General features: G+C 36.5%; 1 protein-coding gene across 2 annotated transcripts; it reads right to left on the reverse strand.

Annotated features, from left to right (window-relative positions):
* Positions 1–21,305: 21,305 nt before the first annotated feature.
* On the reverse strand, positions 21,306–104,004 carry LOC131028954 (auxin response factor 1). 2 transcript variants are annotated; one of them, XM_057959337.2, is made up of 14 exons: positions 103,355–104,004; positions 102,181–102,389; positions 101,567–101,623; positions 101,295–101,324; positions 100,914–101,075; positions 100,501–100,585; positions 100,224–100,314; positions 99,944–100,108; positions 88,609–88,728; positions 88,426–88,501; positions 23,355–23,502; positions 22,239–23,221; positions 21,942–22,132; positions 21,306–21,731 (listed from the first exon to the last, which is right to left on the reverse strand). In XM_057959337.2, the coding sequence occupies exons 1-14, from the start codon at positions 103,545–103,547 to the stop codon at positions 21,593–21,595; spliced, it is 2,649 nt and encodes an 882-aa protein (XP_057815320.2). In that variant the 5' UTR covers positions 103,548–104,004; the 3' UTR covers positions 21,306–21,592. The 2 variants fall into 2 exon arrangements, with proteins under 2 accessions (XP_057815320.2, XP_057815321.2); XM_057959338.2 differs by lacking the exon at positions 101,295–101,324 and having other exon boundaries at positions 103,355–104,001.
* Between the last annotated feature and the right edge of the window lie 40,175 nt (positions 104,005–144,179).

The following is a 144,179-nucleotide window of genomic DNA, read 5'->3' on the forward strand; positions in this document are numbered from 1 at the left end:
GACTGCAAATTCTCTAGAAATGCAATCTGAACCTGGATGCCCTGACAATCACACAAGAACTGAGCACAATAGATGCCATGGAGGAACAGGTATCACAAATGCAGATAGAAAAGGAAGTGGCGACCTCCCTACTTGAGTCCTGGTCTCTTTCCATGAAACAATTTTTGCAGGACTATAAAGCGGTTTTTGACAAGTATTATTCATTATTGTCATAAACTCTTTTTTATATATATGGAAACAGGTTTTTCAGCACTACTTTGTCATTGTTGGCAAAGGGGGAGAAGTATATGGTTTTAAAATTTTGAAATTTTGATATATTAGGGGGAGAAGTATATTAGAGGGAGAAGTATCTGTTTTCAAATTTTGATATATGCTGTGATATATGCTATATGCTTTGATGATTATGCTATGAATGCAAAATTTCTATACACTCTGTTGATTAAGGGATAGTGTATATGCTTAGGGGGAGCAATTTTGTTAATGGCAAGTTTTTGTTGTAAAACACTTAGATGTCAAAATTTTATTTTCCTAAGTGTTGCCATCAATGCCAAAGGGGGAGATTGTTGGCATTTTTTATGTTTATGTTCTGATTGTCATTGATGGACATACACTTGTATTGAGATCCCCTTTATATGTATGAGCTCATGCTCAACCGGTATTTGTTCCAATTGGTATGTTGTTTTCTAGTCTTTAGACTAGTAGTGATTTTGCATAATGTGTTTCCCGGTTTGAAGCGGCATGTCGACCCCAAGCGGTTCGCAGATCACAAGCGGTACGAGGGTGCAAAGCGGCACAACACATTCTTACCAGTCTTCATTTTTGTCAAACTGGCAACCGGTATTTTGTATGAACCGGTAATACTCTGTGATGAGTTACCAACTGGCATTTTGTGATGAGTTACCAATCCACCAATTGTTTGACAGTGCCGACACATTAACGGTGATTCTTGTGTCGTGTTACTAAGTATGTCTAGGTTCATTGAACCTAGGAAATTGTAAAGAAATCCTATTAGACCGACATGAAATCAAATTCCTTTAAAAGGGACATCATGTCTAGGGTTTTAGGTTGTTGCGAAAAGGGTTAATGTTGAGCTAGGGTTTAAGGTGGATGTTGAGTTGTTGGAAGAGCGATCTTATCTGAGAAGATCGAGTTGTAACTGAGAGAGAGATAGAGAAGACTGAAGTAATGCTGGAATGCATTAGCTTTGAGCAATACTAGATCTAACCAAGCAGCTTGTGCTATTAGATAGATCAAACACTTGTTGATTACTCACATCTTTAACAAGTCAGTAGCCCCTAACCGGGTAGGCCTCAAAGCCTTTGTAAAATCCTCTAACAAGGTGGTTCACACATGTGAATCTAAAATCCTCTAACAAGGTAGTCTTTAATCAGACTTATCTCCTAACAGAGATTGAGGTTCCTAACAGGATCTGTTATGGTGAAGAATGTTGTAAGACCTTAACCGGTCTAACCTTAACCAGTTTGGTTTCTATTCTGCAGATAGTGACTTGTGAGTTCCATCTCACCGTGGTTTTTCCCAGTTGGGTTTCCACATCAAATATCTTGTGTTATGGTTTTATTGCTTTTGTGGGTGAATGTTTTATTCACATTTTGGTTTGTATGTGTGGTAACCGGTTTGATTGTCAGACTGTTTTACCAGTTTATCTTTAGATTGTGTAAGTGTTTTAGTGCAAAGATTTTTGGCATACTAATTCACCCCCCCCCCCCTCTTAGTATTCATCAAGTTCAATATTTCTTTGGCCAGGTACATAGATTATGTAGGCTTTGGAGGTTTCACTATATCCTACAAGCAATCCTCTTTTTCCAGAAGGCTCTACTTTTAGTCTTTTTTCTCTAGGTACATGGATATAGACAGGACACCCAAATATCCTAAGGTGGCTGATATCTGGTTTAATTTTAGTGAATACTTCCTCAGGAGTTTTCTCTTCAAGATGGGAGTGAGGGCATCTATTCTGTATATATACAGCAGTGTTGGATGCTTCTGCCCAGAGATTTGAGTTAAGGTTTTGATCTAGAATCATGGCCTTGGCAACTTCGACTATAGTCTTATTTTTCCTTTCAGCTGCCCCATTTTGTTGAGGGTTATAAGGCATAGTAAGCTCCCTCTTAATCCCATTATCTCTACAAAATTCTTTAAACGAATCTGATGTGTATTCTCCCCCATTGTTAGTTCTTAGGGTTTTAACTTTGTTTCCTGAGTGGTTTTCAGTTAGTGATTTAAATTCTTTAAACCTAGAGAGGATCTCTTTTGATTCTTTACTTTTCAGAAAGTAGATCCAAGTCTTCATAGAGTAGTCATCAACAAATATTACATAATACAAGAATCCCCCTAGAGAGGATACAGACATAGGTCCGCATACATCATAATGAACTAACTCTAGAATTTTACTAGTTTTCCTAGTACTATTTTGGAATGTACCCTTGGTATTTTTACCTAGGGCACATCCTTTGCATGCCCCTGGATGATCTTGCTTTAACTTGGGTAGACCTGTGACAAGGTTTCCTATTGAAGATAAAGCCCTAAAATTCAAATGGCCTAATCTTCTACGCCAAACTTCATTTGCATTAGTGGCTTCATGGATTAGGGCTAGGTTGGGTTCTGTGCACAGCTCATACAAATAGCCCTGTCTCTGTCCAATGGTCTTTGCCTTCTTGATGGAAGAGTTCTTTGGCCAAGCCAATAATCTGTTGTCCATGAATGTCACTCTGTATCCGTTATCTTCCAGTGCCGATATAGAGACTAGATTCCTTTTGATGTCGGGGACATATAGTACTCCTTCAAGCTGCAAGGATATGTCTGTCTTCAATTTGATGGTGCAGGTTCCCATTCCTTTGACTGGATGTGTGGAGTCATCTCTGATGGTTACTTCCTCATTACTCTCCTCTGTCATGGAGTCAAGTACTTCTCTAAACCCTGTGATGTGCCTGGATGAGCCACTGTCAATCACCCATGAGTTGATCTTGTTAGAAGCTTGGCTTGTGAGTGTTGAGCACAATATAGATTTCCCAGAGTCATCTTCCCCTTTAGTCTTTCCTGCTTTGGCAAATCTAGCATGTTTCTTGGTTCTTTCCACACACTTTGCAACATAGTGTCTGAACTGATCACATCTATAACATTGGATGTGAGATAAGTCCTTCTTTGAAATATTCTTGCCTTGACAACCTTTTCTCTTTCTAAACTGCCTTTTCTTGTTTTGCTTGGTGGAGTTAGTGTTTAGGACTTGTAGGTCTTCATCTATATTCTTATGTTTCATTCCAATTTTGTTCAATCTTGATTCTTCTTGGAGACAATCGTCCCTTAATCTTTCAAACTTAGGATATTTGGACCTTGCACTGATGCCTTGGACGAATGTACTCCATCCACTAGGCAACCCATCTAGAGCAATGAGTGTTAACTCTTTGTTTTTGATCTCGTAATCTAGAGTAGCTAGTTCATCTCTTAGAGTTGATATCCGCATAAAGTAGGCGTTGATTGTCCCCCCCTTGTTCATGGTGATATGATTTATTTCTCGTTTTAATGCCAGAGTTCGACTTGCATTCGAAATCTCAAATGTGCTTTCAAGTGCTTTGAACATTTTATAGGTTGTCTGATGTTTTCTTATGATGGGCATTATGTTGTTTCTCACCCCATCAACTATTATTTTGATGGCTTTTTCATTTCCTTCGGTCCATGCCATTTTGTCAAGTTCATTTTCAGGTTGGTCATTTTTAGTTTGAACAAATGAATCCACTTTGTTCTCTTTTAAGATCATGTGGATTCTGAACTTCCAGGCTAAAAAATCATCGCCACCTCTGAGTCTGTCTTTGAATCTGATAGTGTTGACCATTGGAGAAATGTGATGTAGTATATAACCTTGTTCTTAAATTGTTCATGAAATTGAATAGCCTCAAGTTCGATCAACTTGGCTCTGATACCATGTAAATGTTATTGCAATTTCCAATTGAATGAACAAGTTATATGTTGGATTGTGTATTTTTAATTTTGGTATTATTACTATGACAATAATATTATTGTATTTCTTTTCTGCAGGTCTGAAGGATGAACATGTATCGATTTCAATATTCTTCCTTTTCTTTTGAATGATGTATATATAGCAAGGCAGTCACGATCAAGTGGCACCTTGATCGGGCATGTCTTTTAGACATGTCCGACCAAGATGTCACTTGGTCGTGACTGTCTACCAATTCACTTCGGTGTTTATGATAACAACTCGGTGTCATTTGTATATGTTAACAGTTCGATATAAACATACCCGATAATGAATCGGTGTCAAAGCAAAGTATGATATAAACGCACCTGATAATGAATCGATGTCAAAGCAGATTATGATATAAGCACACCCAATAATGAATCGGTGTTAAAGTAAACAATAACAATAACTAATAGCATTATATGCTATCGGGTTACTAGCCCGATAACATTTAGATCAACGCTTAACTATGTTAAGTAGGTCATCGATCTAATCCATCTTTATCCAATATCAATATCATAATCAAGATCAAAGTTACAGTCTGATAAACATATTCAGTTCAGATAATCTAATAGCATAGATGAGTAAACCAAAAATAGAATATAGGAGATTAATGAGTTAGGAAAATCTTATCTTGCAAAAGCTACTAATGCATTAACACTCCCTTGGTTCAGTCATTTGTTCAAGTCTGCACCTACCAACTACTTCAAGCTCAAGCTCCTAGGTTCAGTGATCTACTCGCAAGCCTTGTACTGCCTCAATGCTCGAGGATCTAAATAAGTCTTCAAGCTGCCTCAAGTTCTTTTCAACCAAACGGTTCACAACCAGCTCTTCCTCCATCAACAGGTTATAACCAGATCTTCCTCCATCAACAGGTTCATAACCAGGTCTTCCTCCATCAACAGGTTCATAACTAGCTTTGATACCACTTGATGCAGACAAGGTAGGGAGATCCAATGAAGGACAGCCCCACCTTGCAACCTATAGCACAATCAGCATGAAAGATACCGGTAACTGGTTCACTCAACACAAGATACCAAGCAAGATACTGATAATTGGTTCACACAACACAAGATATAACCGGGGAATCAGAAAGAGAAATCCTTATAACAGTTAATGAATTACATATGCCCTCAATCTTTACACACGCTGGGCTGCAGCCCAGTATTACAAATCAATTCTTACAACTCAAATCTATGATCTACAGATCATCTACTCAACGATTTGGCCTCTGATAACAGTCTGCATTGTTCTGTTGATCCGGACATTAGTCCCTTTGGACTTCAGTCCTCCTGGACCAGGATCTCTTTGGAAACTACATCTACTCTAGACCTCTTCTTCTTCTGACCTTCGTCCTACAAAATGAATCTCCAAACTTACTCTTTATACCATCCACAAGTAACATCAACTCGAGCAAGTCAGCCAAAGATCAACCGGTTCATGATGAAATGTGAAAACAATAGTATGTCGGCCCAAATCACCAAGAATGCCTCCAAAATGCTTAGAATTTTACAAGAACATCGGTCAGGTCCAAAACAAAATCTCCCAATGATCCACAAGTCACAGAAATCATCTGCAACCCAATTCAGCTTCGCTTTACTCACTACAAGACCAATCGGTAAGAACACACCAATACCGGAATCAATATCTCACCAGAATCACATCTAAATGCAATGAATCTCGAATATGTTTAAGACAGTGATCTCAAGGTGATAAATCCAAATCCACAACTCACAATATAAAAACATGAATAAATGCAACAATCTTCAAGCAACTCCACTGTTTACTGCTCCAACCAGATGAACTACTCTAGTGTTCCTGAATCAATCGGATGAACTACTACAGTGCTCCTGCATCAAATTATAGGAAATTAGAAGAATAATATTAATACTAATTAAATAATTAAAATTATTGAATCAATTTAGATGAAAAAGGTTAGTGAAAAGTGTTGTTGAAGACTTAGGACAATTTTCAATGTTTACAGATATATTTCTAATTATTTATGTGAATATTTTAAAAGCACTCATCTGCTAACTGTGCATCAATCTGTATTAGAAATGCTTTCTACAAATGTTTTTAACAATGAACTCGATCATAGCTCATCTAGCTAGGAGAGTTGCTTGTAGAGGTAATCTAATCTTTATGGAAATATTTTGTTTTTCATTGAGTTAAATAAGAGTTAAAAGACATAGTCTCTATTTCACCCAAGAACGATATATATTGTGTTTATTCCTAAGGTTGTAACGTAAACAATGGCTATCAACCTTCATCATGATATTAACTTGAAATTATTTTTACATCAAAATACTTTACTATAGTCGAACCATTGTTGAAGTTGAGGACGACATATGTGGAGTAAATCTTACTTAATGTGCAAATCCTTATGGGGTTGAACTGTGTAATGTAAAAATAGAGAATCTCTCTCTAGTTTAAATAAACATTTGCAATAGATAATAAGAGGTTGATAGACCCATATTCTAAGAACACAATGTGTCCCAGTATGCCAATAAGGCTCAAATGCCAATGATAAATAATGATCCAACCAATTATAGTGAAATAAAGAAACTTGGAGATTAAATAAACGTGTAAGACATAAAGATAAGGGAGACACATGCATATTGTATGCATTTATGTGCAAGGAATTCACCTACATGCACACATGTGATGTGCCAATTATGTGGGAAGACACATGAATGTATGTGCACGAAATGCACATACATGCACACATGCAATGTGCCAAGAAGCAACACTTGCCTTCATAATCATTAATGTAAAAGGCTAACATGAATCATGATCAATGTAGTAACTCTCAAGTAGTCCTTACATGTATCCTGAATACATTGAAATTATATCTAAAAGTCGACTTAAACACATCCTCTTGACTCTAGAGTAGCTTCCTTTAAGTTGACAAAATGTAGCTAACATGTTAAAGTGTTTAAGTCTAACTAGTCAAGTCAACCACAACTTGAGTAAAGATGAACAAGTCAAGAAAGGTAGTGAACTATGATAGTGTGTTATACGTGCTTGCAACTATAAAACTCTCGGCCAAGGTGGCATAGTGCTATGCGTGCATCATCAATTCAGAAGAATTAGATACACTTCCTAGTCAAAAGGTTATACTAGTTAGGAGGTACATATAGTGTGCAACCGACTAGAGTCGTGTAGGTTCTAAACACTAGGCTCAGATGGCAATGAGACCTAGTCATGCATTTTCACCCTCGTGAAGGGTAGGACCAATTTCATAAGGAAACGGTGTGGAGGATCACCAAGTTTGTGGTTGGAGGTAAAGCATCTTGATGATGCTCTCCCTCTTGCAAAAGATGACAAGACTTGTACGAGATTCTAGATTGAAAAGAAAACCACCAATAAACTTCTTCGCATTACTTATGGCATTTTAATTTATGTTTGAAGAAAAGTATAGTGTACTATTTTCTTATGTAATTTCATTCAGATGATGTTTGATTACATTTCAAATCTTGACTTAGAATAGTTAAAGAAAAGTTTCAAAACATTTTATTTATGTAAAGTTAACATTTTCTTTTTAGCAATAGAAAAGTAGATTTTTGTTATGTTTTCTTTATAAAATAGTTAGCATGTTACATATGATATCAAAGCTACTGGGTTCAACATGGGACCTACGAGCTCGCCACCACTTCATCTAAGTTGAAACCAAAACATGTGTTATTTTATTGGATGTGGATTTGTCAAACCCCACAAAAAAAAATCTATAACTTGTAACTCATTTTTTGATTGATGATTTGTATCAAATATGATTACTTTGGCTACTCACCCGCATCTGACACTAAAACATTAACAGAATGTATGATACGACTTTGAAGAGAAAGGCACAAAAGCCCATATTCGATCAAGAAAACAAATGAATCTTCCACCAACTCTAAACCAGACCTAAAACTTTAATCTTCTCTTAAAACCTCTTTTGGAAAAAGGATTGTAATAGAAGATCAAAAAGATCATTGTGTCCCCACCCCTAGGATATCGGCTTATCCCTTCTGATTTTGATGGACAAGAAGAGCCCATCACTAGTGATGACAATAGATCTCATATAGAGTTATTTTAATTGTAATAACAATCAAAGTAGTGTGTAAGCATTTTGGTATGAGAAATTAAAGAATTTTTGTTGCGAACATAACTTTTTGGTTAATTACTTTTTAGTTCTAATGTAATGCATTAAGAATCTAAAATAGAATATTCTTAAACATTCTCTAGGAAGAGAACCATAAACATGGATAATTATAGGTATGATATCAGGGGATCTAATTTCATAGACACCCCCACAGCTAAGTTGGATCAACTTTTGACAATTATGGACCGAACTCAAACTAGACTCATGAATCTGGAACAACGAGTTATGAGTCGGTATGAAACAATAGAGGAAGAACAAGAATCCCAACATAGGGAGAACTTCAATAGGCATGAATATACCACACATAGTGAGCATCGATGAGAACACTCAGAAGTTGAAGCTGAAGCTGAAATGAGGAAACAATTGGCTCAAGAGTTAACACATCATATGAAGAAGGTCGCTCCACCTAAGTTCGAGGGCTTGATGTCAAGAGACGTCGCCAAATCTTGGTTGACAAAAATTGAGAAGTAGTTTAAGATTAGAAACTATTCCAAAAATACTAAAGCAATTTGGGGAGCCTTTCAACTATCTAAAGAGAAAGTCACATGGTGGGAGAATAAAAAGGTTGAGCTAGGTCTAAAACCAACCAACATAACATGGAAACAGTTTGCAGAAATCTTTAGATAAATATAGCTACCCCAACTGTTCTTTAATCAAAAAATGGACTTCCAAAACTTTAGGCAAGGGAAATTCATGGTTAATGAGTAATTGGAGAAATTCACACTATTCTTAAAATATGTGCCTCGGTATCAAGAATATGAAATATTTTGGATCCGAAAATTCATCATGGATCTTAAAAATCGCATCGGCAAAGCAATAGACATCCTAGCACCTACTACTATGGTTGAGGTTTATGAGAAGATAGTGAGATAAGAAAAATGACTTAAAAAAGATGAGGCCATTAGATTTACAAGCTAAAAGAAGGCTAGGTGGACTCAACCATCTAAACCTTTTAAAAGGAAGGGTGAAAATCATGAATTTGGAAAGAAGGGTTAAAAAAATACAAGGGAAAAGGATAAGAAAGAATATAATTATTCTAGAAGGGGATACCTCTTTCAAGGGTAGTAAAAGGAGAGTACCACCAAGTTGATTATTTCCATGTGTTGGAGATCATTATGCAAACCAATGTCCAATTAAGAACCAAGGGGAGCAACAACAAATAAATTCATTGCCCTCACAACAAAAAGTTTTTCAGTAGAGGATCCATGTGGCTTTAGATAACGAACAGGAAGAGTTTTAGAACACACCAATTAAAACAACAGATATGTTATATTGGAACCCAGTAATTGTTCTTACATCAATGCCATATAATGTTTTATAGCACCCAAGTTATTAAGTAGGTTTCCAAAATGGATTGGTTATATGGCCAATTCTTGGACAATAGAATATGTCAATCAGTCAAGAGCTATAATAGAGAAATGCTTGTTTGAGGCCAAGGTTGAACTTTCAGGATTTGCAATTGAGGTCAATTAGTATGTAGCACCCTTAGGTTCCTATGATGTGATATGTGGAGGCACAAGGCTAAGGTAGATTTCTTTTCTAAAATTGTAGAGTATTTGGATGACCTTAGAAAGGTGTATCTTCAAGGAACCCAATGAGAGGTCAAGGTATGATAAATTTTTGATATGCAATACTTGAAGCAAATTAATACAAGAGGGTGTCAAATGTTTGTAGTTAGAATGGAAGAGGTAGGTGAACCAGGGGAGGTCGTCTTTCAAAATGACATAATGATATATGATTCATTCACTTGCAAAGGACTAGGGTTTGATGAGGCTAGTAAGCCAAAATAATTGTTCACCAAGAAATACCCTTATCTTCGGGATTATCAAGATGTATTCCCCAAAGAATTACCAAGTCTACTACAAAAGAGAGTATTTGAATTTTCCATCAATTTGGTGCCAAGAGTTGAACCTAGGTCTAAAGCTCCTTATTGTATGACAACAATTGAGCTTATACAATTGAAAGCACGGTTACAAGATCTGATAGGTAAAGGATTGATTCAACCTAGTGTGTCGCCTTGGGGAGCTACAGTGATATTCGTGAATAAGAAAGATGGAACCTTGTGTCTATGTATTTATTATTGAATGCTCAACAAGCTTACTATAAGGAACAAGTTTCCCTTGCCACGTATCGACAATCTATTTGATCAAATGTGTAAGGTTGCAGTATTTTCTAAGATAGACCTACAGGCAGGTTATCATTAATTAAGATTGAAAGAATCTGAAAATATCCATAAAACAACTTTCAAAACTCAATATGGGCATTATGAGTTTACAGCTCCACCTTTCAAGCTCACCAACACCATAGCGGTATTTATGAACCTTATGAATAGTGGGTTTAGAGATTATCTTGACAAATTTGTTCTACTATTTATAGATGACATCCTAATTTACTCCAAGAATGAGGACTTGAGCACTTTCAACATTTGCAAATAATTCTGCAACGACTTTGAGAACACAAGTTGTATGGAAAAATATCTAAGTGTACCTTCTTCTAGAAGAAAGTATAGTGCCTAGGTCACATCATCTCTACTAAGGATATAGAGGTAGATCTGACTAAAATCAAGGCCATACTAGAATGGCCAACCCCAAAATTTGTGCTAGAAGTGAGAAGATTCATGGGTTTGGCAAGATACTACAAGAAGTTCGCAATTAATTTCTCAAGGATAGCCCACCCCATCACCACACTTCAAACAAATGCCAAAAGACTTTTGAGTATCTAAAGGAAAAGTTAATGACGATACGAATCTTGAAAGTGCCAAATCCAGAAGGACATTTTGAGGTCATTACAGATGCTTCAAAAGAAGGATTAGGAGGGGTTTTCATGTAAGATGGGCAAGTAATCACCTATGATTCAAGAAAGTTGAAAAAATATTAGAAGAATTATGCACCTCATGACCTCAAGCTTGCATTAATTGTACACACTCATCAAATGTGGCGATGTTACATGTTAGGCAAGCCATTTGAACTCAGATCAAATCATCAAGGGTTAAAATACATATTCAATCAACCTAATTTAAATGCTCGCCAAAGAAGGCGGCTAGAATTGATTTTTTAATATAATTTTAAAATCGGTTACATCAAGGGAAAAGAAAACAGAGTGGTAGATGCCTCAAGCCACCAAAGACACGTATCTTCCATGGTCTCTAATTGCACAAACTTTAGGGCACGAGTTTACAGTAGTTAGAAGGGGATGAGTATTTTAAGTAGGTCAAAGAAGCCCCACAGACTAATCCTCGAGATCTAATGTATGAGAGATTTAGTTTTGAATTTGATGGCCTTATGAAGTATCAGGGCCAGATGTACATGCTTGACTCTGTAGAACTAAAAAAATTGGTTTGGAAATAGTTGCATTTAGCGCCATATTCAGGACACTTGGGTGTTACCAAGATATTAACAGATGTTAAACCACTTTACTTTTGGAAGGGAACGAAGAAGGATGTTGCAAGATTTGTGGCAAGTTGTCTTGAATGTCAAAGGGTGAAGTACAACACCAACACCTAACAAGGTTACTACAACCTCATGTAATTCCAGATTGGTTAGCAACTCTCAAGTAGTTCTTGGATGTATCATGAATACATTTACAACCTCATGTAATTCCAGATTGGTTAGTAACTCTCAAGTAGTTCTTGGATGTATCATGAATACATTGAAATCGAATCTAAAAGTTGACTTAAACACATCCTCTTGAGTTTAGAGATCAGTAGTTGACATAATACAGTTAGCACTTCAAAGTGGTTAAGTCCACTTAGTCAAGTCAACCAAAACTTGAGTTAAGATGAACAAGTCGAATAGGGTGATGATACGTACTTACAACTATATAAAACCTTTGGCCAAGGTGGCACAGTGCTCTACATGTGTCGTTAGTTCACAAGAATCAAATACACTTCCTAGTCACAAGGTCATACTAGTTAGGAGATACATATAGTGTGTGACTGACTAGAGTCATGTAGGTTCTAAACACTAGGCTCATATGGCAAGGAAACCGAGTTCTATGTTTGCACCCTCATGAATGGTAAGGCCACTTCTTTAAGGAATGTATGTAGGGGACCACTAGGTCTATGGTTGGAAGTAAAGAACCCTAATGATGCTCTCCCTCTTGCAGAATAAGTTGGGACTTGTATGAGATTCTGAATTGGAAAGCAAAACATCAGTAAACTCTAACCTTCTCATTACTTATTACATTTTAATTTATGTTTGAAGGAAAGTACAATTTACTATTTGCTTATGTTATTTTATTCAAATGATGTTGATTATATTTCAATTCTTGACTCAAAATAGTTAGAAAGTTTCAAAAATTGTGATTTATGTAAAGTTGGCATTTTCTCTTTAGCAATAGAAAATTAGTTTTTCTTATGTTTTCTATATGAAATAGTTAGCATGTTACAATGAGAGCATTAAAATGTGTTCATGTTATAATACACCCACATTATGATTCAATAGTGGCTAAGCTTAGGTTCAATCACTACCGAGTCATAACATGAGTATGTTATAATGCACTAATGTTATGCCTAGATGATCTAAAAAGTGGTCATGGCAATTGTTTTTGTCCCCCATCTTTCTACACATGCCCCTTGCTAGCCATTCATCATTCACTAGTACAATTGATCATGTTTATATTCTAAGTATAGTGAGGCTATGTCAGCAATCGTATTGCCTAGTGTATTATGAAGCTTAATATAATATTGCATGAGACTTGTTGACAAAGTTACATCTCTATCATCAAGCTTATGAATGTCTATTGTGGGTAAGTTTAATTTTGGATCTTAAAATGGATTCCCTATGCCTTGATTTTATCTATTAGGTTTGTATGTACTTATGAGGCCACCTAAGGCTTCAATTCAAACAATATTTTTTTCTTTAAACCTATCTAAAACATCATTTAAAGACATCAAAAATGGTGCAAACAAGTTGTTCTTGATTAAATTTTCCATTATTTCATGTCCTAGTGGAATTTTTCCCTCAACTTTTGGTGGTGGATGATGGTAAAGAGTCATCAGACTCAACATTTGTAGAAAATTCCTATATTTCGAAAGATGCAATGGCTTCTACTTTGTTTATTTTCTACGCTCTTAGTTTTTTATAAGTTGGGGAAGGGTAGTATCTAGTGTGAGTTGTAACCATAAAATTTAAAATATGAACTATAACTTAATCTAAGGTTTGTCCTCTGACACAAATTTGACCACTAAATTAGAGTATTTTTTTACAATATATTGTAAAGAATAGAGCTTACACCATTGTTCATGATATTTCTAAAAAATGTAAATCAATCTAAAAGTTATAAAAATTGTAGCATGTAAAGGAAAATAAGGATTTAAAGCATAAAATCACAATAATTTGCTAAAGATGATCATATATTGTTATTTTTTTATTAAAGCTTCCTCAAATATATTAATCAAAGCCCTAGAAAATCATGGTCAAGTTTTCAATGGTTTATAAGATATAATAAAATAAATTTCTTGGCCCAAATTATTGTTTTGATACCATGTTTTAAATATATGTTGGGAAAAAATGTAAACATCAATTAAATATGTTTATGTGGAGATTGCTATTATACATCTAGTTTACATATATCTAATTCCTAGACCTAATAGACCTATTCACACTAGCTTAAGTTTACTTAGTGTTTTAGCCACCTGGCCTTATAGGCACATGACACATGCTCTCACACTCGTCTCAAGTGTTCTACATGTCTCACACCTCTTAAAGGGGTAGTCAATGTTTCACTTTCACCTTCCCACTTCATCCTTTGCCTACATATGCAAGGAGACCTTTGTATAGAGTCATGTATTTTCTAATAGTTTTGTGTTTATTTTATTGCATGCATTCTCATACAACAAACCTTGAGTAAACCTAGTGCATCAAGACCTAAAAATCAAAGCGTTAGGATGATAAATTCCTATTGTAAAAATATTTTTGTGTTTGTATGTGACTAAGGAGCACCTCAATATTGAGCATGGAGCATCTTCATCATTGAATGTTAATTACATTGGAATGGTAAAATGCACATTGGGGGCACGAGTGTGTGTGGGCGGATGTAGTTCTTCTTCACCTTCTTTCTCTTCTTAAGGAAAGTTTTTCCTTGCAAGGGGTTTTATCCTTGTTCTTCTAAGATAGATCATGCTTGATATGGCTATACATTTGTTGAGACCCATTCCACTCACCTAAGCTATAGTTATTGAAGATATTGTACATTTTTATTTTCTTGCATTTAGATATGTATTTTATTGGATTAGTATGAACCTACTTAGGCAATTATCTACTAGGGTAGGAGTTATATCCCTTACACATTAATAAGCATCTACTCAAGGAGATAATATGCATTTAATCATTATAGTTGTATGTTTATAGCTTGGGGGATACAAGTTGTACTATCTCCTTTATCCCATATTGGTTTTGTGGCATTTGCAATGGATTTTCACATCTAGCTCACTCTTGAGCAATACATCTTGAACTCATCTTGAACATTTTCAATTGTATCATCATTCTAATGGAATAGTTAAGCGTTGTATCTTCCATCTTTAGTTTTTATGTGAAATTTGGCTTTTATGGTGTGTTCATGTTATCAAGGTTTTAGGTTCACTTGCCCCATCGGCAAATATTACAATATAATTTTGTTATGGCTTTTGGGTTATTAGTGTTGTATTATAAACTTGTTGAGACTCTTGCCTAGTGTGGATTCATGTTTTTGGACCTCATTTGGCCGCTTGATAACTCACATAGTTTTGACAATCTAATAAGGATTGTGTAATTGATTCCTCATATGTATTAAATGTGTGCAAGTATGAATCTAGTGATTTTTGTGCCTAATGTGTGTTAGTATGGTTTTAAATAGTCATTGAGAGAATTAGAACAAAGCCTTTGAAACAGAAGGGGAAGATAGAGACAATTCTACTGTAATTCAAGACAAACAACATAAAAAAAATCCATTCTTCCTCTAAACGTAGTGTAACAAGCCACATGATGAGGAGAGACGATAAAATGTCACAAGAGCAACATAGGAGACTCAACACTTACATGCATAGGAGCCAAGACCGCCCAATAACAATGTAGAGAAAAGAAATGAATTGCCATGTCATATCCATATAGTAGGCCAACACAAAACTTTCAAAGAGAATTAGTTGCTAGGAAGACATCATCTATAGGGTTTTTAAAACACAATAAAACCCACCAAATTCAATCCATAACCACTAATTTGAGGAAGACAATGATCTTTTCGTCACAAACAACATTTTTTGACAATACCAAGAAACAAGAGGATGGGATGAAAAACTCAAATGCAACAAAGAAATTGATTTTTCTATTCCAAACAATTCCCAAAAGACATACCATCTCAAATGTAGAGCAAGAAACTTTTGTATGCAATCAAAACCACAAAATCATTGCTTAATTGTCATTTTAGAAGCTAAATAGCCTTTTTCATATTTAGAAGACTCTCATCATCACAACAAAGAGGGAATAACCAAAGATACCATTCAAATTCCAACAAAATCAAGAATTTCATATATCAAAGGATTTTAGAGTCTAAAGAGCTTGTTTCATGTTTACAAGACTTCCATCACAACAAAGATGGAATAACAAAAGATACCATTCAAATTCCAACAAAACAAAGATATTCATATATACAAGGGATTTGATTATTTATGTGCATAATTGAAAAAAATAGTACTCAAATATGACCATATGTTCTAGTGACAAGGAATACAATTAGAGAAGAGAATAATAAACATAAATAGATGAAACCATTTTTAATTAAAAATGATTTGATGCATATAAAGCAAAGCTATTCAAATATAGACTACTCTAATCACACCATAGATTAGGGATTTATTAACTAAAATAAGACTGAACAATTACCACTATTTTAGCACCTATTAAATGAGACTCTACATAATCTAGACTACAGTAATGGTAGTTAATTATTCTAATGCTCTCACTTTAGCTAACATTTATTGGTTGGTTTGTTACAATTCCAATCTTCTTCAAGCAAAATTCTTGTTTGAGTTTTAAAGACCTTTGGTGAACATGTTAACATACAAACCCTTGATGCCACAAAAAATTTAGATCCACTTCTTCAACTTTAGTTTTACCGTGAATTGGGTTGGGGGCCTAGCTCGATTGGCACAAGCTTCCAATGGTGAAACATGAGGTCTACTCTCCCCCCAGCCCATGTGGTACAGGAGGACGTGTCGTGCCAGCGTCACCAATCACGTTAAAAAGTTTACCCAGTGCACTACAGTTTATAGGGGATGCTATACCCGATTCCTGTAGTTAAAAAAAAAAGTTTTCTCATAAATAAAGTGGTGCTAGATTTCTATATTTTGATCTTACGTGGAATTTGAGATCTCTTGTTAAAGCCATACAACTTTGAATATCACAATTTATGATAGTAAGTGGTTCATATTCTTAATTTTTTAACAACTTTTTAAACCAGACCACTTCCTTTATTGCTTTTGTGGTATATTCAACCTTTGTACTAGAGAAAGCAACCATTGATTGCCTTCCCTAATGATTGAGCCATTTCCAATCTAAAAACAATAACTAATTATCGATCTTCTGCTATCAACCTCACCTACCCAATCAACAATCACAATACCTTGTTGCTTGTATAAGCTTTGTAACAACTTTTTTTCCTTCACAATAAATTCCCTAAAAAGCTCTCCCCTTCAAATAACTAGACATTCTCCTAATAGCAACCCAAATTGGTGCTCCTAAATTTGATGCAAAGGCAATGTTATATCTTATGCAAATCATTGTGTGCATAAGGCTACCCACTACACTTTGATATGGGATGCTTGTCATCTTGTTTTCTTCTTCACTAGTTTGTGGAGACATTAGTTGTTAGTTTGACACTGCTCTCCATAGGCATGCTTGCCAATTTTCTCATATACATAGCAATTTTTTTCATAATATTCTCAATATAGCTATGCTGGCTGAAATTAATCAAACAGGCACTTTTGTTTCACTGCACCTGAATACCCAAGCAATAATATGTATCTCCATGATCTGTCATTTCAAATTTAGAAGCTAAAATTGCCCTTATATCATTTAACAACTTATATCATTACTTATAATAGTTGTTATCATTAAATAATAATGCAATTATGATCTTTAAGTACTATGTTCTCAATGCATAAGCATTTGATTCAGCATTACTTTTTTTTAAACCAGTAGAACAGAGATACCTGTCAATATATTGGTACCAAGCTCTAGGTGATTGCTTCATTCCCCAAAACCATAAATCTTTTTAGCTCATCCATATAAATACCTTCTTCAAGTTCCCCATTGAGGTTTGAAGCTTGACATCCATTTGATGGATTTCCTCAACTACTAATAGCACGCAAAACTCAAATAGATGTAGATTTAACACACAAGCAAAAATGTATCATGATAATTAATATCTACTAGTTGTGAATAGCCCTTACCTACAAATTGATCCTTGTACCAGGCAATGGCTCCAGCAACTTTGAGTTTTTGCTCGAACAAACATTTGCTCCCAATAGTTTTTCTCCCTAGAGGAAGTGTGGTTAAACTCCAAGCATTGTTGATCAACAATGACTTGTATTCAAAATCCAATGCCTCTTGGTTTATTCAGAGCTCTTAAGTGCTTCAAATAAGCTATTAGTTTCAATTGCAAGGATATTGAAGCAAAGATGAACTCGTTAGCTTCCCTTAATTTAAGTGAAAGTTTTCAAATCCTTGCCAACCTTTGAAGGTGTGGTGGAGATTCTGCAATTTCTTATTCACGTGCACCATCAACTCCTTCACTAGATTGTACGCCTTCTACATCATTACCTTAGTCAAGCTCTTGGTACAGTGGCTATCCTAAATAAGAAATTAGAACAACCGTAGGAAGCTTATTGTCTCCCACTTCATTTTGTATGCCCATACTTTCATGAAATATGACATCTCTACTGATGGTCATTGAGCATTTTGCACGATAATACATCTTGTAGCCTAACTCCAAACACAACCAAGAAAGATCCACTTTTGACATTTCACATCCTGCTTCTTCCATTTCTCACCAGGTATGTGCACGTGTGCTACACAATCAAATACATGTAGGTGGGTTACCATTACTTTGATCCCCAACTAAACTTCTGGAGTTTTTCCAACCAGTGCCTTCAATAGAACTCTATTTCCAAGGTATGTTGCAGTAGCAACTGATCAGCCCATACCCATTTGGCATGGTTTGACATGCTCCTTGCTAATTCAACTAACATTTATTTTTGCGACAAATTGATTATGTTACAGGTTGTATGGAATGTCCAGAGTCTTTGGATTTTCTAAAATTGTTTTGAGTTCCACTCTCCACCATTATCACCCCTGAGATTGTTTATGCATTTTCATGTTTGTTTCTCCACAAGATTCTTGAAGCATTTAAACTTGTCAAAAACTCATACTTTTGTTAAATGAAGAAAACACAAATATACTTCAGTTTTCATCAATGATGGCTGCAAAATACTTTGCTCCTCCGATTGACATGGTCTACATCAGCCTAGATATGTTAGAAAGTACGAGCTCCAACAGCACCTTCGCCTAAGTGTTTCCTTCCTTCGGAAACTTTGTCCGTCGATGCTTGCCCAAAATGCACGTTTCACATGCTTGGAGTCTGGTCTAGATCCAAACCTAAGACAAATTTCTTGTCATCCATAAGTTCTAGATTCTACATGTTGATAAGCTTGAATCTTTGATGACATAAATATGCCTTGCAAATTTTCTACAAGTTTTGTATATGAAACATGAATCTCTACATGGTGTCATATGTTGTCAGGATCCTAAATCAATATAAAAGAGGTTCTGATCACTTCCAAGGATTGTCAACACTATTATGAATAGATTAGACTCTTTAGCTCCTTCATTTTCCTCATTTCCTTATGGATTTGTGAGGTTTGCTATTACAAGATTTATTGCTTCTTCCAGCAGTCCTTTGCATAGTGACCTGCCTTATTGCAATAGTGACATTTGAATCTCTTCTTCAAACTTTTTCTTTTGTTGGAGGATTTTATATCAAACCGACGAAATCATTTAGCTATCCATTACAGGAGCACGAACCTTAGGCTTAAACCTCTTTGGCTGAGAGCCAGCAACTAAGGGGTATTCATTCCGCCAAAGTTGCCCAAGGCTTGCTCCCAGCCTCATCCCTTATGGTGTCGGAGCCTTGCACTTAGCAAGACTTGACCCTAGTGGGCTCCTTTAGAACCTTTCAACTTCATCAATAGACCAAGGTCCCATTGACTTTTCTTCAACTTTTCATCATCAATGATGGTTAGTTTCTCTTTCCTCAAGTGGTTTCCAGCATACAAGGCAATGGAAGCTTCTAACATCACTCCCATGTCTTTTCTCCTCAGCTCCTGTAGTAATTAACTCAGGCAAAAGAGACCACCAAGCATTCAAACAGGTGAAATTGGGCAACCAACTGATACCAATTGATTCAATAGATATAAGATGAATTTGATGTGTGATGACACTAATTCTTCATCAGCCATTCATAGATGAAAAAATTTCCTCTGCAAGCCCAACCTTCTTGTCAGATCCTTTGTCTTAGACATACAGATTTTCATACTGCTTGCATGCAACAGTTGTGCATCCTTCAGGTTGAGAAAGTTGTGGCCAATACTTTGCCATCTCTCTGCTCCCACTTTGGTTGTTGCATCACCATTAACGGGTTTTAATTCAATCCCATTATGATCTTCCAAAGATCTTCTCCCAACAGCATCATGTTCATCTTAACCTTCCACAACTGAAAATTTTCTCCATTGAACTTCTCCACCATCCTGATTTGTTCACCTATTTAGTCAGTCATTTCAAATAAACCTAAATCTACCCACTTGAGCAACCCTCTGTTGTAGAGTTAACAGATTTCTTAAATCCATGATATGGCCCTCATGCTCTCTTCATAGCAAACTTAGCTCTCACACATATTCAAAATATGACCCTGCCTACCAGTGTCAGGAAATGCAAACAGAGAAAAGAACAAAAAACAAATAGATGAAAAACCCTCGTTTTCCAAATGATTTGCTGAATATAAAACAAGCGATATATAGAAATAGACGTCTCCAATCATACCATCAATCAAGTTTTTATTAACTGAAATAGATCTGAACAAATTTGCACTACTGTAGCAACTATTTACAGACTCTCTACCTAATCTAGATTACCAATGATGACAGCTAGTTATTCAAACAATTAGAGCACATGTAAGCAAGCTTGTGTTCTATATGTTCAACTGAATCATGTAAACTGCTTTCCATGAACTAAGAGGCCAAAATACATAGCTAAAACAAGCCATATTGTGCGAGTCCTTTGAGGAACCACCACCTTCATAATTTGTGCTTGTCAAAAGAATGATAATCAGAAAGGATGATGATATTCTTCACTCTGATATAATGGAAAGATGTAGAAGCTAGATTCAAGCACATTTGATGACAATTAGAGAACCATTGCCAGCCATAATAATCTCCTTAAAGATTTCCATTAATAATCATTCAATAAACACCATTGATCTCAATCTTTAACCACCCTTTTTGAGTTGCCAGCTTCAGGTCTCTCCCATGAACCCTGCCTTAGGCAAAATTATTATTTTCCAGCCCAAGGGCTTAAAGAAAAGAAAGGAAAGCTTTGTCACTAAGTCTCTGAAAACATGCTAGCTCCAGCGGAACCAAGATACCTTTTAATGCAGCCATAATCTACACTCCCACCCAGTTTTCTACTTTCTCCATCCCCTTTATCAGGTACTCCGTACTTGTATTTTATATTAATTAATAAACACAATATGTAAATAATTACGAAGAAAATTACAAATCACAATCTATCACAATATATTATGCATGTAAGCAAGCATTTTTGACTGATTTAATGAATAAGTTGAGATCTATGATAATTTTATAAGAGGTCATTGATAGAGAGATTAGTTGAGCTTCTCAGATTTTACACATGCTCATAAATTTTATAGTATGGTTTAAAGGCCACTTTTTATAGTCCTAGTTTTATTTATTAAGAAATGATTTTCATTCCATACAAACTACGTTAAATCACTATTAAATATTACCTTCCAAAGGAATCAACACAAGCAAAGAAGAAAAATATAAGCAAAAGAACAAACAATTGTAGAACCCACATTATGGAGCTAAAGTAATTTTAAGATTGATTGATGGGACAGTGACACTAGTAACAAACCTAGCAAACTTCAAATCACACTAGCTATAAAGTTATAAACACACCATATATGTAATGTCAAATTATTTTGTGCATGGAAAAACCCCTCGTTCAATATGCTCGTAACACCCAAGGGGAAAAAACCAGGCTAGTTTAGTCAATATGATACTAAACCATTATATCCAAACTGATGTCCTCCAAGTTTATCAATTACTGTACTCTTACAGTTTACTAATGGAAAGTAATTTGTGAAACACACTATGGCTCATTTGCTTGCAAAGACGAATCCTGTCCGTCAACTTAATATTTGCATGCCTCCGTGGCAGCAGAATACTCAGGAGAAGAGCTTAAAATGTCTTTACTAAACACACCTGGCGCTGTCTTATCCAATTCCTCTTTGGTGTATATTAAAATCTTGTGCACAATGCTACAAAAATCCCTGCACATTATGAAGCAGGTAAAACAAGTTACAAACCCAATAAATTAAGCAAGAAATATAGAAATATAGAAAACTGTGGAGATTGTCAGAGACTATAGAGAGTGCTTGAACAGAGGCTTTCAAAAGGCAGTGTTGAGACAGCTCAGATATCATTTTAATCTTATGTATGACATGTTAAATTCCATTTCCCAGTAAGATTAAGTTACTTACTGCCAAGGATCATCTCCAACCAGCATCATATCACCTTCACTATCTGTATATGCAACCTGCCATCCTTTATCAGGATCACAGAGTAAACCTTCCATATTAAAAAGATGCTCCAATTCACTGATCAGTTCTTCATAACCATAAAGCTTTGATAGATCAATTGCCCTTCCAACAGAAATCCCCTGCTTGTGAACCTATGCATAGACCATAAATCTATAGTTCAAAATAGAACTTTCAACTTCAATAAATTTCACAGACCAGATGGTACCATTGTTCAGTTCACTATAGATATAAATTTACCTTTTTAAGACTCTGTCCAGAAGCAGGAACCAAAGTTTGATCAATGGGAACCTGTTTGAAAACACTTTCTTTCTCTAAAGATAGTGGCAGAACATGATGTTTATCAGAATCGTTATCTACCTGTTTCTGGCTTTCAGAAATTGAAGACCAGGAAGCCCCACAACTAAATGTGACATGTGGATCCCCTGAACTGACATTGCCTTTTGGAATTGGATTACTAGTAAAATCATCTGTGCAATCAGATTCCAGAATTAAAGAGAACCCAAAAAGTTTGAAAGTACGCACTTCTTTGGCTTTAACATGCTTCTCAGTGGAAGAGGTTTTCAAAGCAATGTGGCAAGGCTCATCATAGGCATCTTGTGTGCTATTCCCCAGAAGGAAAGGAGATTCTGAACAAGCATGGCAGTTGGCTGTGACTACAGGCGTGTCATTCTCTGCTGTATCATGTGGAGCAAAAACCTGCCAGTAATTGCAATCTAGAGCACTTTGATGAGAATGAGTAATAACAGGTGCTGAAGATGATACAGGCAGCTTAATTTCAGAATTCGTCTTATGTGTCTTAGAAAGAGAAGGCACCAAAGAAGACCATGAAGTTGATGAATTAATTCCAGCGGTAACAGAAAGAGGATTTGTATTCCCTCTAACCTGCAGTTTTGATAAGGTAGTTTTCTGTTTTTCATTGGCATCTGGGCACCCTCCAGATGATATTTCCAATGAACTTTGTGCCCCAGAACTGTGCAAAGACCTAAATTCTGCATTGATGCCAAACACATCTGATAGAGAATAAATTGGCAAACTTTCAATGCCAGTCCTTCCTCCAATGCATTCACCAATAGCATCATGCCCCTTACAGGGCTGCACATGGCACAACATCAAATCAACTCCATCTCTTTCTAAAGGTGCATTTGAAAACACCATTTCTTGACCTTGCAAGACCCCTTGCGATCTTAAAGATTCTCCTACATGTAGCAATTTTCCCCTATCTGCATTTGTATTAGATGAAGCATTAAAAGTAGTACTCAAATTCAGATACCTTTTGCCATTAAAATTTGAAGTTATCAATTAAGCATGGGATTTTTAAAAAGTTACTTGCTCTAGTCTATTTGGCAGACAAACCTATAGGTGTAGGCGGAAGACTTGTCCTGGGCCTTTTTATCCTTGGGCCAGCAAGAATATTAGGTCCAGTAGCTGAAACAAATAGCTCAATTTCCCATGGTGACACTCTTTCAGGGCTTTCATTTCTGGCATTCTCATCCCACTTAACCTACATAAAAGGAACAGAGTATGTAGACCATCAGTCAATTTATGATTGATTCCATCATATTAGGCAAAGATAAGAAAAAACGTGACTCAACCATCATGCATAGAATCAGAAAATACATTAACTGATCCACAGTAAAGAAACATATATGATACTTGCACTAGCACTCAATCCCAGTAGATTAGTTGTCAAACAAATTGAGTTGTATTTAAGATTGTTATAAATGGCACAAAATGTATCTTCCACACATCCAAGCTTGCAGCATATTAACAATGAAAATTCGAAACCTGAAATATTATGCCAAAGGCAAGATGAAAAAAGATTTATCAAAGGACGTAGTGTGAACAGTTGATGAATGATTCATTATCTAACACGAAGATAAAGAGAAACATAATTAAGAAAGAAAAAATGTATCTTCTTGTTTTCTTAATTGAGTAATAAACTACGAATTCTTCTAAACCACACTGTCCATTTAGTGAACAACCATGAAAAGTTATGCCCAAATAATTTAGTCAGTGTCAGAAACTCGAAAAAATATTAAAAACCTTATCACTTGCATAATAAGATAAAAAAGCTAGAGACTTTTCCATCTAAGTCAGAAAGCCAAGGACAAACAAAATTTTGAAAAGACAGCAACGAGTAGTTATAGATCTACACATATCATATATTTATTTGATCAGTTAACCGAGGCTTGCAATGGGTGTCTCACCCCTAAAAATCAAATGAATTAACAGAAGAAATTCAAAACTAATGATTTCAAGCCATTTGTATTTTCCTGCAGTTGAATACATTTGCTTCTTGCATCAGCCAAACCAGATGCCATTCAAACGGAATCAGCTAGCTAGCATAAGCAGTGACAAAATACAGAACATAAACAAAAATGGCAATCCCTTCAGCCCAATACAAAATTTCCTGGAAAACCAGTTAGGGCATTGATTGAGTCACCATAGACTGCATTTTATCTGGAGATGTTCATATATAACTCTGCATGTTTAAATACCAACATAAGGCATAGAACCACAGACAAACATGAAAAACAAACAATCCAGGCTAACTAGGCGATTGGCAGGGCACAGAAGCAGAGCCTATCAACACCTACTACCCAAAATCAGCCAGGTCAGCCAACATAGGAAGTACTCCTAACACTAAGCCATCTAAAGAATGATACAAAGACACACATGACCTCAACCCCCACAAGTTTGACAATAAAAAGAAAAAACCCAACAGCAGATAAGCCATAACAAAGAGAAAGAAAAATTGACTACGCAGGATGCAGTCAAGATTGAGGGGGTCTTATCAAACTGCTCAATCTTGCAGCCTTAACATGTCATTCAATCCATATAGAAACAAAATCTGAAACACATCTTTACTGAAACTCTTACTGGTACATTAATATAACAAAATCCCTCAAGTACAATTACATACAATGAGCATTTCAATAATAAACAAATTCAGAAATTTTACAAGGTTTCTACACACTTCATGCCTTCAAATCTTTAAAGCTTCATGCCTTCACACCTTCTTGGCTTCGCTCATCTTTTGAAATCTGATTTTTCCCTTAATCTTACAGCTCTCATGGCTGCCTTGAACACCTGCAAAACTATTTTTCTCTTCTTCTTTTCCTCTCTTCACAAGCTAATTTCCAACACTCTTATGCAATTCTCTCAAGCAACCTGCAAGTTATTTCTCCAACCTTGCTTATGTTGATTGTGCTCCTTAACACCATCAAAGGCTGCTTTTAACAGAGATTCAAATATTTTTGAGACACCAAAATGTGGCACCCACATCTGCTCTTTCATGTACCTCAAATTGACCTCTCAAATTCCTTCAAAAACATGAAATAAAATATACACTTTACTTTCAAAATATTGTTGCACCATATAAAATGCCTTGCTGATGTATTTTCCTTTGGAAAATAAATAAAATACTAAACCAAGTCATGCTCCTTTGGTATTGAAGAGTCATTAATTTTTTCTCCAAAATTCACTAGTTTTTCCCTCCATTTTGGCACCCAAATTGAAAGAATAAGACAAGAATGGCATGCCAAAACTTGTCTTATGAAGACTTATCTTGCCATCAAATTTGATAAATATTAATTCTTCTTTACAGGTTCCCTCTAACATGCCAGTGGACCCCTTAAACCCTTCAAACCTTAAAATTATGCAATTTAATTTAAAACCAAATTAAACACCTTGTTTGCCTCTGATTTTTTAAATGGAAACCAAGTATTGTTAAATGAAGATTATATCCTTACAACACTCCACAAGATTCTCTTGAAGCTCCAACCTACGCCAAAAATGCAAAACATGAACATGAAAATAATTTATTTGTTTTGGTGATGCAGGATTGTTTGTGAGCCCAGATGCTCTTGCTTTAGACACACCGGTTAAGAATTTTGTGAGCATAACTAACAAATGGCATTGAGTAGTTGGACTACCCTTTGAAGTTGAAGACAACCTTGCAGCATACTCCAATGTTGTGAATAGGTACCCTTGTAGTAGTTGCCTTCTTTCTTTTCTTCCAGCATTTGCCTAGAACATTGGCCATCCTTCACCAAATTAGCTCTCCACTCTTCTTCCCTTTTATGGGATTTAACCCACCACACTCCGGCCTCTTCTACCAAATGCATTTTCCCCTCTTCTCTTTTCTTGTGGGATTCAACCCACCATAATTTGTCCACCTCCACCAAAAATCTTCTTCACCTAAACTCGAATCTTCATAAATTTTATCAAAAATAATTACTTCCTCTTTTATATCTACATACGCTACTTTCATCAATACAATTTTGAAAATCAAAACTATTTAAAACCTTTTCTTCTTCACATTCTTTGAAACTCGCAAACACTTTACATTCAGCAATTTGAATTTTGAACTACACTTCTCTTTATTTCAAAAATACTACCTTCATTACACACCTTCTCATCCACCATTTCTTTCATTTTGTAACATCAATATCACTTTTAAATTTTTTAGAAAAAGAACATATTACCTCTATAACATCTGGTGTTGCAACTCCATCCTCCATATCTATGCCTTCAAAATGACATTTTAGCTGCTGTCTCTACTTTTTTATCATATTCTTCTACCATTTCTCCTTCAAAGAATCTATCTATCTTTCTCATCTCCTCTTTCAGGAGCAGATCATCCTCATCTTCATCAACTCCCACATCATATTTAGGGCATTTTAGGTCCATTTTTTGAACTTTTTTATCTTCATTTTGTGCACACAGAACATCACTTGTAAACATAATATCATAAAAAGAATAATGGGACTCAACTTCACCCATTTTATGATTTTCTTCAGCCTTCTCTTTCTTATGTATAGCTTTCTTTTTCAACCCATTCTCAAGTGCAATTAATCTTGCTTCAATTTTCTTCAATTCTTCTGTGAGCCTTTTATTTCTCCTTTCTTCCCAATATTATTCCCAAAATAAAATTCTTACAGGCCTTTTCAAATTGACCTTCCTCATCCTCTTTTTTGAAGACACCTTCTTCTTCAATGCTTCTGCAATTTTTTAAAACACTCACAAGTCCCCTTCCATTCACAAGGCTTCAATATCACAAATAATATAAGGGATTAACCCTCTATAGTTACAGGTCCCCCCTGCAACAAAAATCACATCACATTACCCTCTACTCAACAAAGACTCTAGAAGATGCACCTGTCAAAACTCCCTCTATCCACTCACTCTTAATGGACAAATTTGTACACATACCCAACTTTATCTTTGCTGGAGGATAGAAGTTACAGACCCTCTATCATGCCTGCAACAACAAACTCCTTCATGCCTTTAACAAAAAAACTCTTTCATGGCTCTCTTTTTTTTAACTCTCTCACACCTCATTCCTCAAACATACTTCTCACCATGCTAGCAATCTTCTGGCTTTGATACCATTTCATGCAGTCATGATTGGACCTTATCAAACTGCTCAATCTTCCAGGCTTAACAAGTCATCCAACCCATAATATAGAAACAAATTTTGAACTTTATTGAAACTCTTATTTGTACATTAATATAACAAAATACCTCAAGAACAACTACATACAATGAAGATTTCAATAATAAACAAAATTTAGAAATTTAACAAAGTTTCTAGGCACTTCATGCCTGCACACCTTGGCTTCACTCATCTTTTAAAATCTGACTTTTCCCTTCATTTTACAGCTCTCATGGCTGCCTTGAACACCTGTAAAACTCTTTTTCTCTTCTTCTTTCTGATCTGTAGCTTTCTTTTTCAATCCATTCTCATGTGCTTCCATGAGGATTCTATTCAGCTTCCAATTTGGGATCCCTCATTTTTAGCAATGCATTTGTAATGATCATTGAGTACTCTTCCACCATTATGGGTGGATGTCTCTAGGCAACTCCTAATTTAAGCAACACAACAAATCATAACAAGTGCTGCATGCAATGATCAAAGATGTGGTCCCCAAGAAGATTCCATTATGATCTCTTAGGCTATGGTCTCATGAAGGGCGGCTGGCTTAAATTTCTCAGTGGGTGCTGCTGAGAAAAATTAAGACATTTTTAATCAAGGGGACACAAGGATTTTTAAATTCTTTTGTGCTAATAAATATTAAATAGAAATGAGGATCTTTCAATGAAAAATTATAGAAACTAACTGCAAATAAATTTAAAGTTTGGAAAATGAGTTGGCCCTTGGTAAACCTGCCACAACTCATACCAAAATTTTGCTTTTCTACCGTTTATGGCCTTCCAAGTTAAGTAACCACACACGATATTCCTAGCAGTGGAAATTTAGCTTTGTGCATGGGAACCAACAAGTATTTGTCTAAATAGCAAAAACTCCTTCCATATCTTGCATGTCAAGATAATTCTTGTTAGATTGGACAGAATTATTCTCAACTATGCAAGAGCTCTAATAGCATGTTAAATTAAACAAACAACAAGAACCAAGACCTAGTGTAAGGAATTGATACAATAGATTATTCAACATTCGAAAATCAAAATAGCAGAATAGAGTATTTCCATGAATGAGATGCAACATGCAAATGCTCACAAGACAAAAATGACAAAGGGCAAGATGGATAAACAGAAAGCTCACACTATCATCATAACAATGCAAGAGAGTGAGTGTATATAGGTTATACAAAAAGGAGGTGGTGGAAATATGACCAATAGGAAGTAAAATTCATGAATATTCCAAAATAGAAAAAAATAACCCCTATAGAAGATGCCAATAAGTCACTGCATGACCCACTCCTTATAAGATTAAGCAAACTAAACATGTGTGTAAGAAATGGTACCCAACATTGTTATTGTTGGGAGGATAGTTCCATCCAGTTAGTGCCTGAAAAGGTAGTGGGAGGATAGTGTATAGTAAGTCGGAGTAGGGTGAGTGATCCTTCAACCAGATGTACCCACCACTACCTTTCACCACCTCGATTGATATTATCCCCACAATCCTTGTGCCCTTACTTGTGGCGCGACATTATTCCATCTTACCCTTCCTACTTAATTTGGTAAACTATATCTGCACCTGGGAGATCTCAAACAATCTCTGACCCCTTAGAAAAGAACATGACATTTAAATGAAATGAAATTAAAAACCTACATTAAACCATTTAGCATAGTTTAGGTGAGTAAATGGTGGATCCTGGTAAAAGTGTGACCATATTAAGTACCCATGTACACAGAGAAGAAGCCCCCCATGCATCCCTTTATCTTGGAAAAAGAGGAAATAACTCCCCCCAAAAGTAGAGAGAAAAAGCTCACCCAAAGGAAGGAGAGGAGAGGAAGAGAGAAGACTGTCCAGCACCCAGCCCCAATGTGTAGTCTCTTGCACTAGAACTGAACGCTGAAAAAGATCAATTGTTGTTGAACAACATTTCTTCCATAGGTGCACGTACAAGGTCTTCACATTCCATGAAAGAATAAGAGGGAAGAAAACACAATATGTACATCTCTAAAAATTGTGCACTTGTCCCCGTGCCAATGTCGCAATGTGCCACTAATTAGTCAAGAGTCTTGCACCTAACTATAGAAGGGAACAGCTCAAAATCATGTATAGCGATAGCAGGGAAAATAGGTGTCAAAGAAGATAATGATATAGCCACAAAAGTACTATCATCAAACAGTAAACACAAGTCCTCGATAGTGTCCTCCAAACCCAAAACTTAGAGACTCTACAAACATATTGTAATGAGATAACTTGCACAAGATGAATATAATAGGAAATATGCTAATATGCTACTTCGAGGCAGTAACGTCCTAATCCACTTTGAGGGGGATACCTCCAATATTATTCAACAAGAACTCAATACTCTACATGATGATAATAAGTAACCTATACCTCCTATATATAACATACTTATGCCTTGGATATTACCTAGGCAAATTAGATATTTAAATATAATTATTATGTAATTTATTTAAGAGTTAAGGTAGTCACAAGCCAACTACTCATAACACAATACACACTATAGGGTTAGATACACACTATAGGGTTAGAGGCATAACATTGCCCCCCTCTTTACAAAAATATTGTCCTCAATGCTAACTTTTTTTCTTTTCTTCTTCATCTCCTTTTTTTTCTTCTACTTCTTTTCTTCTTCTTGTTTCTTGCTCTTCTTGTTCTTGCTCTTTCTCTTTCTCTTTCTCTTATGCTTCCTCTTGCTCTTTCTCTTTTGCTTGCTCTTTTCTTGCTCATGCTTCTTCTCCTTCTCTTTATCTTATTCTTGTTCTTCTACTTCCTTTTTTTATTTCATTCTTCTACTTCTTTTACTTTTTCTTTTTCCTTTTTCCTCTTCTTTTTCTACTTGTGAAAAATTTCCGACAATATGATTTTTTAATAACTTATTTCTGCTCAAATTATCAGAAATTTTTATTGTAGACTCTCCAATGGCCTCCTCAAAAACCCTTTAAAATCTGTGAGATATATGTTTTACAAAAAAATTAGGGCAGAAACACTAATTCTGCAATAACACGCTCAATTCTACTTCAATTACTCTAAAATTTGGATTGAAGATGTTTCAATATATTCTTCAAAAAAAACTTTTAAAATCAGAAACAAATTTGCTCCAATCTGAAAGATGCAATTTTAAAATGACCTCCCAATTTGAGGAAAATTGCCATGCCTTCATGATGCCAAGATCATGCTCTGATACCACTTGTAATGAAATAACTTGCACAAAATGAATATAATAGGATATATGCTGAAAACACTTGATAATAATATGCCACTTTGAGGGGCCCAGTTAATGGGGCTAGGAAGGTTGATCTTCCTTCCAACCCCCCCAGGAGAGAGTTAATTAGTCTGCTCCTGATCCGGATTGGGTAAAAATAAAATTTGATAGTGCCTCAAAGGGCAACTGTAGTTTGAGCTGTGTGGGATACGTTATCAAATATCAGACGCGAAGGACCTTGGCTGAGAGGTTAGTGTGTCTGGGAGTTGCCACAAATAATGAGGTTGAATTTAGGGCTGCACTGATTGGCTTGGAGTGTGGGTGTGACGTAAACATTCCCGATGTGCACTTGGAGGGCGACTCTGATTGCAATCAATGCAATTAGGCAAAAGCACACCCCAAATTGGAAATTGCAGAAATGGATACGCCTAATATGGGAAGTGGTGAGGAGATTTGAAAATTTCAAAATATTGCATGTTTAGAGTAAAGGCATTATGGAAGCGAACAAGTTGGCCAATTGGGCTATGATTACCCCCTGAATTGGTGTAGTCGAGTTTTGATGACGTTGGGGAATGAGATGTATTGTTGGGACAGGTTCATGTGGATATAAAGCCTACATCCACCGTTTTCGAGGTGGGACAGTACCTCGCAGGATTCACTATCTCCACCCTTGGCAACTATTGTGGACACATGGCAGCCTCATGGAGTCTGTGATGCATTTTAGGCACATTGGAAAGTTGTATATTTGTGTTTGGCCTGGATGATGACAGTGTGACTTGGGAAAGCAAGCTAAAAGGACGGCAACATTTATGACTTGGGAGTCCAGACTATGATTTATTTGCATGGTATCCATCCAAGATGAATTTGCCATCATTGCCAAGGATAGCAAGAAATCAATGCAATTCGTGTTTCGGCCTTTAAATGGATTTATGGCTTGCCTTTCTCAATATTCTGAAATTTGCTCTGCTCGATGGTTGTAGTGCTAGGTGGTTGTGTGCGATGGATACCCCTATTTGGTTGGTCTGCAAAAAAAAAACAGAGGGCCTTTATTGGGGAGGTCTCTGAGAAAAGGATAAAAGGTGTGATCAGGTTGAACCGTGATCTAGTAGTCCATGCAATTAAAATGGTGTCGGGGGATGAGTTTCTCATGACCAACCATTGCTTTCGAGTCAATATGGACCTCTCTTCAATGTTAAAGGCCTCCCTACTCAATGTGGGTGAGTCCAAGGAGATGGCCAACTCGATTTGCCAAGGGGTGATAAGGAAGCAGTTTTTGGGTGGAAATGGAGATGTCTTGGAAAATGTGGTGATGGGGATAGGTATCCCTCTCCCTCAAGATTTTTATATGGTGTGACAACAAGGTTGCGGGGTTGAAAAGCACCCTATTATCTCCTCTGCAAATCCTACCTCACTTTCTCAAAGGAGGCTTGTACTGGAGCGTACCATCCTATTCATGAAGCAATTGTTGGACCTGGTCCTGGAGGAGGTATATGGGTGGTTTCCCAAGAATTTGATGGAAAAGGGCTGATTGAGCATGGAGAGGACATGGATGGTGGCAAGATGATTTCTAAGTCATAGATTGTGGACACCCCAGTTGACCTGGAGATGTTGGAGATGCATGTTGCATGTGGTCCCTCTTGCCTAGTGAGAGTGAAATTTGCAATCAAGTCTAAGATGTGGTTGGGTAGTCTACTCCATGTAAACCTGTATCTTTAAGTTAACATAGTTGTGATACTAGGCTTGTTAATAGTATGGGCATGATTCAAAGATTAGATGATGATATATGTAGACTGTTGTATGTCTCTTAATACATCTTGAGACATTTTGGTAGGATGAATATGGGCTAGTTATGGCAGTTAGGTGCAAGTTGCTTGCTCGGTCTAGTGATATACTATACTTGTAAACTTCCTAATTTCATAATATAAATGTGTGCAACCCCTTAGCTGGTTTTGAATCATCAAAAAAAAATGCCACTTTGGGGGGGGCAACCTCCTAATCCACTTTGAGGGGGATACCTCCAATATTCTTCAACAAGAACTCGATACTCTACATGATGATAATAACTAACCTATACCTCCCATATATGCCATACTTATGCCTTGGATACCACCTAGGCCAACTTAGATACTCAAATATAACTCCTGGGATGACCTAGATACATATTAATGATTAATAATTATAATGTAGTTTATTTAAGAGTTAAGATAGCCACAAGCCAACTACTCATAACGCAATACACGCTAGAGGATTAGGGGCATAACACATATGAGATGTCTACTAAGAATGTGTCCTATAGTAGTGTATCAGGAAGATAGATATGATCCTATTGCGAATAATTTGTCGAAGCACTCGATGAATCAACTCTAAACTCTGTATAAGGAACAAGTGAGAGGAATCTCAGTGTACGTCATGTAACTACACTACTCATCTAATGATGTGTTGGCATCAAATGCCTAAATTAAAACAACTATAAATGAGGTATTTAAACAAGGAGGCAGTCAATATCATCCACATGTTAAGGTTCTCCATGGAAGCATTACTCTCAAATGGTGATTCAAGATCTCCATGTAACTGTCAAATGATTGCTTGATCTAATGCAAGATATCCTCAAAAACAATGACGCAAATTAGTCCATTAACCCTGTCAATGTTGTTATTCCGTTAAATCTTTTGTTGATAGTCACTTGACTCAAGAACGAGTCCAAGAAAATAGGGCAATAGATCCTAGTCAAGACAGTCATTCTTTATCCCTTCTATCTAGGACAAATAGTTCTCTAAATCCAACAGAACAACAAAATAATGGAGTTAAATATAAAAAGCCATGATGGAACCAAAGGAGGAATCCCAATGTAAGTCATGTAACTACACTGCTCATCTAATGATGTCTTAACATCAAAGCCAAAATTTAAGCAACTATAAATGAGATATTTGAAGGAGGATTTGTAGCAATCAGTATCATCCACATGTAAAGGGTTCTCCGTGGAAGCATTACTTTTAAATCATGATTCAAGATCTCCATGTAACTGTCAAATGATGATCCAAATAGTGAAAGGGCACTCTATTTGCTTGATCTAATGCAAAATATCTGCATTGTTATTATTCCATTCAATATTTTGTTGATAGTCACTTGACTAAGTATGAGTCCAACAAAATAGGGCAGTAGATCATATTCAAGACAATGATTCTTTATCCCTTCTATCTAGTAAAAGTGGAACTTTATCTCAGCTCATGATTACAAAATCCTTAGTGCATAAAACCCCCAGAATTTAAAAATTCTAGCACTTTATCTTAGTGTGCTTTCCAATGTTAAAAATAATACAATTGAAATTTACAAAGTCCAAAATGAGCCAAACTGTTGAAAGTATACATAATAAATAGGACAAATAATTACACCACTACATACTGCTTGAAAAAATATCTTAACTTGGAAAAACAAGGAGCTCAAAAATGAGCTCATTTGAGAGTATTTTGAGCAATACAAGTTCCAAAAATTGGAATTGCGCAACAAGATTCCTACTAAAACTCAAATGTTGGAATATGGGAGCATCAAATTCAATAACTAACTACACAAGCATGTAGCCAACACAAAAATAGTCAAAATAAAAAAATGCACCTCCAAATGATCAAAATATGTATTGAAATGGCTAGTAAATACAAATTACACCAGTTTTGCACAAAAAGAAAAACGTAAAATAATATGTAATATGAAATAACTGATTCCAGATTTCAATACATTTTCAACACAATCATACAATATGATGCAAATGCTTATAAAGCATTGCATTCCCATGGACAATCTCCCAAACTACTCTTAAAGAATAGCTCTCAACTAATTTATAACTAAATACTAACAAGTCGCTAAGGTGACTTTATTTTTAATTTATGTATTTATTAACTATTATTTAATTAAATAAACTAAAGATGTAATATTCCAACATTCCCCCTTTTTTACATCAATCAAAACAAAGGATGGAACCTGCATGAATTGAACATGATAGCCCATTTGAAAACTTGCTGAGGTGCCTCCATCAAATCTCCTTAGTCACCCAAGACACCAAATTGAACTCTATTGATGAATGTCATGACTATGAAACCTACAAATATTTTGTACCACATCAGAGAACATCATCCCATTTTCCATGCACAATGAGAATACAACTGTCCTATAAGAGTCCATCACTCTTCAGAGTGTATCAAAATCCCTCCTCTAGTGCCTGTATATGAGAGAACAACTCTCCTCCAAGTGTCCACTTTCCTACAAAATTTTCAATATCCCCCCTCCAATACTATGAGAACCAAATACCTCTCTAATGTGCAAAAGGAACTACACGAACGTAGATACACTAATCCCACCCAATTTCAAAGATTACACTATCCAAAAGTGCTACCAACTACCAAGAATTCCCAAGCCCCCCTACGTTCCATGAAGTGATACATATTGAAATTGGTGCTTCTCAAGCAAGGAATTATCTATGGGCGAGAAGCAGCTCAAGATGATGAAAAATCCTCCAACCTCCAATGTGAAGGCTGTATTTAGTCCTTAAGCCTAATAAATTCTTCATTTTTTTCTTTCTCCATTAATTTCAATGTCTACTTTATAACAATTTTAAAGCTTTCCCTTTTCATGTCGTGTGTGACAATGAGCATCAAATAAAATGTGATCAAACACACCATGTGCTTCAAGGCAATCAAAATTTAAAAGCCTTGTTTCTTTAAGAAACGAACACAAAGCAAAAAAAAAACTAGAGATAGACATTAGGTGTCAATTTCCACCAAAAATGCACCTTTAACAAAGAAATCCTTATAACTCCTTATAAAAACTTATATCTCCAAAAAATGATCTTACAAACTGTAAATGATGTTCAATTTTCAATTCAATATGCAAGATGTATTCTAATTTATATTCTCTCTATCTATGTATTATCTATTTATCTTATAAATCTGATTATCTTCTTTTGTGTGGCAGGTGAGGGGAGCATTTATGGATTTCGATGTCCTTCTCACAAATATCGATTGGTATATATATGCAAGAGGGGAGGATCAAGCAATGCCTTGACCGGTCATGTCTTATGAACATGACCGATCAAGACATTACTTGATCGCACCCTTTGATTACCAATCGGTGTTTATTCTAATCAACAGCCCGACACTAATCGGGGTCTACGTAACTTAGTATCCAATGCCAATCGGTATTTACGTGGCATGATAACCGATGTCAATCGGTAATTACTTGGCATGATAACCGATGTCAATCGGTGTCTAAGTGACTTGTTTAACCGATACCAATCACTTAACTAATAGTTAGATATCAAGCGGTGTATGCTTTGCCACCCGATAACAATCCGATAATCATCATTTGTTTACTGTTGAAGATTCAACCGATATAAATCGGAATACATGGTTAACCCGATAATAATCAGTGATCACATTTATAATGCAAACCGATATTAATCGGTATACTATGCTATGATATGATTATCGATAGTTTGAACATTGATCGACTAAGTAGATTGGACATATACAAATGAAGAATTATCATCAAATGAAATAGCTTGAAGTTTTCCTGATAGTTTATTGATAGGATAAATGATTGAATGAGAGACTTCATTTATCTCTCATTCAATCATTTATCTTACCGAAGCTATCATGCATTAACACAAACCATCTACTCCATGAATAACAAGAACAATATTATGTTCAAAAGATTTAAAATGACCAAAGTACCCTATTCTTTGGTAGATCAGAACCTAACACCTATTGATTGAGGAGAATTAGTAAACTAAATTGCTATAAATCCCACCCTCTACCATGTTGAAATTTAATGATTACAAGGAAATCATAAACCCCAACAAAGGAAATACCTTTTCATGCTAATATTTAATCTTGCTATAACCCATAATTCCTTCAAAATTATTTTTGTGTAAAAGAAATCCACATAATCCTTTAGAAATGTGCCTTCCTGCGCATCATAACATCAACAATGAAAAAGGTGATTTTTTTTATGGCTAGTGTTTTTTGTTGGACATTGTTGGTCATTGACGTCAAAGATTAGTTTTGAAGTTATTTTGAGCTGGCTTGAGCTTCTTACCTGCTAGGTTGGTTGAGCAGCTTGAGCTACTTGTATGCTTGCTTCAGCTGCTTAAGTCTCTGCTTCAGCTAGTTGTGTGCCTGTTTGGTTTATGTCAGCTGCTTACTTGTACTCTAGAAGATTTATCTGCCATGTCATGAGTTGAATTTTCCACATGCCATGTCAGTCTTTTCTATTCAAAGGGAAAGAGAGACTATTAATACATATGAGGAGTAACTATCTCCACGTTGTGAAAATGTGCTGGGCGATTTTTTTTAAAATCGTTGTCTTTATGTCATTTGGTGTGATGCGCTTTTCAATTCTGGGTGCTTAATGGTAAGCTGCCGATTTTTAAGAAGGCATTTTTTTGTGTGGCGGTAATGGAAGTTTGTTGAATATTATTATAGATGAATAAGGGAGGCTCGATTATTTTCAAAAATGAGATCGTGGAGGCAATATCAGGTTCCTTTAATGATTTCTGCAGGTGCTGTGATAGTTTTTTTTTTGGTCTCTAATTGTGCCCAAACAGGGATGTTACATCTGGCAGAGGTTAATAAAAATGAATGCGATTTGAAGGTGTGCCTATGAATGTCTGATATGTGTAGCAGCTAAATTGATACAACCAACAGTTTATACATTTTTTTTGGAGCAACGATTTATATATGTATTTGGTGGTGTGGTGCAAGTTAATGAATGCGATTTTTTTATCATTCCATCTTACGTATTGATTGTGCGGATAATTTTTTTGTGAATTAATGCCCTCTCAGAATGCGTGTATGGTTGAAGAGTGCTGTGGCTATATTTTTAAAAAAAAAAAAAATCCTTCTGTGTGGTTGCCGTCTTGGTATGGTGAGTTTCTGGAGTGGCAGAGTGGTGGATACAGCTAGGCCATGATTTTGTAACAAAATTGTGGGAATCATATTGATGGGGTCGGTTTTTCAGTGGTTGACTGGATGAAAAGATTATTGTGTGAGTTTTGATGTTACTGAATGAGCTGAAAAGGATACTCAAACTTGAACCTTTTTTCAGGGTATGCTGTTATTTGTACAGTTGTGGGGTGTGAATAAAAATATGAGGCGCTGTTGACACATATGTACTACTTTCAGAATTCGTACTGAGTTTTTTTTATTGTAATGGTGGAGTCACTATTATTTCTGTTAGGAGAAAATATGCAGTTATGTGAGATGGTTCAGTAATATGTGTCTAGAGGAATGGAAATGCAGAGTGTTGGATGTCTATCATATTTTTTTGGTTTATCAAATGTCTGAGCTATGAATCGTTCTTGCTGAAGATGATTTCTGAGTTATTGTTGGCTGTCTAGCTTTGTAACTGTTCTGAAGGGAGTTGGAGCTCTCTCAATTTTTGGAGTTGATATTCTGATTAATCTCAGTTGGTGCCAAGTGGAGGGTTGGTGCTCTCCTGATAGTTGTTTCCTTTGTAATCTGAGTTGGTGCCCATTCTGAGTATTTGAAGAAACTTTTTGCCATGGTTTTTTACCCGAAAGGGTTTTCCATGAGAAAAATTGTGTTCTTGCTTTATGTTATGTTTTTATTTTCAGTTCTCTGTGTTCAATGGTTTTGAGTTTGCAGAAATCTTGAAAAATCTGAAACACTGATTCACAAACCCCCCCCCGCCCCGTGCTTCTCATTTTTTACATCAACAAAAAACATATAGGTGCTTCTAGATCATAGAAAGGGTGAAGATTTTGAACTTAGACATTGGGCTACAATTGCTTTCTCTTTGTTCACCATGCTGCTTCAATTTCCTATCTTCAAATATAATTGTGAAAACTCACACAACCTATCAAAGCCTAAACTCAAATCTTTTGTACATCAAAAAGAGTTCATTCACAGTGATTTCAGCACCTTACAATGCAGAGATTGTACAACTAGACTAAATATTTGTGGAATGTACAAAAAAAACTTTGAAGACTTTTAATTCTGCACATCTCCATGATAAGCACCAGCAGTTTTCAAAGACTCAATGGAGGAATAGATATGAAAAACGAACAGAAAATGGCAACCTGGGTCACTCTGCAACTCTGACAAGGATCTGCCGTACGAGGTGCTGTGAGGAGTTGACCCCTTGTTTGTGGAGGAGGTGGCAGGCCTCCTCCACCATGGTATCTCCGCCGCCCTTCTCAATTGCATTCTCTCTGCTTTTATTAGGTCGTCTTTTCTTGTACTAACCGTGCAGGCCGAACGAGCAAGGGTTTATGTGCCCTCATGGAAGGCGATTCAGGTGGTCTGGCAATTAATAATGCCCGTCCTAACGCCTTGAATAATGAAATCAATGGCGTCCAAGGCAATTCATTCAAGGCAGCATTGGAAGGAGCCGAGAGTCTGGTTTCTGAGACTGCGAAATTCGTGTTGGTAAGTGGTTCCAATGCTGAAGGGGATGGAGGAAACCGACACAGAGGTAAGGTTTCTGACCCTCCCTTGCATACATTATTTGTAACTCCTAATGAATCTATGGCAAATGCTATTTCTTTGGAAAAGGATAGACTTGGAGATGTGGCTATTTTTTTTGCCGTGGTTAATGTGGATGCCTACCCTGCTAGGAAGTTTCTTGATGATTGGTTTAAAAATGTGTGGAACAAAAAATTAGGGTTTCATATTTCCTTTTGTCGTATGATGCAGAAAGGTTTATTTGTTGTAATTTTTAAACAGCATAAGTTTCAAATTGCTGTTATTGATAAACAATTCTGGACTGTTGGCAGATGTACCTTCCGTGCCCTAAATTGGTCACATGGTGCTATCAATGAAGAGATTCTTGCATTATCATACCCTAGATGGCTTCAATTAAAGAATCTCCCTCCCTTGCTGTGGAAATTTATCCCTCAGATTATCGAACCGATTGGGAAAGTTATCAGAATGGATAATTCCCCATCTCTTATCCCGCACTTGGATGCACATATCCTTGTCTCGGTGAATCCTGGACGAGACATTCCAAAAGCTATTGAAGTTTTGATTGATAATGAGCCAATTTCTTGTCCTATTGAGACTCTTGGCGAGATTAATTTGTGTTTTCTGTGTCGGAAAGAAGGGCACATCAGAAGATTTTGCCCTATTTTGTTGTCACGACACGGAGCCACCAAGAACCCTAAACAGGGAAAAGTGGATGCGACCAAGTCAAAAAGGGCCCCCCCTGCGAATAATTCTAATGATTCCACACCTCTGTTAGAGAAATTAAGCTCCCTAAGGGAGACAATTAATAAAGCTATATCTTATAATCCTAAAGAACTACCTGTTATTGAATCTAATGCAGAATTTGGCGCTTTCAACGCCGACCCTCCGCCGCACTCTGCGGTTTCAAAGGCCATCTCTCAGATGAATGAAGGCCATAAAAACGAACTCGAGTTCGTGGTTCCCAAATCTAAAAAATCCAGAAGAAAAAACGCCCAACAATTGGTGATTGAAAAATTATGTGGTGTATCTAATCTGCTTGCGAGTAGGATTGACTCTGCTAAACCCATTGTTACCCCTATGGAAGATGATATTCAAGAGCTTCCACCGGAGGCCAAATTCGAAGATTCTAAACCTAAAAACTCTCTTGTTAAGAATATGGTTAAAGAATTTGAAGGACTTGACTGTAGTTGCAATGGGGAAGGTAAGGGCAAAAAACTCCTCCCCTCCCTCCGATGACCCAAACTCCCTCAAGATTTTCAAGAAGTTTGACATCTTAGTAGATTCTAAACCTATTAAGTCGGAATCATGTGAGTTATATGGGAATGTGGATCCTCGTAGAGAGGAAGGAAATAGTGGCATTGTCTCTCCCATTGTTACTACGACCAAATCCCCCGCTAGCAATTGCAATGTGGATAAAACAAATGCTGATTTCTTTGAAATCATTGCTGCTGACTCCACGATTGAGATATCTAACCCTAACAATCTCCCTACTCTAGCCAATTTGGGCTTGATGTTTGGAGATGAAGACCGGAAATCTGAGACAGAGTTTGAGAATTCGTCAAACTACTCAGTAGCCTCAGGGGAGTCTGAGCAAGATGAGGGTTCCCATTTTGAAGATGAAGAAGATGAAGGAGAACAAAATGATATTGATAACAAGGAATCTAAACCCAAGATTAGGCGAAAGAGAGGGCACCCTAGGGGTTTCAAGAACAAGATTTCCCCTGTGGCCAAGAGAATTCAAGGAAAGAAGGAGCTCCCTAAGTGTTTCAGCAACTTTGTAGCTGCCAAGGAATCCAACTAAACTCACAGTTTGCCATGAAATACATCTCATGGAATGTCCGGGGTATTGAGTCCCCTGATAGGAAGTATATTATCAGGAGATTTCTTAATCAACATAAGGATGTTGACTTCATCATGCTCCAAGAAATCAAGGCAATCAACTTTGCACTTTAAGTGAATCTGGATTTCATATGGCAGGATTCCATTAAATTCTATACCAAGCATGATAAGGGAAAAGGGGGAACTGCTCTCCTTATCAATCCCAAATGGAGAAATGCAATTCGTAGCTTGGGTCACTCGCCCTACAACAGGGCAATCTAGGTCATTATTGAAACTAACAATCTTACATTTGGTATATGCTCCTAATGACTACAAAAATCGGATAACACTGTGGCAATGATTGAACTCCCTCCCAGATATCCCATGGATCTTGGCAGGCGACTTTAATATGGTTGAGAATCAGATAGACAAGAAGGGAGGTGCTAACTTGGAGTGGAAAGGCGGAGAAAGGTTTCACTGGGATAGGATGAAGAACTTGAAAAATCTATTTGATCCGTTGGATGGACTTAGGCATATACACAAAAGTATATGGTATACTTGGTGCAACTTCCAAAGAGGTAGTAATAGAATCTACTGTAGGCTGGACAGGTTTTATGTTAACAAAAATCACTTTTTCTTTGTACCGGATAATCAAGGTAGTTCAGTGGTAGTCTGGCCTGTCACTCTCTCAAATCACCATCCTATTATTGCACTTATTGCACAGATTGTTACAAGAAATAGCACTTTGGCCCAACCCGGTAATCAAGAGAAGTTTCTGCTTAACACTAAATTATTGGAAGATCAAGATAAACTTGCTGCCCTCTCTATTATTAGACAGTTCAATAGATGGGATACGACCACTCAATCCTATATAGTTAGATGGAACAAGATGGTTAAAAGTTGGCAATGTTTACTCAAGACTGTAGGGCAGAAGAGGGCTAAAGATCTCAAACATGAAGAGAGAATTCTCTCGGATGAACTACATAATGCAGAGGAGAGGGTTCAAGACAATCCTTGTAATCTTGACCTCTCCCACTCTGTTGCCCAAGCGAGAGATAGGTTAAGAAGGATTCAACACTCCAAGATCAAGGGTGTTATGGTTAGAGCTAGGGCTCAATGGCTGCAACTAGGAGATAAAGGATCTAAGTTTTTCTTTAACTTCCTCAAACAAAAGTAGGTCAAGGAGAGGGTAGACATACTATGGGTTGATGGTAACGAAGTAGTCCATATTGACAGCATTAAGGAGGAATTTTATCACTTTTATCAAAGCTTATTCTCATCAGAAGACACTTTTGATTCTCAGAATGCTTGCGAATTATGCAAAGGACTCATCCCTAGAAGGATCTCAAAGGAAGATGCTCGTGCACTCAAGAAGCCTATCACAGAGGGGGAGATTGAGAAGGCCATTGAGTCTATTAAGAATGATAAAGAGTCTATTAAGAATGATAAAGCCTCGAGCCCCGATAGACTGCCTATTGAATTTTACAAAGCTAACATCAAATGGATCTGCAAAGACCTACTAGAAGTGTATGAAGAAGCTTTCAACCTAGGATCTCTTGGGTCAAACATCAACAATGGCATTACTAAGCTTCTGCCTAAAGAAGGGGATAAATCCCTTATTAAAAACTGGAGACCAATCACCTTGTTGAATGTCTCATACAAGGTACTTGCCAAAACTCTTGCTCTCAAACTTGAGACTGTGCTACCTAAGTTCATTTGCACTACCCAAACCGGCTTCATCAAGGGGCGATATATCCTAGAAAACCTTATCACCAATTGGGAAGTCATAGAATGGGCTAGGAACTCCAATCAAAATGTTGCCATGTTTCTTCTTGATTTCGAAAAGGCATACAATAGAGTGGAGTGAGGATTTATCGTTATGATGCTAGATGCCTTTGGATTCCCTAGGGAATTCTACCAGTTTGTCTAGGTTCTCCTCAAGGATGCACATGCACAGGTTGAAGTTAATGGCTCTCTCTCTCAAGAGTTTAAATTGGGTAGATCCATAAGACAGGGCTGCCCTCTGGCACCTGCCCTATTTGTTATAGCTTCTGATGCTCTATACTACTTGTTGAGAGATCAGTCCAATTCCCCCAGAATTAAAGGGATATCACTTCCAAATAACTCTAACTTAATTAATATCCAATTTGCAGATGATACTGCGCTTTTCATTGAATCAAAGCAAAATGTCGAATCCTTGTTGGAAAAAATCCATATCTTTGGTAAAGCTTCAGGAGCCAAAATCTCTCAAGGCAAATCCACCCTACTTGGGTGGGTTGATGATCCCCCTGATTGGCTCAACCAATATGGGTATCAATGGGGGGGGGGCCTAACAAGATGGTGAGATACCTGGGAATCCTGTTTTCTATCTCACCTTGTTTGAAGGAAATGTGGAACTGGGTGAGAAGTAAAATTGATGGAAAATTAAATAAATGGAACCACAAGTACCTCCCTCTAGCCAGAAGGTTACAGGTTTGTTAAACGATCTTATCGTCATACAGCATCTATTATGCCTCAGTTTGGATGTTTAGTAATTACTAGGTGCTTGAAATTCGGAAAACCATCAGAAACTTCCTTTGGTTTGATGGGAAAGGCAAGAAGAAAATGCACTAGGTGAAGTGGGAGTGGTGCTGAATGGAGAAGAAGTTAGGAGGATTAGGATTGAAGGACTTGAGACTGCAAGACGTGGCCTTGGCAGTTAAATGGATTTTACATGCCCTTGAAGGTAATGAACCGTGGAAAGTTCTTGACTGAAATAACATCTCTATGGCTGTCCCCAAGAATGCAAAACCTTGGAAAGCGCTTCCCTTTTGTGACTTAGTTGCAAGCACTTTCCCAATCTTTGTCTCAGGTTCCCCGATTTTCAAGTCCATCTAGAAAGCATGGTGTTGACGTGTATTTTGTACACCATCATACACAGAATAAAATACCAATAGGCATCTTATCCTCTCTTGAGAAAATAGTCTCTAACTGCTGAAGATCTGCATAAAGGATCAGTTAGGTAGACTCCAAGGTTCTTTTAGTAGGGTCTCTACGTGTGGACAAGCTTCCAGCGGTATGATGTGATTTGCTGTTTCCTCCAAGGGGCCTTACGTATCCCAAAAGCTCAAGATTTTACTAAACTAAGAAACTTTTTCAAAAAAATAACAAAAGGAGTAGGGTTTGAAAGAGGTCTAATCTAATCTAACCCTACGAATGACTTAGTATGAATGAGACTTGGCAAGATTCAACCAACTTCAATTTTGCCATAAGATAACAACTCAATTGAAATTAGTGCGATCTTCTAAGGTAATAAAATGATATTCAATGCATCAAAGATCATGGACACTACTACGAAGGTACATATCCAAGATACAATAATGATTGAAGATTAAGGGGTTCAAGGTATTCTCCAGTCGACCACGCAAGGCGTTCCTACAATCAGCAAGAAGCTAGTGGTTTGGATTACGAATCCTACCAAATATCAAATCTCACACTTAGCCTTTCAAATTAACAAACTACTTTGATTGAGCACGATTCAAGTAGATCAAACAACCATGAAGATAACTCAAGAAATTTGCAACAAAACACCATAACTTCAATATTTTATTGATTTCCAAGTCATCATGTACAACAATTGCTTGAATTTCTCTCTTCAAAGCTCAATCTTACTACAAAATGAAATTGCTTCTAACTCTAATCTCTCTTACATCAACTATTAACTTTCACACTATTCCACTATTTCTCTATTATCCAATGAAATGAAAAATGGGGGTATAAATAGCATCCCCAATTACAATGAAAGGTCCAGATTGAAAGTAAATCAATGGACAAGATCATGACACCTAAACCCTAATTAGGGTTTGTTACAAATGGCCTCCTTTTAACTGAACAATATTAAATACATAGCCAAATATTAAATTTGGCACAAAAACCTAGGAGGCATAAACCAATGAGAAATAAGATGTCATGTCATCTGTAACAACCTTTCATCTAGAATCTTATTCCCTTTCCAATTCTCTTTCTTAGCATATGCAATGAATTTTGTCACGATTCCTTCGATTTCTGAATTGGAATCTCGAGAAGATTCTTCATACTCTCTTCTAAGTGGATGACCTGATCGAATGCATCTAGAAGAGCTGCGTCCCAAGTAGATTCAAGTTCCTTCGTCCTCTCAATCAGGAGCATGATGGCGAACATCTGATCATACTGCTCATCTGTAACATTTGCGTCCTTGCAAAAGATGACCTTGATTCTATCCTCTAGTTCCTGCATTTCCACATCTGTCTCGACCTCGATCCTTCTGCCAAGAATGGTACGAAGTACCTCAAATACTCTGTCCTGGATCGGATTGATCACCTCCTCAACTTGGCTACATCTAGTACTGATGTCCTCAAAGAAAACATTCTTCATATGGAGTAAGGTTGACCAATGAAACAAACTGTGAGGTTCTCCATCCAAGATCCTCTCCTGCGCTAAAATCTTCCTTGATGTGTGTCTAATAACTTTCAAGACAGGAATGATAACGTCCTTGGTATGGGCGAATGCAGCTACTGTTATCATCAAATTGTGGATCATCTCAAGAACCTGGATAGCTTGATGAATAAACTTCATCATCCTTGTTACAAACTCTATGGCCACTGTATGAGATCTATCCATCCAATTACTTGTACGCTGGACCATGTTCCTGAATCTTTCTGCTTCATTGATTGATTGAAGCGGCAATGCTTGCACTGGTGATCTAACTGGATCCTGACGTCCCAAAGGTTCATTGATGTGATTGAAATATGTCCTCCATGCACCGACCTCTCTCTCAAGCTTTCTATTTTTTTCTACTTCTTCTCTAAGCTTGTCCTTCAATGCCTCAAATGTGTCGGTGGCATCATCCATTGTCTGCTCTGCAGTGGATGGTCCTAACTCAATTGTGTGAATATCATAATCCTCTGCTAAGATCTCACCCTCATATTTGTCTGCTGCCGGTGTAGCTATCTGCAGTTTCCTGGATCCAGTCTCATCTCGAATCATCTTGGACATCTTGGTAGCCTTCTTCTTTTCTGTTACTTCATGTGAGCGTCCAACAAGGCTCTCTAAATCAATTGCATTGTCTTCGTCTTCTATTACGATCACCTTGGTTAATCTTTCCTTCAACCAATCTGGGATAATCGATCTTGTTTCTTGAACTTGAATCTCTTTATGCACTATTTCTTCTTGTCTGGGAGGAGATGTTATTTCATTGTCTTCTTTGCCTTCATCTAACTCATAGTCTTGGAGAGATCCATCTGGTGAACCATGCTGTGCCTGTCCTTCCTCCTGTCTATCGTTCTGTACCATCGACTCCATGGATTCTTCCACTTGAATTGCTCTCTTCTCAGGTCTAGAAGAAGTACCGGATGATCGATCTCTGTTAGCCTCTTGTTTCTTCTTGGAAGACTCTCTCTTTCCAGGTCTCTCTTTCCTCTTCGAACCTCTTGGATGGAGATTGCCCTCACTGGCACATCGAAGGTTACCTTCACCTGAATTTCTAGGATTAGGATTGCCTTCACTCACACTAGCTCCACCTTCGGCAGGTTTCTCTTCCAAAGTGAAAGACATAGCTATGCCTTGTTCTCTCAACTTCTGATGCTGAATGTCAACCCATCTGCGAGTACAAGACAAGACTGGTGCCATCAAAGTATCTAAATCCACGACCTCGGGCTCATTCCAATCTAACCTTACTGTTTTGCTTTCTCGATCATAGGAAGACTGGATATGTCTGCCACTGTCCTGAGCTTGGTCGGCCACTCTGTAAATCTTGCATTTCCTGATGAAATCCAAAGGCAATCTAGAATGCATTTTTCGTTTCACTTCAAGATCATCTAAGAGATTCATCATAAAATCTTCAATCTGATACTCATGCCTAAACCTTCTACCGACCGTCTCCTCTAAATGTCCATGTGGATCAAAGCTTTCTCTCAAAGCAAAAGATGAAAAAGAATACAAGGCTAACTCCTTCTCTGCGTCATCCATGGCTAAAGTATTAGGACATACCTCAACTGAATTACCCAAAATGATAGGTACTGGAACTCCATTCTGATGTCTGTGTCTGAATGCCTTCACATATGCTACCAACTGTCTTGTTACCTCAAGTAACACAATTCTGTCTGTCGGATATCTCGGCAACATGTATGGAGGTAAAGGACATCCATGCACTCTAATATAAGTGAACTTGGGAAACTGAATGAACCAAGCACCGTACCTCTTTATGAATTCCTGGGCATCCTGAGATAACCTGTTGTGAATTCCACCTTGCAACGTCCTGGTGATGTTCATCGTGAAAGTATCATTAACCAACTTATAGTTGCTCCCTGGCGGATGATGCAAGTAGGCATAAGAATCACAAGCTCTGACCTCGCCGGGTCCTCTTCCAATCACTCCTCTGTGAGGTAGTCCTGCGTATTCAACACTCCTGATCAAGGCATAGATGACATATGAACTCATGTGGAAGGACTTAGTAGCCTTGAGTCTCCTCAACTGTACGTCTAAGCAATGGCTAATCATCCTAGCCCAATGTATTGTACCTTTCCCTTGAACAATCACCTGGATGAAGTAAAACATCCACTTCTCGAAATAGAAGGCATGAGGGGCTCCCGTAACTCGGTTGAGCATGGTAATTAAATCTCTGTACTCCTCCTGGAAATCAATCCTGTGCGGTGTGTTCGGGACCTTGCTCAGACGGGGACGACTTTTGAGTAGCCAGTTCTTATTGATAATACTTAGACAAGCATCTGGATCATCTTCGTACATTGATCTGGCTCCTTCTATGCTCTTGTATATCATGTCCCTGTGCTCTGGAAGATGGAAAGCTTCACTTATAGCTTCCTCTGAAAGGTATGCCAAAGTGTTTCCCCTCATTGGACACGATCGTTCTGGACTATGGATCATAGTGACGGGCACACTCGATCATCAATTCATGGCACTGAATAGCTGGAGGAAAGCCTGCCGCCTTAATGATACCACTCTCGATTATTCTCCGAGCGACAGGTGATGGCTTACCAATGTAAGGGACCTCTCGAAACTTCTTCGTGCTAAAGTTCCCCAAGTTTGTATCTCCAATGTTGCTCCACTTCGACACGATCTTGGTCTCCACCTCTTCGGTCTTCTGATCTTCTTTCATGAGAGCTGAACGACTGGTGGATGCTCCCGTATTCGGGGTTGCCATACCTACACAACATTTCATAATGAGAAGCTAGATTTTGCAATGAATAACATAGATTAGAGGAGAAATTTTAGGAAACTTCATGATAAGTCTTTGAGTTATCATTTCCTAAAATAAAACGATTGAGCTAGGAATTCAAAATTCAAAAAATTAAAATATGACGATCAACAAATAAAACAATAAAAATCAAATCGCCATACCTCAATAGAGAGCTAACTCTAAAATGCAAAAGAAAAGGATCGCCTAGGCAAAATTGAGGTATAAATAATCTTCAACGTTATCTCCTCAAAGAAAATCAATTTCGCCACCTTTGTCTTTGACGTGATCTTTCAAGTTCGCCTTTGGCGTGACCTTCAAATCTTGGCAAATTCGCTCAATATAGATCTTCAAATATCGCACCACCTTGGAAGTATTAGTGCCACCTTTGGATGATATTCGCACTTCTTCAAACACACTTCGCACTTTCTTCGTCTTCCTCAATATCACATGTAAGATAAGTAAAATGATTATGTGAAAATGACAATTTCACCCTCCATATATAGCGCTTGCACCTCTCCATTTATCAAGGCCGACTTGGAAAATATAGCAATTTAAAATGATTTTTTAATTAAATAATAAGACCGACCTCCATATCAAAGCGCTCCATTTGATTTTTAATTAATTCATTCATTAATTAATTAAATGCCTTTTATTTTAATTAATAAATTTCGATTTTTTAAACCAAGGCAAAATAATTAATAAATGCGAAACGCCATATTAAATGCCAATTAAATAGGATTTTAAAGTTTATCGAACTTTAGCATTAAAATGAATTCAAAGAGGTTAATTTGGCGCCAAAATTTTGAAAATGAAGTGGACGTACCTCATCGCCCTGGTCCCTTGGAGAGGGACAGGAGCGATTCACCATTTTTGTCATGATTCTTGCGTTTTCAACGTTCAACTCCTTCATTTCCACGTTCCAAATCGATCATCTTATTGGGTTCTTCGAATTAGATTGCCCTGCATGTGCGCATGAGTGTCTTTAGATGTATCATCGCGCTTGTCCCTTGGAGAGGGACAGGAGCGATCCTAAGGTTTTCGCTTGAAATTCTCCATTTTGATACGGGTTTTTTCTTGTATCATCTTCCAAATGCCATTTAAAACCTTGTGCGTCTTTATCTTAACGTGATTGTCAAAGGATATCATGTGTTTTGGCTAACATCGCCCTTGTCCCTTGGAGAGGGACAGGAGCGATCTCCATGTTTTCACGTTCATCTTGCATCTTTGATCTTCGAACTTCCATTGCTAGGCGAATAACATCATTGCTAGTCCATTCCATGCACGTCCCACTTGCTTTCATGAGGTGTTTGGATGTTATAAGAATCATCGCCCTTGTCCCTTGGAGAGGGACAGAAGCGATCCATGTTTTTCTCCGCTTTGAGCTCAAGTTGGTAACATTTAACCTTGGTTCATCGTTTATTGCCTTCGAACAGCGTCCTTTACCTTGTCCATCCTTGCCTTGCCTTGACTTTGAAGGAGTATGAGTGTTTTTAATGAAATCGCTTTGGTCCTTGTCCAAAGGACAGGAGCGATATGGACTCCTTAGCTCGATTGATAACGTTTGGACGTTCAAAACTCTTGCATGTCATTCTCAAAAGACGTCTTGAACCCTTTACAGCCTTGTGAAGCCTTGACTTGGCATGATCTTGAAGCAAAATGAAGAGTCTTAAGTAAATCGACCTGGTCCCTTGGAGAAGGACAGGAGCGATATGGTCTCTGTGTTCAATTTGATGATCATTTTACGTTCGAAATCTTTGTATATCACCCTCCGATCATACCATGGACCCTCTACAATCTTGCAAAACCTTGACCCTATGTGATTCTTGCATGAGTTGGCCAATATACCTAATATCGCTCTGGTCCCTTCCTGGAGGACAGGAGCGAACTGGGTCTTAGAGTGCAAATTTCTTCAATGTGATGACCTTGGTAACTTGTGCTCGATTGAAATGCCTTGAAACGTCCTTGCCACCCTTCGTTTTGACTTGGATTGGTTTTAAACTTGAGGAAAAGGCAACATAACCACTGTATCGCCCTGGTCCCTTGGAGAGGGACAGGAGCGATTCTAGCTCTTGTGGTCTTCATTTCACCTTGTCACCTTCAAAACTTATATTCAACGGGTTCGTAATGCGTCCTCCCATTCATTCATGCCTTGGGATCGATTGAAACTTGGCAAGAAAATCATTTATAACAAAAATCGCTCTGGTCCCTTCCTGAGGGACAGGAGCGAACTAGGCATTTTGGGACCCTTGTTGACATTTTAAAATATTCAATTTATATTCAATGAGTTCATTTCACCGTCTTTCTTGCCACCAAACATGAACTTGACTTGATCTTGGCCTGGATTTTACTCTATGAAGAATATCGCTCTGGTCCCTGGGAGAGGGACGGGAGCTATAACATACTTCGCCCTGGTCCCTTGGAGAGGAACAGGAGCGATTTTAGCATTCTGAGTCATTCTTCTTCATATTTGCACTTCAAATTATATTCATCTGATAAAACATCTCCCTTTGGACCTCTTCAAATCGTCAAGTCGTCGAAATCCCGCAAGGACAAAGCAAAATTTGATTTGTAGCTCCGGTCCTTCACTGAGGGACAGGAGCGATTTTACTCCTGGAGGCATTTCTGTGTTCGTGAAAATCTTCAATTTATATTCAATGGAAAGATCTCGCCTTTCTCTATCACTTCCAACTCGAAATTCATCTTGACTCTGCAGGGACAGTAAGATATTCGAAAATGAGCTCCCGTCCTTCACTGAGGGACAGGAGCGATTTTGCTCCTACAGGCCAAAATAACATGATTTTACAAGTTTAATCAATTCACGAGGCGAAAAAAAATCATTCTCAATGCCCGGGATCAAAAATCAAAAAGTCAAAATTTGGTCAAAATATTCAATTGGACAAAAAATTCACATTTCATCATCAACACTTAGAAAAAATTAAGCTCTGCATTCAAAATTCCAATTGAAAAATAGACCAATCTGGCGAAATCATTGCATTCAAAATTGCATCCTAGAAAAGAAGCTCAAAGCCCTCAAAACTGACTGGATTCTGGCTTGAAAAGACGTTAACGAAAACCCCAAGGCTTAACCCTAAATCCAGACAACTGACTGACTAACAAAATCCTAAAAGACGAAGCGAAAGGCGAGCAAAAAAGAGGGGGTCCCCATTTTCAATGGGGCGATGTGTGAAATGGTCACAACACATGGGAATTGGTAAGGACTAGAATTTCTAACCGTGAGGCCGGTAGCATTGATTTCATTTGCGGAGAGAGATCAATCTAGTGGAATCTCTATCATAAATCTAAACCTCTTGCTCTCACACAAGGCTGCTCCGCCAAAAGCTGGGCCAGCAAAGGTATTTCTTGTTTTAAGGATATTATTGTGAATGGTAAACTTATCTCCTGGGAAGATATTTCTGTTAAATACAGTATTCCAGTTTCTAATAAAAGAACTTATTATCTTATGTATAATGCATGTAATTTTTTGCAGCTTCCCAAGAAATGCCAAGTAAAGGAGGATAGATTTCTAACCTATACCTGGATTGATGGTACCATTCTTTCTAATGTTAAAGCTAAGAATATATATAGCACTCTTACATATAATAACTCCATTCTTCAGCATTGCAATGCTCTTTGGCATACTGACCTATCTAATTCACAGTGGCATAAGGTAATGATGAAATTATGGAGCAGTCCCGTGGCTCCTAAGGTAAAGTGTTTCAAATGGCTTCTTATTCTTAACCGATTACCTATTAGGCTGGAACAACATAATGATGACATCTATAATATATGCAAACTACCTGATACTATCAGACATTTTTTTTTTATTGCAGCATTGCTAGGGAAGTATGGCTCATCTTTGGTATTTCTATTCCTATGAATGTATCTATTATGGATGTTATTTCTGGCTTTATACAGGGGAGCAAAAAAGACGCTAACTGTTCTGGAATGTACTTTCTTGTGAAATCCTTTGGTTCATATGGAAACTTAGAAATGAGGATAAGTATCAAGGGCAGGCCAGAACCCTTACTGAGTCATTTCGTAGACACTTTCTATACTATCATGATGCAGGTCACTGTTGTTATGAGGTTGGATAAAGAAAAGTTCCAGAGGTTCCTTCGGGATGGCCACGCCAGAAGGTCCATATATGAACTTTCACATGGACATACTCGGGGAAGGTACGCCAGGGAAAGAGCACCATTCGTCAATGCACTTGATGCTCTTATGGATGAGATTCAGAGCTGCAGAGATGTTGTCTGGGAGAAAGCAACTCAGTTGCAGCATATGAGAGATGGGAAAAGAGTAGTTTGGATGGAAGGTCTGCTGGGCTGGACCATTTGGCTGGATATTTAAACTGCTGTTTTTTTGTTATATCGTCCTAAGATAGTATACACAGATGTATCTTCTGTGGATATTGGGTATATCATATATGTATAGAGTCGGCATATTAGACATCTTGCATCTTGTATTAGGCCTCTGTGTATCTCATGTATAGTACTTAGCTTAGTCTGAAAACTTGGTGACAGCATAAATGCTGCCCTCTTTTGATATTAAGCTGAACTCACATATGTAACAGGTTCTTATATTATATCTAAAACAAATGCAGAAGCATATGGATTTCAAAGAATTGATTCATTAACAGAATGAGCAAGACGCTCACAAATAATACAAGAATATTTACAAGAATAGCAAGTTTCTAATAAGAAACTGCTGAGAAGATCGTAGACGATCTAATTAGAATAGAATATACACTATTGAGCATTAATACTAAATTTAACATTATTTTAATATTCTAATACCCTCCCTTAATGCTCAATCTATTAACTACACTTATAGACGCCCTGAATTTTACAAATTTATCAGGACCAAGGGGCTTGGTGAAGATGTCTGCTGGCTGCTCCGAGGTAGGAACATACAACAACTGGATGGATCCGTCTTCAACCAGCTGTCAAATATAGTGACAATGAGTTTCCACATGCTTGGTTCTTTCATGGAAGACTGGATTCTTGGCGAGTTTGCGCACTCCTTGATTATCACAGAACAAGGGAGTAGGCCCTGCCTAGGAGACATGCATATCCACAAGCATTCGTCAAAGCCAAACCGCCTCACAAGATGCCTTAACTGCTCCCCGATACTCTGCTTCTGTCGAGGAGAGAGCCACTGCCTGCTGCTTCTTACTAGTCCATGTGACAGCACCAGATCCCAAACTAAATACATACCCTGCTGTAGACTTACGGTCATCAACCGAACCCGCCCAGTCAGAATCTGTGTAGCCACTGAGTATAGGATCAGAACTCCGAGTGTACAGAAGTCCATAATCAGGAGTGCCACTCACATAACGCAGCACACGCTTCGCTGCTATCCAATGATCAGCCTTGGGAGCTGTCATGAAGCGTGAAATGTAGCTCACTACAAAACTGATGTCAGGTCTAGTGGCAGTAAGATAGATGAGACTGCCCACTAGTTGCCTGAACAAAGATTCATCCACAACTGGTGAAGATGACTGAGCTGAAAGTTTGAGCCCGGGTTCCATAGGAGTAGAGGCAGGTTTGCAATCCTGCATTCTGAACCTGTCCACAAGACTTCTGGCATACTTGGACTGAGAGAGAAAGATACTGTTCTCAGTCTGCCAAACTTCAACTCCTAAGCAATAATGTAGAAGTCCCAAATCTGTCATATCAAAGGTGCAGCACAAATCCTATTTGATCCCAGTGATCAAATGTGCTGAACTGCCAGTAATGATTAAGTCATCCACATAGACAACCACAAACAGAACATCATTACTAGCATGCTTGATATGCAGGTTTGCATCAGATGGACTCCGTTGAAAACCATGATCTGTTAGGTACTTATCAATTTTCATGTACCAAGCCCGAGGAGCTTGTTTCAGACCATAGAGTGCTTTGACTAGTCTACAGACCTTCTGTTCTTGTCCAACAACCTTGAATCCTGGGGGTTGCGTCATGTAGACTTCTTCTTGTAAGTCACCATTCAAAAAAGCACTCTTGACGTCCATCTGATGGACTTTCCAACTGAACTGGGCTGCCAAGGCAAGAATGAGCCGTATGGTACTCATTTTGGCTGTAGGAGCAAAAGTCTCCTCGTAGTCAATGCCTTCTTTCTGTGAGAACCCACGAGCAACAAGACGAGCCTTATACTTGTCTAGGGTTCCATCAGCTTTGTATTTTACTTTGTACACCCATTTGCAGCTAATGGGCTTCTTCCCTGAAGGAAGATCAGAAAGGACCCAAGTGTGATTCTTCTGAAGACTCTGGAACTCAGCTTCCATAGCCTGTTCCCACTCAGGTATACCTTTAGCCTCTGAATATGTCTGAGGCTCAAAAACACTGTGTATGTTAGCCATGAGAGCAAAATTGACTGTATGCTACTGTTTGCTCTTATTACGGGAGGTTCTACCCTCAATGAGCTCAGTATCCCTGAGATCACCAATGGTCTTGGCCCACCATTTAGGCCGGAGAGTAGAAGTGCTAACATCTAGAGGAGCTGGAAGAGGCTCAGGATCAGGAACAGGAGCAGCAGCAGGAGGATTACTCTCCGGAGGGAACTCAGGTAGTGCATCATCGAAAATAGATTCTGCATCATCCCTCCCATCAGGCAAACCTAATGGAATAAGAATACTGTGAGGCTGATCCTCAGAACTCTGCTCAGAAGAAGGGGACTGAAAGAATCCTCTGTCTTCATCAAATACAACATCACGACTGAAGATAAGACATTCAGTGTCTATATCTATCAGTCTATAGGCCTTATGGTGATCACTGTATCCTGTCATCATGAGTTTTTGACTTTTGGAATCCAACTTGGAGCGCTTAGCATCTGGAATCCAAACATAGGCAACAGAGCCAAAAACCTTCAGGTGGCTGATCTTAGGCTTCCGACCAGACCAAACCTCTTATGGAGTCTTCCCCTTAACAGCCTGAATAGGGGAACGGTTAAGGAGGTAGACAACAGTAAACACTGCTTCAGCCCAATACTTATTCGGAACACTCATGTGTTGTAACATAGAGCGAGCCATCTCAACAACCATACGATTGCGACGCTCGACAACACTGTTTTGCTGAGGAGTGTAGGGTGTAGTCAATTGGTGTTTGATGTCATGGGTATCACAGAAGTTGGAGAATGCAGAAGAACAAAATTCCCCCCCGTTATTTGTCCTAAGAGTAATGATGCTAGATCCAGACTCTTTTTCAACAAAGGACTTAAACTTCTGAAAGATACTAAATACATCTGATTCGTGTTTAAGAAAGTACACCCACATCTTTCTACTAAAATCATCTACAATAAGCAAAAAGTATTTGCAACCAGTAACAGAAGATGTATTCATAGGACCACAAATATCAGCATGAAGTAGTTGAAGTACCTTAGATGCACGCCAAGACTTTCCATGTGTGAATGAAGTCCGATGCTGTTTGCCAGCTTGACAGGCGCCACATACTCTAAGATGCTGAGTCTGAATATCAGGTAACCCTGAAACAAGTCCCTCCCGAGATAGCTGAGAGAGATACTAAATGTTGAGATGTCCATATCTCTGATGCCACAAAGTGCTAAGAGGAGAAACACGAGCTGCCAGAGCCACTTCAGGAGAATCACCAGTGTCAAGAAGCCTATATAGGCCATGATCCTCTAGACCAATAGCAACAGTAAGACAAGTCTCCCGATCAATGATGGAACACTTGTGAGCACTGAACACCACATCTAGCTGAGGAGAATTCCTCATAATCTGACTGACAGAGAGCAGATTAAGTTCCATACCAGGAACATAGTACACATTCAAGAAAATGAGAGTCCTGCCACCAGACTGTATCTGAACAGTGCCTCTGCCAACAACTGTATACTCCTCACCTCCGCCAAATACAACGGAATCACTGAAAGATGAGAAGTCTGTAAACCAGTCACGCCGATGAGAAAAGTGACGTGATGCACCAGAGTCAATGTACCAAGCAGAAGACCTAGCATGATCTGAAGACCTCTTAGCCATAAAGGCATGAAAGGCAGACTCCTTCTGCTCGGAATGTTCAGCAACATGCGCCTTCTGGTGTGACCCTCCCTGCTTCTTTTGTTTAGAAGCGAGCCTCTGACGGCAATCTTTCTTCATATGGCCGTACTTGTGACAGTAATTGCACTGCACATTCTTCTTCTTAGCACCATCCTGTGTCTGAGAAGAGCCTTTCTGCTGAGAAGACTGAGAGGACTGAAATTTGCCTTTATCCTTGTGAAAGGATTGGGCTGTGAAGGCATTTTCCGAGGAGGCTGACGTGGTACCACTACCAAACTGTTGTTTCCAGCGATCCTACTGTAGAAGTTTGGTGCACAATTCTGAAAACTTCAAATCAACATTAGTGGAAGTAATATTGAGGGTCTCAATGAAGTGTTCATACGATTTCGAAAGACTTTTCAGAGTGATTACTACCATGTCTTCTTCCTCCATAGTCTGACCAATAGCTTCGAGCTAATCTCGAATGTCCTTAATCCTCGTGAGGTGTTTCTGTAAGGACATACGTTCGTCCATCATAATGGAGAACAGCTGATTCTTTAGAAAGAATGCTCGGCTCTTGTCGGATGTCTCATGCAATTCCTTCGGATGCTTCCAAATGTCGGAAGCTGTCTTGCCGGAAGGAATCTGCGGTAACTGATCATCAGTCACTGAGAGTTTGAGAAGCATAACGGCCTCCCGATTTCGTTCATCAAACTTATCTTGATCTGCACCAGGTGTACCAAGACTGAGCTCTTTTCCCAAAACAAGATGGTCAAGACGCCTATATTCAAAAATGGTCAACATACGCTATTTCCAGATGTTGTAATTGTGGCCATTAAAGCGTTGACTACCTTCTAACATCAGATTGGTGAGAGAAGACATTTGCACGTTTCCCAATGTACTGAAAGGTGAGAGAAAACCCAGAAGGAATCTGAAAACCAAATTCAAATCCGTTGGCTCGAAAATCGAGGCACAAAAAACGATGCATCCAGAAAAATCGGGCAACTACCCAGATTAGGTTTCGAAAAACCCACCAAGAATCTGCAAGAAAAATGTATTTTCGATGGAAACTTGAAGGTAAACACCTTAATCGAAAAACTCAGAGGGTCGTGGAAGCCATGATACGCCCAAAAAATCTGCAGACAGAAGAAACTTGGCACAAGGAAAAAAAAAAAACAGAAGTCATGCCACCAGTAGAGATGTCTACACGCGGTTTTAGAACCCACAGTAACGAGCCTGCAGGTCGCACACAGGGCCACTAACGCCGCCGAACACAGGTCGCGACGAGTCTGCAGGTTGCGGACCAAGCAACGAACGTCGCCGAACACAGGTCGCGACGAATCTGCAGATCGCGACGAGTCTGCAGGTACAAGGCGGGGAAACAAATCGCGTCACCTGCACCCCGTGATGCTGGCAGACTGCGGAATGATCACAAGTCGCAAAAAAAAAGGCGACGGTACAAACCCGCGAAGTAGTCACAGGAGATAGGAAATTGAAAAACCCTAGATGGATTTTTAAAAAATAGAAATAATTTCGAAAATTTCCACTAATTGGAAATTAGAATTAAAAAAATTTCGGAGAAAAATTTCTCCTATAGCTCTGATACCATAAAACAAATGCAGAAGCATATGGATTTCAAAGAATTGATTCATTAACAGAATGAGCAAGACGCTCATAAATAATACAAGAATATTTACAAGAATAGCAAGTTTCTAATAAGAAACTGCTGAGAAGATCGTAGACGATCTAACTAGAATAGAATATACACTATTGAGCATTAATACTAAATTTAACATTATTTTTATATTCTAATAATATCTAATATAAAAAAAATAGATATGAAAAACAACATTGTTTGCAATGAATAAGAAGGAAAGACGGCACAATTTTGCACTTCTCCAAGGCATTAACTCCCATTCAGAAGACAGATAAAATGTGAATTCAACCTCCCTCCATTTCTTCATAGCCTATTTTCATTTATGGCTCTGATACCATATTGGAATGGTGAGCAAATCTAGATTACACCATTTTGCACAAAAACAAAAACACAAATTAAAATGTAATAATAAACAACTGATTCAAGATATCGATACATTTTCACCACAACTACCTAATATGATGCAAATGCTTATAAAGCATTACATTCCCCTCTACATCCCAAACTACCCTACGAGAATAACCCCCACCTAATTTCTAAGGTAACTTTAATTTTAATGTGTTTATTTATTAACTATTATCTAGCTATATAAACTAAAATTGTAATATTCCAAAAATATGGGCCTCTAAAGCTGAGTTCCAAAAACAAAAAGTCCAACTTAATAGGATGCCTCTTGGATGTGGCAATGATGTCAACAATGAATTAGCATGCTAAATAGGCATTATTTGGTGCAAAATCAGCTTAGGGAGGCATTATCTGGCTAGCATATATCTAAGGGAGGCATTGTCTATCTAGGAGAGGTATGATTTGAACAGCATGTATCGTGGTGAGACATTATTTAGGGGTGGCAGCAACTTGTGTAGGTGGCAACTAGACAAGCTACACCTCATGAAGCCCAAACTAGTGTGAGTTCCACTAAGGCATTCCTAGGGGAGGTGTAGCTAGGGAAGGTAACATTTGGTGAAGGTGCCTGCTACAAATGGTACCTCTATGCACAAGTATGGATGTATGTATGTCTTCGTGAACAGTTCCAACCAAAAAAATCCCAACGCCTCATGGCAAAAAATTGGATTTCAACAAATTTATAGTTGATTTATAGGTTTTGATGCCTTCCAAATGCAATGGTGAGATCTGTTTTGCACCAAAGTGCCTCAAAAAATATGCAAGCTGTGAAACCTAAATAAATTAAATGCAAAACACAAATAGTAAATCATCTTAAAAAATCACAAAAACCAAGATCTCTTAAGAACAGGAAATAGAGTGACCTATACTAACACTATGGCTCTAATAACATGTTAGACTCTACAAAAAGCACAAACAAAACAACCTAGTGTAAGAAATATACACAATAAACTGTTTGACAAATTATTTGAATATCAAAATAGCAAAATAAAGTGTTTCTATGAACAAGAAACAACATGCAAATGCTCACAAAAGAATAATGGCAAAAGGCAAGATGCATAAACAAAAGGATCACAATATTATCATGATAGTGCAAGAGAGTGAGTACATACAGAAAATGTGAGGAGGGAGAAAATGCAACCAATAGAAAGTATAAATCCTAAATATCCCAAAATAGGAAGCAACTCCTATGGAAGATGCTGGCAACTCTCTCCATGACCCATTCCAAATAAACCTAAGCAAGCTAAGCCCAAGTGTAATAATTATCAGCTATTAATCATTATCCAAAGCCTACAAGGGGATCACCTAGCACTCAAAAAATAATTGGAACAATACCCAAAACTAAACAATCAATCTCCAACCTGCAATCAGCTCGCATGTGTGGTTTGGCAGCTGGCCTATCTTATCAAGTGTACAGAAAAACAAAGAAAGCTCCTGCAATACACCTGAAAACAACACCAAAAATGCCCAAGAAGCAATGCCAACATTCACTAAAAAACTCACAATCAATTTACCTTGAAAACCTTCATTTTGTGAAACCCCAAATTCCAAAACTCCATAAAAATCAGTGTATACCTATGTGAATATACCAAACCGGCTAAGATGGATCTTTCACCATCAAAACTAGTGTATATTGACAGGGTTTCCATCCTCAATCAACTCGTGGAAGAACTCGATGTTCACTCCGATAGCATCTATGTTGGTGTAAATAAATATTCATCACGGATATCATTACACTTAAGTTTACTTAGGTACATGCATTTAATAGTAGTTTGGGTATGAGACACTTGGGTGTTTGTGCCACATTAGGATAGTGTGTGTAGGACAATTTCCACCTTTTATGGTGTTGATCTTATCTTGTTGTTACATTCCACCTCATGTGGAATATTATATTATTTCTCCTACCTATCCACTCCTATTTCCTACCTACCCTTGTTTCTTATTGAGCCACATGTCATGTTTGTGTGCTCACATATCCATAAGCCTTGCCTACATAAGCAGGCCCATCTACATTGTTTGTACGGGCAATCAATCTATATCTTGTAATGATCTAGTTGATCATATTTTGCATCTTGATAGAATACAATTTATTCCTATCATCTATTTTGTCTCTCTTATTTGTGCTTTCCATTGCCTCTTGATCTTTTGCAAAATCTCACAATCTAAGTATGAGTGAAACTTTTCATGAATGCAAATGAAACCCAAAACCCCTTTACATAGAGTTGGAAGGAAAAAGGTGGAATTTAAAATTCATGATACATTATTTTCCATCAAAAGCCTTTTGCACTTTTCTATAATAACTTTATGTCCAAGTCGCCTTTTCCCTAGGCATCCACTTGAGGGGAACAAAACATAACTTTACAAAATTAAAACACTACAATTAATATTTATATATTAACTTTATAACTTTAGTGTAAAAATTTAGAAATCCAAACCACTTTGTGGAGAACACTGCCAAGGCATCGAAAATTGGAACTGAACATGCTAAGGAGTTGACGCTGAAGAATGATGTCAGGTACCAAAATTGACACTTACTAATAATAGCACTATCCTCCAAGAACTGTGGAGAACAACCTAGAAGGCCCAAAATGCTACAAGTAGTGTTACCGCAAACTTGAAAGCCAACTAAACTCCAAATTATCATTGGACACCATGAAAACACAAAACTGAGCTCTCTAAGAGCATTTGAATTCTCCCAACTCACCTGGAAACTTACAAAAAACCTCAAAAAATTGGCCAACGCTCATAGAAAAGTGTGGCATGAAAATGGGGACATTACAGTCCTCCCTCCCCTAAGATTGCTTGTCCTCAAGTTGATCCTAGATAAAACTCAACATGATTCCAAGATGCCAAATAAGTCTAGAAGGTTTGTAACTCCATCTACTCAGAACACTCTACTGTTGGACACCTACACTAATAACCTCGAGGAGCAACCAAACACTGCAAGCTCTCAATCATCTCCTTCGAAAATTGCTCCAAAATCACAAATCAATCGCATCATAGTAAAATCTAAGATAGTAAATTTTAATTCCCTCATTTTCAACACCCTACACTCCAACATAATGGTTGCAACTATTAATTAATCCGCTGTCCAAAAACACAAACGCTAGCTGGAAATAGGAAATAACATTTGTTTGGTGCCCAAACACTCATCCAACACTGAAACTAGTCAGCCACATTAGTAATTCCCTTCATATGAAAACCATAAACTAACCCTGTCAAGAGACTAAAAGGTCTGAAAATGTGCAAATTTGCAGCTGTCCAAATCCGAAATTAACAACTTATAGTCTGATCTTTGAAAACTCAGCACCCCAAATGGAGGACGATTGCTACAAAATTGATAAACATCAACCAAATTGAAAAAACTGATCATTACCTCAGCTGAAATTGCCTTCTTTAGAGTCACCAACCTGTTGTGCTATAAACACACACGCCCCACTGCAAATGGGGATCCCCACTTCTCGCTTGGTAGCTTAGTGTTTTTGCTTTGTTAGTTTAGTTTGGCAACATTTAGTAGTCTCTGGCTTTCAAATGAAGGTTTGGTTGTGTCAACTCCTAAGGGTGATTGAGGGATGAAAGTGTGAAAGCTTGACTTGTATGGAAGTGTGAAAGTGATGTAAGATAAATGTTTTTAGTTTGCATTGAGCTTCAAAATCCATTCAATAGTGCAGAGTCTTGTTGATGTGTTTTTCATGCACATGCGAACACAGAATAAAATACCTAAAAGGTACCTTATCCTCTCTTGAACAAAGTTCCCGACTGCTGAAGATCTCGCCCGAAGGATCAGTCGGAGTAACTCCAAGGTTCTTGTATGTAGGTTCTCTACTCGTGGATAAGCTCTCTGTGGTATGATATGATTTTGCTAGAATCACAAGGGGACTTACACTTGACGACCTAAACGTCTGATTTGCTAGAATCACAAGTCCTATTAACTAATTGGAAGATAAACAAATGACAAAAGATGCAAGGTTCAGGAAGTCTACTCTACTACCTAGAATGCGAGAAGATGGATGAACGACTAGGTGGAGTCCTACTGGGCTGGGTCTCACCATCAAGTTGAACAATTCAACACCAACTCAGTGTGATCTTCTGGGGGATGCTTCAAATATATTCAAATCGGACACCTTCAGATACTGATCATCATTCAAGTTAATGCATGAACAATAGACATGTAACGACTTGAGATTAAGCTCATTTTATGCCAGTTGACCACGCAACGCGCACTTACAATCAGTAAGAGGCTAGTGGTATGGATTAGACGGATTCCACACAAAGTGCATTCAACGACTTCTTTCATTCAATTTAATTATTTATCATCTAAAATGAAGATTCAACAAGAGACCATGCATATTGCAACGAAACGACATATTTCACCATATCTTCAATGAAAAATAAGTCTTTACAATTAAGGCAACAATGTCTTCTCTTCTCTTCCTAGTCTACTCTAATTGCTATTCTACTACCTATTCACCGACTATCAACTATTTTCTTCCTATTGTCTATTAGCTAACCATTAGCCTTTACAAATGAGGAGCCAGGGCTTATATAGTGCCCTCAATACAATTCAATGGCTCAAATCAACTTGAGATCAATGGCCGAGATTTTACAATGAAAACCCTAATTAGGGTTTGTTACAACAACTCAATTCTGGCCAATGAAATAATTGCATTATTTGGACACATGTCTTCTCTGGAATATTCAACCAATGGATAACCGGGGTAGGTACATCGAAGTTTTTGCCATCTCCAATGAGTCAGGTACATTGAATCTGGACACGTTGAGGTGGACCAATCCGATTGAAGGAGTGATGACTGGGATGCCACCTTGTCTGACACTTGTAACTTGGTAGATGCTCAATTTGATGATGCTGAGAAGCTAACTTTAATTAACTCTTCTAAAATTGTCTGCTTCTTCAACGAACCCTTGCTTTAACCTCCTTTGTCTTTGATGTGCAGGATGGATGGTGTACCTTTCCTTCAAATGCTGGACTGGAAGAGGTCGTCCCTGATGATGCTGGACCGGAGAAGGTCGTCCTTGTTGATGCTGGATTGGAGAAGGTCATCCTTGTCTTGGCCTAGTCTTCTTTTAACTGCAAGACAAACCAAAAGATGATTAAGGACTCATAATAGATTTATTTCAACATAGCATTTTCTACCTTAAATCATCAACAAGAAGATGTTAAAATGAAGCTTGCTCAACATTCTCCCCAGGGACAGGCCCTATAAGGATTTCGCCTTGGACCCTCTGGAAGGGTCAGGTGCGAAATTTGCATTCCTGGCTCAAATTGTTCTCACTTTGCAGTCGTACTTGCTTAGATACATGCCCAAGGACGTCCTCATTCTCAACCAACACCAATATTGATGCAAATTTGGGGCAAAAGAGAGGTTTTTAAGAATTTCGCTCTAGACCCTTTGGAAGAGTCAGGAGCGAAATTCACTTTTTAGGACAAAATTCTTCATTTTCTTCACCTCAATTCATCTTGTAGGGCAAAGTAACATCATTTCAACCTCAACTACGCCTTAGGACTCCTAGTCTTGACTTGACACAAGGAGGAAATAGGCAGATGAAGAATTTCGCTCTAGACCCTTTGGAAGGGTCAAGAGCGAAATTCACCTTTTAGATCAAAATTCACACTTTTGAAGGTCAAACATCTTTCCAAGGCATTCTAAATAGCTTTTCTCACCCTAGTCTAGGCCTAACTTAGCACAAAATTTGGAGGATAAGATGGTTTTTGGGATTTTCATTCTGGACCCTTTGGAAGGGTCAGGAGCGAAAATCTTATTTTAGGCTTATTTCCTCATCTTTTCAACTCCAATCCACCTCCAAGATCAAGGACACATTGCCTCACTCCTATCTAGGCCATAAAAACCAAAAACTTGACTTGATTTGCAAGGAAAAAAGGGTGATCCTAGGAATTTCGCTCTAGACCCTTTGGAAGGGTCAAGAGCGAAATTCTCATTTTGGCTTCAAAATTTGCATTTTTGGTGACTAAAATCCACTCTAAGGCAATCCAAATGACTTCTCTCACCCTTGTCCAGGTTTGACTTTGCTCAAATTTTGGAAGAAAAGATGGTTTTTAAGATTTTCGCTCTGGACCCTTTGGAAGGGTCAGGAGCGAAAATCACTTTTTAGGCTCAATTCCTTCACATTTGATAATCATTGAGAAGTCAAAGCTATTTCTAAGGACCTCTCCCATCAAAACTCACCTTAGTCAGCACTAGGCTTGGCACAAAATTGGGAAAAAAGGTGGTTTTGAGAAAATTCGCTCTGGACCCTCTGGAAGGGTCAAGAGCGAAATTCTCATTTTGAGCTCATTTCTTCAATCTTTCAACCTCAATCAACTTCAAAAGGCAAGGACACACCTTCTCACTCCCATCCACACCATAAAAACCAAAAGTTTGATTTGATCCAAGGAGAAAATGATGGATTTGAAGAATTTCGCTCTGGACCCTTTGGAAGGGTCAGGAGCGAAATTCTTGTTTTTACTTAATTCCTTCCAATTCATTGATTACTAGCAACTCAAAGTCATTCCTGAGGACATCTCCAATCTCAACTTACTCCGATCCACACTTGACTTAGGATAAACTTGAGATAAAAGAGAGTCTTGGAGGATTTCGCTCTAGACCCTTTGGAAGGGTCAGGAGCGAATTTTTTCCTCTAGCCCAAAATCATCATTTTTGGAGACAACAATCAATTCAAGGGCAATCTCAAGGGCTTCCCTCACCTTAGTCTAGGCATGGCTTGGCACAAATTTTGGAGAAAATGATGGGTTTTAGGATTTTCGCTCTGGACCCTTTGGAAGGGTCAGGAGCGAAAATCTTGTTTTAGGCTCACTCCTCCATCGTTTCAACTTGAATCCACCTTAAAAGGCAAGAAAACACTTCTCCTCTCACATCCAAGTTATAGAAACCCAAGTTTGAGTTGATTTTGTTAAGAAAATAAGGGTTTTTAGGAATTTCGCTCTGGACCCTTGGGAAGGGTCAGGAGCAAAATTCACTTTTTAGACCAGAATGACGAAATTCACTTTTTAGACCAAAATCATCATTCCTTCAAACCCAATCTTCATTGCAAGGTATAACCTCATCTCTCTTCGGCCTAGGAACAAGGTTTTAAGCTCAAGCAAGGTAAAAAATATAGGCTTGTAAGGAATTTCGCTCTAGACCCTTTGGAAGGGTCGGGAGCGAAATTTCTTTCCTTGGCTAAAAACACTCATTCCTCAACTTTTTCAAACGTCCTTAAGGGTTTCAATATGCCCATTCTCTCTTTCAACATACCTTGGACATCAAAATTTGGCCAAATAAGGAAAGAAATGAGATCTAGGAGGATTTTCGCTCTGGACCCTTTGGAAGGGTCAAGAGTGAAAATCTCATTCTTGACTTGATCCTTCATCTTTTCAAGTCCAATCTTCTCTAGAAGGTAACAAAACATCATTCTTCACCCAAGAAACAAGGTTTGTGGTCTAAGCAAGGTCAAAAAATAGGCTTGCAAGGAATTTCGCTATGGACCCTTTGGAAGGGTCAGGAGCGAAACTTGACATTTTGGACTCTCCGTCAGGATCATTTTATGGAATATAACATTATACTTTTAAGTTATATTCCATATATACTTCCAGGATGTTTGAGAGTAGTTTCGGACCTCCAGGAGTTACATTGCAAAATCTAGTTTTTGGAGGATTCTTCAGTTTTCCAGACTTAGTCAAATTTCAGGATCAGGATATCCCAGACTTAGCCAAATTTCAGGATCAGGGCATTTAAAGATCAGGATGACATTCCAGACTTCATCACTCACCAACTTGACCTAGCTCAGACCTTCAAGAATGACACTCACTCACCAAGCAAGACACAATTAGCAACAAGAGCAAAACCAAGCCCTAAGGAAGACTCTCAAAGAAACCCTAATTCTGGGGCCCCAAAGACTCACCTCGACTCAAGCAGAGCCTGCCATCCTAGTGATCCCCCTAGCGACACTCGAAAAGCAAAGGCTAAAAGACAAAAACCCTAAAAGACCTAGAAAACTCACCCCAAAAGGCAAAAAGCAGGGGTCCCCATTTGCAATGGGGCGATGTGTGAATACACAACAAGTCTGCAGACAACTTTAGGAAATTGAAAGTATAGGCTGAAGTTCTAGATTGAAATGGAAAATTGTCTTGCGATTCCTAAAAGGAATTGCAAGTATTGCATGCAACCCCAACATGAAATGCTAAAATCTGTGTAAACCTAGTTTTGATGTTGTAGGCAAAACATGAGAACTTCAACCACCAAAATTGTGAACAAAATGATGAATTTTTATTGCAAAAAGTTGAAATCTTGCTTGAGATTATTGCATCTTCCCCACAGAAATGTTGAAGCCTTTGCAAGTTTTTTGGTTCCAATGTTGCATTGTCGTGAAATTCTGTTTAAACAATGTTGATACGCTTGCAAATTCTGCAAAACAATGTTGCATTGCATGCAAAATCTGCTCAGAAATATGGATCACCCCCTCAATTCCACCTTGCAATGCAAAACTACCATGAATTTGCACTCAATAATGCAGGTTTAAGGTGCATTTGTGCTGGAAATTGTAAAGCAGACCCTTAAGTGTGCGTTACAATGCAAGACGACCTCCTAATTGCGCTACACAATGTTGCACTATAGGTCATTTGTGCTCCACAAAGCAAGATAATGATGAATTTGCACCATGTAATGCTGAACGACCCCTAAAATGTGCTCAGTTGTAGAAGACAGACTTTAAAACACGCTCAGCAACGCAGAGCAGACCTTCATTTGCGCTTCAAATTGCAAGATGAACTCCTAAATGCGCTCACACATCCTTGTATTAATACTAAACCCGCTCTAGATGCATAAGGCCAACCTCAAAGGAATGAAATGTGTAAAAAAATCCTCACAAAATGTGTGAAATTAGGTGATCAATTAGGCCAACCTGGAAATAAAATTAAATCAATGCAAATTAATGTTGCAAAAGGTCGACTTGAATGTTTAATCCTCACAAAACGTGTGAATTAAAGTGAAAATCAAAGAAAATGTAATGAAACATGCATAGACGAAGCTGGCCGACTTGACATGGAGATAGACAAAATTGAAATTGCAAATATGAACACAAAATTCTTGCATTGGTCGGCCTTGTTAGGGGATTGTAAATTAAAATGTGGAATGCCTATATAGGTAAGGGAAAAACATTGTTTCCACCACAGTTCAACAAAAATTCAAAAGGAATTAAAGGCAGAAATAAAGCGAGTTACAACGAGAAATAGGGTGAACTGGAGGCAGATTCAAGACTGATAAAGGTACAGATTTCAAATTGGACTAAGCAAATTCAAGTGCATAACAAAGAGGTGATGCGAGTTACAGCAGCAAAAGGGAACAGTTTCCAGCAGTGAAGGAGTGTTAAACTTCAAGCGAATCAGGTGCAAAGCTAAGCCTTCCACAAGGGGAAAGGTCTTGAGCAACAAAGAGTGAAGCGATTGACATTGAAGGATGAAGGAAAGCGTTTGAGAAGCAATTTTGTATAAATGAGTAATGTTGTTGTTGATATTGTTTCACATAACATGAATTAGTAATACAAGACTCGAACTTTCATTCATCATAGGCCTTTTACCTTGTATTTTCATTGGATTTCATTAACAATTACAATCTAAGGTATTTTGCTCTTTCCTTTCAGGAATGGTTGCAAAGAGGATGATGGTGAATGATGGAGAAAGACTCAATGATGCTAGAAGAATCAAGGTCAAGCATATCCAAGGATGAAGGATTGAATTACACCAAGAAAGACAAGATCCACATTTCAAGATGAGGACAAAGAACAACATTACTCTATAACAATGAAGAATTCTACAACCACCAAGGATTTCTTGGAAATCCAAGATCATGGTGAAGGACTCAACAAGATCAATGCAAGACGACATCGAGATGCACAAGCACGAGACATTACAACATGAAGAGCATTACAATATAAGAGATTGCTCAACTACAACATGATGAAGATCAAGACAAGATGACACTCTAAGGAGCATGCAAGCCAAAGAATTGCAAGGAAGATAGCTCCAGAAGAGTTAATCAAAGATTAAAATTCATTCATTGGAGATACAAAGAATGATGGAGATGATGAAATTTGGGAATATAAACCATCACAATCTATCAAAAAGATGGATGATGTTGAGTAACAAGAGATATGGCGTGAGATACATAGACTTATTTATAATGATGAGAGAAGAAAGTTTACAAGATAAGATGAATAAGTCTGTAAGAGAAGCAAGCTGAGGTGGCACCATTCATCATCAACCAATAAGATGATTCAAGGTTAATTTGTCCAAGTTCATTGAACCTAATTCATCCCAAGAAGGACAAATGGACGTGTAGAAGGCACAGAATTAAATGTTACTGCTTATTTATTATTGGTCCTCCACCTAAAAGGACATACATTTAAAGCAATGTAATTATCTCATTGGAGGACATTAAATGTATGTAGGTGATAGTTTTAACTACCCAACTTCGGTTTCATTGAATTATCTTGGCTGTTGATTTGAAATCGATCTGGGCCCTTCATTTGCAATCAAGAACTCTATATAAAGCTTTGCCTTCTCATTTGTAAGGATTAATATTAGAAGTTAATAATAGGAGAATAGAATATAAGTAGTAGGAGGAGGAGGAGATCAAAAATTGTTGCCAAGACTATGATGGAATTAATACACAATTTTCATTGAAGATATGGTGGATCTTTTGTGTTGTTTCAACATTTTGCATGGTTTCTAATTCTCATGCTTTAGTTGAAGCTCATTGATTGTAATGGTGAAGTGTGGAGATATTTGATGAATTCCTTGGTTCATATCACTTGTAGTTTGTTGATTGCAAATTGCTGTATATGGTTAGTTTGAACCTCATTTGAGCAATAGTTTTATTGTGAATGTTCATTTAGATTGTGCCAGCATTGGGTATTTGAATGGATGTTTGCAATAATGAATATCATTCTACCTTAGCAGATCGCATCAGTTTTGTGTAGTTGTTGTAATCATGGTGAAGCAAAAGCTTGATTTAAGGAATTTTCTAGCATTATCTATTATCATCATTGACCTTAGGTGTTTAAATTAGATTTCTTAGAACCCTTATCTTTTGTCTTTTATTTGAAGTTCAAATCAGTTTAGTATTCCTGTTGGAGTGAAAAATGTAAGTCCCTTTGTGATACCAACAAATCACATCATTCACTGAGTCTATCCATTGCAAGTCAAGACCTGACATTAGGAACCTTGGGGTTACTTTATTTGATCACATTGTTTAGCATTTGAGGTTTTCTTGTTCAAGAGAGGATAGAATACTTAGTATTTTATTCTGTGTTGGAGTACGTCACAAAACACACATCAACACAACCCACTAGAGCACTAATTTTTGCTCAAAATCTCTCTCCAATCCACTTGTATGAACTCAAATGGAATCATAAGATGACTCTAAAAGAGGTAACAATGGCATTATTTTCACCTTTTTAATCCAAGACCCCTCATTGTATGCCTCTCCCATTATCTTTAATTCCCAACAACCCATGCCAATTATCCTCGGCATAGATACTCACCCCCAAAATGACTCCATGACACTGAAGCCCATCAACCTCTAAGACACAATAGTACTCCTCCCCGTGGTGAATCCAAAAGGTCATCCATCATGACATGTTGATCCCACCCACCAAGATCCATCATAAGAAAATCGTTCTTCCCCTAAAATATCACATGCATCTCAAAAAGAGGATTATAAATTGCTATCTCTATGTCCATGTCAAAAAGGGGATTAACCCAAAATCTACAAATCACTTATACCTCCTTAATGTGACTTTGTTTTTGGCATATGATTGGACACTCATACAACTTCTTGCATGTAGCAATATGGGATCCCTCCTTTGTCACTCCTACCATCATTCTTAAATTTCAACTCCATAGATTTTAAAATCAGGGTGATCTTACCAAGAATAACATTTTCACCTCCTACATTCACAACATAAAAACCATCATTGACTTTGTAGTGGTTCAATAGGAGTCTTAATTAGGAATCTTCTTTATGCAAGACATAGTGCGTCCATTTGCTACCATGACTCTAAAGCGCCCAAACATTTTAGTTTTCAGCCCTCTTTGTGCTACTATTTTGTCATCAATGAAATTATGCGTAGCACCTATGTCATTCAGAGCAACAATTTGCTACCCTCTCAACATACCTCTAACCCTGAACAAATCATTTCTTTTAAGACTAGAGAGCCTAGAAAGTATACCTCTACTTCCCTTCTCTTCTACAGACCCTTCTGTTGATTCATCTACTTCACTTTCCTTTGTTTCAACTTACTGCTCTGAATTTTCTGATTCGGAATTATCAATTAAATATGCCTCCAATTGAGGATTTTTTCCTTTCTCCAAACACTTAGGTCCTAGGGCCCATGGTTCCTTGCATGCTAAACAAAGATTCTTCTCCCTTAGCTCTTTTTTGAAGTCATCTTCCACTTTCTTTGAGGAGGGCTCTTTGGGCTAAATGTTTTTCTTGTACCATTCTTCCTACCTTTTTCATCTTGGAAGGTATTAGACATGAATTTGTTGTTTGGGGCAGCGAGCTCCATACTCCTAGCCTTCCTCGTAGCATCTTACTCGATGGATCAAAGGCCCTAACCCATCCTCTAATGGGCTCCGTCAGTCCCTCACTAAAAAGGACTGCCAACCTTCTCTCTGTAATATTAGGAACCATAATGGATAATCTTTGAAACTCTGAAATGTAGGCATCCATGGTACTACGTTGCCTCAATTGTCCTAGCTCTCTGAAATGTAACTCCGAGTCCTTATTGTTAAATTTCTCGATGAGTTTGTTGGTGAACTCATCATATGAGATAATTAGATTGTGTTTGAGTGACCAAACCATGGTACCACCACTCATGGGCTGTCTTGTCCAAATGCAAAGTGGCAAACTTAATTGCCCCATCCTCTACCATGGGCCTAAGAGCCAAATAGTTATCCAACTTCTAAACCCATGCTCTGGCTGTGCATTTGTCACTACAATCGAAATGTGACAAGGTAACCTTGCTCAATGCCTACCGAAAGTCCCCTTGAACTGTAGGTCAGAGCCTGTTCTCAACTCTTCCACCTCCTCTTTTCTTCTGCTAATTTAGATAATCATTCAATGATAAATGATGCTTAATCTCATCCTCAAGAGTGTCATACAAAGCATAAGCAATCCTCGCCTCATCAACCAAAGAAGTGGCACTTCTAAAGCAACCTGGGCCTCCTCCCTGCATGTGAAAGTAGGCTGGAGAGACCTTGGAACAAATCCTAACACTACTAGTAGTGTTGTCTCTTGGTGTTATTTGCTGGTTTTAAGAGCTTGTTTTGCCATTTTAACTGAGTAACCTGTGGAATTCCCTAATTCATCTTAGCAAGCATCTGGGATATCATATCCAACATGCTATCAAATTTCTTCTCCACTCTAGTGCTAGGACTAACTGAACCAGTTTTGTCCTTACTCCTGTCACCCATGACTCTAGGTGGGCTAGATAGATTGGGTGAATTTGGGGAGCTGTCACTATTACTAAACAACTCCACCTGTAATCTCTGATCTGCTGCAAAATTTGCAAAATATTCTCAAATGGAACTTGTGGTTTTGATTTCTTCTATTCACGAGTATAACACCTTGACTCCTTCTCACTCATAGATGAAACTTCTGCTGCAACCAAGTGTTAAAGCACAGGCTGGCAGGAAACCAGCATAAGACCACTGTAAGAACACCCCTTTAAAAAAAATTGGTATTATCACAATAGAGTCTACAACACGATTAGCAATGAACATGCTATGAAAGATATTCACAGTCTCAAATTCTAATATGGTTTGCAAATTCTTTCTTTGAAATAAATTATTACAAGATTGATGATGGAAAGTCTTTCAAAGAACATTACATTTAGGAAATCATTCAAATCATACACATTATGAAATACCCTGTAGCAGGACTCAGATGAGTTTGTTTTTGCAAATCACAAGGCATAACAGCATCTTATCTTCAAACTCATCAATTCCATCACAAGGAAATGCCTTAGTGCTATAGCGATGGGATTATGGAGCTCCTAGCTTCACTCAGCATCAACAGAAAATCAACGAATCTTCAGCACTTGTCTATCCACAATCTCAAAGCCTATTTTCCAGCTTTGTCATGGCGCTAGAACAGGGAATAACAGCTATATCACTGTCAAACCACCTTCAATTTGCACACTCCAAAGTTCCAAGTGTCTGAAATGAAAGGCAGTATGTAAGGCAGTTCAAAGGTTCATCGCATTCAACAGAAGCATTAACCAGCAATAACCATCAACCAATATTTTCCCTAGCACTGCATTTCACCCTTAGATAGCAACAAGAATCCACTTCCCAAGGCTGTTGACAACCTTCTAATAACCCAGCAGCAAGTTTAGCACTAGACACAATGGCAATTCGGCCTTAAAATTTTGAATCTTTTATCATGGAACATCCAAACACTACAAAATCACTTGCAATTGTCTTCAAATGACCAAGCGCCACTTCTGGATGAGCAAGAATTCAAACAGAAGCAATAAACTTGTAAAACCTCTCAAGCCCCTACTGAAACCATGCGGCCTCTATGGAAAATAATTGCCAGCTGTTAACCACTGCCCCTAGCACTCAGAAAATGATTGGAACAATACCCAAAATGAAATAAACAATCTGCAATCAGCTCTCTTGTGTGGTTCAGCCTACATTATGACGTGTATGACCAAACAAAGAAAGCTCCCGCTACCCACCTAAAATCAACACCAAAAATACCCAAGAACCAATGTCAACATTCACTAAAAAGCTCACAATCAATGTACCCTAAAAACCTTCATTTTGTAAAACCCTGCGTTGACATGTCTAAAGTCACATCGCTGCAACTCTATCCGGCCAACGCAGAATAGAATGATCTCGCCGAGTATCCTATCCTCTCTTGTGTAAGGAAGCCCTAATGCTGCTTTTAATTGATCAAAGGGGACAACCTCAAGGTTTCAAATGTTAGGTCATGACTGTGGGATAACTCAACGGTTGATGTGTTTTGCTGGGAGCACAAGGGGACTTACGTTTTGCAACAAACTGGTCTGCTGTGATTCTCGGGCTACGAAATAAAATCAAAAGGGAAGGGATAGGAGACCTAAAACTAACAAGACTGGTATGCGGGTAGACGGATTCAACATAACCAATCCCTGCTTGGCCAGAATAGCTCACAACCTTGCAAGAACGGTGAAATCTTCAAGGGGACTTGGAAGATTTTCAGACTACAGGAGCATGGCTAAGCACCCAATTCTAGCGCAACTCGGACAAACACCTGCAATTGAACTGAACGCAATTAAAGGCTCAGACTAACCATACACAAGAACATACAATCAGTATATCCTCAATGGTATGAGCCTGAATCCATCAGATACCTGCACACCCAAAACAGAAAGATCTATCTAAAATGCTAAAAGAAACCATGCAAACAGGATGAAAACAAGATGATAAACACCAAATCAATGTCTATATATTGATTTCAGCTGCCTATTACAACAATTTCTGCAGCATCTCTATGCTACTAAAATTTAACCTTCTACAATCTAGCCTATTCTAACTGCCTAAAAATCTAACAATAATCTATCTAGAGCCTAACTATCTAACAATCTAACCCTTTACAAAAGAAAGGCCTCTGCCTTTTATAGAATTTGCAATATGAATCGATGGGCAGGATTGATTGCATCCTATTAGAATAATATCTTTCTCTTTGTGTTATTAATGGTCATTTAAGTTGTTTCTAATTTCGCCTCTAGTTAACGATTGTTTCTTTTAGAACCATCGTCTTTGTAACTCTATTTAAAGGAGCTTTGTCTCCTTGATTAATTGAACAACATCGATTCTTTGAAATCCATATGCTTTTGCATCTGTATTATGGTATTAGAGCAAAGAATTAAAAAAAATTGAAATTTCTTTGTTATTGTAAAAAATTTTGAAAGGAATTTTTTAGGAAAAATTTCAAAAGTTTTTTGAAGTGGTTTGCTTCCAGTTCGTGGATTTTTTGATGCAAATCGCATCACGTGTCTTTGCCCTCGATCCGCGTCTATTCTCCACGTGTTTTTGTTGGATCTGGTTCATTCATGGTCGCCTAGGGTTTCTACAATTTTCAACTAGGGTTTTGACCCTTCAGTTCAAGTCGAAATTTTATTCTAGTTGCAGATTCTTGGTTGGTTTTTCGAGACCTCAACTAGATTGCTGTCCGATTTTTTTGGGTGCTTCGTTTTTCATGCCTCGATTTTTGAGCCGTCGGATCTGCATTCTAATTTCAAATTCTTGGTGGGTTTTTCGAGAGCTTTTCTGGGTTGGTCTCAAATTTTTCTAGGTGCTCGTTTTACGTGCCTCAAATTTTGTGCCAATGAATTTGCCTTGGAATTTGTGCATGTACTTGTCTCAGTGCATTGAACTTCATACCTCGGGCTTTGTGCATTCAGCATCTTCTCAGTACCTCATTTTTTGTGCCTCGAAAAGCGTGAAGATGGCTTATGGGCATCGATGTTTGTTTCGGTTTTTAATATTTTTTTACCTAAAAAAAATTCTGATGGGTTTTAATATTTTTTTCCCTTAAAAAAATCCGTGGGTTTTAATAATTTTTTCCTCAAAAATTGTACTTTGTTGTAGTTTGTTTTTAGTCGCACCTGGAGTTGTTGTGCGAACATCTACACTAGTCTCTTGTTTGCAGTCTATTTTCGAGCATCTTGCTCATCTGCAATAGTTTGGAGGGTTTGCCGATTTTTTCCTCAAAATTGTGATAGTTGTTCTTGGTGTGTCTCTGGTTACAGGGAGGGGCAGTTCTCCAACATCGGGTTGGACAGTTGGTGTTGTTATGGGTATCTCCAGAAGTTCTGCAGTTTCTGGGAGGGTTGGTGGCAGACTCATCTCAAGTGGCAGAGTCAGCGACAGGCTCGTGTCTTTTGTTGCAGCGTGTTCTGAGAAGAAGGGGGCAACCTTCTTTGTTATTTCTCTTGCCAGTTAGAACAATGACCATTAAGGGAGGGTATTAGAATAATATCTTTCTCTTTGTGTTATTAATGGTCATTTAAGTTTTGTGTTATTAATGGTCATTTAAGTTGTTTCTAATTTTGCCTCTAGTTAACGATTGTTTCTTTTAGAAACATCGTCTTTGTAACTCTATTTAAAGGAGCTTTGTCTCCTTGATTAATTGAACAACATCGATTCTTTGATATCCATATGCTTTTGCATCTGTATTATATCCAAGGGTCCTGATTTATTCCACAAAATAAGGCTGCCCATACCCACTTAATTCTTAGTTATCCCTTCAACCACTATCCTAATTGCCTACAACTGTTTGGCATTAATTTGGTCCTCCTGGTGGTTGGGAATAGTTGTCCACAACTGACTTGTTTCCCCTTTGTTTCAAAATATCTTAAGTGGGGCCCACAAGCAGTGTTACATTAAACAATTTCAGTTATTTTAGAAACTGAATTTCTGGAATTAAATCCAGCTGTGTATTCTTCTGAGAATGCGTAATTTGGTAGCATTTTGAATGTTCTTCGGTCTTTGGTCTCGATGGTGCACTTCAACTTGCCATCCAGTAATATGCTTCCCAATGCTTGATTATGATCTCGTGCTCCTGCATCTTCTTGTCCAACTTCCAGCGCCTGGCTTTGATCGCGATCCTTCTTCGATTTGCATTTCAAGCTTTCTCCTGGTTCTTTCCAATGACGCCCTGCAAACAATCAATTTCACCTTTAATCAATCAATTTGAAAAATTAATTAAATTAATTTAACAAACATATTAAATTTATTTCACGTCTGGCTTCGTCTCAATGGAGTTCGGGATTGAGAAGCTCTTTGTGAGATGTATCTTTTAAGTGCCTCTCTTCGAATGTGAAATCCTGATTCTTCGTCTTGATTCATTCTCCAAATTAGATGAAATTCAGGCCTGACAGGTGAACTGCAAGATGTTTTTTAAATTCATAAAATGTCTTCGTCTTCTCTTCTGGCCGACTACTCCATTTTAATACCATCCTTCAATTTTGGCAAATTTAACCTCTCTATGCGATTTTTATCTGGTAGGCGAATGATTCGTTTCAAATCGCAATGCCCCCCTTGTGAATTTCGACCTATTTGACTAGAATGCAAAATGATCTTAAGTTTACAAAAACTTCGAGCCGTTTGCACCAAATGTGCGATTTTGGGAGATTTGACTTTCACTTCCTTTCGGCCAAAAGAAACTGAATGTGCGATTTCTTGATTTCAGGTCCTAAGAAGATTTCGGCCTCTTAGATGAATATGTGAGCCTTTAGTTTGCGTTTCGGCCTAAAATGGGAAATGGCGCGATTTTGTTGTTTTGGTGATTTTTGAGCAAGTGCTTATTTCGCGAGTTGGAATTCCTTAGTCTTTTCGGCAAATTAGAAGACTTTGACGTGATTCTCGCTTTGGACGCTTTTCTTTGCCATTTCGGCCTAATGAAGGATTTTGCAAACTTAACTCTTCTTTCCTATTGTTTTCAACCTACTGAAGGTTATCACGATTTTTTCGCTATTGGTTTTAGGCCAAATGAAGATTTTCGGGCAAATAGAGTGTTTCAGTTAAAGATCATTTCGCAAGTTGAAGTTTCCTTTTTTATTTTCGGTTTACCGGTCGAGTTTGCCAGTTTGGAGATTGTTCTCCTCTCGGCTAAATGGAGGAAACAAGAAAAGAAAATCGTAACTCTCTTATTTCGGCCGAAAAAGAACTTTTGCACGATATGAACATTTTAATGCTTTTCGGCCTAGTACACGATGATTTTCGGGCTATTTGCCATTTCCGCAAACTTGTTATCTCTTTCCGGCATTTTGGCTAAGTCTTTCAATTTCGGCCCAAAAGCCTGAAATGCGCAATTTTTTCTTTAATGCTTTTCAGCTTACAAGCCTTCTTTGCAAGTTTTACCTCTTTTCATTTAATTTCAGCTAAGAAGCCGCTTTTTGGAGGCTTAAGTCATATTTGGCTTGCAAAGCCTTTTTGCACGAATTTGACTAATTACTACCTTGTTTGCCTCTTTTTCGGCTTGAGGCACGATCTTGAGAGCTTTATGTTTTCGGCCTGGAAGGCGATTGGTTGAGTTGTCTTATACTTTTCGATTTAAACACCATTTTGCGAGTTTTAAACTCTTTGAAGTTTTCAGCGTAGAAGGCACTTTGTGAAGTTTAATGATTTTGCAGCCTATGAGGCGAAAACGTGAATTTGTCTCCTTCTCCCATTTCGGGAAGTAAGGATGGTTTGGCACGATTTGAACTGGGAAAGTTTCGGCCTATGAGCTATTTTGTGAGATTCTACACTGCTCAGATGAACACCGAGATTTTCCTTACCTCGCAATTTTGCTTGATGAGAGTTTCGTGATAAAATTCGGGGTTTATGAACGAACTTGTTATAGCTTCAATTTCTCGCAGAATGGGAGAAAGTGTCGAGTTTAGATTTTAGTCTAGGTTTGCAAAATGGTCACAAAGGCCGAACTCCACCCTTGGTCATCTCCCGACCATTTCCTATTTGGGCTTCATAGGGAATTACTCAACATCCTATCAGCTTTTGAAAGGTTGATCCTCTCCCTCTTAACCGGGCAAACTGCAGCCATGGGAGGTTTGGCTTAATGAACGCTCTCCCTCATTCAGACAGACAAAAATGGGGGGGTCCCCGTAAAAGATGGGGTGAGGTGTGCATAACTCACAACACACTGGATTCGAAACTCCATAAAAATCAATGTGCTTCTTGTGTGAAAACACCAAACCAGCTAGGAGGAATCTTTCACCATAAAAACTAGTGTTATTGAAGAGGGTCTTAACTTTTTGTCCTCAATCAACTCCTAGAAGAACTCAATGTTCACTTTGACAGCATCTCGATATGTGTGCAACTCTCCATGAATGAAAATGAGAGTCAAAACTCCTTTATATGGAGTTGGAGGACAAAAGGACAAATTTAAAATTCATAATAAATTATTTCCCTCAAAAGCCTTTTGCCCTTTTTTAAAATAACTTTATGTCTAAGTTCCCTTTTCCTTAGACATCCACTTGAGGGAGACAAAACATAACTTTATTAGATTAAAACACCAAAATAAAAATTTGAACATTAACTTTATAACATTAGTGTGATAATTTAATAATCCAAACCACTTTGCAAACATGTGGAAACACACTATCATTTCATTTGGGACATGGTGCAAAAAGGCGCCATTCATCTAAAGTACATTAGCACGGATGAACAGATTGCGGACATCCTTACCAAACCTTTATCCAGAGTGAAGTTCAAATACTTCAGAGACAGACTTGGTGTTGTGGAAAATGGAACCCTGATTGAGAGGGAGCTCCAATCTCAGTGACTCTATCTGCAGTACTTTGAATCATTCTTTGCTTGTGTGCAAAAATGAATTCGTCCAATCTAAGCTTGTGTGCTAGATGGATAATTGTAATTATGTAAAGACCCACTTGTGTATTACACTTTCTATGCTTGTGTGCTAGAACCATCCTATGCTTGTGTGCTAGGTGGAAGATGTAATTCTATGCTTGTGTGCTAGATGTAATTCTATGCTTGTGTGCTAGATGGAACTCTAAAGGTTCAGATTATGTATTCTCTTCTTCCCTAGTTAAGAGGGAGTGTTGTTTGTAACTAGGGTAATATATGGGTTCGGATTGCCTTAAGGCAACATCGAACCCATTTAGGACTGGGCCCTATCGTAAAGGGTAACGTGCCCCAATATAAGCCCAGCCCTATGCTTCACACCATCCTAAAACCCCACGCCACAATAACAATATTGGCGCCAAATGAAAGGAGGCTGACTTGCAATAATAAAGGTGAAGAAGCATATAAATAAAGATACTTTGCAAAAGACAAATCATTCAGTCATTCCAGCGAATTAGCTCTGCATGAAAAGTGAGAACTTACTCTTGGAGGATGCGAAATTGTCCAGACTTATGCGAACTTGTTCTAGAGAACAAAGGCAATCTTTGGTGCAGACTTAAAAGACTTAGAAGTGCAGATCTGTCATTCAAGAAGGATTCAAATTTGTCAAGGAAGCTAAGTATTGTATTTATATTATTAAAGGAGAATACATAATCTGACCTGTGGGTCTTTAATGCTGGGTTTTTCCCTCCTTGGAGGTTTTCCCAGGGTATTTGTGTTTGTCTCTTGTTTACTTCCTCCATCTCTAAGTTTACTGAATTATGAGTTACTAAAATGTTATAAATCTGATTACAATCTAGGGCATAATTAAAGGATATAAATCTGATTACCAATCTAGGGCACAAAAATTACAACGGATACATTTATCCAAACAAGGGAAGAAAGTATCCAGCAACTCTGCTCAATTCATTCAATTTAATACTAAGTTAATTTCAATTGGCATAAACTTAGAAGAGGATAAGTGCATCATTTCATTTTATTTTGTTCTATACCCAATTCATGGAAAAAATTTATTACAACAATCAAAGGAAACTATTTTTCACTGAAACATAAAATATTGTAGGAATTTTGCTCAATGAAGAGATCAAGAGAAATCAACAGATGATTCCTTTAGAGATGCCTCATTTGTAAAGGGTAGTTCAAAAGATAGTGGGGGTAAAAGGAACGCAAGAGATAAAGGTAAGACCCAAAACTCATGGAATGGCGAAAGTAAAATGTTGGAAATGTGGCAAGAGAGGTCACATAATGGAGAGAGAGAGAGAGAGAGAGAGAGAGAGATTTAACAAATCCTCAAACAGTGATGAACTAAATAGTGATGCCTTTATTTCTGCTAACAATGTCGATGATGATTCTTGGCAAATCAACTTAGCTACCTCATCTCATATGACTCCTCATAAGAAGTGCCACTTCAAGTCAATGATGGGAGTGTGAAGTCACTCTCAGATGTGTAGCATATCCCAGCTGTGGCAAGGAATTCAATTTATGTTTCTGCAATGAATCTCTAGTGTGCATATCACATTTGACAATAAGGGTTGTGTTGACGTGTATTTTGTACACTATCAAACACAGAATAAAATACCCAAGGGTACCTTATCCTCTCTTGAATAAAGCCTCTGATTGCTGAAGATATCGCGGAAAAGGATCAATCAGGATGACTCCAAGGTTCTTGTATGTAGGGTCTCTACGTGTGGATAAGCTCTTTGTGGTACGATGTGATTTGCTGGAATCACAAGGGGACTTACATTTGATGATTGAACGTCTGATCTGCTTTGAATATTGCTGGAACACAGGCTCTTGCTAGCTTTGATTTGAAAAAAAGAAAAAGATGAGGGCGAGGAAAGGATCTAATCCTAATACTAAGAATGTAAGAGCAATGAATGATCTTTGATGGAATTCTAACTAAGTCTTGTTTTGACATCACAGGACCCTCTCCACAAGGTTAGTGCGATCTTCGAAGGAAAGCTTTATGATGTTCAAATCATCACTGCAGGCATAGACACCATCAGGTTGATGCATATCAATGAAGAAGCAACAATTGAAGTTAAGCTTAAGCTGAATGATACCAGTTGACTACGCAAGGCAAATTTGCAATCAACAAACTGCTAGTAGTATGGATATACGAATTCCACCATCAATCAAGCATATTTTTTCCACTCATCTAATAACATGAAATCAAATATGAGAAGTATAAAGACCACGCAAATTGTCGAATCGACCCATAAATTTCACCATTTCTTCAATGAAGTTACAAGTCTCTTACAACAACATCTTGGCAACAATCTTTGCCTTCTCTCTCTACTCTACTTTAATTGCTATTCTAATCACCTTCTAACTACTCTCTATCTGTCTTCTAACTGCTTCCAACTATTTCTAACTCCCCTCTAACTGCCTTTACAAATGAAATGCCAGGGCTTATATAGTGCCCTCAATATAATTCGATGGCTTAGATCAATTCGAGATCAATGGCCAAGATTCAACAATGAAAACCCTAATTAGGGTTTGTTACAACCATTACATAACGTTTAATGCTTGACCAATGATAAAATTGTATTGCTTGGACACGTCCTCTCTAGAAAATTCCACCAATGGATAGCTGGGGTAGTGTTGACGTGTATTTTATACACAATCATACACAGAATAAAATACCAATAGGTATCTTATCCTCTCTTGAGAAAATAGTCTCTAACTGCTGAAGATTCGCGTGAAGGATCAGTTAGGATGACTCCAAGGTTCCTTTTGGTAGGGTCTCTACATGTGGATAAGCTCTTCGTGGTACGATGTGATTTGCTGGAATCACAAGGGGACTTACATTGAACGTCTGATCTGCTTTGATTATTGCTGGAACACGGATTCTGACTAACTTAGATTTGAAGAAATGGAAAAAGGATAAGGGCAAAGAGAGGATCTAATCCTAATACTAAGAATGTAGGAGCAATGATTTGATTTTTTTGATGAAACTCCAACTAGGTCTTGTTTTGACATCAATGGAACATCTACACAAGGCTAGTGCGATCTTCTAGGGAAGCTTTATGATGTTCAAATCATCACCGCAGGCATAGATACCATCCAAGTTGATGCATATCAATGAAGAGGCGACAAATTGAAATTGAGCTTAAGCTGAACGATTCCAGTCGACTACACAAGGCAAGTTTGCAATCAACAAACTGCTAGTAGTATGGATGTACGAATTCCACCATCAATCAATCACATTCCCTCCATTCATTTAATCATCTACCATCTAAGATTGAAGACTCAACAAGAAACCATGCAAATTGCAAGAAAACGACATATTTCACCATTACTTCAATGAAAATGGAGTTTGTTTACAATCAATGGCAACAATTTCTTGCCTTGTCCTCCTATTCTACTCTCTATCTACTAACTACTTTCAACTATATCTATATTATCTCTCTAACCATCTAAAATTAACCTTTACAAAATGAAATGTCTGGGCTTATATAGTGCCCACAATACAATTTGATGGCTTAGATCAATTCAAGATCAATGGCCAAGATTCAACAATGAAAACCCTAATTAGGGTTTGTTACAACCATTACATAACATTTAATGCTTGACCAATGATAAAATTGTATTGCTTGGACACATGTCCTCTCTAGAAAAATCGACCAATGGATAGCCGGGGTAGGTACATCGGAGTTTGTGCCACCTTCCATGAGTTAAGTACATTGAATCTGGACATGCTGAGGTGGACCACACTGACTGGAGGAGTGATGACTAGGATGCCACCTCATCTGACACCTGTAGCTTGCTAGATATTCAATTTGATGTCGTTGAGAGGCTATCTTTAATTAACTCTTGTCCTAACTCCTTTTGTCCTTGATGTGCAAGACGATGATGTACCTTGCCTTGGAACGCTGGATTGAAAGAGGTCGCCCATGTCCTGGCGAAGACCGTCCTTGCGAAGACCGTCCTTGATCCAGCTTGATTTTCCTTGATGAGATCTCCATTTGATGCCTCAGGAGAGAGCTAACTCTAGAATGCAAATGAGAAAAATTTGCCTAGGCAAAATTGACATATAGATAGTCTTCAACGTGATCTTTTCTTCAAAATATCAATTTCGCCACCTTTTGAGTTGTCCTTGACGTGATCTTCAATGCCTTTGACAATTCGCACCAATAGAAACTTCAAGATTCGCACCACCTTGCTTGGGATGAAATTCGCTCCTTTGAATACAACTTCGCACTTCTCAAATCGCATGTGAATGAAGAATGATAATGTGAAAATGAAGATTTCACCACCCTCCCTTTATAGCGCTCACACCACAATTACCATATAGGCCGACTTGGAGATAAAACCACTTTTTAAAATGATTTTTAAATTAAAATGACAAGGCCGACCTCCCTTTGTAGCGCTTCAAATTCGATTTTTATTAATTAATTAATTAATTATTAATGCCTTACGTTTTTTAATTTGCAAATTTCGATTTTAATAAAGGCAAAAATAATTAATAAAAGATCAACGCCATATTAAATGCTAATTAAATTAGATTTTCAATTTTATCGAACTTAGCATTTAAGGAAATTTGAATTGTTTATTTGGCGCCAAAACTATGAAAACAAAGGGGACGTACCTCATCGCTCTGGTCCCTTGGAGAGGGACAGGAGCGATCCATGATTTTGTCTTGGTTTTTGCATTTTCTACGTCCAACTCCTTCATCTCCACATTGAAAATCGATCATCTTGATGGTCCTTCGAATTTGACTGCCTTGTGTGCGTTCATGGGTCCCTTTTTGGATGTCCATCGCCCTGGTCCTTGTCCAAAGGATAGGAGCGATCTTCATTTTTCCACGTTCAATATGCGTCTTTGTTCCTTAATCTTTCATTGTTGGCGAATAACATCCTTTGTTCGTGTCTTCCACGTTCGTTCCATTTGTTCGCATGAGGTTTTTGGGCGTATTAAAGGGATCATCGCCCTTGTCCCTTGGAGAGGGACAGGAGCGATCCATGTTTTCTCCTTGACCTTGTCAACTTTAAACCTTGATCTTCGTTGTGATGTCCTTCAAACGTCGTCCTTCACCTTACCTAACCTCGCCTAGCTTTGATCTTGAAGGAATATGCGTGCTTTTGATAGTATCGCCTTGGTCCTTGTCCAAAGGACAGGAGCGATGTGAACTTCTTACCTTGATTAGCAATGTTTGGACGTTCAAAACTCTTGCATGTGGTCTTCAAACGATGCCCTGAACCTTGTTCAACCTTATGAAATCTTGTCCTTACGTAAATCGTGCACAAAATGACCAATGCATCTAACATCGCCCTGGTCCCTTCCTGAGGGACAGGAGCGATCTAGGTCTTAGGGTGCGAATTTCTTCATTATAACGTCCCTTGAGTACTTGTGCTTGCTAAAGACGCCTTGAAATGTCCCTCGCCACCTTGTCTTGACTTGGATCGACCTTGAACTTTGGAGGAACGACCTTGAACTTGCATAGGAAGTATCATCACCATTGTATCGCCCTGGTCCCTTGGAGAGGGACAGGAGCGATCCTCCCTTTATGGCCTTTATTTTCACTTTGCCAGGTTCCAAGTTTATATTCAACGGACTCGTCATGCTCCACTCCATTCGTTCATGTCTTGACATCATCTGTAACTTTGCAAGAAAATCATTTATATCAAAAATCGCTCTGGTCCCTTCCTGAGGGACAGGAGCGAACTAGGCATTTAGGACCTTGTGGACGCCAAAAAAAAATCTTCAATTTATATTCAACGCGTTCATCTCATGTTCTTCCTTGCTTTTGAACGTACACTTGTCTTGATTTTAGCTCGGATCTTGCCTAATGAAGGAAATCGCTCTGGTCCCTGGGAGAGGGACGAGAGCTACAAGGTACCTCGCCCTGGTCCCTTGGAGAGGGACAGGAGCGATTTTAGGCATTCTAGGTCATTCTCCTTCATTTTTGCATCTCAAATTATATTCATTTGGCAAAGCATCCTCCTTTGGACCCTTTCAAATTGTTAAGTCATCGAAATCTCGCAAGGACAAGGCGAAATTGAATTTGTAGCTCCGGTCCTTCACTGAGGGACAGGAGCGATTTTTCTCCTGGAGACATTTCTGTGCTCATGAAAATCTTCAATTTATATTCAATGGAAAGATCTCACCTCTCTCTATCATTTCCAATTCATAATTCATCCGGACTCTGCAGGAGTAGTGAGATATTTGAAAATGAGCTCCCGTCCTTCATTGAGGGACAGGAGCGATTTAGCTCCTACAGGCCAAAATAACATGATTTTACACATTTTAACACTTCACAAGGCGAAAACAAATCATTAGAGATGCCTAGGATCAAAAATCAAAAATGTCAAAATTTGGTCAAAAATATTCAATTGGACAAAAATTCACATTTCATCTTCAACACTTAGACAAATTAAAGCTCTGCATCAACATTCCAATTGAAAATTAGACTATTTTGGCGAATTCATTGCATTCAAAATTTGCATCCTAGAAAAGGAAGCTCAAAAGGCTTTCAAAAAAGACTGGATTCAAACCAAAACCCTAAAAAGCAAAGCGAAAACGAGCAAAAAACATGGGTCCCCATTTGCAATGGGGCGATGTGTGAAAACGTCACAACAGGTAGGTACATCGGAGTTTGTGCCACCTTCCATGAGTTAGGTACATTGAATCTGGAAATGCTGAGGTGGACCACACTGACTGGAGAAGTGATGACTAGGATGCCACCTCGTCTGAAACTTGTAACTTGGTAGATATTCAACTTGATGTTGTTGAGAAGCTAGCTTTAATTAATTCATCTGGAACTATCTGCTTCTTCAACGAACCCTTGTTCTAACTTCTTGTGTCCTTGATGTGCACGATGATTGATGTACCTCGCCTTGGAATACTGGATTGGAGAAGTCGCCCTTGATGACGTTAGTCCAAAGAAGGTCGTCCTTGTCTATGCTAGGTTGGAGGAGGTCGCCCTTGTCCTTGCTTGATCGTCCTTGGAGGAAACCGTCCTTGATCTGGCTTGATTTTACAACTCCGGGATCTCCATTTGATGCCTACACAGAATATTAAAATTAGTAACATATCTTGAAATCTAAAAATTAAACTTTAAAAGGAAGATTCAAGATTTTAATTAGGAAACTTCATGATAAATCTTGAGTTATCATTTCCTAATTAACCATGTAATACTTAGATTTTTCCAAAAAATGTCTAAAAAATCAAACCTTGAATAAGGGTGTCAAGATGATTTTGCCATACCTCCTCTTGAGAATTAACTCTAAGAAATGATGTAAAAATAGATGAATTTTGCTAGGCAAAGTGTAGATCAAAGCTCTCCCTTGGATAAAATGCACCTCCTTTAGCTTGGAAAAGAACTCCACCTTCCTCTTCAAAAATCTGGAAATTCGCCTTCAAATACCTTCAAAACATCTGGAATTTATCCTCCAATCTAGCAAGAAATACGCCTCTCCAATAGCCTTCAAGATGAATTTCGCCTTCCTTAGTCTCCACACTTGGTAGAAATTCGCTCCACACAAGCTAGATTTCGCACCTCCTTCCTTGCTTCTCCAAATCGCACTTGAAACAATGAGTGAATGATTTGAATAATGAAAAACACACCCCAAATATATAGAGCGCTCACCATTTCACCTCCCCATAGGCCGACTTGATGAAAATAGGCCAAAAAATAAATAAAACTAAAAAGGAAGAGGCCGACTTAATTAAGCAATAAAAAATGATACCTCAAGCGCTCTTCTTTTAAATTTTGAATTAATAATAATTAATTTCGAAATGCCTCAATTAATTAAAAAAAAAATGATTTTCCAAGGCTCAAAATTAATTATTAAATGCTATGCGCTTTTCATTAAATGCCAATTTAATTAGAATTTTTAAAAATATTTCGAAGTTTTTTGGCGAACTTGGCATCTAGTGCGATTTGCTAAAATAAGGCAAAAAATAATGAATTTTGATAACTTCGCTCTGGTCCCTTGGAGAGGGATAGGAGCGCCTTTTCACTTTTGTCCTCAATCCTTCATTTTTTAATTGCCAATTCACGTTATGGGGCTAGCAATGATCCCTTTCGTCCCTTCAGTGCATGTTCAACTCATTTTTTGCAAGGCAAAATTGATGTTCTAGAGATTTTCGCCCTGGTCCTTCAGTGAGGGACAGGAGCGATTTTGCAAATCCAAGCTTATCTGTCCTTTGTTAGCCTTCCAAATTATATTCAATGGATAAATGATGTTTTCCTTGGTCTCTTCAAATCATAAAATTGTCTTGATCCTGCAAGAACAGTGCAAATTTGAAATTCAAGCTCCGGTCCTTCAGTGAGGGACAGGAGCGAATTTTGTCTTCTAGGCCAAAATGCTTCACTTTTCACCATGAAATGTCTTGGCTAAGGAAGATATCATCTTGTTACACGCCATGAATAAAAGTTCAAGTCTAAGAAAGGTCTAAAAATGTGTATATAAAGAAAATCGCTCTGGTCCCTTGGAGAGGGACAGGAGCGCTTTTACCTTTGTAGACAAAAACTCCATCATTTCATTGTCAAGTCTGAATGCTCTATCATGCTCATTTCGTCCTTCACCATGCCTTTGATGTTCCAATTTGACCAAACAAGGCCAGGAATGACTCAAATAAGCCTTTTCGCCCTGGACCCTTGGTGAGGGACAGGAGCGCTTTGCCTTGGTCCCTTGGAGAGGGACAGGAGCGAAATTCGCTCTAGATCCTTAGTGAAGGAGAGGAGCAAAAATTGACTTTTCGAACTCTCTATCAGGATAATTTTTATGGACTATAACATTTAAGTATAAGTCTTAAACTTTAAGTTATATTCCATATATACTTTCAGGATGTTTGAGAGTGGTTTCAGACCTCCATGAGTTATATTGCAAAATCTAGTTTTTTTGAGGTTTTTCAGTTTCCAGACTTAGTCAAATTTCAGGATTAGGACATTCCAGACTTAGCCAAATTTCAGGATCAGGACTTTCAGACTTAGCCAAATTTCAGGATCAGGACTTTCAGACGTAGCCAAATTTTCAGGATCAGCACTTCACTCCAGCAGGACCTGCTATCCTATTGATCTCCCCGACAGCACTCATAATGCAAAGGCTAACTAACAAAACCCTAAAAGACCAAAAAACAAACCCTAAAAAGCAAAAAAAGAAAGGGTCCCCATTTGCAATGGGGCAATGTGTGAAAACGTCACAACAGGTTGTAGATTGGTACTCTTTTTAAGTTTGAAGCATCTACTTTGTGTTATTCAACCAGCATAATTGAACCTATTCAATCATGTGAGTTGTGACACCATAAATTGGGTCACATGGATGCAAGGTTTGAAAACGTTGATGAATAAAGATACAGTGATTGGTCTTTTGGATAATCCTGTGGATTTTTAGTTTTGAGAACATTGTATATTTCGGTAAACAAAACTAAATAGTGTTAAAAGTTTTTTCTAGTAGTAGTAGAGAAAGTAAGATTTTGGAAGTGATTCACAATGATGTGTTTGGACTTGTGGATGTTTGTTCTATTGGTAAATCTCAGTACTTTGTCTCTTTTATTGATGATTAGTACTCTATACAAAGTTCAAACATCAATTTATTTTCTTTTGCACAAATTTTAGGTTTTATATATATTTAATGAATTTAAGGCTCTTGTATAAAACAAACAAATAAGAAAGTAAAAGTTTTGATACCAGGAGAGTATTGCTCTAAGGAATTTGAAGAATTCTACAAACACACTAAAATTGTAAAACAGAGAACTATATGTTATTTATATTTCTGATTTTTAAATTACATCACATTAAATAAATTAATGGTTGGGACTACATACATCAAATTCTGAAGTACCTGAATGGATCTCCATTTTGAGCCAGGCCATCTGATGCGATCAATGATGCCTACTCCAGTGATTGTGCCAGTGTACCTATATAAGATTTGTTTTCCTTGAGTTAAATAACTACAATTTTGCTGCAGCATCCTGCATATAAAAAAAATATTTAGGGTATAAATCACTAGAAAATTTTGTTTGACCTTCTTTCAGCTGTATCTTCACCTTCAAATCTCAATTTGAACCTCATTCCAGCAGACACTGGTTGGTTGATACTTTTAACATACTTCCTATAAGGGATCACAAACTCTGCAGGGATAGTCCTGGAAATAAGCAGAAAAGAACAAAGTGATGAAATGGGAAAATTCTAGCACTCCTAAAACTTAAATGGAATAAGCACATGTACACTAATATCTTTATTTCCCTGATCAATCAAATAATACTTAATCTAACAAATTCATTACACCGATTATAATGCAAAACTACTATGCAAACTCGGAAGGAAAGTTATGTGCAGCACAAATTTTAAACAATTTATAAACTGCATAACACAAGAGAAGAATGAACCCAATAAGATAGTAGCATACTACATTAAGCTTTGATTAAAATTTTGCTAGGCTGTTAATCTACAAAACCAGTGTTACAAGTGAAAGAAATGCTTATTACAGTTTAATTAAAAAAATTTAGATTATTTAAAATTTTGTTAGGTTATTTGAAAAATATTGAATGAATTATGAAACTAATAGCATCTACACTAGGAATGAATGACATGGCCTAGATACCAATGTTAACACTTTTGTTATTGGTGACATCGCTGCTCTCTTTGGTGGCACATTTCTCCTATGGTGTCTTCTTGACTTTATTTAATTTGGCACCTATATCTTCCAGTTAGGAACCTCGACATTGCATGCCAGTAACTCTGTGCTCTTAGCTTTAGGGACAGACTTCTTCTGCACTATAAAGTTTTGCATAGGGACTCTTCTCTTTTCCATCACCTTAATTACAGCATCTACCACCTTTGGCCTCAAGATCTGCCCTTTGCTTACATTTATCTGCATTAAGGAAGGAACACTATACTCAACAGCAGCACTAGCATGATTTCTAGCACCAACCTGCCTGTTTCTCGACTAATAACCACTCTGCATTTGCATGACAGCAGCCTCAGTGACCACTTTGATATCATCATTGGACAGCCTAGCCCTTTCATACCTCTACTGCATAAGTTCCTTGAGGTATGCTAAATCATGGGTTGATATCTCATACTGATTTACAAGCATTAGCATGATCATACTGAAGAATTTCAACATCAGTGAAATGAACTCCAGACTCTGATTGGCCATTTAAATTATCGTACTGGCATGTTAAACTGATCTACCTCATGGTCTTCACAGTACTCTAGAACACCATCATTATTTGGAACTTCTTCTCATAATGGCAATAGCAACAGCTCTTTTAACAGGTCATGATGCAAGTAGCGAGATTCACACCACAGTCAGCCCTCTTGCATATTCACTCGATCCTTTCTCAGTGGATTAGGAGTCTCTTTGTCTTGGGACCTTTGATTTCCTTGCCAAGGAACAATTTGTCTATCATTTGACCAGGCTTCTTAGACAGTCAGTATTGTATAGTATATCATGCAGACATTGGCCTTCGTTATAGTGTGTTGGAGCATTGTTGGGAAGGAATCCTTTTTCATTTTCTGCCACCCTATATGACATGTACTTCATAGCACCCATAAGCTTCTCTAGCTTATCATCGGTTGTAAGAGGCTTAGTTGGAGCACCTTTATCAGGTCGGGAGATCTTGATGTCAACTCCCTTGATATGTTTTCTTGATGCCCTGATGTTATTTTCAATATTCACTGCCACAACATAAACTTCCCTCAAAGTTTGTGGGTTCTTGTCTCAAAGGCAATAGCCGAGCTAAACATCAAATTTGCCAAAATAAAGCACTAACCACATGAACTCATTAGGTCTCAATTTGGTGGTACCCTCCTCATGATCATTGATGAACCTGCTATTGATAAAATCCTGAATTTTGACTTCTAGAAATGAAACTGTGGCCAAAATACAGCTGCTGGAGTGGATTATTCCATCTTGTGTATTAAGGGTCAAACAACAGATTTGCAACCTGAAATCCGTATAACAGGTGGATGGTACATGAGGAATCCATCATGGATTTCTACACTGCTGTCCCCTTTTTTGCGTTGCCTATTGATTGATAGTTCATTTTGCTTCCTCTGCCATCTATAGTGAGTTGATTTCGTAGCATTATGTTGATTCATCTTGGATCAAGGAGGTAAAGCCTAAGCAAGTTAGAGTATACAAAATCCATGCTAAATTAAAAAAATTGTGAAAGAAAAGCCCCTAATCAAAAGAACTAAGAGAGAGGAGCTAATTAAGAACAAAACTCTAGTTGGCATCACAAGAATGGCCATTACAATCCTTGTTAATACCATAAGTACGTTTAGTTTAAGAATGGACATTAACATCCTTGTTAATCACCATAAAATGGGCAAAGTACATTTAGTTTAAGGGAGAATGAAATCAAATGACAAACTTAGTAGGGAACAAGCAAATGAATATCATCAAGTCATTAAAATATCACTCAGTTCCTAGTTTGGAGTGTGTTGTGACGTTTTCACACATCGCCCCATTGCAAATGGGGACCCCAACTTTTTTCTTTCTGGGGTTAGCCCTTTTGGTTTTGTTGTTAGTCGTTTTTGTGTCTTAGCCTTTGCATTGAAGGGATTGTGTCAGGTGGATCTCCTCAAGAGGTCAGGTCAATTGAGTGATTAGGGGTTATTTAGATCATTCCTAGGGTGTTTTTAGTGTACTATCTGATCGCACTTCAAGTTGCTAAATCAAACCTTGGTTGAATGCATAATGTCCTCCTAGGTTCCATCCCTTACATCAAAGACAGAGCGAATTCGAATTAAGAAGTCTAGAATGTCATCCTGATCCTCAAATGTCCTAAAATTTGGCACTGTCTGGAATGTCATCCTAATCCTGAAATTTGACTGTCTGGAAAATTGAAGAATCCTCCAAAAACTAGATTTTGCATTATAACTCTTGGAGGTCCGAAACCACTCTCAAACATCCTGACAATATATATGGAATATAACTTAAAGTATAAGAAAGAAGAAAGATATAAGGAAATGTCAAATGTTATATTACATATATGAATCCTGACGGAGAGACTAACATGTCAAATTTCGCTCCTGGCCCTTCCAAAGGGTCCAAAGCGAATTTCAATTTCGCTCTTGACCCTTCCAAAGGTTCCAGAGCGAATTTCCTAATATCTCCCTTCCTGGTCTTAATTTGCCTCACAAACCTTGTCCTTATGGTGTAGTGAAGAGAGAATTGATGTGTGAAACAAAGTGAAGTGATAAAAAGTAAGGAATTTGAACATAATTGCAAATTTCGCTCTGGACCCTCCCTTCCTGGTCTTAATTTGCCTCACAAACCTTGTCCTTATGGTGTAGTGAAGAGAGAATTGATGTGTGAAACAAAGTGAAGTGATAAAAAGTAAGGAATTTGAACATAATTGCAAATTTCGCTCCTGACCCTCTCAAAGGGTCCAGAGCGAAATTTTTTCAAGCTCCTGACCCTTCCAAAGGGTCCCGAGCAAACTTCTCAAAAACATGGATTTTCCTCACAATTTTAAAGCAAATTGCCCTCAAGGTATTTTCCTAAGATGGTTTGAAGCTAAACAAGCAAGCTAGGAGAAAGCTTTCTCAAGGACAAGACCTATCTTGCAAATTTCGCTCCTAACCCTTCCAAAGGGTCCAGAGCGAAATCTTTCAAGCTCCCGACCCTTCCAAAGGGTCCAAAGTGAAAACATTTCAAGCTCCCAACCCTTCCAAAGGGTCCAGAGCGAAATCCTTGGGATAGCCTAAATCCTTGCCAAAGCGTTGAATTGGACACCACTTTGAGAACAAGTTGGCTTGAATATGATAGGATAAAGGAGAATGAGCAAGTCCAAGACAAATTGGATGTGAATTGAGCTTAGAAATGTAAATTTCGCTCCTGACCCTTCCAAAGGGTCCAGAGCGAAATTCCTAGAAGAACTCCCCAATTTCTCCTAATGCAAAATTCCTAGAAGAACTCCCCAATTTCTCCTAATGCACTAAAAGAACCTTATTTTAAGCTAAATTGATGGCAAGTTGACTTGATGGTGGTAGAAGGAGGTTTGACAAGTTAAATACAAGGCAAAGAAAGGAGAAAAGAAGTGTGAATTGAGCCTAAGGAAGAATTTCACTCTTGACCCTTCCAAAGGGTCCAGAGCGAAATTTCTTAAAAACACTATTTTCCTCCTTGTTCAAACCAAGAAACTTATCCCTATGGCGTAGTTGAGGGATGATTGATGCATATTTGCCTTACAAGGTGGATTGGTGCAAAGGAAATGATGGAATTAAAGCTAAATGGCAAATTTCGCTCCTGACCCTTCCAAAGGGTCCAGAGCAAAAAAAATTCTCGCTCCTGACCCTTCCGAAGGGTCCAAAGCGAAATTCCAAAAAACTCCTTTTGCTCCCAATTTTGTATCAAGCCTAGTGTTGATTGAGGAGGATTGAACTTAGAGGCATCCTTAGGCATGCATTTGAGTAAGTGGTGGTCACAAAATGTGAAGAATTTGTCCTAAAATGCAAATTTCGCTCCCTTCCAAAGAGTCTAGAGCGAAATTTCCTTGAACCTCTATTTCCTCCTTGTTCAAGCCAAGATCTTGATTTCTAAGGCATGGTTGGGAGAGAATTGATATGTACTTGCCTTTAAAAAGTGATTTGAGACAAAGAAATTGTGAAAATTGAGCTAAAATGCTAATTTCGCTCCTAACCCTTCCAAAGGGTCCAAAGCGAAATTCCTAGGATGTCTAATGTTTTGACTAGGTCTTTGAGCAGAACCCATTCTTAAACAATTTTGGAGGCAAATGATTTGATCTTGGTCTAATTGAGCAACTTTGTCCAATTTCCTTCCAAAGGGTCCAAAGCGAATTTCACTATAGGGCCTGTCCCTGGAAAGGATCTTGAGCGAATTTCATTCTAATGCCCTCTTGTTGATGATTTAAGGTGAGAAATATCATGTTAGAATGAATATATCATGTATACTTAATCATCCTTTGTTTGTTTTGCAGATTAATAAAATCAAGATGGAAGAGGATCAGGCCAGGACAAGGAAGACCTATTCAAGTCCATCATCATCAAGGACACCTCAAAAGCATGGAGGAGGACTCAAGGTGCTTCTAAAATGTTGGAAGACTTCAAGTGTTCAAACAGTAAAACTAACCATCCTCAAAGATCTTCATCCTACCACATCGAGAAACCACAAGATATCGGACGAAGGATCTTATAACACTTCAAGACAAAGAGAGCTACTAAAGAAGGTGACTTGACCATGACTTCCAATCACCATAATGCAAAATCAAGAAGGAGGCTTCATCAAACACATTGGAGTAAAGGGGGTACATCATCCATCAAGTACACCAAGGACAGAAGAAGACTAACCAAGGCACAAACGCCAAACAAGGTGGCATCCTAGTCACTATTCCTCCAGTCAGATAGGTCCACCTCGCATGTCCAGATTCAATGTACCTGACTCACCAGTGATGGCACAAACTTCGAGGCACCTAGACCTGTTTCCTATTGGTTCTCAAATATTGAATGTAATTTTCTCATTGGCTAAAGGAGTTTGTTATAGAAAACCCTAATTAGGGTTTTCATCTTGTAATCCTAGCCATTGATCGTAAATCAATCAGAACCAGCAAATTGTAAAAAGCTCCCTATATAAAGCTTTGGCTCTTCATTTGTAAAGGTTAATAGTTGGTTAATAGAGGTTAGAATGGCTAAGAGTTAGTAGCTAGAATAGTGAATAGAATATCAATTAGAGTAGATTAGGAAGAGAAGGCAAGAAATTGTTGCTTTGATTGTAAATGAACTCCATTTTCATTGAAGTTATGGTGAAATGTGTCGTTACTTTGCAATACGCATGGTCTCTTGTTGAATCTTCATTTTAGATGGTGGTTAATCAGATTGAATGAAGGAAGTTATTGAATGCACTCGCGTGGAATCCGCCTAGTCCAAACCACTAGCCTCTTGTTGATTGTAAGTGCGCTCTGCGTGGTCAACCAGCATAGAATGAGCTTAACTTCAAGTCATTACGCGTCTATTGTTCATGCATTAACGTGAATGGTGTTCAGTGTCTGATAGTGTACAATTTGAACATATTCGAAGCATTCCTTAGAAGATCGCATTAAGTTGGTGTTGGATTGTTCAACCTGATGGTGAGACCCAGCCCAGTAGGACTCCACCTAGTCGTTAATCCATCTTCTTGCATTCTAGGTCTTAGATTAGATTCTCCATACCCTACACCTTTTGACATTTCTTTATCTTCCAGCCAGTAGATAGGATTCACGTTCCAGCAGATCAGACGCTCGGGCATTCGAATGTAAGTCCCCTTGTGATTCCAGCATAATCACATCACACCATAAGAGCTTATCCACACGTAGAGACACTATACATAAAAACTTTGGAGTCTTCTCGAATGATCCTTAGGCGAAATCTTCAGCATTCAGGGAAACTTTGTTCAAGAGAGGCTAAGATACCTTGGTATTTTATTATGTGTACATGAAAAACACATCAACAGAGTAAAAACCATACATTACTCAGCATAAAATACCATAGTAGCACCAAACAAGGACTCTCTTGGTATTAAACTTTATACAAATTCTATGCTAACCTGTTATCTCATTAAGTGTGCAGAGATAAAGACTTAAGATGCCACAAAGAGTACATATCCTTGAAATATATGAGGAAAGACAAAGTATTAACAACCTACAATAAATGTTAAGTTAATAAAGCTAAAGAAGTACCTCCAACATAAAATCTTATGCCTTTGAGACTAGGGCAATAGATGAGAAAGAATGTCCATATATGTAATTACTCATCTACCTCAAACTACTTAACACAATGATCTAACTATAATACTAGATAGATTTAGCTTTTAAGATTATGGAAGTATTATTTTATGTTGTTGGACTCATAAGTCTGTTGACCTTGTAATAACTGCAAAAACAAGAATTATCAAAAAAAATGATAATCAATAGAACCTAAGTTAATAAGAAATCTTTGCAAAAATACATTTCAATATCTCACAACTCAATTAAATCTAGTAATAAAAGTCAACCAAAGTAGATGAACAAACTAGATGAATTAGTCAAATTAAGGGAGGTATGTCAAGATCACATATAAAGGGAAAACGTAAATGTAAAGGTACTTTTTTTCAGGTCACAACTAAGTGAACCACCGAATTGGCATATAAGAACCCCTTTCTAGAAGCCCAAAAGGGGATTATATTTCATTTACCATATATATTGTTCATATTGAGTGTAAATATTCTACCTCTTCTAGATTTGAACATTTACTTTCATTGTGATATGACTAAATAAGAGCAAGACTCAACTAAATATAGTACGAAGGATTGAGGAAGATGTGTCCCATGTCACAAATAGATAAAAACTTGAGGGGGTAAAGATACCCTTTGTAGTGTTGAACCAAAGGTATTGATTTGACAATTAAATGCCAACTAGGCTATACCTTCACAACTTCAAGAGAAAGGCAATAGTATTGAAAGGAAGCCAGACTAGTTCCACAATAATCCATGTGAGAAACAATGCAGGTAAGAACAAATCTATACAAATTTCAACGAAGTAACATCTAAGAGAATACATAATATACCCTATGAAAACCCTTATGAGAAAAAAACCAGCAACAAAAGCACATTGAATGTATTTTTCTCACTAAGAGGGTTAGAATACAATGTAGAGTTTAGTGATTCCAATGGAGATCTTCACTTCAATTCTTGAGTCAATATAGCATCATAACCCTAAAATCAAATTACCATACAATCTCCTTCCTAGGCCCTTAATTTACAAACCAAAGAAATCCAAGAAATAAACAATAGATTCCAAAATCAGAGCCAAGTCTTGGTCTTTTTGGACCCATGTTCCCCTCCAAAATTATTTTTTCCTAATATAGAAAGAACTCCCCCATGAAGACATGTGACCCCTACAACCAAGGGGGTCAACTGTAACTCTCAAGTACTCTGTGTAAGAGGATTAATTATACTTATACAACCCTTACACAGGGCTATATTTAGTTAGTAAAAGATGCTCTTCCTCATACACTTAGTAACCCCATCTTCAATGAACTCTTACAAGTGTCATAAGACAAATGAAAAGAGGCATTAATGTGCCAAGCAAGGAATCTTGAGATTCACTCCATGCATCGCACTCCATTTCATGCACGCCCAACATTTCAACACAATAAGATAATTAAATAATTACAACATGCTTAGGACTTGCAAAGTGTATAACACCTTGTTTTAATGAGCATTAAATAAAATATTGCAACTCATAAATCTATATTTAAATGAAAGTAAAAAGGATATGAAAAGGCTCGAATTAGAATGAAATAAATTATTGAATACATCTTTCAAAATAAAAGAGGGTTTTATCAATATTTCCATCAACGTTTACAAATATTGAGGAAGTTAAACAACTCCATCGTCTAGTGAGAATGCTAGAAGAAAGACCAGCAATAGTGAGAAATGAGGAAAAGGGGGAAATCTCAATTGAGTCCATAAAACTCGGGGTGTTCTAAGCTACATCTATGGGAGAAACTTAGCTATTAGGGAAAAAAAAAAGTGGAAAGAATTATTATTATTACTACTATAATACTTTCTTGGAATTATATCTTTGCATTCATTGTTGATGTTTACATTTTTGTGGTTAAGTGTTGCATTTCTTATCGGTACACATTGTATTGTATTTAGAATTGATGTAGTTTTCTAGAGTCATTTTCTTGAAATCATCTATGCTATACATTTTGGAGGTATTATTATTGATTTGGATTTCATAAAGTCATCAAGGCAAGTGGCCAAAGTGAAGTCTTTGTAGAATTCATATCTATGAACACCTTGCTCCACATGACCTAATAAAGTAGGTACTTGACATTGTTTTTATATAAATCTTTAAACCACACAAGAAATTAACTATGTTAAGTCCTCTGTAGTATCCCTTGTCTAATCTGACCCTATTTTGCTTATTTGAACTCCAAGGAATATTGTCAAACACTTGTCTTACAAAGTCTGTACTTGCTAAGCCAATGATAGATATTGTTTTGTTTTGTGTTTGGTTTTGAATGTTTGATGCAAATTGATAATAAACCAACTATGCTTTGCATAAAGGAAATTTTGAAACTAGAATGCAATTAGAGAGCTGGAAAAGATTGTTATTTCATATAGCAATATATATACAAACTCATTTATGCCAAAACATACCCGGAAAGACAAGCTGTTCACTTTTATAGAAATCTGGTATTGCACATTTATCAATGAATGTGACAGCTGAAAGTGATTGATCTACTTTATTCACTGATTTCTCCACCCTATATTCAATGCTAAACACCTTGTATATGCTAGGCATCCACCTTTGATGAAAGAAGATCTCCAAAGTTAGGCGATCTGATCTTTGGTTCACACGTCCTCCCGATCACAGCCACACGTGCCAAATGCTACAGCAGTATGGCCTATCTAGGATGGTATGGCCAAATAGTATTTGGCTGTGTATTGTTCTTAAATGCTGCAATAAGAAATCTGAAATGTATTCTGTGAATCAGCTCTTCAAAACCCTCAAACATATGCCTTCAATCTGCTCAAATAAGCTTGTAATCTGTCATTAATGGCTGCCAATGGTGAATACCTAGGAGTTAACCATTATGTCCACTGCGCATCCAATTGCCGTACTAAAAATAGTAAGGGTCGCTCTCTATCAACCACTGATTTACTATAATCCCTCATTATCTGATCAAACTAGTTGTGCAAGGGATCGACACTGCAAACATACTCTGTCCAGGTACCCTGCCATAAATAGAAACCATGACTTTCCTGAAATGATGACTTACTATAAATAGTAAGTGTACCAAATTGAGTCCAACGAAGGCCAAACTTGTACCCGTACTGAGTTCCGAGAGAAGTAACACACTGATCTCTGCCAATTGGGAACCCCCTAAACATCTGACTTAGCCTACGAGGGCCAATGATAAGCTAACCAATCATAAAACGAGAGCGGCTAAAAAGGGGACAATAGATCCTCACACCCCCACAAGGCATTGGATATTATAAAGTTATTAAATCTAACAAGGCATTGTTACTCTTGAACCCTTCAACCCACAAGGCATTGTTATTCATGAAGTCTTGGTGTCCTATTAGGTAATGAGATGTGAAGCCCTTGAAATTTGATGGATTTATCTATTAATCCCTTGAACTATACAAGGAAGTTTTACTCAGACCCCACAAGGCATTGCTCTTTGTGAATTCCTTGGACTTCACTAAGCAGTATCAAGAGAAGTTTTTGGAATTTCAAGGCATTAAAATACTGAAGTCCTAGAACTTCACCACATGACACTACTTACAATTTGCATCTCAAAGGCTTTAGTGAATTCCTTAGGTCCTCCAATGCATCGATTGAGTGAATTCCTCAAGTCTCTCAAGGCATTTTCATTGTTGTAGAATTGACTTTAGATAGTTAGTTTTGAGGTAGGCATTAGACCAAAGTAGGTTGAAGTGCCAAATTGATGATGGCTTAAGACTAATAGAAAAGGAGGAGCATCTATCATCGGTTCCAATATGGTGATGGACCAATAGATTCCCTCCATAGGTGACGTATTAAGATTTAGTTTACTAGTGTGTATAAATTGTGTGTAGCTATTATAGATTCCAAGTGAGATAATTATGTAACATTTTTCTTTACATCACTTTTATCAGCCTTCACATGTAAAACCAAATCAAGGCTAAATACACTTTGTAACAAAGTTAATCAACAATTTATAAGCATGAGCAAGAAAGATTAGTTTGAGTACCCTATTTCCTTTGTTGTGAAAGCAGTTCAGTAGACCAGACAAATGTGGTCATCTTGTTGAAATTTAGTAAAAAAAGCTACGTTACCAAATCAGGTACAGTTATGGGGATTTGGATTGCTGCATATGGCAAAAACAATTGGACCTCACTATATAAACACTGGAATTAAGTTCGGACAACCACATAACATGCATAGAATAAACAAAACAAACACAAAATCATGTTGACCTGTCAAACTTGACGACCAAAACCTTCAAAAATATCAATAGGTCAAAATTGTCAAAAGCCCTGCAGAATCACTTGCATTCAAATACAGGATAAAAAATCAGGAACCTGGTTGAATCCACAGGGTTTTGTACACATCCAATTTAAGTACATTTTGATTCCAAATCCAGGGGTTTTTAGGAACAATTCGGTAAGAGAGATAAAATGAGTACATGTAAAAGAGTTTTGGTAAGAAAACCAACAAATTTTCAAGGCAAAAATACTTCATATTTTTTTACAGAGTTTAACTTGGCACATTATCAAAGCTTAGACTAACAGTCAATTGTACTATGCAGCTTTTGTTCTAAATAGTTTCAAACCCTCCACTATGGATATGGAGTAAAGGGCAATACACAGGAAATACCTTGGATTGTAGAAAATATGAAATATGCTATTTGTGGCAACTGCATGAGCAGCAGCAGCAAGCACACCCTGATGAATTGTCTGATTAGAAACCATTGATGCTGAAATGATCCTTCGCAGCTGAACAGCTCTTCGAATTCCTAGCTGTAATTCTCCATTATTACCACTGGCCATGATATTGTAAGGATAGAGTTAAATTCTAAGACAAAAAAAAAACATCTTATGAAGCCACAAATATGATAAGTAACAAAAGGTGCTTAAGTGGAGCAAGAAACTGATACCACAAAAATAGTACGGCATCTCCAGATACAAGTCTTTTTTGACCAACAAAGACACTCCACCCAGTTGTGAGCAAATGTCTGCGTGGCTGACCTGAATGTATCTCACATGTCAAATAAAATGCTTAATTCTGACATTCACATGGCTATTGAATATCTTGAACATTAATGATTAAAACATAAATATACAATGATAAGCTTAAAATCTCCTAAGCCTTAGGATTTTTCAGAGAAAACTGCATTACCATGCTGTGTCCTAATAGAACACTTGTTTATTTACCTCTGTATATGTGACGAAATTTCCATTCAACTCCGTGCAAATCTTTAGCCACAATCTCTTGCGAAGGACGTTCCAGATTGTAGTTCTGCATTATAGTGCTTTTCAAACTTTTAAAATGTGATCATTTTGATGGTATCAGTTACTGAAAATTGCTTAAACATAAAGTATAAACTTTAATAAAATATTAAAAACAATATAATAATTTATAGTTATCCTATATCATATTCTGGATCAAAATGTTTAGGGACTTAGTTTCCAAAAAGGTAAATTGTCTAAGAAAATTATGATAATATTGCATGTTCTCGTAGCCTTTAAACATATTTACTGAAATGCCAAATCTGCCATGTAATCACTAAAACCGGACCACTTTTTATTATAGTGTTCCAATTGCAATCTGATTAATTAAAACATACCAGGGGTGGAAAGCAGTCCTCTGCAGCCCTTCGTGGAACTGAAAACCCACCATGTATGCTTGTGTCAGAAGCAGTCAATGTTTTACAGAACATATGGGGTGTCCAAATGGCAGGTGCAGACACTAAATCATCTCCTTCCTCCTCCATGCACTTCTCAGTTGGCTGACACAATACATTGGCCCAATTGTCGACATTTTCAAATGGATGTTTTAGTCATGACCAGAAAAAATAAGAAAAAGTAAGAATCTACTCTTAATAAGAAAGATAAAAGAAAGACAATAATGGAATCTTAGATATGGGTTTGTATATTGACAAGCATGTTACAATAGCCAAACTAATTAAATTTACATCAAAGTTTAAAACAGTCTAGTGTTTTCTTACAAAGAGACAACAAAAAGTATCAGGAACTGCCTGAAAAAAACATGAATAGCTATGTTAGAATATATTCCCTAGGATGCCTTCCATAGCATTCAAAATTTCTCCACAAAGCAGCAGCATAGCATTTCTTTCCAAGTTTTATGTCTGACATAACGTATGATCAGGTGCAGAGAATTTTGTAACTTTGCCTTTCCACCAAAGACATGACAACAGGCTTCTATATAACTAAGATGTTGAAAAAGTATGTACTCTTGAAGAAGAAAGAATAAGGATACCTCGCATTGAGGAACTAACGTAATCTGTGCATAGACCTCATCTGTCTCCTGATCAGCCTGCATAAATACGTTTAAGAGAAGTTATTCATGGACCAAAATTATGCATCACCTTATCATAAGGTGGACTTCAATTTGAGTTATTCGTGCTGAATTTATATGATAAACTCAAGTTAAAATCTCTAGGCATACAATGTTTTTCATCCAAGAACTCAATCAGTTATTAAGTATAACAGGCATCATTGTTAGACCTGGACACTTCCCCCTCATCATAGCTCATCTGGAGATGTAAGGCTACTACTAGAAACCAGATGAGGATGAATCTGCAAGAGAGGATATGTCTTCAAGAGAGATGACGATAGCTACATATTACAGCTTTGGGAGCAAGAATGGTACACATCAAAAACAACAAATAGAATTCATCTCCTGTTACTCTCCATACTTTGATAAAACAAACACAAGCTTTCTGGCTGAGCCCAAATGACCTTTTCGTTCCCTTTCAACTGTGATTGTATATTTAAAACCAGAAAAATGCAGATTTGGAGGCCACATTATACTGTTCTGGATGACAATTCATGCTCAAAATGCTCAAAAGCTAAAAGAACAAGAACACTCACATGAAGATTCACGTTCAGCACACTGCAGAAAATTTGAGGTGGAAGGTCATATGAAGGCATTTGGTGGTCTGCGTCCCAATTCATCAATGCAGCTACCTGTTCGATGTGTCCCTGAGGAAAATAAACCACCAGGCTGCCCTTCCGAGGCAAGGAAATGAGAGGACCAGCGCAGGCATGCCATAGCTCCGAGCACACTGAGCTCCCATCAACTAATTGAGAGGTAAACCAACAATTACACAAATAATACCACAATCAATTTCAATGTCAAATAAAAGGCAATGGTTGATCACTCCTCGAACTCAATGAATAGAGTAAATATTTAAGTCATTTGGTGCAAATGTGATCAACAAACAAATAACATGCATTTCTACACAACCCTGTATGTGATCGCATACGCCATTCTCTGTCAACTTCTAACAATGAGCTACATTTCATAATTGGGGAATGTATGTAACATTTGCATTCAGAAAGGCAGAAAGAATGTCTATGGATAACTAAACTAGTTCTATGTATTTCAAAAGTACAGCGAGTTGAAATAGCTATGGACGGGGACAAAGCAATCCCCGACAACTTAAAATGAAGTATCTTGAAAAAGCCAGGTGGTTAATGCGACACAAAGGATTAGAGGTAAGCGAGACTTGAAAAGAGAGCGCTCAGAAATCTGCCTTCAGTCTGTGTGATATGACGTCCTTAGGACAAGCCCATCTGCCAAGACTTTTAGTTCTTGCCAAAATTTATCAGATGTGCAGAGTTACCCTTTCTTGGGAACCCCAACTCGGGGGAAGTTTGATAATTACTAACGGTTGTAGTAGATACCCTACCCTTTCAGTCTGAAGCTGAAGAAGTTTTGGTTTTTGACGCCGGAGCTAATTATGCTATTTAAAATCAACTGATTCCAAAGAAACAGAGTCCAAATGTTAGATTTTCTAGGTCTCATATATCCTTGTTGTTAGATTGATGTAATTATCAGTTTCCATGCCCAAATAATAGAAGATGCATTTCTAAAAATTAAAAACTAATTACCAAATAGATTGTTTTTTAAAAATTGACTTAAAATTTGCATTATTGAATCAACACAAAACCAACTGCATTTATTTGAAAAATCAAGAAAAAAATGTAAATACGCCATGGCCCATTTCAATGCCAAGCACGGAGGAAGAGATGACCTGCGCACCTGTTCCAGGGATATTATCGGGTAACCAAGTTGAATTGTGCCGAACATTGAGCAATTTATGTTTATCCATTGTTTCCACAGAAAATTCATGTGGGTTGTTCAAATCAACCTCCATACATGTCAATCCAGCAAATATTCCTGCCCAATACAACCCATCAGCGAAGCATACAGTTACTGAATGAGAATGCAGCATTCCATTCCATCACAACAGCAACAGCCCAGAACAGGTTGCATTGCAATCGTCCTTTATAACACTTGTTTTATCATCAAGTTTGTCCAAGACATGTTCGACACAATGTCTGAACGACAATAAATGCCAGACAATGTTCCTACTGTAAATTCATGTGCCCGAAAATAATGTAGTTTGGTACACATATTGCTTTATCACAACATTTGCCACTACAATCACCGAATCAACCCACCTCCCACATTATTTTGCATTGTAATTTACACCATGTACACTGGTGTTCTATTTTGGACATATATACCCTTAAACGTAACTAAAAATATTTTTATACAGCAGACAGACATTCCCTTGCGTTTATTCAATTCTTCCTGCCAACTCAATATACCATGTTCTTCTGTCTTAATCCGTTGTGTATGTCAACACAGATGTGTTTTTTTTGCTCACAAGCTATCATGTACCCTCTTTAGATAATCAATCTCTGCTTAATTTTTATGCCCACTTGTGTACATCTACACTCAGAATTATCATTATTTGTACTTGTGTTTGTTTTAAAAGCAATAATTTATTTATTAATTAATAATTAATAATCAATACTTGTGTTAGTGTCCATGTTCATCTTAGATTTTCTATGTAAAAGTAGACACATCAACCAATATATTAACCTTGGGCAATGTACATTTGGTTCTTATTGTGCTGTTTTGTTTTGTTTTTTGGCCTTTCACTTTTTATTAATTTTTTAATGCTTGGAACAAGTTTGACTTCTTTAAATGAGGACCTCTTATCCATCAATCTTTTGGTTAATGGCCTAAAAAATAATTCATAGCGTGTTGTAAAATAACTAATGGTGAAAAGTATATATATTATTAGATTGTCATTAATATATTCAATAGTGTGTCCTTAAACTTCAAAAAATTAAGAAATTAAGATGAGTGAAGTTCAGCAATATTATATATTATTAGATTGTCATTAATATATTCAATAGTGTGTCCTTAAACGTCAAAAAATTAAGAAATTAAGATGAGTGAAGTTCAACAATATTTGAATTATTAAATCGTTCTAATTAGGTGCATGATCACCTCCACACACTTGTACAAATAATTTAAGATTTGGTTTGATTAAGATCACTTTTGTAGTCGTGAATATTTGAATTATTAAATCGTTCTAATTAGGTGCATGATCATTTGTACACACTTGTACAAATAATTTAAAATTTGGTTTCATTAAGATCACCTTTGTAGTCGTGAATTGATCTCTTATAGGACAAAGTAGAATTTTCAAGTCAACGACAAAAAAAATGATTTAACATCAAAGCATTGACAAATGGATTCTTGAGACCTAAGCAAAGATTTTCACATCAAGCATAGAGTTAACTACCCATATATCTAATTTACTTAATTTCTACATTTTTTTCATGTAATGTTTATAATTTTTCATGATTAGTCTCAACTCCTTTGTTTAAGTTAATTGACACGTCAGTGATTGTATTTACTTGAATTAACCTAGACAAAATTAATTAGGGTGAGATAAAACATTTACTCTAATAGACCGAGCCTTTAAGTTAGAATTAATGATGTTTTCAATTTGATACAAGTGAGATTTCCATTTGTAGAAGAGAGAAGTGCATACTTCATACATTTATCTTTATGTTTCATGCCACTTTTCTAAGAAGTCATAAATGTATAATTCTAGTATTTATTTTGGATATATTGGCACATTCATTGATCCTAAACTTGAATGAATCCTAAACTTGAACTCTCCACACTAGCATGCTATGTTATTCAATTCAAAACATCCCTACACTAGTTCCCAAGTCTTTTACCTTCTGATAATAGACCACACTTGTGGTCCCATCTCTTGGATGAGATTGTGTGTGCACTCTAGTCCCCTAGTTTCAAATTTTCAAAATTCAAGCTTTCAAGGCCAACAATCTTAGTATATGACCATTAACACACACTAAAAGTTATGAATTTTGTTTCTAAGGTTGTGTATTTAATGACATCACCCTATGTCGCTTTTTAAGATATATGAGGAGAGAGAAGATATAACCATAATATAAATCAGACATGCCAATTAGAACCAACTCACAAGTCGATCTCAATTTACATTAGGTGCAATAATCAACATACATCACTGTCAGCTTTTCTATATTTTAATTTTGTCAAATCAACCTAGGATTCTAACTATCATTGAGGAAGGTGAACAATATTTCCTTTGTATGTAGTAGTCTCTTAATAGTGCTCATTGACACCATACTTTCTCAAACATGCGTGAACAAAATGTTAAACAATTATGGTAGGTACCAAAGCTTAATTATATAATAGACATAATTATGCTAGTAAAAATTGTTAAGGATCAAATCATCGACACAAGCCTATTCCAACATCTAAAAACTCATACTTCATTCATCACAAGCTTTTGATAACTAATCCAATACCAATTCCAATTTTTTTTGTTGCAACTACCTAAAGCATTCAAATTCAGTAGCACACTAAATTGCTACATGAGCCCTTATATGTCTCAAACATTTAGCATATTTTTTTTAGATTATTAACTTCCTAGTTTGTAGTAATTAGCATCAACTTAATTTATTTACTAGGGTCTAATTTTCAATATTATCTTACCATTTTAATAGAGCCTCTAAACTAAATTATGGGTGTGTTTATTTCCTTAATTTTGGTGAACCTATAACTTCCATGCCTATCATTTTGAGTATTTTTTTTAGTTTTACAATGATTCCTCAAATTATCCTTGCCCTTTTTATCTAATATATCTATGTGCATTTACTACTTTATCCAAGTTTTGGCTCTTGAGCAATTGATTTTCATTTTGTGTTATCCCTCTTTGTGTGTTTTTCATGTTAGATCATTGGCATGGTTGCAATGAGACCTTATGTTTGGCCTACATTCATTACTCAATATTCTATTGGGTATAATGGTTCAACATGTTTATAATGTATCATTCTTCATAGAGCTTGTTAGCATGGTTCCTTCTATGTTGGAGGAATTTATTCATGATTATTTTACTTTTATAGCATATAATTATGATAGTGACTTAGCCCTAAGTTCTATTAATAAATAGGGGTCATGGATCATGCGATGATGTCTTAGCCTAAATATGATTATATCATTTGTATCACTCGTTCTGGTAATTTCTCTACATTGTTAAACATACTTATGCACGTACCTAGCAATTCATGGTTTCTTTATATGATTTACTTAATGATGAGATTAATGACGTTTTTTCTTGATTGGCATACTTTAAAACCTTTCTTTCATGTTATTGTAAGTATAGAGTGATTGTTTGTCACAAATAACTCATGATATTCTTATGAATGTTGTGCATATTTCAATGTCTCGTGATGGATTGTCTCATAATCCTTATAAAACATTATTAGGATTAATTTTAGAGGGAATGCATATGAATATTTACACATGTTAAATCATGTTCATTTATATTGTGACCACATACATGATGATATTTTCTAATGCATTTAGAGAAACTTTAATTGATGAGCCACTGTGATGGTTTCCCATGTGATATATTTTTATAATTCTTTCATTACTCAAGGCATGTAATTCCATTGAATATTGTAATCATTTCCTAAAGTGTTCTTTCATGGTGAGACAAATACCTCATCTTTTATTGATTATGTCTTAAGTGATATTATCAGCTCATCAATGCTATTTAATAATATAATACTTGCAAATCCCCATAATTAGAATGGTGTGAAGTATTATATAGTTTTATACTATAAATCATCTCTCTCTCTCTCTCTCTCTCTCTCTCTCTCTCTCTCTCTCTCTCTCTCTCTCTCTCTCTCTCTCTCTCTCTCTCTCTCTCTCTCTCTCTCTCTCTCTCTCTCTCTCTCTCTCTCTCTCTCTCTCTCTCTCTCTCTCACACACACACACACACACACACATCTCACTACCAAGCATGAGATTATATGTAGTTTCACTACGATCATCACTATCATGCCAACATTATTCAATTAAAACTATTCAATTAAAACAAAGAGAATATAGAAAGTTTGCTATATTATTATTTCTTTCGCATGCAGTGTTACACCAACTTCTAAATAAACAACTTATCACCTTATCTCCTATCAAACTAGTGGTAGCTCAATGTCTCGTGATATTTTAATTTTAATTTTGTTGTGATTATCATTGTATACATGAACATACTATGAGAAGGTTTATTAAAACAAAGTATAAAATAAAATGCATTATTAAAAAAAATGCTTTAAGATAAAAGTAACAATGCAAAGAAAATTAATTTTTAACATAATCACAAGAAATATATTAATTTTTCACAAAATTTCAAGGATATATCTAGAACATCTCATGTTGATCATGCTATAAATGTAAAGATATCAAATATAATGATAGTCAAACAAATACTTACATACAAGAAATTATTAATGGAGCATCACGTTATAATGGTAGCAACCTAGCACTCAAACTAAAAAATAGCTCTTAATGAGACCTATGAAAGCCAACACTTAAAAAAGATATAGATCTCTATATGTGAATTATCACGATCATGATCAATGTGATAACAAAGAAACATATAAGTAAAAATATAATTGACCTTCATATATCACTTTTGTTGATAGAGAAAAAATCATAGAGGTTACTTTCATTAGAAGGTACTAGTTTTTATGGAACATCTTTGAGAGGGAAATCCATTACCATCGAAGTTCACTAAAACTCTTAGCTAATATCTATCTCATGTCTATTATTTGTCTTCCTAGGCACAAATTACAATAATACATTTTCAAATGTTATATTCTCTTCTAGGATTTTACTTGATCTTGTCACTTGGGGAAAGGTATTATTTCTTTTTTGTAAGCTCCATATGCTTATGTTTTACTCTCAATGGATAGATTAATAGGAATATCTTTTTCACATGTTTTAACACATGACAAGTAAATCCATTTGAGGTATGCATTTTATAGTTAGTTTCACATTTATGTATCATGCTTTGTTATTACACTCATTTTTTTAATCATAGTTTCACATTTATATATCATGCTCAATTATTATACTTAGTTTTAGCCACAACATTGATTTTCATTATTCCTTACTCCTTGATTTGTGTATTAGCTTCTACATTCCATAAAATGTATGGGGGCATACTATCACTAATTATATTTCTATTTTATGTACAATTTCAAATATTCAAGTGGGGTTTTTTCCTTTGATGGTAGGATAGACATGTGGATGTGCCCAGTGCATATTAGGGACAAAGGGAGCACGGATAGACCTGTGGATGTGCCCAATGCATATTAGGGACAAAGGGAGCACAGATAAACCTGTGGATGTGCCCAGTGCATATTAGGGACAAAGGGAGCACGGATAAACCTGTGGATGTGCCCAATACATATTAGGAACAAAGGGAGCACAAATTAGTTCTGTTGGCCTAGGTTTTCTAAATTCTAGAAGATCCATGTTCTTTTGGTGTTATTTATATTATATGTATTTTAGTATGCTTTTTCATTTCTAAGATTTGTTTGCACACCAAAGTGGAGGTAAAATGTAAAGGAGAAAGTGTGTACTTTGCAATTTTACCTTTATGTTTGATGTCAAATAGTATAATATCATAATACATAATTCCAACTCATTTAATCTTTTTAGACAACTCATTTGGCTATTTTGGATTATTGACTAACTTTAAGCCTAAAAATCTCACTCTATTATGTTATATACTTCAATTTTAAACATCACTAACCTAGATCGAGCATTCAATATTGTCCTTACTAGACTGTCTTGTACGTCTAGTATTTTTCCCTAGATAGAATTGCATGTAGATTTTAGTTTCGAAAATTTAAATTTAATTTTTTCTTTTGTAGTGAACAATCCTGAGATGTGATCAATATATATTTGTTTGCACACCAAAAAAATTTCTAGGTTTTCATAGTTAATGACATTCTTGATCACTTTTTAGGACACATAGAGGAGAGAGAAGAGATAAGCATACTATCAACACACATATCTTAACTAATCATCTCATAAATAGCTCTTAGTTTTCATCAACTGCAATAATTAATAATCAACATCCATCATTCTCAAATATTCTACATTTTAATTTTTCAAATCAATCTAGAAGCTTGACTATCATTGAGAAAATGAAATGCTATTTTCTCTATACATGACATTCTCCTAGTGGTATTTGTACCCTCATATTTTTTGAAACGTAGGAACACAACCATGAACATGTTGTACAAGTACTAAAGCTAAATTTTTGTAATAGATAAGATCATACCAATGAAAAGTAACTGAGTAGATTGTGGGTGTTATTATCTCAACATCTAGAAAAAAAAACTGACGTGTTTCTAATCATTAATCCACCACCACTTTTTATTTTCATCTCTCTATCACAATATCTCAATCAATCAAAATATTAAAATTTGACATTTTACTAATTTCTAAGTAGCTCCTATTCTATCTCAATAATTTTAGTATATTATTTCCCATATTACTTAATTTATCGATTTATAATAACTCGTACTTCAAGTCCATTCTTATTAATTTAGGATCTAATTTTCATTATTCTCAACTATAATTATTCTTACCCCATTATAATCATTATTATTTTAAATTTAGCTTATAAATTTTATTTTATTTAAATAATTGTACCTTGATAGTAGAGGTACATATTTACAAAGTTTAATTATTATAATCATTATTATTTTAAATTTAGTTTATAAATATATATTTTTAAATAATTGTACCTTGATAGTAGAGGTACATATTTACAAAGTTTAATTATTAGTATACACTATATGATTCATGAAGTGTGAATTTAAAATAACGTTTAATCTATTTATAAAGAGGAGAGGTGAAATGAAACCTTTTATATAGTTTAAAATTTTGTGTAAAAGGGTGAAGTTAAGTGTAAAACTTTGATAAATTTTAAATTAAAAGATGAGTTACAAAATATATTTTATGTTAAAGTTGTTTTATAATTTTAATTGGTAAAGTCCAATGCTTAAATTGAAATGCATGTTTGTTAGTTAGATGAGAATTAAAGTTAGATATGAGGGAATCTCTCCAACATTGTATAGACATGTCTCACTTAGGTGAGATATATATGTCTGAAGATTATCTAGGGGAATTTTTAATTTTCTATTTCACAACTATACATAATCTCATGGACATTACAATCTACATAAAAGAATTAGCTCATCATTTATGTGACTCGGATGTATGGTAAGATAAATTTAATTGTAAAATGTACCAAGTTAAATAAATTCAAAGATCAATTGAAAAAGAATTAAAATATTTAAATACTATAGTGAAAGAAATATCTTAGCTACTCGCAAATTTCATAAAATAAATATACTTTCTTTTAAATGTCATTGTATAATCATTTAAGTACTAATCGAAAAATTTGCAACCGTAACTAAGCAACCAAAAAAAATCTTCTGAAAAGTAAAGTACCCTTTTGGTTGATCCTACATATCACTCACCTTAAAATGGGAGATATTAATACAATTTTATTTTTTTAAATGACTCCTCCAAAGCTGAAATTCATTGGAGTTGAAATTCAATGGTGGGACAAACTTTGATTAAATAAATTTAAAAATTTGACTGAGGTTTTAACTATATTATGTAAAGTCGTTATTTGTATGATTGAGAGATGGGTTATAATGAGATTTTTTATTTATCATTATCAGTTTAAAGTGTCAAAAACACTTCAACAAATAATAGTGTTGATGATAGCTAATAATCTAATGTAATTTATTTTGAATACTTCATTCAAAGGATAATTTTATAGTGTTTTTTATTGTTTCTAATCTGTGTGGTCTTTAAATACTTCTTATCCAAAATACCTACCAATGCTTAGTCCTCTCAAAACATATAAAATAAGTAATAAGATAGAAATAAATCATAATAATATATAATTAAAATACAAGACAAAATTTTGAGAAGTTTCTTTTAATGTCATTTATTTGAACATACATAAATTTTAATATAAATTCCATCAAAATTAGTATTACATTTAAGCATAATTATATCTTATTGTAAAGGAGAAAAATGCATGCCTTGCCCTTTTATCCTATTGTTGTATACTCACTTTTAATCTTGTCATAAGTATAGTTTCATAATTTTTAATTCTATTATTTTTCACATAGATATGATTATCCCTAAACCCATCAGAAACATGCTCTACCCATCATCTAAGAAATAACACTCATTTTTATCCTTAAAAATTTCTCTCCCTATACTAGATCATGGGTGTAAAGAATTCATCTATATAGGACTAGGCATGCAACCTTGTCCTCATAATTCAAACAATATTTCTCAACCTTCTTAAGCTAAACGTTTTAAATATTTTTAGTACACACATCTTCTTGTGTGCCAAATAAGCTTGAAAATGGTCTAACCTAGGATCTTATATTTAAAGATGAGCCCTAGGATATTAGCCATTACAGAAAAATTATCAATAAAGTACATTATCAAATAGATCCATCATTCTTGTATCAAAATTCAACAAATACTACATTATCATGGGCATTATAAATCAAAAGGACTTATGTTTATTAAATCTTTCTCATTGGTTAAAGACGCTTGAGTACTATCATATAAATCAAAAGGACTTCCCTTGATTTATAGAAAACTTATAAAGGTTCTTCGTAGCACCACCAAATTTTAAACACCTAGGTAAATTTCAAAGGTGAGAATTTATGAAGATAGTAGGTGTAATGGATAGAACCATGCTAGAAGCATGAAACTATGATATACATACTAGACAATTTGAGTGTAAGTCTATCCTAGATATCAAAAATATCAATATTGGTCTACTTCTACCATCTACGCCTCATTTCAATATCATATGGATTATGTCACTCTATTAAAATCACATTAGTCAAGTCAAGAGAAAGACAACAATTGCATTATAATGACTATGCAATCTTCTAACTCCCTTTTATATTTATCAATATCACCTCATATAAATTTAGGTTTAATTGTTTTTTTATTATTTTATAATATTATTAGATAATTAAATCAATTGTATTGTATGTCTATTTTCCCTATATTTTGGTGAAATTATAATTTTGATCCTATTGAGGTTTTTCATAGGCATCCTTCTACTTTTTAGATCTAATATGGCTTTGATTCTCCCATTCATTTTTCAAACCTAAACTTTCTTCATAATCTATTGATTTTTCTAGGGTTGTCCCTTAATTAGTTTTTCCTTTGGTGGATCCCTCTTTTTGTGCTTTTCATTACTAGATTTTATTCATGGATGTATTCTGCTCCATTATAAATAAACTTAAAACCTTTCCCAATATAATATATGATGATGACAAATCTTTTTTGGCAATATGATAGTGATTTAGCTCTTAGTAATCCTTACATTACCTTTGCATATCTAAGGTTTATGACTCGATTAAGGATGCTCCATCTCTTTCCACTACTCATTATTTTACTATTCCTAATGATTATTGCATCACTCATGCATATCATGCTAGTCCTTCCTCTATAACCTTCAATGCACTAACACATTCACGTAGTAATTTATTATCTATTAATACCTAGGTTCACCCATTTCTTGGTGATTTATCTAATGAGGTAGTCCAAGATGTTTGTATAATTGGAACTATTGGCAAAACCAATGAAGGAAAACTAAGAGGGGGGGTGAATCAATTTTTACCGGATTAAATAAATTAAGCACAATTTCATATAAGATCAATTGCAGCAAGAATAGAGATAAGCACAATAACAACAACACACATAACACCAAGATTTTGATGTGGAAAACTCGGTTAAGGGAAAAACCACGGTGGGAACCTACCCACAATAAGATGATACTCTGCAGTAGTATGTGTAAATATTACAATGGGGAATGCACATGCATTCAGGCACATTGTGTAGAGCTCACTACTCAAAATAAGAAACCCAGAAAGGATACAACCTTTAGGGAAGGCTCACTGCCTTACAAATATTGGACAACAATCTAGATTACATGAACTGAAAGACTAGAATCTCCAAATGTCTGATGACAGTTCTGGTTAAGCACATGTGTCTGCCCTGCAACACTCTCTGCTCTACACTTCACACCGAAAGATGAATTTGCTTGTTCGCACATGCACCATACTCTAATAATGCAGACAGAATACTGATATCCAAATTACATGAATATGACACCTATTTATACAAATCATCAACCTTGACTACAAGGTCAGCTCTAACCCTTAAGACCTAATTACAAAAGTACATCACACGATACATAGATCAACCACTGGACCAATACAATGCCATGATGACATAGCATAGACCCAAATCAAATCCATGAACACGCAATAGCACCAAAAATCTTGCCAAGATCATCCACAACACGCTACACTATCAAAAATGTCACATAACACAAAGAACATCACTAGACCCATAAAATCCTCAATAACACGCACAATGATCAATGCGGACCAAAAAAACAAATAGGACATGATTAGGAAACACCAACAAGAACATTACAACCATCCACAATAGCTGCACCAACACCACTTAATTAAATCTTCATCGATCAACACACTAATACTCAAGAACACTCAACAACAACAATCGGGACTAGAAAGATAACTTGCAGAGCACCATATCAAAAACCATTTGAATCAAAGATACACATGAACATCCCAAACACTCTCCCAAATCAACAACACAAGATCTAATCATTCTGGAGCACAACAGATCAAATACCATAACACTGCAACATTGAACACAGAAAAACCAATCCTCATACCGGAATCCATAACTCGATCAAATCACCACATATCATCATGAAACCAACACTGAAATAACTAGAGATACTTCATTACGGAAATCACAAATCTGCACAAGTACATTTGCAACACACCAACTAAAACAACTAAACCAACTCTCTGCAGTATCAAAACACAGGAATATGTTGATATCGATTACAACAACATATCCTAGTACCAACAATATCCAACAATCTCCCCCCTTGGCATTGATGGCAACATATGAATGTAAAAAATAATCAATGCAAAGAAATAAATCAACACCAAAAATCTCCCCCTGAGATCATGCACACAAAGCTTCCAAGATAAGGCAATTTTTCACATACTTCTCTCTCCCTTTGATAGTAATGCCAAAGACACATACAAGTCATGCATATCTCCCTCTAAGAATATGCAAATTATGATTCTCTCCCCCAAATACAAACCATTGAACCACACACTGACTACTCCTATTGAGTAACAACACCTGCTCATCAATTTAGATAAGAAGATAAGACTATGAAGCCTACCGGATTGATGCATCTAGTTCTCATCAAGAGGGGCAAAGAACTGATGCAACCATAACTGGTAAAAACCCTCAAAAGAGTCAATCGGCTTATGGAGCAAGAGAGAGACACAATGGAAGCAACAAGAAAACATAAGAAATTCACATAAACAAATCATATTAAAGCCATAGAACTTCCAACAATCCTCCGGCAATCATTATATTATCATCCAAGGACATCTAGTAATTAACCTGTTACATGTAGGCTTCAAGCCATATACAATCCAATCGAAACTCTAAGAACCAACTGAATCACAACATGCGAATATTAATCCTTATTCTTAGCTCTACTTCCTTTTCCCCTACAAATGATCACCTAACATCATATTTATACTCATTGGAACACATTCAGGTCGGCCTCATAAGATTACATTCACCAATGCAGGGAAATGAAACATGTAATTAGGTCGGCCCTAAGAATCAGATAAATCTTTTTGGAAAATAACAACCAAGTGATGTGGTTTAGCAGGAAAATCGGCCACATGCCAAAAACTATTGAACAAGACCCAAAATGAATCCACACACCAAGAATGGTGCCGGTAATGAAGGAAAACCAACTGGTAAGCACAGGAACTGTCACGGGAACCGAGGAGTAGCCAATCAAAAGCGATAATTGACCGGAAAAGAACCCAAATGAAATAGAAATCTAGAATCAACCACATGAAACCGCTAGGAAACCAAAAACAAGATCTGCCATGAAGAACAAACAACTACCGGTGCCAACCGGCAAGAACACAAAAAACTACACAGAGAAAAACAAGAACAAAACTGAAAGGAAATATTTTTGGTCGATGCAAGATTGCCCATCGACCGGGGATGCTCCTGCATCAGACAACCTAGGTAGAAAAAGATGTTCCATGAGAGGCAACTCATGAACATCTAAAATGATTTGAAATGAAGATCCCATGCTCATTTCTAATCCAAACATCTTCCTTATCTACCAAACTCTTCTTTAGCTCCTCCGGTGCCTCAACCAACTTCTTTAACTTTTGAATCCCTTTGTTTTTCTTTCTTTGCTTCAAATCTGCACATTCTCCCTATGTACTGCCTTCTTTCTTTTATAACTCAGGATTTCTTTTGTCACAAGACTTCATCTAGTTTGTCACCATGAGCTCTCTGTCAACCAGTTCCATCCATCCATCAAACTCATCTGTCAGATCCTTTTGCAAACTCACGTCACCCTCTAATATAACCTGTGCAACTGGTTCTATCAGATCTTTCTTCAAATCCTCTGGTATAACTTCTGCAACCGGTTCTATCAATCCTTCCGATATAGCCCCTATCACCAGTTTCTCAGTAGTGCAACTTCTCTCAGGACTCAGTTTCTTCACCTCCTTCTCTTCCTCCTTTAAAGAAATCAATGTGAATTTATGCCCATCCTTTTCAATAGTAACCAGGTTTCTTCTACAATCATAAATAGCTCCTCTATCATACTGCTAAGATTTTCCCAAGAAGACATGACAAACACTCATTGACACAATATCACATAAAACTTCATCTCTGAAAGGCCCAATATTGAAACTCACCAAACACTGCTCCTTTATCTCTATCTTCTCATCATCTTGTAACCAACTCACCTCATAAGGACAAGGATGCTTGAGCCTTTTCAACCCAAGCTTCACAACCATCTCCTCATATACTAAATTATCAGTACTTCCACTATCTACAATGATCTTGCAACACTTACCACCTGATTTGCATACAGTCCAGAAAAGACTCTTCCTCTGAGTAGATCCGGTATCCTTTCTTCTGAACATAACTGATTCTCCTTGCTCTGGTGCACATTCAAATCTGATACCATCTTGGTCTTCACTTTCCACATAATTTCTTGCCATTCCTTGCTTACATTTATAGGATCTATGTCCGGTTTCTCCACACTTGAAACACTTGCCAAGAAATTCTCTACCAGTACTACTTCTACCTTTCTTTGGTGTCTCCTGCTTTGGTTCTTTACTCCACTTAGGTTTTGCTTCCTCTTCTTCAACTGATTTCTTCATACTATCATTCATCTTGAATTTCTCCTTTCCCTTATTCAATTGTCTTCTTCTCACCTTCTCCTCAACCTTCAAAGCATACTGGTAAGCTTCTTCAACTATGGAAACCTTCAACATACTCATCTCATCTTGAATGTTAAAAGTGAGTTCATTGATGTACCTTGCCACCTTTTCTCCATCTATCTCTCTATGTCCAGATCTAATCACTACCTTGTAAAATTCCTCAGTATATTCCTTCACAGTCATGTTTCTCTATTTCAGGTTCTGCAAATTCTTGAACAATTCCAATTCATAGTCTCCTGGTATGAACTTGGCCTTCAATCTTGCAACCATATATCTCCACCGAGTGATTTTCAATTCACCATTATCCACTCTGTCTTTCTGCAATTCCTTCCACCACAAGGCAACATGCCCTTTCAACTTAGTTTGTGCCAACCAAACTCTCTGTGGGTCCTTGACATCCTCAAACTCAAAGTAGTCCTCTAACTCTTTGATCCAATCAATCATATCCTTCGGGTTTAGTGTTCCAAAAAATTTAGAAACCTCAACTTTATGCACTTTACTTGCTTGCAACACTGCTCTTAGGAATCTCTCCTCTCTCTCATCTTTCGGTCCTTTAGCTTCATCAAGCTCTTCACCGACTTCCTCATATTCATCCTCACAATCAAGGTTTCTTCGTAAAACAGCCAAAGCATTTTGGATTTCATTCCTCACTTCATTCTTGAAGTCTTCCATCATCTATTCTAGCCTCTAGGGGTTTGTTCTCCTCGACGACATCTCTTCTTCCACTCCAGCGAATTGCTTCAACTCGGTGATCTGACTACCGGTTTCAATTGCTTCCCCTCGAAGATCTGTCCACCTCAAGGAATGCCTCAATATTCACAAATGATTCTTCCACCAGCCAATCCATAACCAACTCTGATACCACTTGATGTAGCCATAATTGGTAAAACCCCTCAAAAGAGTCAACCGACTTATGCAGCGAGAGAGACACAATGGAAGCAACAAGAAAACATAAGAAATTCACATAAAAAAATCATATTAAAGCCAAAGAACTTCCCGAAATCCTTCGACAATAATTATATTATCATCCAAGAACATTTGATAATTAACTTGTTACATGCAGGCTTCAAGCCAGATACAATCCAACTAGAACTCTAAGAACCAACTGAATCACAACATGCAAATCTTAATCCTTATTCTCAACTCTACTTCCGCTGCCCCTACAAATGATTACCTAACATCATATTTATACCTGCAGGAAAATGAAACATGTAATTAGGTCGGCCCTAAGAATTAGATAAATCTTTTAAAAAAATAACAACTAAGTGATGTGGTTCGGCAAGAAGGTCGACCACACGCCAAATACCATCGGACAAGACCCAAAATGAATCCACATGCCAAGAATCGCATCGGTAATGAAGAAAATCCAACTGGTAAGCACATGAATTATCCCGGGAACCCAGAAGCGGCCAACCAGACGTGATAACTGACTGGAAAAGAACCCAAATAAAATAGAAATCTGGAATCAACCACATGAAACTGCCAAGAAACCGAAAACAAGATCTACCATGAAGAACAAACAACTACCGGTGCCAATCGACAAGAACACAGAAAACTACACAAAGAGCAAAACAGGAACAAAACTGAAAGGAAATATTTTTGGTTGATGCAAGATTGCCCATCGACCGGGGATGCTCCTACTTCAAGAACCCTAACTTATCTCTCAGATATACAAATGTATCAGCAGGCAAAGGCTTAGTAAAAATATTTTCAATCTAATCCTTTGTAGATACATACTCCAATTTGACTTCTTCCTCGCTAACTTTAGTCCTTAATAAATGATACTTGATTGATATATGCTTTGTTTTAGAATGCAGTACCGGATTCTTGGAAATATTAATAGCACTTGAATTATCACAATATATAATAGTGGGCTCATCATAAACAACTCTAATATCCTTCAACATCTGCTTCATCCAAACTACATGAGTACAATTGCTAGCAGTAGCAATGTATTCAACTTCTGCAGTAGATAGACAAATAACATCTTGCTTCTTACTTGCCCAAGAAACCAGCTTCTTTCCCAAAAAGAATACTCCACCAGTAGTACTCTTCTGATCATCAACATCACCTTCCCAATCAACATCAGTATAAGCACATAACATGAAATCATCATTCTTTGGATACCATAGACCATAGTCAACTGTCCCCTTCAAGTATTTGAAAATTCTCTTCATAGCATTAACATGACTTTCTTTAGGATCAACTTGAAATCTTGCACAAAGACAAATAACATGCATAATATCTGGTCTATTCTGAGTCAAGTTTAGCAATCCACCAACCATAGATCTATACAATGTCTGATTAACTTTTAGAGATTCATCATGCTTAAACAACTTGCATCCAGTCACCATAGGAGTTCCAACAGGTTTGGAATCATCTAACCCAAACTTCTTCAACAATTCCTTCACATACTTAGATTGAGAAAAGAAAATGCCTTTATTAGTCCGTTGTTGGCCCACTTGTGGTCCGCCCAATTGAATTTTTTTTTAAGTCGGGCCCCTCTAGTTGTGTATCATGTCTCCATAGACTTTTTCCCTTTAAAGTTATGTGTTAAATTCGAGTTAAGTGAAAAAGAACGCCTTTAAAACTCTCTGAACCATTGAACCCCCTTGAACCAGTTCAATCGGGTTCATTCAGTTCAATCGGGTTCATTCAGTTCAATCAGGCTCAACCAGTTCAATCGGGTTCATTTAGTTAAATCAGGTTCAACCAGTTCAATCGGGTTCATTCAGTTCAATTAGGTTCATTCAGTTCAGTCGGGTTCAAAATGGTTCAAAGTAGTTCAACAAGTTCCAAAAGTTCAAACAGTTTAGGGATGTTCAACATGTTCAATGAAGTGAAGTTCAAAGGTTCAACGCACAACCAAAATGGAGAGGCAAAGCAATCAGTGGATAAATTTGGTCAACCAACAAAAGTTTGGAAGAGGAATATTGATTCACCATTTACTCAGGCAGCAATTGATTATTTTTTTTAGAGGATTGTGAAAGAGTTAGCACAAAGAATGTTTATAAATTTCAATGTAGCCTGTAAATACAAATTTTCTGAGATAGCAAAATCAGTTTCTGTGCAGGGGGTATATCTCTCACTTCAATTGTTGGATCAAGCTGGATTTCAGATATGTTTTATGAAACCTATTTTTACAAGTTCTCACCAAAGGAATTATGGAAATTCAATCTGGTCTGCAAGATAACACTTAACAGAATACAAGTCTAGAACAAAGAACATTTTCTGATTTTTGTGACAGAAAAACTGTCATGTTGCGGGGGGCATATCTTTTTATTCCACCGTTGGATTTTTCCCATTTTTTGATATGTTGTGCAAAGACACATTGCACATGTTTCCACCGGAGAGATTAACGGAATTATGTCTTTTTCAAAAGATATGGATGACTGAGTGCGCATCTATCCAAAATGACCAACAACAACCAAGTTTCTTGTTTTCAAACATTAAAAAGGCATGACTTATATTTGTAACAATGGAGCCCATAACTAATTCATAAAGCTTATGTATTTTAAGTTATAATGTTTTCATATTAAAACATTATGATTAAAGATTACATTGAAGCCAAGAAAGTGTTGAAAGAATGAAGACAGTTATTTATATCCAGCTGTCAACATATGATATGCCAGGATTCAGTTTTTGGAACTGAAAGTGTCTCACCAAGAGGAAAAGAAGGATAAATATGAAAAGAAAGAGATAGAGAAGGGGTTAGAATAGTGGACTTAGTTTTCTGGTTTTTAGAAGTTCTGTTTTGTTGAAGGAAGTCATCAGACTTTGAAAATCTGAAATTGGAAGGGATTTATACATGTATCAATGTGTCTTTGTTGCATAAAATACATATATATAAAAGATCATATGTGTTTGGGAGAAGGAAAACCTTTGAGTTTTGAATCCGTGTAGTGATATTTCTTTGCATATATTAATCTAATCAAATGACAGTGATTGTCTTTCTGATGGAAAATATTGTTATTATTCCGAGACTCCTTTCTGTGTGTTTTTAAAAGATAAAAGTTTGAAAAGAGATTTTATTTATTTTACCTATTTTAATGAGGTGTCGAGTCAGAGTTATTGAGCTTTGTTTCAATTATTTTTGATTCTCATGGTGAAACATCTTGAAGATTGTAAACTATTAGCCTCTCATCTAAGAATGAAGTAGGCAGCCTTACTTGCTTTCCGGTTAAAAGCAAATGTGTGGTTTAAAACTAATTAATTTATTGAACATCTGACCGGGGAGCTGTACCCTGTAAAATTCAGAGGAAGATTATCAATCCCATGATAATCGATCCAACTATTAGTGCTTTTTTTCCTTCATTCTGGGCATTGGGAGTTAATTTGCATATTCATTTTTGAAGGACAAATCTGTTCACTAACATCCGTATAATCTACAATCCTGAGAATAATTTCATCTCACCTAGCATAGACATCTCAAACTCTTTTTGTATATCATCAGCAAACCTCATACTCAAATAATCATCTCCTCCAAAAATAATTTCATCAACAAAAACCTCAACAATCAAAATGTTATTATTATCAACCTTAAACTATAAATTACTATCAACAATACCTTTACAAAATCCCAACTTCATCAAGTACTTGTCCAATCTAGCATACCAAGCTCTTGTTGGCATTGAGTTGTCATTAATGTCAACCGATATTGTTGTTATTGATGTCAACCGGCTTTGTGGTCAGTTGAGTCAAGTATGTAAGTTAGAGTCATCGGTATACATGTTAGTGTTGCGGAAAAGAAACGAGTACCTGGTATTTAAGTTGGTGTTAACCGGTGAATTAGCATTGGAGACAGTTGGCATTATGGAAATATCAACCAGTGAGTGATGTGTTGGTAGTGTGTTGTTGCCAACCGGTAAGCATGTGACCAATAAGGCAGCAAGGTTGACCTAATGAAGCATGTGCAGGCAACCAGTATGCAAAATTGATGTCAACCAACAGGACTCCCACCAGATGAAGTTGTTGTCACCGAATAAAGAGAAGAATGACAAAAGTGTGCTGCCTCAAGATAACAAGGAAGACATATGGGAAGTTTACCGATTATGTCTAGTCGATGATGTATCTTCTCTATTTCAGAAGTCATATTAGTGCAATGTCAGAAGAAGAATGAGAAACAAAGATCCACTCCCATCGGGTGTTGACAGGTTGAGTGCATCGATCCATCTACTCCCACCAATTGGTGGCAATGTTTAGCTTATTTCGCAACATGCATGGAATGCATCATAACCCTCTAGGATAAGATAGTCAAAGAAGTTAAAGGCAAGTAGTTGAAGACTCATATCGGATGACCAAAGTGAATCATGAGGAAGCCTCGGGTATATGAAACCAAAGATATGAACCAGATCAACAAGAGAAGGCATGATGAGCTACTGGGATAGAAAAGGAAGGATAAGAAGTGATGAGTTTTCCACTTTGACAAACAGGTTGAGATTAGGACCAGACTAATGTAGAAGAAAAGAAAGGCTTAGCATTGCAGACATGGAGTTATACCAAGATGCAGATGGAGATTTTTGCTACCACAGTTGGTGACAGTTGAATATTGTTGGCATGGTGTTCTCATGGGTGTTACCGGTATGCAGGCAGGAGTATTGTCAATCAGTAAATAGGAACAGAGTGGTGCTCAAGCAACTGGTGTGAATGATTGGAGAGGTTTCAGGTGTTGTGGTTCAAAACATATATTCATAACATTAACATGAGTATGTGATTGAAACCACATCAAGTTTGGTGAACCAGAGAGCACACTAATAATTGACTAATAGGAAATTTGTGAAGAAGAATGAACATCGATCTAGTATGCAAGTAGGTGTTGTATCAATTGGTAAACATGTCCACCAGTAAGCAAGCAAGGACAAGTAGAACATAGAGTATGGTGTCGAGTCATATGCCTAACTAACAAAATAGAGAAGAGTTGGCATGAAGGTTAACCGGTTATTGTATAACTGGTAGGGTAAGATGAACCAGTAGTATAAGGCAGATACCAGTAGAGTGTTTTTGTTTGGTGACTAAGCCTGAACTGACATAGTGAATTGAGGTGGATGCCGACAGTGATAATGCATGGACTCTAGGTGGCGAACGTATAGTGGTTGGTGATTGGTGCATCGGTGAGGTAGTTGCCGACTAAGTTAGTATTTATGCAGATTGCGAAAATCACGGGTTGAGTGCAGAGGATTGTGGCTCGAAGCAGATCAAAGGATGAGACTCTTGGTGAGTTGATCGATGGAAGACATCTAAATATAGATCATATTTGGAGAAGCAAACAACTAGGTCATTTATTGTGACTGACATAAAGCAAGGTTGATGATTAGTTTGTAGTTTGCTAAGTTTAGCAAATGTGTATTGGAAGAATCAAATAGTCAATACTGCTTTTTCTGATGCAGGTTGTGAATCTCGAAGATGAGATCAAATTTGATCTAATAAGGGTTGGGTCGGTGAAGAATACCCTAGGGCAAGAAGTTTGAGTTTCCATTTTGGCGGGAAAGCTTGATTATAAATATGCAAATTGAAGATATGATATGATGATGTCAAATACAGGAGAATAGAGCGTGAGTGTGCATCAGAGAGTTAATCAGCCAGAGAGTTCATTGAAGAACATTGAAGTGACTGAGTTCTTGAAGAGAGAACCAGTAAGAAGGGTTAAAATGGTAAGCACAATAACCGATAGAGATGTGCATGGTTTGACAGTTCATCCAACCGACAGAGTCTGAACTGGTAAGTCAGTAGCAGTGAGTGAAGGTGATCAAGAGATAGTGTGAGAAGAAGTAAGAAAAGGCAGAGAACCGATAGTGATAAGAAGTAGTGGGTTAGAGTGATCAGAGAACCGGTAGAGCAGAGGTAGAGTGAGAGAAAGAGGTTCAACCAGTAAAGAAAAACCAATGAATCAGATTGTTGAGGATTCAACTGGTAAGTCAAAGGGAGAGTGAAGGGAGATTTGACAGAGCTAATGCAAAGAACATAGAGCATCAGACAAAGATATTTCTGAGAGTTACAAAGATCATTTGTAACAAGGTTATTACTGTTGTATTGATATAATTCATTGTAATCACTGAGTTGGTGCTCGGTGCAGGGGTTGGTGCTCCTTTGGGTTGGTGCCCATAAATTTAGAGGTTGGTGCTCCTTGAGTTGGTGCTCATAACAGATTAGGGGTCGGTGCTCCTTTGGGTTGGTGCCCATAAATAATTAGGGGTTGGTAATCCTTGGGTTGGTGCCCATAAATCATTAGGGGTTGGTACTCCTTGGGTTGGTTCCCTAAACATTATAAATTGTTGTTTCATTGTGAGGCTAGATTGGAGCAGTAGACTCTAGCAACATTTCTCACCGAGGTTTTTCTCACTTTGGTTTTTCCTCGTATATCCAGTGTTGTGAAATATGTCTTTATGTGTGCTAGATTTTTTATCATTTCCTCTATCTAACCGGTATACTCCCTTAGTCTCTGAATTTCTAACTGGTACACATAGTCAGGTTTAAAAGGGTTAAGGTTTTTTATAACCACTGATTCACCCCCCTCTTAGTGTCATCTTGTGTTCTACAACTCTGAGGGCTTGTTTAAGTCCATATAGTGCTTTCTTCAATCTGCATACCATATCTCTTTGACCTGATAATAAAAACCCTTATGGTTGCTCAATGTAGACTTCCTCTTCCAAATTGCCATTCAAAAGGCTGATTTCACATCCATCTAATATACTTTGAAATTATTATAAGCAACATATGCAAGAAGTAATCTAACAGCTTCAATTCTACCTACTGGAGCAAAAGTCTCCTTATAATAAATTCCTTTCATCTATGAGCATCCTTTACATACCAATCTTGCTTTGTTTCTAACTACTTCACTGGCTTCATTCAATTTATTTCTAAATACCCATTTTGTACCAGTCACATTCTTGTATTTTGGTCTCATAACAAGTTCCCATGTATTGTTCTTCCCAATCTGATTCAACTCTTCTTCCATAGATTTTATCCAATTCTCATCTTTACAAGCTTGAGAAACATCTTCAGGTTCAATCTTGGAAATTAAACACATCTCTTCAACAACAATCCTTCTCCTAGTTATCACACCTTTATTTTTATCACCAATAATATGATTTTCTAAATGATTTAATTTCACACATACCTCATAGTCTTCTGATTCACAGGGTCTTGAATTTCTTCACCGGTAGCAACAATATCCGGATTAACTGTCTCTACTAGATCATTTTGCTTTAGGCTTTTAGTATGCACTTGCTTTGAAATAACATCCTGATCATCAAACGCATATCTGCATGCTCTGATCTGCTTTCCATGACATTCATCAACCTTCACATTTGCACTTTCCACTATCTTTCTAAACCTCTTATTATAACATCGACATGCCTTGCTCTTAGTAGAATAACCCAAGAAGATTCCTTCATCACATCTTGCATAAAACTTTTCTATATCTTCATCTCTTTTTATATAATATCTTCTTCTAAAATTTTTGAAATATCTAATTGTAGGAACATGACCAAACCATAACTCATAAGGAGTCTTACCAGAGTTAACTTTTATATGCACCCAGTTGAATGTGTATACAATAGTGCTAACAACTTCTCTCCAAAAGGTCTTGGGAACATCTCCTTCAATCAACATAGTCCTAGCAGCATCCAAAATAGTTTTGCTCTTTGTTTCAACAACTCTATTCTGTTGAGGGGATGTAGGAGCAGATAATTGTCTTCTAATTCCATGTATTTTACAAAATGAATCAAACTCACCGAATGTGAATTCTCCTCCTCTGTCAGATCTTAGACATTTTAGCTTCAATCCTATCTCTACCTCCACCTTAGCTTTGAATATCTTGAATTTCTCCAGTGCTTCTGATTTCTCCCTTAGAAAAGTAACCCACATCATTCTAGAATAGTCATCAATCAACAACATGAAATATATGTCACCCTTCACACTTCTCACTCTTGTAGGACCACACAAATCAATATGCACAAGATCTAATAATCCATTAGATGTATACAACTTACCCTTGAATGAAATTCTTGTTTGCTTTCCCAACTGACATTCTCTACATATCGGATTAGAAGGTTTCACAATCTTAGGCAAATCTCTAACAGCTTGAGTAGAACTTATCTTAGTCATGCAGTCAAAATTAACATGACACGTCCTTCTATACCACAACCACGTTTCATCTATCTGAGTAATCAAGCAAATTTTCTCACCAACATTCAAATGAAAGATATTACCTATAGTTCCTGATGCAATCTCTATACTAGAGGCATTCAAAATCTTGCATTTACCATTCTTGAATTGCAAATCATATCCCTTATCAACCATCTATCCAACACTCAAAAGATTATGCTTCAAACCTTCAATATATAAGACATCATCAATATTATGCTTACCAACAAGAGAAATAGAACCTCTACCATGAATTACACAAGCATCTTTCTCTTCAATCTTACCATCTTGTTTCGGTTTCTTGTTTGGGTTCAATTGTGTACCAGTAGGCACTTCACAAACACTACACCAACATCAGTACCCACAACGACATGATAGAAGGATTTCTTTGGTTACTGGAAATGCAGGGCAACAATGTTTAGAATAAGGTTATCAGTATTGGAGGCCGACATCTCTTGGATCCGACATCGACAATTGTTTTTGATATTCATATATTTATGTTATCTAGCCGACATGTATATTGATATTGTAATTATCTTTATAAGCCGACACAAGGCATGATAAGTTGTATAGGGTATATAGGTCAGTTGGATTAGATCATTTTATTATTGTATTGGGACATATATAGATGTGATATAATGTGAATATGTATTAGGAAGGAGATGCAAAATATATCAGAGAGATCATGTATGTGAGGAGACTAATGTAAGGGTTATTCCAGTAAAGGGTTTAGGGTTTCATAATAGAATAGACAGAGCTTAACCAAAACTGTATTCTGGCATAGAAGATGTTATATTTTATAGTTCAACACTTCTTTGGATTATAGTCTAGATTTATATGTAGTCGGTGAGGCTCCTTTTGTGATTGAGCAGTGTGCTTAGGTTGTAAGCCTTCCTGCAAGTGCATGCCCCTATATTTTGTAATATCTCTTCATATGGCCAGTGGATTGATATTGTGGGTCACAAATCCCACCGTGGTTTTTCCTCTTTGAGGTTTTCCACGTATAATTCTATGTGTTATGATTCTCATTTGTGTGATTGGCTTATTGGTTGCTTTACTTCTTTCAATTATGTATGTACTGGTATATCAATTGGTGTATGCATGTTTTAATAAGGCTAAAATAGATCATTTTGGTATAACACTGATTCAACCCCCCCTCTTAGTGTTATTGGATTCCAACAATTGGTATCAGAGCCTTGTGCCTCAGAGGAAGTTTAATAGCTTGAGGGAGATCCTGAATCTGGAATCCATGGACATGGGTTAGGAAAAGAAACTTGAGATGACACTTGAAGATTATGATGTTGAGAGGTTGAACTTAAAGCTACAAGATGGATTGAATTCTTCTAAGGAATTCATTCTTGTGCTACAGGAGAGGTTGTCATCTGTTCAAGCTAGAAGGAAGGAACTTTTGCAAAATCAGGATGATGAAGAGAAAGATGCACTTAAAGAACAATGTCAGAAATTGAGTCAAGAGAACATGATTATGAGAAATGAAATGCAAGCTATAACTATGAGAATGTCTAAAGAGATTGAAGATCGAAAGAAAAAGGAAGAAAATCTTGTTGTATCCTTGAAGAACAAATTTGAAGAATGTGGTAGGTTTGTTCATGAGAATGATATGTTGAGAACTGATTTAGTACAATTCTAGAGTAATGAACAAGAGCTTGAGAGACAAATGATAATTCCGAGAGATGATCTAACTACTGCAAGAGAGTATAAAGAAAAATTCAAGATTAGTTCAGCACAGCTAGATGAGTTATTGAAGAGACAAAGGCAGAATGGAGATTCCAGTGGACTTGGATTTGAGCAAGGATAGAGTTCTGATACTACTAATGAAGATCAAAACCATAAGGCACCGGTAAGGCAATTTAATGCTTATAAATTTAATGGTAGATGTTTTGTTTGCAACAAATTTGGTCATATGGCAAGGCAATGTAGAAATAGAGCAAATCAAAACCCTGATTCTGCTCTTGGTCAATGTTCTAAATGCAATAAGTATGGTCATAAGATATAAGATTGTAGAATGAATGTTAAGTGCTATGCATGTGGAAAATTTGGACATATGGCTAATCAATGCAAGTCAAGCAATTATACCTGTTTTAGTAAAGCAATTCAAAAGAACAATGTTACATGTTATGCATGTAATGAGGTTGGACATATTGATAGATTTTGTAGAGGCAGAAATCCACCGATTGGTAATGGAGGATCAAATGAGAAAGGGAAAGAAAAGGTTAATGAAATTCAGCAAAAGATCATACCCTGAGATGGGTTAGGAAGATTGAAGAACAATCAGCAGATGGGAATGCACTGGTTACTTATCTGATAGAAGAGGTTGCTCCTGCACCGATAGGTAGCTCATCTAGTAACTGAGGGAGATGCCTTAGGGGTAGGGAAAATTCATGAAGATGCTGCATATGCCCTGTGAAGAGGTTTTGGAAGATGTTCCAGACATTGGAGATGCTTATCCGACATAGATATGTTTTGTTCGAGCTCCAGTATCTTTCACCATAAGTCATTGATGTTAATGAAAGATTAGGGTTTTTCTTGGAGGATAAAAGGTCGAATTCACTTCATTTTTTATCACCATACATTCAGATCAATTTGGTGTGATTAAGAGTGACTAAGAGCGATCAAAGGCTATTCGATATGATTAGATATCTTCTTGAGCGATTTCACCGGTGACTGGAAGAGTTTGTTAGGGTTTCATCGGAAGTGATTCACAGGTACTTATCTTTAATCATGGAAGTAGGATCATCATTTGTTCCTATCTTTGTTGCAAACCTGACTATTGTTGAGGTCAAGGACCATCCCAGGACAATTTTCAAGCTATATCCACATGTGGCTACCCTGGACGATTAGGTTGGAGCATTTTCCCATGTTCTAGAAGGAGTTGTTTATGTCGAAGATGTTAGAGCATACATACACTGTCACATTAAGGATTTGGGTACATCTGATATAAAGGGCATGTACATGAGCAAGCTTATGGGAGATTCTGGAAAGATCAAACCTGCATACAAGCACATTGAAGACTTAGGGTTTACTGACATTCTGGACATTCCAGAATTTGAAGATGAAATAGTTAGGTATATTTTAAGTAGAGTACATGGAGAGTTCATCTGGTTGGATAGACCTTACAAGAACACCAAGGAAGCCATCGGGGCAATCACTGATTTACCACAGGTTGGGCAACATCCAGATAAGAAGGCCTCTAATGATTATGTCAACAAAATTACTAGCACAAGATTTGACAGGCGATCTATAAGAATCAACACTATTACCGACACAAACATCAGATTCGATAGCATGGTCATCAATTATAAGGTAACTTAGTCAAAATGACAAAATTCTATTTATAGCTCCTACATTTTTTTCGCAGCTTATAAGATGATGAGAGAAAATGAGAAATTGGATCTATGTGGTTGGATGTTAGATGAACTATTAATAAACCTAGGAAAGATTAAAGGTGAAAAGAAAGGGACTTTCTGGTATGGAAACTTGATTTTCTGCTTAATGTTATTTTTCATGAATGACACTCCCAATTTTGGGAAGAGACAATGGGCATTTGATATCTCGGTAGGGAGACAATTGAAACAGTCAATTGCTACATTGGGCAGTCAAAGGGTTGACAAAGTATGGGGATATTTTAAGGGATCCCAGAAGGCTATGAAATCTAGGGAAAGGGTTCCTAAGCATATTGTTGAGAAATAATTAATTGATATATGCTTCATGGTGAAGAAGGATGAAACACTCATGGAAGCGGTTAAGCCCTGGAAGATCTGGATTGAGGAAATGGGCTATGAAGTTGATGCACAGATCCTCAATGCTTATGTAAAGATGTTGATTGATGCACCTGTTGATGAGGCTGAGAAGCCCTATGGTACTACAAAATAGAAAGCACAAGAGGTTGAAACAGAGTTCAATCATAAGAAAAGAGAGAAGCAGGAAGGTAAGGAAAGCAAGTTTGTTGAGAAGGTTTCACAAGACATCAAAGCATTAATTGATGCTATCCCAGAGAAAGGCGGGAAGGGGAAAGAACCATAAGTGTTCATAGAGTCTATCACAATAGAGTCTACATCTAAGGATGACACACCCCTGGCATTCAAAAGGTTTGTAAGGAAGAAAACAGAGGAAACCAAGGTAGAGGTTAAAAAGAAACCGGTTAGGAAAGTTACATTCAAATTACTGGCACAAAAGCAAGCACCAAAAGTAACACCTTCAGATCCATCCAACACTGCAAAAAGGAAGAAGAAGAATGGCATTGATACAAAAATTCAATCTGGTAATGTAACTATCATTCCACCAAAAACTTGTGCAGAGTTAGTAGATGACATAACTAAGGATGGCATGTTAAAGAATGTACAATTTTACTATGATCGTATAAAAAATGATTAACAAAGAGAGGTAGAGGAAGCGGTATTGTTATATTTGGATATTTATAGGAAAGCCTTGATAGAAATTGAAGATCAAATACCAACAAAATTGTATGATATGTTAGATGCTAGGAGACTATCAGTAATGCAAGAAGACAAGCACATAAAAATTCAAGAGTTGTAATCTGTTTGTGTTTCTATTACTCTAGAAGAAATGGATAGGACACTTGAGGTGGTAGATAGAAAAATCTTTAACAACAAACATAGAATAACTAGTCTTATGCTAGGAAGGGTAAATGAGATAATCAAGGAGACCCACAAGGCATGGGTTAAGTTCTTTGAAGAGAACCGAACGTTTCTTTACTTCACTGGAATCTAAGACAGACATTGTAGACACCCCGGTTGAAGGAAAAGGAAAGGGTATATGGGTACTTCACCCTCAATTTTAAAAAACATTAAGATAGTGGAAATTAAGCCCCCGATAGATACATGTGTACAGTCAAAAGTTGAGATACCGCCAAATACAAAGAGTGAAAAAGTTGATAATGTATAAGATACTAATGTTGAGGATAACAATCCTTTAGATACAGATATACATGTTGAGGTTACAGTTCCTACAAATGAACTGACAATTACAGAGATTGCACCAAGTGGCGAAGCCACCAGTGTAAGTGAGGAAGCTATAAAGGATAAATCATCAGAGGAGAAGAAAAGGGAATCTGATAGGGAACTGGTAGTAGGTCCATTATTGTTGTCAATTGACACCTCGCAGGTTGTAAAGAAAAACATAATTGAGATGAGTCTTACTGCACTCATGATGATGGTTGCACATAAATTGATGAAAGAGGGATCTATGGATAAAAGGATTATTGATCAGTCTATTATTGTTTTACACAGACTACTCTTGAATTGCAATATTGACAGAGAAGCGAGCCCATCCGACAAGCTAAAGACAATTACTAAGCACATTTCAAAGGATTTTCAATCCTTGCAGCAGATTTCAAACAGACAAGAACTGGAGAGGTTCACAAAAGCTAAATGAGTTGCATTTGATCAAGTGATTGAATCTGAGAAGAACAAGATTGATGAAAAGTTGAAACTGATAGACAATTCTTTAAAATAGTGTACAAATATATACAAGGTATGTTGTAACACAAATGTACTTACAATTAATGTGGATAAGAAGATTAAGGAATTTTAGGAGAAAATTGCAAGTATAGCTAATTCTTTTGATGGATTGACTTCATTGACTACATCCATTGATGGTCAAGTTTTGGTTTTGGAAGCCCAAATCTATGTTCTTGAGAAAGAAAAAGACAAAATCATAAGAAGAGCCAAAGGTCTTAGAGGGTTGGTGAGTCCCCGATTGGATTCACTTAGTGTACATAAGAAGGAGTGTATGGATATGGTTGGAAAACCCATGCCGAAAGAGAAGTGATAAAGATTCATTTGCTCATATACTAAATGGAATTGTATCTATTTCTGACACTTTAAAATCTGGTTGGGATACTTATCTTGAACTATTGGAGAAGGCATATCCAGAAATATTCAAATTTGTTAAGCTCTAGTAAGGTATTTTTGGGATACTCATTGTATAGTTTTTGATCTTTGGCATTTTTTTTGACATTTTGATGGCATTGATGTCAAAGGGGGAGTGATACAGATGTAAAAAAGAAAAAGGAGTTGTATACATTAGGGGGAGTATAAAGATGAAAAACTATGGAAGTATGGAGTATTTTGTATTGATGAATATTCAGCTCAAGGGGAGTAGGCAGGATGAAACCTTGACCATTTTTCACATGAGTGTTGCCATCAATGCCAAAGGGGGAGATTGTTGGCAATTAACACTTAATTGGTTGGTTTCACTATGTTTTCATTGATGGAAACATGGTATCTTGTCCCTACTTCTTGTTTTGGTTTAGTTGTGTATCGACAAGCACTTCACAGACACTACACCGACACTGACACCAGCAGGATAGAAGGATTTCTTTGGTTACTGGCAATGCAAGCTGACAAGGTTTAGAATAAGGTTATCGGTATTGGAGTCTGTCATCTCTTGGATTTGGCATTGATAATTGTTTTTTATATTCATGTATTTATGTTATCTAGCTGACATATATATTTATATTGTAATTATCTTTGTAAGCCGACATAAGGCATGATAAGTTGTATAGGGTATATAGGTCAGTTGGATTAGATCATTTATTATTGTATTGGGACATATATGGATATGATATAATGTGAATATGTATTAGGAAGGAGATGTAAAATATATCAAAGAGATCATGTATTTGAGGAGATTCATGTAAGGGTTATTCCGGTAAAGGGTTTAGGGTTTCAGACTGGAATAGATAGAGCTTAATCGAAACTGTATTCAGGCATAGAAGATGCTATCTTTTACAGTTCAATACTTCTCTGGATTGTAGTTTGGCTTTATATTTAGTCAGTGAGGGTCCTTTTGTGATTGAGCAGCGTGTCGTAGGCTGTAAGCCTTCCTGCAAGTGCAGGCCCCTATATTTTGTAATATCTCTTCATATGGCCAGTGGATTGATATTGTGGGTCACCAATCCCACCATGTTTTTTCCTCTTTGAGGTTTTCTGCATATAATTATGTGTGTTATGATTATCATTTATGTGATTGGATTATTGGTTGCTTTACTTCTTTCAATTCTTTATGTACCAGTATACCGATTGGTGTATACATGTTTTAATAAGGCTAAAATAGATCATTCTGGTATAACATTGATTCACCCCCCCCCCGCCTCTCAGTGTTATTGGATTCTAACAAAAATGTCCTATCTTATTACAAGAGAAACATTTCAAAGGTAACTTTCTATCATACTTACTGGCTCCCTTAGGCAATCTTCGAGCAATAAGTGCTTCAAGCTCTTCCAACTCTCTTTCATGTTCTTCCATCTCTCTCGTTTCTCTTTCATATCTAGAAACCCTAGATGAAATTTCTCCTGGATCAGACTTCTGCTTCCTGGATACATAGGCTTTAAATGCAGTCTCAGATTTACCATGTGACTCTCCAAATTCACTCCACTCAAAAGCAACAAGTTTACCAATGAGCATGTCTCTTTTCATAGTGCTTACAATCTGGATCTCATCATAGTTGAAGAAGATTCTATCTGTCTTCTTATTATACTTAGATCTACTATTGAAAGATTAATCCATCAAATCTTGGCTCAAATAAATAGGAAGTGGATCCATTTGAATTATATTGTATTTATCCCTTGTAAGATTCTCACAAAATATATCAAGTAGAGGAAACTTTGATTCTTTCCCAAGTCATTCATTGTAGAATAAAAAGTAGATGAAAACACTAAAAATGGACCCTTCAATTTTGATAAGATCAAGAAGAAACATTCCTTATAATTTTACCATATCTACATCCTTTTAATTGTTAAAACATAAAATTGAACTTTACAAGAAAATATTTAATGGTGGGAAAATCATCTAGAGAGAGTGCTATCAAATATGCCTCTAGTTGTAAGGTTCAAAACTCATTAATTCTATTATACAATCCATCCAGTTTGTTCCATAATTTATTAAGTGTTGTGCACAATAGAATATCCAATAAAAATAATTAGATATATACAATCCAGTGAATTCCATAGATTCATATAATTTGTTCCTATAAGAAAAGAAATCAAAATCCTCAGTGAATTCAAGTGTTTTGTCATTTAACATTTTCCAAGGTCCCTTAGATTGTAGTAACTATCTATTTTTTTAATTTCCATGTATGATAATTATGTTGAGTGAGTAGCTCAATAGTCCTAGGTTCTACCATTACTAGTATATAAAAAAAAAAGATCAAAGAAATAAGAATGATTCCTTACATCCTCTACATTGTATTGAGTATTAACTACAACCCACAACAAATAAGAATGATCATTTTTAATAATTTTAATAATTGACAAGTTTAAATTAATTATTTATAACACATGAAAATAATGCTTTCCAAAAGAGAAAATAGAGCTATCAATGAACCTCCTTGTGATTTTCTAGTATTTTAATCTTCAAAATTTGAACATTTATGCAAAAGTAATGTGTGTCACAAAAAAGAATGCAAATGTACATTTAAGCTAAAAAATTAGTCATTTACATAAAAATCTAGAAAAATTACTTGTACCATGGTAAAGTATACAAAAATGGTTTTTTATGCCTATTTTAACATAAAAAAAATTCATCCATGAGTGAAATTTATGCTTTGTAAAATATAGCTCCTTGGGGGATTGAAATTGCACCTAGGAACTATTGAGGTGGTTTGTGGGTAGTGTCACCAAACTAGGCAGAGTAGAGATGGAATATGATGGTTGAATCATGTTCCCAGTGACATGATGTTAGTGGTGGCTCTAGTGGATGGTCCACTAGTGTTGGGAAGAGAATGCTAAGAATAATTGTTAGTGCTTAGGTGCTAGGTTCTTAGGACAAACAATATCTAACCTCTAGGGTGATAGACCTAAAATAAATGTACAATGATAATAATGTTAATATAATGGTGTGTCAATCTTGTAATTATAAAAGGTTAATAAGTTTACATTTGAGTGTGGTGGGTACCCTCTGTGGGGTTTGGAGGTTGCATGCCTTAATGGGGGTTTACAGGAAATGCAATTGAAAGACACATTATATATTATCATTGTAAAATTTGACATTTATTAGGTTTTAGATTTGTTCATAGAGATTATGTTGGCTTGGATTGCCCTAAAAGGTAACCCTATTTCATGTGAGAATTTGATAGTTGTTGAGTTGGATCTAGAGTTTTGGTTGGTGATATTCTTATGAAAATCCTTCTCTACAAGTATATTATAATCCCATTGATTTTAGAATAATATATTGGATGGATTTTGGAGTGTGTGATTTCTCCCAAGAGGGTTTTCCCCATATAAATCATTGTCATGGTATGGATGATATTTATGTTTAGTTTAGTTTAATTTCTATAACTATTGTAAAATTCTAAAAAGATTTTTTTAATAATCCTCCTCTCATGATTAGTCTAGGAAGTTGTTTTTCTACCTTAGCTTCCTTATGAGTGGCATCAGAGCTTGATCACCATTAGTTTTAGTTGTGGGTTGTTGGGATTTTTGAACTAATCCAATTTGGTGGGAGCTTGTGTAGAAGATATTTTTAACCTTTTTGTAGGAATTTTTGGGTGGCAAGTTCATCAAGGAGAATAGAGGTAGAAGGCATATAATGTTTTTGGTAATAATTTTGAGACGTGGAAGCTAAAGATGGAGGATCTATCAATTGATCAATATATGTGGGATGTTAGTGATGAGATTTTTTTAAGGCTTATAGATACTAATTTGGTTTATAAATATGATGCTATGGACTATAAATCTAAGGTTCTAGTCAGCTTGCCCAAGTCTATTTTAATTAATGTCCATAAAGAGAGACCTCTATAAAGAAACCATGTAAGAAACTTGGTGAGATATATCAAGTCAAATATTTAGTGAACAAAATTTTATTATAGAAGAAATCATATTATTTGAGAATGGAAGAGGGTGGATGAATTGTAGATAACATGGAAATATTCAATATCATGGTATAGTTTGCATCAATTGATTTAAAAATGGATGAGGAGGAGAGATGTTACATATTTCTTTGTCCTTTTCTTGATTCATGGGATTCTCTTTTTATGGATATTGGGAGTAATTTGGTTATCTTGAAATTTGAATATGTTGTGGATTTTTTCTTTCTAAATATATGGGGAGGAAGCTACCCATTAGTGTTAGTGAGACCCTAAATATCTATGGAATACCTAAGGAAAAATGAAAGAAGAATGAGAAGCAAGATAGTTCCAAGTCTGAGGGGAGATCCAAATCTCATAGAAAGTCCAAAGATATTTAATAGAACTACGATAAGCTTGGACACTTCCATAAGGAGTGAAAAGAAGAAGAAATGATAATTTTGATTATGAATCTCAAAAGAAAGATGGTGATGCATTCATTGTAGCTTTGCCCACTTGTGTAGATAATTATGTATGGATAATTGACTTAGGCGCATCTTTCATATGACCTCCAATAGAGATTGATTTTTTGAGTGTGAATAATTTGATGGAGGCAAGGTGTACTTAGATGATGATTCTTATTTAAATATTCTTAGCTCTGTAAATTTAGAATTAGGTTTCTTGGTGGTAGAATAAAAGGAATCAATGGTGTGTTGCAAATCCCTAGATTAGAAAAAATATATTATATATAAACAAACTAATAGATATAGTTGTGTAGGTAAATTTTTTTTTATGTAGGATGCAATATGGTTAGAGGTGTTATGGTGATTGTTATAGGTGTCATATTTGACACTTTATATATGCTTTATATGTATACTATTGAGTGCAGTTGTAATAACCCACTTAACTTAATCCAAAAACTCAACTGATTTTTTTTTTTAATATATAAAAATATTGATTTCTTATTCTTACTTATTCTTATTTATTTTTTATTCAATCACATACTCAGGTACATCTATCCAAATGAGATAGGCATCCATCCAACCGGGATGGGCATATAACCATACGGGTTAGGAATCTATCCATACGGGACTAGGCATCTAACCATACGGGTTAGGCATCTAACCATACGTGTTAGGCATCTGTCCATATGGGACAAGAGGTTTTATCTATCCAATTCGGGATAGGCATCTACCCAAACGGGGTAGGCATCTATTCATAAGAATAGGATATGCTCTGGCCAGAGACTTTAGACTCATCGGGACCATCTGGGTCCTAAGCCACTCTCTAAAGACTACACTTCCCTACTAGGAGTGCACTGAGGTCACCGTCCTTAGGAGTAAAAGAATAATTACATAAACAAGCTTGAGTTCTGTCTCATAATTTGGCCTAAAGCCTCGAGAAGTCAAGCGAATCCATACGAGATTCCTTCTAAGTATACATTGAATTAATTTTAACCTTCCAATTATTATTTGCATCACTTGATTAAAAGATCAAGGAGCTTCAAGAACCAACTACTCACCCATAACCAGATCCTAACCCCCATCCCTGAACGCCTGAGTACAAGGGACAACTTCGTCCCTAGACTGCCTACATACCCGTTTCGGCATAGGATCAAGGTGTAAAGTATGTAGTTCTGGTTTCTAACTATGGTTTAATGTAAACTGTTTGGTGGGTACGCAACCCTTTCTAGGGTCAATGTCCCAGATAGTTTCTCTGCGGTTGCTACCCATGATGGTAGCTCTATAGCAAAAAGGCTTAAGGTGGCCTTTTGCTTGTGTCCTAAAACAACTAAGTTCTATTTTCTATTAAACACGTCACCCTTAATCCGTTATCATCCGTTGAATTGTACCAAGATAAAATAAATTTCCAAGATCTTCACACACATCCAAACCCTAATGGGGTTATCTAAAGTTCAACTGATCGAATGTAAATTCATTTAAAAATTAATCTTTTAGATTATCGATCCAAGGGGGATTACCCGCCCCTTGGATTTTAACTTCCAAATGACCCTTATTTCTCCCCGGCGATTTAGAGGGACGATGCCACAAATGCCATTATTGCAGCTTTATTAGGCGTTAAGTGTAGTAGTTCAACATGACGACATTACTCGTAAGTGTGACCCAGAGGCACCATAGATACCGAACACCGCTAATTTTTGGTTTCAACTCCTCTTGTTTAGTTATCTAACTAGGAATTTAACTTTGAATTCATGAATCTTAAATGAAGCAATATACCAATACAATTATGAAAAGAAATTATTATATACAAGAAATTATCTCTTGAATTTAAAAACTATAGTATGAATTTTACGTAATTGAAAGGAGCATAAACAAATCGACTACTTGGAATAGTATTTTCTCCTAAGGAAAGTTAAAAATTTGAAAACTTGAACTAAATACATGAAATTACTAATTGCTTGGAAACCATGATACTTCCAAAGATAACTTATGAAAATGATTTGAATTACTTGCAAGATATAATTGTTTTGGGACAAACCATTACACAATAAGTATGAATCCTAGTATTGAGTTGCTTGAAAGAAAATTAAATGATTGAATAGAAAGAATTTGGAAATGAATTTTAACACCTACTTGTTTGAAGTGAAAAGTACTTAATAATAATCCCAACCAATTCTTCCATATGAAGTAATACAAATTTCATCTATAAATGATAACATTACTTTAAATGTGAATCCTAATACTTGAAAGGTACTAAATTGCTTGAAATAGAGTTTAAATTATCAAATAGTTATACTCTGGAAATGAATTTAATACTCACTTGTTGAAGGGAAAATGAAACAACTATTCAACAATAAGCTTCAAACTAACCACATTATTCTTAGTTACTAATGTTTGAAAAATAGATTAGACAAGAGTATAAACACTTGCTAGTTAACCAAGTAAATAATACTAAGTCTCCTAATAAACAATTCTAATCAATAAACTTCTAGTTGTTTTTGAACTAATACCTTCGCAAGATTATAAAGTGATAGCTAATCACTCCTTCCACTTGAAGTAACGTTAACTTTATTGTTGGATACATTCTACAAATAATAACTTTATCAATTTCAAATACTTCAAAGGGAGCTAATGTTTGCTCCTTAAATTACCCTCAATTAGAATTGTTATTTAATTTTTTAAGCGATCACGGAATAGGTTTCTTGAAACTCATTTGCTAAAACAATTTCGGTTTTGAATAAATTCTCTTTGCATCCTAATTAATTCTATTACCATGTGAATATTTAACTATGCAATTTACCTCTAATTTTAATGTTAATTAAATTTATCGTTACTAATTACTTGTATTATTAAGTGTAACTTTTCCTTTTTACTAGCCTTATGTTTCTTTTAGCTAAAAGGTAAATGATTTTAACTATTAAAAGAAGTGACTATTCACAATGCCTTATATACTCATATCTTGGAATCTAATAAAGAAACAAATCAAATAATCAACCTTTCGAATTGAGGCAAAACTTTGTCTAACATTAACTCATATTGCTGAAATACCTAAAAGGGTTACTATGAATCTAAACACATCTATTTGTTAGGTAAATTCTTTTAACATTTGATACTTGTACTAATTGAAATATACAAAAGTTAGTTTTGAAATCCAATAATTAAAGAACTTAAATATTTGAAATGTATTGAATGTCCTGAGGGAACCCACTTACTATTAGGATTTAATTATTTGATGAAAAGATCCAAAACTATGGAATAAGTGTATCATTGGTGCAATAACATTTTCCTTTGCTTTGTTTTTCCTAGGTCAAACTAATTTGTTTAATAAGGAGATTTAACTATTATATCTACATCTTAAGAATGATTAATTCAAGATGATAGATCTCTTAATGCTCGATTATCTATTGAAATTCTCAAGTGTTAATTGACCCTTTTGCCTTATGCAATATTTATCTTTTTAAAACCCAAGGGACTCTTTTCCCATCATTGAGGAGATACTAACTCTTTAGAATTTAAAAAGAGTTCAAATTTGCAACTTAATTTTCCATAATTAAAACTCCAATAGGTATCCATTAATATGGGTTAGACCCTTTTCGCTTAAATTTTCCTTTAATATAATCTAATTTTTAAAACTAGAGATGATATTTTAAACAAATTTCCATTAATTTTAATAAGGTTAGATTATAAATAGGTCTCATTAATCCTTTTTAAATAGATATCAGTAAATAAAACCATTTTTCATTAAATAGACCTCAATAAATAAATCCATCACTAAATTTGATTAATTTTCAATTATTAAAATTTATAATTATAAACTAATCCTAAATGATTTTTTTATCACCAAGTGCATAATTAAATTTCAAAGAACTCTAAGCTTATTAATTTTAATCATTCAAAATAACTTTCAATATTCTAAAACATTTTTAATTTTAAATTAAACACATAAAATTTAATTACAAACTCTAAAGTATAATTCAATTTTAATAAAACAATTCCTATAATAATAAACTTAAATCTACAAACAAATTTAGAACATAAATTTAATATGATTTTTATCTAAAATAAACAGAGATGAATATATTTCTATTTTTGTTTTCTTTATTCTGATTTTATATTACTTTGGCAATAGATTTATTTTTGTTCAAGTTATTCTAATATATATATTCCATTAAAAAAAAAAATCAGATTTTTTGTAAAATAAAGAAAGTTGATTGAGGAAAAGATTTCAGATTAAACAATATTCGAATTTGAATATGCATATTTTTAAAGAAATCTATTAACCAATTTATTTCCTACAATAAAAAAGAAGATTTTCTTTTTCTTTTTTTGGATAGAAAAGCAATTTATTACATGTATTTGATTAAATCAATTAACAAAAACTGAAAAAGATTTCCATGCAAAAATCTAAAATGGATAAAAGAGATTTCTTTCAAAAAAATATAAAAATAAAATATAAACTTTCTTATGTACAAAATTTTGAAAGAGACGAGAAGAAGATTTTCTTTGAAAAGAAAAAGCAAGCAATGAATGTGCAAGAGGGGAACCTGGATTTGAATGAAGAACCTTGCTGACTTCCATCAATTCCTCCTTGAAGCTTGGTAATTATCTTCTCCAAAATCTTGCAACACATCTACAAAATTTCTCCTACAACTAACATGGTATTGAAAATAAATTCATAAGAATTTCAAGACTACTTTATCATCCAAAAAAACAATGAACTCTCCATTTTCGAAAATTTAGAACTCAATATATAGAAAAGAGAGCCATTTTCCCACTACAAAAGAAATTAATTGATTTCCATATTCTTTTCCCAAAATAATTTCATGCAAAATGATTAATTGTCATAGTGGGGGTTTACATGCAAAAATTGAATTTGAAATTCTCTTCTAGAACCTTCTCATTTCCTCCTACAACATGTGCTAAATAGCATATTGAGAAAATAAATAATTTCTAAATTAATTTCATGCAAAAATGATTGTTGTCATAGTGGGGGTTACATTTGACCATGCATTCAAAATTCAAATTTGAATTATCCTCCAAAAATGCATTTTGTAACTCCTTTGTCATAAAAATGCCATGAATAGAATTATTCTTGTCATAGAATAATTTTGTAACTCCCATGTCATATATTTGCTAAATATAATATTTATTCCTTAATATTTTAAATTTTAAATTTCTTTTCTAGAATCTTCTTATTTCTCCTACACCATGTGCTCAATTAGGATAATGAGAAAATAAGCAATTTTCAAATAAATTACGACCTCATGTGTGTGTCACCACTCAAATTCCTTTTTATTTAAAAACTTCGACCTCATTTCAATTTATCTTTTCTTTCTAACATTACTCATAAAATTAATATTATAATAGTAGTAGTAGTAGTAGTGATAATAATAATAATAATAATAATAATAATAATAATAATAATAATAATAATAATAATAATAACAAGTCATATCAAGGTCCAAAAAGAGGGTTATGATAGCAGTAATACTTATATGAAAATAAATTCTATGGCTACTTTGTTGGAAGAGGTGAGTGTTGTTGGGATGTATCAAATTTATTTTTTCTTTGTATACTCAAATAGCTTGCTCTAGGGTTTTGGGTCTTTTTATATGTTCTATTAGTTCAGGCCTAAATGCCTTAAACCCTATGGTTGTTTGTTAAATCCTTTTCCTTTTGTTTTAATTGTGTGGTGACTTCTTGTGGCCGGTTACTGATATTTTAAGTTACAACTTAAGTCTCCCCTATTGTCGTTGTAATCGGTCGCCTTTTGTTAGCCACTCAATCACTCTTATTTTTCAAGCTTTTTCCTTGTCAAGCACCTTTTTCCAAATCATCAGTTTGGATTACCATGTGATTGCACAGTTACCTAGAGTTGCATGCTTGGCCTAACTCCATAGCTTTGCTTGCTCACATGGCGCATGGACCCCACTAGGGTTTGAATCTTGTTAAGTGGACTAATGAGATTTTGCATGTTGGAGGTCAATTCACACATTGGAAGGATGGGCCCAATATATGCTACTTTGGTGGTTGAGGGTCTTCACAATTCTCTTTGTGATTTCAAAAGGGGGAAGTCAATTATTTGTAGGTACTATTCTTTGTTAATTCATATTTTTCTTATACAAAGGTCTCAAGGTCTATCATTAAAACCTTCATGTTACTTCTATTGTAAAAGGTGAAACACTTATAGTCCAAGAGTGGACTTATATTTGGGATATGCACATGAATGAATCAAACTATCTTGTCTTTGAAAACCACTTTGTTATAAAAGTTGCTAAGTATTCTTCAAGGAGAGGTGAGATGGGGTTTAAGAAAGGAAGTGAGGATTTTTATTAGACCTAAGGATATTGCACCTGAATTAGAGATCCCTAATAATTGGGGATCATGGTTCTACTTTAAGGATCATACTATTATTAGGGTTTTTGGTAGTCGTATTGTTCCTAGAAAATCTCCTATTACTATGCAAGACAAGGTTGCTTTCTTGGAGGTCATGCATCAATTGGATGAAGTAGAGAAGTCCTTAGTTAGAGAGGCTCATAAGAAAGGTTCATTACTCCCATCACAAGTTGTGGTAGGGATGTATCACTTAATAAATCAGAAAGCATATGATATTTTGGATTATGTGTTGAATAAGTATAACCTTCCCCAGGATAAATATAGGTACTATGATTTTGAATGGTTAATTCAAAAGCTTGGGAAGGAAAAACTACAATCTCATCAATGGGATGTTGAAGAAGATCTTATTGAAAATGCCGAGAAATACAATAGTATTTTGAAGATAAAGGAAAGATGGTAAAAGATTCAATATGAGGAGCACAAGAAAAGGAGAGCAGACAATTCATATTCTCCTGCATGGGAGACACTCTTGATCCCCAAAGCAAGAATGAGGGCCATTTTTGATACTTATCTAGATGTGGATACAATTCCTTTTCCCCATGAGAGGCCTAGGTTAGTGGTTGAGACATAAGTTTAAGAAGTGGAGGAGGAGATGCCTATTTCTCCTCAATCTATTGGTTCTCGTATAGGTTCTTCTTCTCCTCCACCATCTCCCATACCTAGCTATGATGAGCCTCCATCTACTTCAGTCCCTACTCAAACTTAAGTACTAATAACCTAGGAGCCTCAACCATCACAAAGGGTACTTTCAAAAGCTGCAATGAAGAAACCAATGGTTGCATCTTCCTCTTCAAGTAGGCAACCAAAGAGTCCCAGAGCTATGACTCCTTTGCATATGTTGTCTTCGGGTAGAGACATTCCATTTAATTCCTCTGAGGGCTTTGATTTACAGGGGGAGACACCCTTGCCTCCACATAGGTTTGACACTAAATTGGGTGTCACAATTTAAGACCCTCCAAAGGAATGGGCCCTTGCTGCTTTCAAGCTTGGAGGTGATCTCAATGAGGACACAAGGTTGAATTCTTGTGAGCAATTCATGGATGATGACGAGTTCATCAACATGAGGGAGTTCCAATATTTTGTAATAAGGAACATGGTGGATGAATTGGAAAGAAGGAAAGGAATCAGGCTTGATAGCCTAAGGGAGTATGAAAGACTCAGAATGAAATATGATTTCTCAAGGGAAGCTAAGAATCAGTTGGACACCATGACCACTGAAATGGGAAGATAGATTGTAAAGAAAAGTGGCATGCTTCTCCTTGAGGGGTGGTATATCTCCTCTGCAGTAGCATTTGATTCCTTAAGGAGAAGGCATGATATTGATTTGGATATAATGGATCCACAACATAGAAATAAAGTTCTTTCTAGAGCAATTTTTGATGACCACCTTGATCAATTGGTCATCTGGTGTTTTTACGTGGTTAAAAGAAGGCCAACCTTGAGTCATGAAAT

Source organism: Cryptomeria japonica, chromosome 7, assembly GCF_030272615.1.
Source record: "Cryptomeria japonica chromosome 7, Sugi_1.0, whole genome shotgun sequence".
Taxonomy (NCBI): domain Eukaryota; kingdom Viridiplantae; phylum Streptophyta; class Pinopsida; order Cupressales; family Cupressaceae; genus Cryptomeria; species Cryptomeria japonica.

What these genes read in the sequence shown, in the direction of transcription:
- LOC131028954 (XM_057959337.2), bottom strand. Translation starts at nt 103,547, where the DNA reads ATGCTGCATTCTCATTCAGTAACTGTATGCTTCGCTGATGGGTTGTAT. An exon ending in CGATAATATCCCTGGAACAG is followed by an intron (nt 102,390 to 103,354) that starts GTGCGCAGGTCA and finishes CCTCTCAATTAG; the next exon opens with TTGATGGGAGCTCAGTGTGC. An exon ending in GAAGATACAGCTGAAAGAAG is followed by an intron (nt 88,502 to 88,608) that starts GTCAAACAAAAT and finishes AATCTTATATAG; the next exon opens with GTACACTGGCACAATCACTG.